The sequence below is a fragment of the Salvelinus alpinus genome, chromosome 28 (assembly GCF_045679555.1).
Source record: "Salvelinus alpinus chromosome 28, SLU_Salpinus.1, whole genome shotgun sequence".
Lineage (NCBI taxonomy): Eukaryota > Metazoa > Chordata > Actinopteri > Salmoniformes > Salmonidae > Salvelinus > Salvelinus alpinus.
The window spans coordinates 25,527,168-25,630,179 of NC_092113.1; the positions used below are offsets into that span (position 1 = coordinate 25,527,168).

The window sequence follows — 103,012 nt, forward strand, 5'->3', positions numbered from 1 at the left end:
GCATTCCAAGAGCCCTTTAAATACACTGTAGCCCATTGTGACACAATGTGACGTTACATAATAAAAAAGAACATGATGTGACATCATGGGAATATTCCATTCACAGAGAGTAAAGGACTGAAATATCACAATACAACAACAAAAAACATCCTGTGGTTCGATCAGAAGGGAAACCCTTCAGGTAATGTAAAGGAACTTAAAAACAAATCTAACATTGATGTACAATACTGTTGTAATTTGTTATGGCATATTACATAGCCCAATAATAAGAGCAATACAGAAGAAAACATAGGATTGACCATAATATCATTTTGAATTGTTTAGGCGTGGTTTATTTCCGTCTAATATTATTTATGAATATAAAAGCATGTTTCCAAACAGAGTGTAGTAGCCTAAAGTGTAATGTTGGAGGTGGGCGTGTACGGTCTCGGCAAACGGAAACAGAGGGTGGAGTCGCCAGTCCAGGGTTGTACCAACTTCAATAGCAAATTTGGAGAAGGCAATACACAGCTAAAATTAGACGGTTATTCCTCTGGGAATAAGACCTAACTAAAGTTCCAGCTAAGGTCTTCTAAACAAGGAGGACTACCCTGTACGAGCCACAAAAGTTGGTATTATAGAGACTAGCACATGCTCCTCAGTACTCCATTGCCGTCATGCTGTACAACACGTTCTGAAACTCAGGATAAGTGGCAGTTCTGTTCGTAACGCTGGGATAAAGCTGTACAAACCCATACCACTGGATTCTATTGGATTCTATCCTCTGACCAGTGCTGCTGACAGGCGACTCGAAGGGTGAATAGCCGAGAAAATGTCTTTTTTAACCATACCATCCCAGGAGGGTCTTTTCACCAAGGTGAAGAAAGAGGGGTCATCCGGAGAAGGACGGCGTTATGACGAAGGACAGTGTAATTCGGATGAAGAATACGAAGACAGCGAGGAGACAAACGTGCGTCTCATCCCCAGGTGCTCTCCTATCCCAAGGAAACGCGGACGGTCCATCTATGATGAGACCGCAGAGTATCTGAAAATCAAGGATGCAATTCCCAGCAGGAGAGTGTCGTTTGCCGATACAACAGGTAGAGACCTAACCGACGTTAGGGAATTCGTCCAATTTGATTCGGATGATGAGGATGATGCCAGGTGGGAAGAAGAGGAGGCAAAATACCGACCGAAAATCCGTGAACCGACCTACCGCATAAACCCGGAGTGGACCATTCCCACTGCGGCTGCCCTGACGAAAGCAGTGCACATTAATAAAGTAGAGGTGGAGAGTGTGTCACCTATTGAAGACGAGCCCTTGGCATTTATCGTGTTTATTCGAGTGCTTAATATTTCATTTAACAAAACTGTGTGCATTCGATCAACTATGGACAGCTGGAGCACCTACTTTGATTGTCCAGCAGATTATGTCCAGGGCGACGGTGAGACTGATAAATTTTCCTTCAAGCTCTCCTTCTGCCCACCGTATCTTCACCATGGGGCTCGCATTGAGTTTGTTGTCCGTTACGAAACTCCAGATGGCGATTACTGGGCGAACAACTCGCACATGAATTACGCGGTAACTCTTCTCGTGTCCTACGAAGACGATGCAGCACAAGCTAGCCCTTTTGATATGCTAGACCTTACAAGTATCCTGAAAACTGAAAGCAGTTACAGGTAAATTCCCTTGATCATCATCCAAGCATCCTATCAATCTGTTGACGTCAAACAAAATAGTCCTAGGCCTACTTACTGTAGTCTATGTACAGTAGGCCTATAGCCTAAGCCTAAGGAATGCAAACATGGAAAGGAATGGAAGATAATAGCAAGCCTATAATAAGATGATAATACAATCTGCTATTACACTTTCACATTAATCACATTTGATAATAGTTTTGAGGGACTACTGTGATGCTACTACAGTGATGAAAGTTGTCTAAAGGGTTGTGAGGAAGTCAGGGTGAAAGGTCTCAGGACCACTTCTTCCAGGAACACTTGTTCTAGTGCACTGTAAAAATAGAAAGACTCAAAACACCATGATTGTGTGATGAAACCATGAAAAGTAGTGCATCTATCCTGAGAGCTGTTGTTTGGAGGGTCTTTGAATGTAAACCCACCAGCGTGTACGTAAAGAGATTCTCCAGTACTTTTGTATTCTTTTTAGCCAGTAGGTCTGAAAGTACTGCTCACGAGCCAAAAGTGGCCCCGAGAATTGCGTACTACGTCACATATGAACAGATATGTGCACCACGTCATTGCTCTCTCGCTCACTCTGCTGTGTATGCATCTTGCTAGCTGTCACTGAAATGGCGAGCGGCTGAAGCTCATTGGCTAGAACTTGAATTGCTAGGTGTCTGGCGCACGTGAGGAAAAATGGTGCAGAACAGCTTCCAGAAAAAACATAGCTTTCAAACTAATTGAGGTAAACAGTGATTCTGCTCAGAGATTGTGCATGTATGAACTACACATTGACACATCCAGCCCAAAGCGGGAGGTTAAAATAATATTTATTTATCGCCAATGTTCCGGAGCATGTCTTTAATAATAATTAATTCAACTAATTTTAATGATTTCTTAATTTCATTTTACCAATTAAAATAAGTAAATCATCCAACTTAATATCTTTCTCAAAATGTAAGTAGATTTATTTATGAGGATAAACGAAGATAGAGAACATTAGTGATTGAACTAATTAGACGTCTGGTTTTAATCTCCTTGCACTTCCTATCTTGCCAAATCTTGGATTGTGGGTAATATTTTTTTTTGGAACTTTATGATTATTTTACACAATGTTGTATGCACGTTTGAAGAAAGAAAAGTATACTTATATATTAGTATTAAGCAGCTTTTTGTGTCATGAGGTGTAATGGATCATGATTAACTGATATCAAAACCATCAGGCAAAATGACGATCAATAATGACACATCCCATTCCCACATTTCCAACTTTTAATGGTCGAAGCAAGTACAGTATCCTGCAATCCTTGCTTTAAAACCTCCAGCTACTGCTGGTGGATTGAGCACTGTGCTCAGCAGTGCCTGCCAAAATGGGATAAACTGGCAAATGATCAGATAACATTCATCAGTTAAAATGCTCCTGAAGAAGGTATCTAATTCTGCACTAGACAGGATGTGAAACATCATAATATTGTTTTGAAGCTTTAGAGAGAGGAAATGGCACCAAAAGAGAAGGGATCTAATTCTGCACTAAACAGAACTTGAAATACCAACATAGTGTTTTCAACCTTTTCTGGTAGTGCTCCCTGTCCTGGCAAGGTGTTGCACAACACTTGATTAAGTGGAGTTACAACACACCCCATGTCATGTTTCAAAACATCTCAGGATGATGTGTCTCAATACACCTGGAAAGGTAAAGGGATACTTCGGGATTTTGTCAATAAAACCCTTCATCTACAATACTACAGAGGTAGTTTTGTGAGCCAATGCTAACTAGCATTAGACGCATTGACTGGAAGTCTATGTATGTACTAGCATGCTAGCAGTTACCATAGACTTCCAGTCATTGCGCTAATGCTAGTTTACAATTGCACTAACACTGCACGCAGAGACAAAAATGGTATCCACAAGCTCATCTGACTGTGGGGAAGTAGATAAAGGACTTAATTGCCAGAATCCTGAAGTATCCCTTTAAGGTTTGTTCTCCTTTGAGTGAGTGGCTGCTCAGTTGCCACTAGTTTTGGGGTTACAAAGCACTTAATTTTAACAGAGTGGTTGGTTGCAGACAGTGACTCACGTTGCCATATAATTGGCCTACCCAACCAGTGCAGTTACGCAAAATCAGATTTGGTTTGCATCAGTGGTTTATGTGGGACAATCTCATAATATTTCAACCAGGTTATATTTTGTGATCCAGTCTCCAGTACATTGAAGGGGGGCGGAGATGGCAGACACATGCACACACACCCTCTCAGAATGCCAGCAATCCAGGGGTGTATGAGCTGTGAGGGGGATCGAAATAGCTTGTACAAGGCAGGTGTCACTTTCAGCCCCGCCGTTCTCTGACACTTACCCCTGACCTTTCAATGGAAAACCACAGTTGACATCAGCCCAATCCGGTTTCAATGGAATAGGTCATCTCTGAGGCTCCACCTGACTCCTCCCCTTATTGCTCCTTTTGGCCTTATTCCTCCAAAGCAATCTGATCGTCTGCAGGGCTCTCCTTTTCATTGACAGGATCATTTCATTTTCAGTGTAGGCTGATAGATAGGCTAGATGGATAGATAGGAAGTGTCCTTCTCTCATAAATGACCAATTGTCTAATTCACACCTCTATTCTTAAAATTATGGTTGTCGCACTTGTATTTGGCAGTCAATTGTGCATCACAGTGTATGCATCAACTGCCACCATGTGATCAATGAAAAACATCACCCCATCATTAAACCCCAAGGCATAATATAAAAACAGTGTATCTAGATTTCTGTAGTTTTCCACTGCCTCTCAACACTTGGCATCTGTCTGCAATGGCGGTTCGCCATTGAGAAGGATGGGAACATAGGCTACTGAGTTATTGTTTGGCATCTCACATTCACAAGCATGGAACGCATGATGAAACTTGTGATCCTGCGTGTGAGTAGTCAGGGGGTTTGGGAGTCACCTCCCCCTGAAAACCCTTAAAAAGACTGTGGATTCCTGAGATATAGGATATAGATGGATCCAGTCACGTGGGTCTTCATTACTACTGTATGCAGCCTTGAGAGGAGAAAAGGTGGGACAAAGAAGTGGGGCAGTGAAAAAGGGTGGTTGGTGGGGGGCATGGAAAACCCCACCTATTAATAAATGGGTTCTGTAGTTAACTAAACTGAAACCTTTTGAGTGAAATCTGCCATCCTATGTGGTTAGGGAAGTAAGTAAGTAGCCTTGTCTGAGCAACGGCTATAGGGCAGGATTCTATCTCTTATTTCTGTAGCTTTAGGCAGCTTGATATACAAGTACACCCCCTGGACAGGACGCTAGTCATAAAGAGAATCTCCAAAATAGCTTGCTTTATCAAGGTCATTAGGCCACAGCATCAGTTACCAATACACTTGTGGCTGTTATTTTCCACTGCCTCTGCCAGTTGTTTTGTCACAATTTGTTATATGCAATATCTTATTTCACTACCCCCTGACACTGGAGACCCTTGCTAATATAAGGTTTTCTGCCAATGTCTCTAAATTGATTTTGACTAAATGGGATGAAGCTAATTTCAGAAGTGACTTTTCGGGGGCCTCCCGAGTAGCGCAGTGGTCTAAGGCACTCCATCGCAGTGCTAGCTGTGCCACTAGAGATTCTGGGTAAGAGTCCAGGCTCTGTCGCAGCCGGCCGCGACCAGGAAACCCATGGGATGGCGCACAATTGGCCCAATGTCGTCCGGGTTAAGGGTAGGGTTTGTCCGGCAGGGATGTCCTTGTCCCATCGCGCACTAGCGACTCCTGTGGTGGGCCGGGCGCAGTGCACGCTAACACAGTCGCAAGGTGTACAGTGTTTCCTCCGACACATTGGTGCGGCTGGCTTCCAGGTTAAGTGGGCATTGTGTCAAGAAGCTGTGTGGCTTGGTTGGGTTGTGTTTAGGAGGATGCACGGCTCTCGACCTTCGCCTCTCCCGAGTCCGTACGGCAGTTGCAGCGATGAGACGAGATTGTAACTACCAATTGGATACCACGAAATTGGGGAGAAAAAGGGGTAAAAAAAAGTGACTTTTCGTAGCAGGTTAGGAGAACTTACGCAGCAGGGTTGGATAATTAGGTTAAGATTAAGAAAATAGTTAGTTAGGGTTAACTAAAATGTGAAAATTCTCCCAGATGCGACTCGAACAAGCAACTTTTGACGTCACTTTGACATTAACTGCATCCCTTCTAGCCGCGATCCTCTAACTCATGTCAAACTCATTCCACGGAGGGCCAAGTGTCTGTGCGTTTTCACTTCATCTTTGTACTTGATTGAACAATTAAAGTCCCTAATTAGTAAGGAACTCCCCTCACCTGGTTGTCTAGGTCTTAATTAACACCCCTGCTCAAACTCTTCAGAGTTTGACAAGTGAATGGTAGGTAAAGGGAAAACACGAAGATCAGGAGGAAGGCGTATCCACTCGCATTTCCAAGAGTGATCATGAGGTATATGTCTTGTGCTATAGTATAAGATTATCTTGGCTTGCATCTTGTTGGCTATTACTCAACAAGTAGTGACCAACACTCCACTCCACTAATGTGTGAGATGTGAGAGTAAGGCTCTGTGAGAGTCATGCTTTCTGTAGGCCTACAGTGCATTCGGAAAATATTAAGACATTCTTCCACATTTTGTTACGTTTCAGCCTTATTCTTATATTGATTAAATCGTTTTTTCCCTCATCAATCTACATACAATACCCCATGATGACAAAGCAAAAACATTTTTTTATACATTTTTTAAATTTTTTGCAAATTTCACATTTACGTAAGTATTCAGACCCTTTACTCAGTACTTTGTTGAAGCACCATTGGCAGCGATTACAGCCTCGAATCTTCTTGGGTGTGACGCTACAAGCTTGGCACACCTGTATTGTGGGAGTTTCTCCCATTCTTCTCTGCAGATCCTCTCAAGCTCTGTCAGGTTGGAAGGGGAGCGTTGCTGTACAGCTATTTTCAGGTCTCTCCAGAGATGTTCGATCGGGTTCAAGTTCAGGCTCTGGCTGGCCCACTCAAGGACATTCAGGGACTTGTCCCAAAGCCACTCATGCGTTGTCCTGTTGGAAGATGAACCTTCGCCCCAATTTGAGGTCCTGAGCACTCTGGAGCAGGTTTTCATCAAGGATTTCTCTGTACTTTGCTCCGTTCATCTTTCCCTCAATCCTGACTAGTCTCCCAGTCCCTGCCACTGAAAAACATCCCCACGGAATGATGGGATGGTGCCAGGTTTCCTCCAGACGTGACGCTTGGCCTTCAGGCCAAAGAGTTCAATCTTAGTTTCATCAGACCAGAGAATCTTGTTTCTCATGGTCTGAGAGTAAATTTTGGCAAACCAAGCGGGCTGTCATATGCCTTTTACTTAGGAGTGACTTCCGTCTGGCCACTCTACTGTAAAGTTCTGATTGTTGGGAGTGATGCAGAGATGGTTGTCCTTCTGGAATGTTCTCCCATCTCCACAGAGGAACTCTGTCAGAGTGACCAACGGGTTCTTGGTCACCTCCCTGACCAAGGCCCTTCTTCTAAACTTCTTCCATTTAAGAATTATGAAGGCCACTGTGTTCTTGGGGACCTTCAATGCTGCAGACATTTTTTGGTAGCCTCCCCAGATCTGTGACTTGATACAATCCTGTCTCGGAGCTCTACGGACAATTCCGACCTCATGGCTTGGTTTTTGCTCTGACATGCACTGTCAACTGTGGGACCTTATATAGACAGGTGTGTGCCTTTCCAAATAATGTCCAATCAATTGAATCTACTACAGGTGGACTCCAATCAGGTTGTAGAAACATCTCAAGGATGATCAATGGAAACAGGGTGCACCTGAGGGTCTGAATACTTATCTAAATAAGGTATTCTGTTTTTTATTGTTGACACATTTGCAAAAAGTTCTAAAATACAGTTTTAACTTTGTCATTATGGGGCATTGTGTGTAGATTGATGAGGAAAAATAAGTCTGTAACTTATCAAAATGTTGATTAAGGGAAGGGGTCTGAACACTTTCCGAATGCACTGTATGTCTTGTGTTCTAAAAAAGAGTAACATAAGATCATGCTGATCAAATGTATATTTACATTTATCTTTACAATAGGATCATGAGTGTCTTCATTGCAGTGCCATTGGTTAACAGTCATGTTATGTCTTTGCTTTCAGTATGGAGGATTCTGACTACTTTGCACAGTTCCCAGAGAAGGGTGAAGGTAAAGCAGGACTGCTGCATATGAGTATCACACAGAGTTATTACAAAGTTGTAAAAGGATGAAACAAAAGAGAGAGAGTAAGGAGACATTTTTCTATCCTTATTTTGACTCTCGCTATATTCACTGTTTCAATCATACTGTTACCTCTCAGGCCAGTCCAATACATACAATGTACGTACAGAGTTTTACATGAAAGTGTACATTTAGAATAATGGGTAGTGTGATTAACTGTTGACCTTTGTTTTTGAAGATGAACCGGTGACTAAGCCAGTGCCAGACATGTTGATGCCCAGTCCTCAGTGTCCAGTCATTCTTCAACCAGAGCTTGACTTAGAGGTAACGGTGGAATAACTCATCAGTATTTCTTACCAGTTATCTTTGAACTTGTATTCATATATTTATACTACATTCTCTATGTTGTACATTTCATCTTGGTACATTTAGGGATGACACACTCTTGGGTTGTAAAAGTGTAGAGCACTTTGTGTACAGTTAAAGGAATTCAGTTTTCTTGAACTGTTCAGTCAATTCAGCACCTGGAAAAGTTCCATTGGATATGCACATCTTAGGCCTCATACGTGTTTGGAACAGTTTGTCATCGTCAGGATGAGGATTTAGTGGGGCACACACCATCAGAGGCATTGTTGTGATAACATGTTAGTACAATGTTGATACTAGTATAATGTCAGGGTTACCGTACAGTTACAGCAACTTAATATGAAGTGTAAACCGGTAGATACAGTATAACAGAACTGCAGAAATTATTTGTAAGAATGGTCATAAATATGTGCATGCCTATTTCATCAGCTAATTGAATAGAATGGCAATATGGATATGAATGAATGTGGCACATAGCTAGCACAGCCATAGATGTATGAATCTGTAGTTAATGCCTTCCCCTCAGGAGATCGGCTGAAATCATAAACTTCACTGTAATTTCTATGCATTCTATCTCATTATTGAATCCCAGAGTGTGTTGGTTCGTGTTACAGTTGAAAGTTTCAGCTTAAATAACTAGACCTATGTTATTTTATTCAATTATGGCTGAATCCTAACTTGAGAGCTGTACTTCCAGCTAAAACTTTCACATAAATCTCCCATTGACATCAATGCATGATTTTCAGCGAAACTGCAAATTTTTCGTTCATTAGGGCATAAAATAATTATATTAGAATTGTTCTTAATTTTGCATGCAACAACAAGTAGTGGCAAATATGTTCTGTTCCTAAATATGGGTGAATTGACTAATAAAGTGCAATAAATTTCAAACTAATATTTTTTTCTCCAATGACAATTCATTTCACAGCTCATTGAAGCTTCAGCCACAATTTAGGTAACGTGCACGCTGATGGCCACAAACTGCATGAGCTGTTTTTACTACTTGTATCATTTGTCTTTCAGTTCTTATTAGGGTTGAATAGTGGTAACCCGGTTACCAAGATTTACCGGAATTTACCACTCAAAACCACTCCCTTTTCCCAGGATAAATAACTGTGAGAAACCGATAAATTATAATCAAATCAAATTGTATTTGTCACATGCGCCGAATACAACAGGTGTAGATCTTACAGTGAAATGCTTACTTGCAAGCCCTTAACCAACAATGCAGTCTGGGTAGCCATTAGATTAGCTGTTCAGGAGTCTTATGGCTTGGGGGTAGAAGCTATTTAGGAGCCTCTTGGACCTAGACGTGGCGCTCCGGTAGTGCTTGCCGTACGGTAGCAGAGAGAACAGTTTATGACTAGGGTGGCTGGAGTCTCTGACAATTTTTAGGGCCTTCCTCTGACACAGCCTGGTATAGAGGTCCTGGATGGCAGGAAGCTTGGCCCCGGTGATGTACTGGGCCGTACGCACTACCCTCTGTAGTGCCTTGCGGTCGGAGGCCGAGCAGTTGCCATACCAGGCAGTGATGCAACCCGTCCGGATGCTCTCGATGGTGCAGCTGTAAAACCTTTTGAGGATCTGAGGACCCATGCCAAATCTTTTCAGTCTCCTGTGTGAGAATAGGTTTTGTCATGCCCTCTTCACGACTGTCTTGGTGTGCTTGGACCATGTTAGTTTGTTGGTGATGTAGACGCCAAGGAACTTGAAGCTCTCAACCTGTTCCACTACAGCCCCATCGATGTGAATGGGGGCGTGCTCAGTCCTCCTTTTCCAGTAGTCCACAATCATCTCTTTTGTCTTGATCACGTTGAGGGAGAGGTTGTTGTCCTTGCAACACACAGTCAGGTCTCTCACCTCCTCCCTATTGTTGTCAGTGATCAGGCCTACCACTGTTGTGTCATCAGCAAACTTAATGATGGTGTTGGAGTCGTGAACAGTGAACAGAGAGTACAGGAGGGGACTGAGCACGCACCCCTGAGGGGCCCCCGTGTTGAGGATCAGCGTGGCAGATGTGTTGTTACCTACCCTTACCACCTGGGGGCGGGCCCGTCAGGAAGTCCAGGATCCAGTTGCAGAGGGAGGTGTTTAGTCCTTAGCTTAGTGATGAGCTTTGAGGGCACTATGGTGTTGAATGCTGAGCTGTAGTCAATGAATAGCATTCTCACATAGGTGTTCCTTTTGTCCAGGTGGGAAAGGGCAGTGTGGAGTGCAATAGAGGTTGCATCATCTGTGGATCTGTTGGTGCGGTATGCAAATTGGAGTGGGTCTAGGGTTTCTGGGACAATGGTGTTGATGTGAGCCATGACCAGCCTTTCAAAGCGTTTCATGGCTACAGATGTGCTACTGGTCGGTAGTCATTTAGGCAGGTTACCTTAGTGTTCTTGGGCACAGGGACTATGGTTGTCTGCTTGAAACATGTTGGTATTACAGAAAAATGATAAGAATGTATTTATAGCAACAGCATGGCGTGAAACTGTTAAACTGTTAAATGATATGCAATGCCTAAATCTGGCTACGGCCTCTGCATGATGAATCAACGCTTAGGGTCAGCTCATCATGGTAACTTTATTTATTGTGTTAGGTAGGCCTACATTTGCTGCAGTATAGCCTATTTTACAGTAATATAAAGACAGAATGCGTGTCTAATTTACCCATCTCCATCTGGCATTGTTTTTTAATTGTAAAGATGATTATGTTTTTAATTGCAGCTCCAGAATTTAAAACAGCCTTTCACTTGAATATTGTTGCTTTAAATCAGTGCACGAGGGAGCAGTCTCTCGCAGTCTTTCTCGCTCTCCATCAACTCCATTCATATTGCATCCAAATAGATAATTATGTTCTACATTGATATATACCCTATATATAGATGTCCTAGCCTACCTCTTTTAGGTAATACATTCAATGCAGTATTTGCATTATATTTAGCTAAATAATGATGGGTTATTCATGAGAAGCGTCTAACTTATAGCCTCTGTCTCTTGCGCAATATGCAAGCACCTGTGCCTCGCTGGCGTTTCCTTAAAAAAACGCTCCTTAGCTCTTGGAGTCCAATGCAGGAAAAGCTAGACTAGAATAGCTTGTTGGACATACAGTGGCACGAAACAGTATGTGAACCCTTTGGAATTATCTGAATTTCTGCATAAATTGGTCATAACATTAGATCGGATCTTCATCTAAGTCACAACAACAGACAAACACAGTCTGCTTAAACTAATAACACACAAATTATTGTATTTTTCTTGTCTATATTGAATACATAGTTTAAACATTCACAGTGTAGGTTGGAAAAAGTATGTAAACCCCTAGGCTAATGACTTCTCCATAAGCTAATTGGAGTCAGGAGTCAGCCAACCTGGAGTACAATCATTGAGACTAGATTGGAGATGTTGGTTAGAGGTGCCCTGCCCTATAAAAAACACTCACAAAATGTGAGTTTGCTATTCACAAGAAGCATTGTCTGATGTGAACCATGCCTCAACAAAAGAGATCTCAGAAGATTCCAGATTAAAAATTGTTGACTTGCATAAAGCTGGAAAGGGTTACCAAAGTATCTCTAAAAGCCTTGATGTTCATCAGTCCGCGGTAAGACAAATTGTCTATAAATGGAGAAAGTTCAGCACTGTTGCTACTCTCCCTTGGAGTGGCCGTCCTGCAAAGATGACTGCAAGAGCACAGCGCAGAATGCTCAATGAGGTTAAGAAGAATCCTAGTGTCAGCTAAAGACTTTAAGAAATCTCTGGAACATCCTAACATCTCTGTTGACAAGTCTACGATTCGTAAAACACTAAACAAGAATGGTGTTCATGGGAGGACACCACGAAAGAAGCCACTGCTGTCCAAAAAAAACATTGCTGCACATCTGAAGTTCGCAAAAGAGCATATGGATGTTCCACAGCTCTACTGGCAAAATATTCTGTGGACAGATGAAACTACAGCTGAGTTGTTTGGAAGGAACACACAACACTATGTGTGGAGAAAAAACGCACAGCACACCAACATCAAAATCTCATCCCAATTGTAAAGTATGGTGGAGGGAGCATCATGGTTTGGAGCTGCTTTGCTGCCGCAGGGCCTGGACAGCTTGCTATAATCGACGGAAAAATGAATTCCCAAGTTTATCAAGACATTTTGCAGGAGAATGCAAGGATTTCTGTCTGCTAATTGAAGCTCAACAGAAGTTGGGTGATGCAACAGGACAACAACCCAAAACACAGAAGTAAATCAACAACAGAATGACTTCAACAGAAGAAAATACTCCTTCTGGAGTGGCCCAGTCAGAGTCCTGAACTCAACCCGATTGAGATGCTGTGGCATGACCTCAAGAGAGCGGTTGACACCAGACATCCCAAGAATATTGCTGAACTGAAATAGTTTTGTAACGAGGAATGTTCCAAAATTCCTCCTGGCTGTTGTGCAGGTCTGATCTGCAACTACAGAAAACGTTTGGTTGAGGTTATTGTAGGGTCAACCAGTTATTAAAACCAAGGGTTCACATACTTTTTCCACCCTGCATTGTGAATGTTTACACGGTGTGTTCAATAAAGAAATGGAAACGTATAATTGTTTGTGTGTTATTAGTTTAAGCAGACTGTGTTTGTCTATTGTTGTGATTTAGATGAAGATGAAATTTATTGACCAATTTATGCAGAAGTCCAGGTAATTCCAATGGGTTCACATACTGTTTCTTGCCACTAATTTTTTTTTTGCATTTCTTATACCAATAGACTATTCCAAGAGGGACGCAAGCTCTTTTTTGCTGAACGTTAAATACAGCAGCCAATAGAACGGGTAGTTTGAAAGAAGAGCGAACGTGTGATGGCGGAAGGCTATAGCAATTATTTATTCAGACCCATAACCATTTAATCTTCGTGAAGAGAAGTGAAAGCCTTCTGCATCTAATTCTAGTCCTATATTATTCAAGGATGTCATTAGAATGATGAAAATAAGGACAACGAAATGTATTAAATGTAACTGTTGAAAGCGAGGAAGGAATGAAGCAACAATAGAGAGAGAAAAAGGAGGTAGGCTAATAACATTAGCGGGAATGCTATGAAAGGTATATATAACTAATTATACAAATAAGCCCTATTATATTTCTAAATTAAAATGTAATTCTCTAGTCTATACTTCTAACTTTGTAGGCCAAATTTGTAGGCCAAATGTTCGTAATTCCAGTCCATATAATACAGTATAATAGAGTACAGTAATGCAGTTCACACTCAAAAAGGACTAGCCTACTGAAGCTAGTTTAATTTATTTACCCAAGAGCGCATATAGCTAGCTACATCTATGGGCTTTTATGTTTTTTCTGTCGCGCGTAATGTGCAGTAGCCAATATCATATATGTATTGGGTAATGGCACAATCATTTGGGATATTTTGGGCTCGGGCTCATTAAATGTCGTTAATGTCAGGCTCATTAAATGTATTTAATATATGGCTCATCAGGGTCAGGTAGCATCAGGTTTGAATTTTCAATGCTGATGAAAGCTCTAATCAAATCCAAGCATATTTACAGTTGAAGTCGGAAGTTGACATACACCTTAGCCAAATACATTTAAACTCAGTTTTTCGCAATTCCTGACATTTAATCCTAGTAAAAATGCCCTGTCTTAGGTCAGTTAGGATCACCACTTTATTTTAAGAATGTGAAATGTCAGAATAATAGTAGAGAATTTTTTTTATTTCAGCTTTTATTTCTTTCATCACATTCCCAGTGGGTCAGAAGTTTACATACACTCAATTAGTATTTGGTAGCATTTCCTTTAAATTGTTTAACTTGGGTCAAACGTTTTGGGTAGCCTTCCACAAGCTTCCCACAAAAAGTTGGGTGAATTTTGGCCCATTCCTTCTGACAGAGCTGGTGTAACTGAGTCAGGTTTGTAGCCCTCCTTGCTCGCACATGCTTTTTCAGTTCTGCCCACAAATGTTCTATAGGTTTGAGGTCAGGGCTTTGTGAAGGCCACTCCAATACCTTGACTTTGTTGTCCTTAAGCCATTTTGCCACAACTTTGGAAGTATGATTGGGGTCATTGTCCATTTGGAAGACCCATTTGCGACCAAGCTTTAACTTCCTGACTGATGTCTTGAGATGTTGCTTCAATATATCCACATCATTTTCCATCCCCATGAAGCCGCATATTTGCACTTTTCGCACCAAAGTATGTTAATCTCTAGGTGACAGAACGCGTCTCCTTCCTGAGCGGTATGACGGCTGCATGGTCCCATGGTGTTTATACTTGTGTACTATTGTTTGTACAGATGAACGTTTTTCTGAGGTCTTGGCTGATTTCTTTTGATTTTCCCATGATGTCAAACAAAGAGGCACTGAGTTTGAAGGTGTTTGAAGTTTGAAGGTGAAATACATCCACAGGTACACCTCCAATTGACTCAAATGATGTCAATTAGCCTATCAGAAGCTTCAAAAGCCATGACATAATTTTCTGGAATTTTCCAAGCTGTTTAAAGGCGCAGTCAACTTAGTGTATGTAAACTTCTGAACCACTGGAATTGTGATACATTGAATTATAAGTGAAATAATCTGTCTGTAAACAATTGTTGGAAAAATGACTTGTGTCATGCACAAAGTAGATGTCCTAGTTTGTTAACAAGAAATGTGTGGAGTGGTTGAAAAACGAGTCTTAATGACTCCAACGTAAGTGTATTTAAACTTCCGACTGCAACTATATATGCTTTATAATGCTTTTAATGACACTTCCGGATTTGGTGGGAAATACCAGGGTACCTGGGAGAAAAGTGATTTATTCTCGGGATGGAACATTTGTAAAATACCGGGAAATTTTTCAACCCTAGTTCTTATTCACCATGTGTGCATGATTTTGCATCAGAGTTTGAGTGTTTCATCATTAGCCACCTATTTCTCAATAACACAAATGGCTCAGTCATGACAGACGATCTTTCTGTAGCAGTAGCCATTCTATTGTAGTATAACAATAGCCTACCAGTGGAGGCTGCTGAGTGGATGACAGCTGATAATAATGGCTGGAATGGTATTGATGGAATGGTATCAAACACATTGTTTTAATGTGTTTGATATCATTCCATTCACTCCATTCCAGCCAAAAGACTCTGTTCCAATGTCCGTCCTCCCCTCAGCAGCCTCCAACGTAGCCTACATACAATACATTTACTGATATTCTTCTAAAGAATATAAATCTAAGGGTATCATGCCTTAGTAATTTGAATTAACAAATGATCCATCGTCTTGGTATGGATGTTTCAACAAGTGTCATGTAAGTGTTTACTCAATCTAAAACATATGACGTCCATATGGTTTTATCTATACAGTCTGTATATGTGTGTGCGTGTTTCTTTAGAAGCCATATATGTAATGTTTCATCCTTATCATCCACTGTCCTCCTAATGAACAATTGCCATATTTTAATGTATTTAAGATCATTAGTAGTTTTGGGGGGGAGAGAGTTGCACAGTCTTCCATTGAGGGTAAGTGTAATTGTTAATTTGGTGCCATTTATTTTGGATGAACAGATAAACACAATTATTTTGGATTTTAGATTGATAGATAATTATTTTGGTTGTTGATTGCTGTCAGTGTATTTTGTCTCCTACATAAATGCATGGGTCATGTAAACATACATTTGACCTTTTATGATATGTCCTCTACAATGTTTTATAACATCAGCATGGATTCCAAACTATCAGTATGCATTGAGTTGCTTTTCCTCTGTGGTGATATTAGTGTGCAACACAATTTGTAACTAGTCCCTGTGCCTCAAAGCTAGCCTGGTACCAGATCTACAGTATTTGTGCTGTATAGCTAACTCATAGATTCTTTGTCATGTCAAACAACAACCTTAGGAGTTGGCTGTACAGAACAAACAGATCTGGAACCATTCTACCCAAAAGCTCCCATGGTGGTCACTGTTATTTCTTTATTTTTGTGTTATTCCTACAGACTGCCGATGACATACCCAGTTCTCCTCTCCCAGCCAACCTAGACCTTCCATTAGCAGATGGAACACTGTCCAGTGCCACTGTATCCCTGGGTAAACAATCACCTCATGTGTTTTCCACATCCACAACACAAGCCAATGAAGTACTATCCAAACCTGTAGCATCTGAAGCCAACCAACTGACAACTGAATCAGAGCCTTCACAGGAACTGGACTGTGAATTACTAAAACTGGATTGTGAAATACCCAAACTGGACTCTGAATTAGAAGAACATGTTCCACCACCACTCCACATCAGCATTGCTGAAGCATCAAATGGCAAGAAGGAGGAAAAGGGAGGAACCTTCCAGGTGGAGCCCAAAGATAGTAGTCACCCCACACCTATGCATGTTCCTTCACCTCTCCCCAGCAATATGGATGAAGTCTTAGATGGTGAGAAAGAGAAGGATAGTAGTCCCTCTACACACCTGCACATTCTAACACCACCTAATGTCAGCATTGCTGAAGCATCAGTTGACAAGAATGAGGAAAAGGGAGGAGGAACATCCCAGGAAAAGCCCAAAGAGAGTAGTTCTTCCACACCTCTGAGCTCATCTCCAACACCTCTCCACAGCAGCATGGCTGAAGCCTCAGATGTTGATGAGGAGGAAAAAGAGGAGGATGAGGGAGGAGCCTTCACTCTGAAACACACAGAACCACACTCCGAACTTGACCCACCTCACACGGAGATCCAAGCCAACATGCCTTCTTCACTGGAAGATGTTTTATATCAGAGTGTGCTTTCTGCAACACCAAATGTAGTGGTGGGGAAGTTGGTGGAGGAGGAGGAGGATGTTGAGGAGGTGGAGAACGAGGTGCCGGAGCAGGGGTCAAAGGTGGAGGAGGATCCGAGGCAGGAAGCAGAGAAAGATGCAGAGGAGGAAAACGAGAAGTCCTTCAGAATTCAGGAGCCAAGCACCAGCTCCTCAAGTCGCCTAGAACATCCCTCAGATTCCACCCACTGTAAGCTCAGCAGAGCTGAGGAGGGTAGCAAATCCCAGATAAAGGTTTCCTCTGAGGCCTCCCCATCTCTCCCTGAAGAGTCTGATGATAAGCAGCTGACATCAATGGATGACGGCATGGCCAGAGAAGATGGAGTCCTGATGCTAGAGGCTGTTGGGCCCAAGCTAGAGAGCTTCCAGGCAGGTGGCGAAGTAGGTGTAGTTGTAGATGTAGTAGCCACCTGTCCGTGGCACCCTCCCATGGTGACCGTGACACACCTTGGGCCCACAGGAGAGGACAGAATGACCCTGAGTCTGGCCAGCCACACTGCTGAGCCGCCCAATGACGCCTCACAGACGTCCCCCCCTGTGTCTCACCAGCGCTTCAAGCGAGGGGTGGCAGCCGGCCTGAGCGAGCTGGCAGCTGTGCTCTCTGAGGACTCAGGCAGCTCTAAGCAGCAGGATGACATCACTGCTAGGGAACACACCTCTCCTGGGTTGGAGAGCCAGACACCTCTGGGAGTTCAGCGCAAAACCGTATCTTTTGCAGTCACAGAGAACATCTCAGAGTCATCCATGACCATGACCCAAGATGGTACTAGCAGTTCAAATGAGGAAGACGCTACTACGGCTGACGAAGAGGAGGAGACTTTCCAGGTTTCCTCAGAAACAGGTCTACCAAGCAGATCATCAGAGGCTCATATCACCAAGCCCCTAAGCCCCCAGGCTGAACCGACCCTGGACAGGACACTGATCCCATCCATCGTGTTCCTGAGTGTGGCCATTGGTCTCGTCGTCGGGCTTCATGAACCCAGCACCTTCCTCTTCATGGGACTATTCCTTGTCTCCCTCTGTTTCTGAGGTGTTTTGAGGGGTTCCTCCTTTTAAAACGTGTGAAGTGACTTAACCCCATTTTAAGTGCCTTTTCATGTTACCAAACAATCTTGTATTATGAGCACAATTGGTTCTCGGTGTTTTATTTTAAATGTGTGCCTGTGGAAGTGTGTATATTTTTGTTTGTTTTCATAAGAGAAGGGATCTTGTTCGTTAAAAGTAGCGAGAACTTAATTGGATTTCCAGTGTTCCATGCCAAGAGTTACATAGTCAAAAAACTGTTTGAGTTTGTTAAAACATAGCCATGCAATACTAAGGCCTAATTATGTTCTTAAAGGGTTTGCGTATGATTTTGTGTATAAAACATGGAAATCCAAAGAATTGTTGAGAAGTGTGACTGTCGGCTGTTTGGAATCAGAATGTATGTATGTTCTAGATTGGGCTGGGAGACTGAAACTGGTGAAGATTGTAGATAGTAAGGTAAACACATGTTCCTTGGGTAAGGACAGTAGCTACAAGATAAAGTATGTTCATATGACTGCCTAATGCAAAATGTTGTCATTTGTGCTCTGAGAATTGCCAGTCCTCACATTTTAGAATAGTGGTGTGCTGTGGTAATCCTTTTACAGTGGTCTACTGTTGCTGCTATCAGATGGTAGTTCATGCAAGTTAAAGCCTACACAGTTTCACAATTTATCTAGCTACAAATCTAGATAGACAGAAATTAGACTGACTGAGTTTTAACAACTGTTCACTGTGATGATACCTGAAAGGATGTTTGAAGTGATTTATGTGTTTGCAGTGTGTATGTCTGGGTATGGTGTGTTATGGTTCCCATAAAATCAGATGAATAAACTATGTGCTGGTCTTTATTTCTATCTTGTCTCTTTCTTTTCTTCTTTCTTTCTTTCTTTCTTTCTTTCTTTCGCTCTGTTCTAATTAATATGATTCTAAATACTGACACACAAAATCACACCTGTACTCATTTTGAGGTAAGCCATTTTCATCCACAGTCACAAGACAAATTACTAACTGATAAAAATCTACCACGCATAAAGTTATGTGACCAACGTTAAAGACACTTTTTGATATAGTATAAGACTATAGTTTAACAAACGTATGTTTTATCAGCCTCTAGCTCAGGGATCATGATCTAGATTCAGCCGTGGGCTGATTTTTCTTGAACGGATGGTCAAGGGGCCGAAACATAATTACAAATCATTTGTAGCAATTGAAGCCCAAATAGATATAAAATTGGACTAATTCATAATCATTTCAAACCTTGCTTACATTTGTATATGATCACATGCGTGGGAATACTTTGGAATAGATTTCCTAAATTAAAATCACTTGGATTTCCTGGTGTTTTTACAGTGTTTTGTGTCCAACAGTGAAAATTCACAAGAAAAATATATTAATATAATGTTTTGCTCAGAATAATTGGGGAACAAAATAAAATCACCAGCGGGCAAAATTCAGTTGGGGTACCCTGCTCTAGCTGATTGGTCAGCTAAAACAGAGGGTGATCACAAAGTGTCTCAGGCCTGGATCAAATGGAAATATCCCTAGGCAACATGAGCTGCTGATATTACTGAAAAGGTCATGCATTGCAGTGAAGTCACGGTGTCATGCTACAGAGGCCAGAGCCGCCATTATAAACTGAGATCAGTCTTTAAAGGTCGATAATTTGCCAGGGTAGCCCCCCAGCGAATGTTGTTGTTGACTACACAGACAAAAGTGATGGCAGTCTTGTCCCTTTTTGGCTTGTTAACATACAGTATTTTTGTATAGCTATAAAATATCTAACCTTTAAGATATTTTAATTGTAATAAAGAAACTCTTATAGAGGTGTTTTATAATCACTGTTGGGCCTTGTAACAGTTTCTATGACACATAGGTTGTTCAGTATTGATTATGGTCACAATGTATTTCCACTCCGAAGTCCTGATGTTTGATCTTTCACACATACAGTGCCTTCGAAAAGTATTCAGACCCCTTGACTATTTCCACATTTATGTTACATTAAAGCCTTATTCTAAAATGTATTAAATATTTTTTCACCCATAATCAATCTACACACAATACCCCATAATGACAAAGAAAAAACTGTTTTTTAGACATGTTTGCACATTTATAAAATATAAAAAACTGAAATATTATATTTACATAAGTATTCAGACCCTTTACTCAGTACTTTGTTGAAGCACCTTTGGCAGCGAATACAGCCAGGGAGTCTTCTTAGGTATGATGCCACAAGCTTGGCACACCTGTATTTGGGGAGTTTCTCCCATTCTTCTCTGCAGATCCTCTCAAGCTCTGTTAGGTTGGATGGGGAGTGTTGCTGCACAGCTATTTTCAGATCTCTCCAGAGATGTTCGGGTTCAAGTCCGGGCTCTGGCTGGGCTACTCAAGGACATTCAGAGACTTATACTGAAGCCACTCCTACACTGTCTTAGTTGTGTGTTTAGGGTCGTTGTCCTGTTGGAAGATTAACCTTCGGCCCAGTCTGAGGTCCTGAGCGCTCTGGAGCAGGTTTTCATCAAGAATCTTTCTGTACTTTGCTCCATTCATCTTTTTCTCGATCCTGACCAGTCTCCCAGTCCCTGCTGCTGAAAAACATCCCCACAGCATGATGCTGCCACCCATGCTTCACCGTAGGGATGGTGCCAGGTTTCCTCCAGACGTGACGCTTGGCATTCAGGCCAAAGAGTTCAATCTTGGTTTCATCAGACCAGATAATCTTGTTTCTCATAGTCTGAGAGTCTTTAGATGCCTTTTGGCAAACTCCAAAAAGTGTCTTCCATCTGGCCACTCTACCATAAACGCCTAATTGGTGGAGTGCTGCAGAGATGGTTGTCCTTCTGGAAGGTTCTCCCATCTCCACAGAGGAACTCTAGAGCTCTGTCAGAGTGACCATCGGGTTCTTGGTCCCCTCCCTGACCAAGGCCTTTCTCCCCCGATTTCTCAGTTTGCCGGGCTGCAGAAATGTTTTGGTAGCCTTCCCCAGATCTGTGCCTCAACACAATCCTGTCTCTGAGCTCTACAGACAATTCCTTTGACCTCATGACTTGGTTTTTGCTCTAACATGCACTGTCACTGTGGGACCTTATATAGACAGGTGTAAGCCTTTCCAAATCATGTACAATCAATTGAATTTACCACAGGTGGACTCCAATCAAGTTGTAGAAACATCTCAAGGATGATCAATGGAAACAAGATGCACATGAGCTCAATTTCGAGCCTCATAGCAAAAGGTCTGAATTCTTATGAAAATAAGGTATTTCTGTTTTTTGTTTGTAATACATTTGCAAAAATTTCCAAAAAACTGTTTTCGCAATGTCATTATGCTGAATTGTGTGTAGATTACGAAGGATATTGTTTTATTTAATCAATTTTAGAATAAGGCTGTAACATAACAAAATGTGGAAAAAGTCAATGGGTCTGTATACTTTCCGAAGGCACCATACAAGGGAAAATCATGATTTGATAGGGATTAGCCCCCCATCCAAGAAATACCAAACATGCATTAATCATATTTTTCAGGTGTTTATATGATGTTGAATTTATTGCTTTGTATTTCATATATTTAGTTATGACTCTGACGCTCTCTGTCTCTCTCTCTCTCTCTCTCTGAAGTCTATCGCTCTCTCTCTCTCTCCCCTACCAATAGAACCGACGAACTCCGCGAATAGGCGAGCAGCATCCACACAAGCAGCCATTTAATTAATTGGGATTACTTTAAATACATTAATTTAAATACTCTACATTTTTTTGTTTGACCGTAATGCGATAGGAATTCCAATAATTATCATTTTCTATATGCCAAATCAAATGCGGTCCGCTAGAATTAGGCAGACAAATGCAATGTGGACCTTCACCTGACAACAAAAACAGACTGGCTACAAATGACGGGGTTAATAAATGCACAGCGTTCACTTCTAAATAATGAAAATAGAGATTCATCGAGGTTATTTTGAAGACGGATGGATGGAAATGCATAAACAAGGAGCGTCAAGACGTTCGTCAAGGGAAACTCGATATTTCACCGCTATGAAAATCTTAGATCTGACGATATAGAGGAAGATAGATTGTATTGCAGGCTACATAGAAGCTAGCCGCCTACGTGCTGTAACCTCTCCTAAATTGTCTTTAGACTCTATATTTACCTCCGACGTGACAATACATCCGAGGATCGTGCAAAGTACATGAAATGATGGACACGAAAATTGGACACACCTTTGTCTGTGTGAAACTTATGTTTAAGCGGCTCAGTGAATATTAGGCTACCTGTGGCCGAATTGTATCATCGCTCAGAGGACAGACATAGCCTATCTTGAGTGTGGTGGTTTCAATATTGACTGAAGAATGTGTTAATATCTGTGTCAGTGCCGCCTCTCTGACTGAGGTTTCCCGCATCTTTACAAATCCCAGAAATCGAAGGTAAGTTATTTCTGTATATGAATCAAATTACCAAATGGAACATGATGATCCACCTGTATATATCTCTTTCCCATGCTGGATGCTCACAGGGCATTACTTAAAACATATAAAAAGTAAACGCATTGATGAAGTGATTTGAGTTCATGCAGAAATATGTTTCTTATCAAAGCTAGTCATTAGTAGCAAGGCCTATGATTAAGATTGCATAAATCCACATTCTTATTTGGGATGAAAGCAGTATTGCAATAATCTTCCTTTTATTTAGGCCTCCCTGCAGACCCAGCTCCAACAACAGGTGCGTCCTTATCGTTATATGAGTTGCCTGGGCGCGGCGCTGTTCAGTGGCAGTGGTGCTGATAAATCTGCGATCAATCCTTTGTTTTAGTTCGCGCTGGTGTGGCGCTGTCCATGGTGCTAAATGTTTGAGTGCTGGGCACAACAATGAATTCCCGAAGGTCAGTTAGTTAGATTTCTTTATTGTACCTGCGGCTTCTACAATTAAGTTACAACATGTTTGGGTTATGGTATTCTAATGTGCAGAAAATAATCTCGTTTCCTCTTCAATGCCCTGCATGCAATGTAAACATTTTCTTGCTATATTGTTATTACGTTTAGGAATACATTGTTCATGGCCTATGTATTCAAATATTAGGGAATCGTTAATATTCTATGAAGTCAACAGGTTAATCAATCACTCTCAGATCTACTCATAGACCCACATCTGCTTCCCAACTCCTTTGTTCAGCTGTAGGCCCAAATGGTAACTTTATTTCCATTTTACAGTGTCTTTTTAATCACAGACTACCAATTTTGAGTACCCTTTTTTGGCACAAACACTATTTTCACATTTAGAATGTGAATTAGTTGCTCTATTGCTGTCTGTCTTATTGTACCTGATTGATTGTTCTCTGCTCCATCCCCTATACACCCCCATGCATGCACTCAAACACCTACAATCCTGAACAAAGTATGTGAGCTGTTGTATCTTAGCAACGGGCAAGGTAATTATTGAGAGAGCCAAGGAGCTGGCATGCTGGAGAACTGTTGATTTGATCCCAGCAATAGAAAGACAGGAAGGTGGAGATATCCTCACTGTTGCCCAACACACGTTTCTGGAAGCCATGTTTTAGTTATCTTTGTTGTTTTTATGGATCCGAATCGGTCTGACAAAGGTATGAGCCAAGGCTGCCTGTTTTACAGATGATTGCTCTCTGGTAAATGTATAAATATGTTAGCTATGTCCTCCTGGAGTTAGTGTCAATGCACTGTCTTCTGTTTCTTTGTTCACAGGTGCTAAATGTAATGGAGACAAATGAGCCTGTTATGTAGAATGGATCCTCACATATCCCTGTAAGAGGCGGGACAAAGGGAGAAAACCCCAGGACGGATGATAGGAGGGCTGCCGTGCCAAAGGCGGAAGAGTGGCGTCGGTCCGAGAGAGAGAGAGAGAGAGGGGGTAGAATCACCCTAGTACCCCTACCCCTAGAATCATAGAGTTGAAGGCATGTCTAACCAGACCCAGATCTTTGGCATTGATGGCCCAGGGAGCCTGCTGGCAGTGTTGGCCTCACAGAGGGCCAGTAGCATTAGCAGCACCAGCAGCAGCAGTGAAGGAATCTCAGCTGCGGCCGTGTCCACCTATGTCAAGTTGGTGTTCCTGGGCCTGATCCTCTGTGTCAGCCTAGCAGGCAACCTGCTGGTGTCTCTGCTGGTCCTCCGAGAACGGGCCCTTCACAAGGCCCCCTATTTCTTCCTGCTGGACCTTTGCCTAGCTGATGTCATCCGTTCTGCTGCCTGCTTCCCCTTCGTCCTGGTGTCTGTCCACAACAGCTCGGCATGGACCTACAGCACCTTCAGCTGCAAGCTGGTGGCCTTCCTAGCTGTGCTCTTCTGTTTTCACGCTGCCTTCATGCTGTTCTGTGTGGCTGTGACCCGCTACCTGGCCATCGCCCACCACCGCTTCTACACCAAACGCATGACTGTCTGGACTTGCGCTGCCATCATCTGCATGGTCTGGACTTTGGCCATTGCCATGGCGTCTCCGCCTGTCTTTGACGTGGGGACGTACAAGTTCATTCAAGATGAGGACCAGTGCATTTTCGAGCATCGCTACCTTAAGACCAATGACACTCTGGGCTTCATGCTCATGCTAGCCGTCGTGGTCCTGGCCACTCACGGTTTCTACACCAAACTCCTGCTGTTTGAATACAAGCACCGCAAGATGAAGCCTGTCCAGCTAATGCCGGCCATCAGCCAGAACTGGACCTTCCACGGTCCGGGTGCCACGGGTCAGGCAGCAGCCAACTGGATCGCAGGCTTTGGCCGAGGCCCAATGCCCCCCACCCTGCTGGGCATCAGGCAGACTTTGCACAACCAGCAGCACCGGCGCCTGCTTGGCATGGAGGAGGTCAGATCTGAGAGGAGGCTAGGCAGGATGTTCTACATCATCACCCTGCTCTTCCTGGTACTCTGGGCTCCTTACATAGTGGCCTGTTTCTGGAGGGTGTTTGTCAAGTCCTGCTCCATCCCTCACAGGTACCTCTCCATCACAGTGTGGATGAGCTTCGCCCAAGCAGGAGTCAACCCTATCTTCTGCCTCCTGCTCAATGAGGACTTGAGGAAAGTGCTGAGGGCCCACCTGCCCACCTACAGCAGGACTAGACAACACCAACAGCTGCACCGCCATGAGCTGTTTGTGTTCACCATCACATGATGCACTACTATATCATGTGATGGGGTGGGATTGGGGTGTTTTGTTTATATCATACAGAAATGCCATCTGCCCTTTTTTTGTAAAAAGAATGTTTATCAGACGCTACTATTTTTGCAAATGTATTATGACTTTGTTTCATATGTAATGTGCAGATGATGTGTGTGTGGACACGTGCAGTATGAGAAGCAGGTTTGTAGTAATACTTAGTAATGAACATTCTCAGTAGATTATCTCATTAACATGTTAAAACTGATTTTCTTTAGTTCAATAGAGGGGATTGCAACGGCACCATAAATAGCAGGATATACTGTGTACAAAACATTAGGAACTCTTTCCTAAAATTGAGTTGCACTCCCCCATATTACCCTCAGAACAGCTTCAATTTGTCAGGGCATGGACTGCAAGGTGTCGAAAGTGTTCCACCGGTATGCTGGCCAATGCTTTCCACAGTTGTGTCAAGTTGGCTGGATGTCCTTTGGGTGGTGGACCATTCTTGATACACACGGGAATCTGTTGACCATTAAAAAAACAGCAGCGTTGCAGTTCTTGACACACACAAACTGGTGCGCCTGGCACTTACTACCATACCCCGTTCAAATGCACTTCATTCTTTTTCCTCCTCTCTGAATGGCACACATACACAATTGAGGTCTCAATTGTCTCAAGGCTTCAAAATCCTTCTTTAACCTGTCTCCTCCACTTCATCTACATTGATTGAAGAGGATTTAACAAGTGATATGAATAAGGGATCATAGCTTTCACCTGGATTCACCTGGTCAGTCTAGGAAAACCTGCTCTTTCCATGATATAATGTTTTGTACACTCAGTGTAGGTTATGATCAACTGCAGTCTAGACTGGAAAGAATCTCATGTGCATTGTAACAAGATCCATATGATTTTGTAGTTTATTTTACCATTTGGGAATGTTTGAAATTCAGTGTTAATTATTTCTTTAAACCTCTACAGGATCGGCGGGTCCCCCGTGGGACGGTTGAGCTAATGTAGGCTAATGCAATTAGCATAAGGTTGTAAGTAACAAGATTATTTCCCAGGACATAGACATATCTGATATTGGCAGAAAGTTTAAATTCTTGTTAATCTAACTGCACTGTCCAATTTACAGTAGCTATTACAGTGAAAGAATACCATGCTATTGTTTGAGGAGAGTGCACAGTTATGAACTTGAAAATGTATTAATAAACCAATTAGGCACATTTGGGCAGTCTCGATACAAAATGTCAAAAATAAATTCAATGGTTCATTGGATCAGTCTAAAACTTTGCACATACACTGCTGCCGTCTAGTGGCCAAAATCTAAATTGCAGATGGGCTGGAATAATACATTAAGGCCTGTCTCTCGCATTTAAAAAAAATGGTACAAACAAAATACAAAAAAAGCATGTTTTTTTCTTTGTATTATCTTTTACCCGATCTAATGTGTTATAGTCTCCTACATTAATTTCACATTTCCACAAACTTCAAAGTGTTTCCTTTCAAAAAATATCAAGAATATGCATATCCTTGCTTCAGTTCCTGAGCTACAGGCAGTTAGATTTGGGTATGTCATTTTAGGCAAAAATTGGGGGGGGGGAAAGGGGCGGATCCTTATTAAATGTCTGAACATTCCCTTGTTCAAGGAGACCGCATTTCTAAATGCAGAGAACAAAATAACATTCCAACATCAACAGTGTCATTTTTCATGGTTCCCAGATTGAAGTTTAAAAATCATGTTTGGACATGAAAAAACAAACTGAGAAGTGAACTGGGGTTGAAGATTGGGGGCCTGGCATTCTTTTGTAATATATTCTCTTGTACAGCATTTGAAGTGGCAGTTGTTTTTCCACTCACCAATAAAGTCTACTTTTGATGCATTTTGATCTGGCTTCTGAGTGCTGACTTCAAGTTTCAATAGGACCCATATCCTTAGCAATCAAAGAAAGAAAAACAACTTGAGATCAACATTCAGTGGGTATAATAAAATATTAATTTAGCTAGTTTTACTCTTAAAAATAAAAATGAATTTTATTTACAGAAAGATCTGGACCAAGATGAGTAGCATGCTCAATATACAGTGTAGCTTTGGCAACTGAATGACATCGTTTATGGAATGTCTGGTCAAATTACATGACTGGAACTCACACTGGGAAGAGTTCTGACAATTCCATCAGTCTATGGCTGTATTCTGATTCTCTACACTTATCCAGAAGTGTGCACTCATTCACTCCCCCTCTTGCATTTAAAAACATTGGATTGATCTAAGCATGGCTGGAGAGAGTTCTCCATATTACTGACACCATGAGGGGGAGCGTACTAGTGTACACTTCCGGAGAAGGGTAGAGAATTGGAATAAGGCCGTTGTAACATATTGCAACCTCAATGAGGGGCAGTAGCTCCATCCACCAATGACTGAGGCCTCATACAGTGAGTGACGGGCCTACAGCGTGTAATTGATGCCTTGCCAGCCTATTGCAACCCAGGCACAACAAAGCACTTTCCAAACTCTATCAATGGCTCCTGTTCCTAAGAAGCCGTAGAACACACCTTTTTAACTTTCACATATGCCAGTGTTGTACAACACATGATTACATGAAAAGGAAGAGTAGTTATTCAGCATGTATGCATTGCTATATACACACTACCGTTCAAAAGTTTGGAGTCACTTAGAAATGTCCTTGTTTTTGAAAGAATTGCACATTTTGTCCAATAAAACTAGTCTAAAGGCCAGTTTTATGGCTTCTTTATTCAGCCCAACCGTTTTCAGCTGTGCTAACATAATTGCAAAAGGGTTTTCTAATGATCAATTAGCCTTTTAAAATGATAAACTTGGATTAGCGAACACAACATGTCATTGGAACACAGGAGTGATGGTTGCTGATAATGGGCCTCTGTAGATTTTTATTTTTTATCTGCCGTTTCCAGCTACAATAGTCATTTACAGCATTAACAATGTCTACACTGTATTTCTGATCAATTTGATGTTATTTAATGGACAAAAAAGTGATTTTATTTAAAAAACAAGAACATTTCTAAGTGACCACAAACTTTTGAACGGTAGTGTACATTCAATGAGATCGGATAGCAAAAAAATTGGATTTGAGTGTCGTATACTAAAACCAAATAACTAACTAAAAACACATGTCAGAAACAAATAAAAAAACATGATGCCCCAAACACTAATGAATAGTTTATGATCATATAGGGCAAAATATTCACAGACACCATAGTATACATTTAAAATGACAGAAATAAAGTTGAATTGTCATGATGACAATCCTGGAAAAGTAAAATGTATGAATTTGTCCTTGCTGCAACCCTAAAACAAGTACCCCTAAAACAAGTACCCCCTGCAATTGTCTGTCCCACACTTGCACTCCATGCGCGCTCGCTTTTTTGGTGATCCAGCCATGAGAGGATCCTTTTTGGGGGATCCAATCATGAGAGGATCCTTTTTGGGTGATCCAATCATGAGAGGATCCTTTTTGGGTGATCCAATCATGAGAGGATCCTTTTTGGGTGATCCAGTCACGAGAGAAGCCTTTTTTGGTGATCTAGTCATGCTGAAATTGGAGTCCATCTTTGTACTCTCCACATCTATTGGATCAACTAGAAAGAGAACGGAAAACAGACCAAACGATAGATTGTGTTATCTTGAAACAGGTTGCTCTATGACCTAAATGGGTGGTCCTTAGTCTTACCCTGTCCTTTCCATCTGCTCTATATCAGGCATATGAATTCCTACTCCATTTTGTAACCTCTCGAAAATGCAGTTCTTTACTGTATTTCCATATCATTAATTTCAGTGATCTTAGGATCTGTGGAGATATATCAGATGAAACCTACTCTGCATATTGTAGTCGAAGGTGAGCTCCTCCCCAGCGCTGATCCCACGGTTTGAGAAGAAAGCCAGGCGTGGCAGTCGCTCATCCAGGTTGTCTATGAATACGTTATACACCTGCAGGTTAGGGTTGCACTGTGGGATAGAGGTAGGAAAGGTGAAGCCCATTTTTTATTTTAGGACACTCAAACATTGCCTTATCACAGAGAAATTCCAATGTAGCCTATGTACTTGTGCCTACAAACGGCAATAAATGGAACTTGAACTACTCACACTGTGGTTGACAAAGTGGGATACATTTCCATAGTGAGCAGCATCAATGGTGTACTCATCCTCCACATAGTCCAGGTCAAACAGGTACGTTGCTCCCTGTCTGTCATAGACCTGACCCCGCCTCTCTGCCTCCTCTGTAGTGATGATCTGGATGGAACACAGCACAGCCAATCACAAGAGAGAACCACCATACACTATAACACAGCCAGGAAACACCAAGTCCTGCATGAGAGGAAATGCACGAGTTAGTATGTTGATGTTCGCTTGTCAAATGTTACAGCTGCTGGTGATAATAGAAACCGAGCACCAAATATGTGGTCTCTATAATCAAAGTTATTTTTTACCTCTCCAACATACTCCATGACGAAGGAATGCCTTCTGACACGCTCAGAGGTCCGTACTCCCCACCCCCGCCCGTTGTCTGTTTTGAAGATGCAGAGGGTATGCTGGATCCCTCTCTGTACCACTCTGTTGGGGCAGTCTGGTCCACAGCGACACATATTGTTGCACTCATAGATGGGCTCCCCAGGCTTAACCTTCACCTGCCCACACTCGTTGTAGGCAAAGCCATGTCCCAATACTCCTGGGCAGCAACCACCCACAGGGTTCTCCAAACAGTTGGTGCACTCGCACCCCACTGCCATTGTCGTCATCGAAATGCCCTCACCCACCTAGGAGAAAAGCTTTGATTTCTATATACACTATCGGGCAAAAGTTTTACAACACCTACTCATTCAAGGGTTTTTATTTAAAACTATTTTCTACATTATAGAATAATAGTGAAGACATTTAAACTATGAAATAACACATATGGAATCATGTAGTAACCAAAAAGTGTAAAAATCTAAATATATTTTAGATTCTTCGCCTTGATGACAGCTTTGCACACTCTTGGCATTCTCTCAAAAAGCTTCACCTGGAATGCATTTCCAACAGTCTTGAAGGAGTTCCCACATATGCTGAGCACTTGTTGGCTGATTTTCCTTCACTCCGCGGTCCAACTAATCTCAAACCATCTCAATTAGGTTCAGGACGGGGGATTGTGGAGGTCGGGTCATCTGATACAGCACGCCATCACTTTCCTTCTTGGTCAAATAGCCCTTACACAGCCTGGAGGTGTGTTGGGTCATTGTCCTGTTGAAAAACAAATGATAGTGGGACTAAGTGCAAACCAGATGGGATTGCATATCGCTGCAGAATGCTGTGGTAGCCATGCTGGTTAAGAGTGCCTTGAATTCTAAATAAATCACAGACAGTGTCACCAGCAAAGCACCCCCACACAATCACACCTCCATGCTTCACGGTGGGAACTACACATGCGGAGATCATCCGTTCACCCACACCGCGTCTCACAAAGACACGTCAGTTGGAACCAAAAATCTCAAATTTGGACTCCAGACCAAAGAACAACATTTCCACCAGTCTAATGTCCATTGCTCATGTTTGTTGGCCCAAGCAAGTCTCTTCTTCTTATTGGTGTCCTTTAGTAGTGGTTTCTTTGCAGCAATTTGACCATGAAGGCCTGATTCACACTGTCGCCTCTGAACAGTTGATGTTGGATGTGTCTGTTACTTGAAATCTGTGAAGCATTTATTTGGGCTGCAATTTCTGAGGCTGGTAACTAATGAACTTATCCTCTGCAGCAGAGGTAACTCTGGGTCTTCTTTTCCTGTGGCGATCCTCATGAGAGCCAGTTTCATCACAGTGCTTGATGTTTTCTGCGACTGCACATGAAGAAACTTTCAAAGTTCTTGACATTTTCCGGATTGACTGACCTTCATGTCTTAAAGTAATGATGGACTGTCGTTTCTCTTTGCTTATTTGAGCTGTTCTTGCCATAATATGGACTTGGTCTTTTACCAAATAGGGCTATCTTCTGTATACACCCCCTACCTTGTCACAACACAACTGATTGGCTCAAAAGCATTAAGAAGGAAAGAAAATCCACAAATTAACTTTTAAGAAAGCACACCTGTTAATTGAAATCCATTCCACGTGACTACCTCATGAAGCTGGTTGAGAGAATGCCAAGAGTGTGCAAAGCTGTCATCAAGGCAAATGGGGGCTATTTAGAGAATCTCAAATATAAACACTTTTTTGGTTACTACATGATTCCATATGTGTTATTGCATAGTTTTTCTATGTTATTCTACATAGTATTCTACAATGTAGAAAATAGTAAAAATAAATTAAAACCCTTTAATGAGTAGGTGTTCTAAAACTTTTGACCGGTAGCGTACATTTTTATATTTGTACTGTATTGCTGATGCATAATACCGCAGGGATAAAGAGGGCGACATCACTACAGTTGAAACATGTCATTGATACAAAGTACTGGTGATATACAAGCCTTTGCACACCTTGTAGTTGTTGATGTAGGTGAAGTTATTCGGAGGGCCCTCCAGGTCCACACGGTTGCGGACCAGGATGCGTTTGGTGAGGCCTCCGACACTGTTGATCTGGGCCTCCCACCTCTGCAGGCTCTGCCTATGCCTGGCCCTCTGCTCCAGGTAAGAGGACAGCTCTGTTTCAAACCGGTTGGGGACTACAGTCTTTTTCTGTCTCTGCAGCTCCAGGAAGACATCGTCCCAGAACTGACGTAGGAGCTCCACACACCGCAGGTTTTTCCTCGGCTCCCAGGTGTTCATGTGATCTGGGTAACCCTTCCATTTAACCAAGTAGAACTCTCGCTCCTAGGAAGAAAAACAGCAGTTGAAAGGAGTCATACTGAACTCTGGCGCCCATGTGACAAGGTAGATCTCGCCAAAGATCACTTTAGACATCCAATTGTACACAAGGCCAACAGAAATGTGACTTCCGGCTTTATCCCAACCCCTCCGAAAGACACACATACACATACAGGTTGGAGGTTGGAGCAGGGGAGCAGTTCTCTCTCTCTCAAGTACAGATGGATGCTTTCAGTGACAGCACCACATCAGTTAAGAACTGAAAAGAACAAGTTCATGTTGCCTGTGATGTCCGTCCGAGTATAGCACTGCAAGCTGGATCAATTGAATATCTAGCTCCCAAAATCAATCCAAAGTTTAGCTAGAACTTGTTCTAACCTTTGGTACTCCTGTGGCATTGGCTGTCTTCCTACCAGGAACAAGTGTCCTCTTGTAGTCAAACAGGTACTCCACTTCGAAGTTGTGCATTTGTTTCCTGTTGACCCCCAGCTCCAAGCACACAATCCCTTCATGACGACAGAGTGTCTGCAACTGGTACGTTGTCACTTTACATACAACTTGGCACCCTGCAGTGAGTGACAAGCCAGTTAACGTTAACTAATGTTACACAAAGAACACAACTGTGGTCGCTTCGATCAACAACTATCATAACTCCATTTAGTTATCAACATGTTCAACATTCTGTATGTGCATAACGTTAAGTAGCTAGGTTGCTAACTATTTAAAATGTGATAGTAGATATAGTCACTATTGTTTATCAATGAAAATCAAACAATCAGCATGGCATAGCTACGACCATTGATTGCGAAATAGCTACAGTAGCTGGTTAAATTCGACAAATATCTCATAAACTGTGGCGCATCATCACTTCACTAATCAACTCCGCGATATATGGTATTTAAAAAAAAACGTGATTGTCATAGAACCGCTATAGTTACCGAAGGAAAGTATGCAAAATCCAACGTTTTCTCTAGAATGTGACCTTACCTTTTAAATCTTCCGCCATGTTTACTCCACCGCCAAAATCCCAGGAAGTCTAGCTAGCCAATGGTTGGATCCGATTATAGAATGACAGGCAGCCCAAATGACCAATAGACTTCTAGCGCACGTGTGGAAAAACAAAACATTTACACTTTGTGACAGAGCAATAGTAATGGCGTCTTTTTGTAGGCACTAACTCTGCCATGGTTCTTTGGACAAAGCCTATAGGAAAATTTAGTTTTTGTAGGGTTTTAGGATAAACGCGGAAAATAAGGTCTGTGGTAAAAACAGGCTTATTTTTTTGTGAATTTTGAAGCATTTATGTAATCAGAAAAAGCACAAAGGCTTCATAATGGTCACGTTAACTGATATCTAATAGAACAAAACGTGTAAGAGCTCCTCAACCTGTGTTAACCTCACACCTTATTTTCGCCATTCATCCCAAAACCCTATTGTTTCCCCCATTGTAATGGTTGAATGATCCAGAGGTAACTCATTTCCTTTTTTATCCTTTTTTTCAACTACATGCTGGATAGCTCTATTGTAACACTAACACTAAACTCTGTGAGATGTACAGTGGCTACTTTATTCAGTATGTGCATATTATAAATATTATAGTTCTTTGCAACCATGACTTTAAAATGACACCACAGGCACATAAACACACAAATTCTCACAAACGCACAACAATGTGTTCTTTGAGTTCCCATCAAGTATTTTTTTATATATATATATATATATATATATATATATACACACACAGTAGTTATTTGAATATGTCAGTACTGATTTATATGATGGGTTATTGATACAATGCCATGCACATCACAGTAGAACAATAAACATGGGAATGATTGAAGGAAAATGGGCAACTTTAGAGGAACAAGGCTGTCATTTAATACTACTGTATATTCCATTTTGCTATATTAATGCTTTACAATAAGTAGTTAGCGCTATTACAGGTCCTACTCTTTACACATGCAAACCTCTCAGGACCCTCAGTGAGGAGCAGTGCTCCCTTTTACGTTGAAAACCTAGGCAGGGATTCAATTGGATCGCACTTTGTTGGCTATATTTAAAAATGCTATATTTCTGCATTCGCGGGGACCGCACTCACAGTAACCACTAAATCCCAGCCTTAAAAACACAGATACCCCTTCCCTGCCCCTTGTATTTAGCATTCTAGTGATTGGATGGTTCAAAGTCAGTGGTAGTTGCTTTTTTGTTGTTGTAGTGCATGGAAAGAAGCTTTTGGTGGTTGGTCACTTCTGCTCCCGCCTCCAGATGATGACCATGCCAGTGGAGTCTGCAGAAGCCAGTAAGCTCTCGTCACAGTTGAAGCTGACATCCAGCACTGGGCCACCGTGACCCTGCAGCTTGTTGACTATGGCCTTAGCGTTGCGCTCCACATCGAAAAAGTAGACACAGGCATCCTCACTGCCAGTCACTGGGATAGAGTGGAGAAAAGGGGTGGAAAAGGAAGAGAAAAATAGGGAAGAAGGACAAGAGAGAGAATACTTGTGAAAACCAATCTGTTATAACCAAAGTTCCCTCTAAACTGCACATAGGGTAGGCAAACTTGCCATTTTGAACCATGTCATGTGTCTGAAGGTACAAACTCTGCCTTCCAGGCGGACCCAGAGAGCAAATCAAGTGCACTATAGGCCTACCGCTGGCCAATCGGATGTTTCAGATTATCATGTCTGCAGTAATGTAGCAGGCATAAAATAAAGCTACAGCAAAGTTGATACTGTGAGATTTCAAAACGTTAAAAAGCCATGATTAGTGAGATACGGTCAACAAATACAGCAAAGAGCTGCTGTTTTTGTGTGTGAGTTCATGTTGAAGTTTGTATTCAACACTTTTATAAGCCCTAAAATTATACGTTCTTCCTATTTCCACTCAGCGCTACAAAAAGCAGTCCAGCAGTAACACTGGGCCAATTGTTCGTCTCCCTATCGGACTCCCAATCACTGAAATTTACTCATGCCAAAAAACATTAGAGGGAACATTGGTTATAACTGATTGTTATGACCTGCTATAACTGAGTGAAGATGGGTACATACAGTAACTACACTATGCTTCAGTGAGTTGATGTACTGGCAACCAGTACACAATCAATGTTCTTAAGTGTGGTGCACTTTTATTTATCCCATTTATAGCAGATAGAGTGAAAGTCAGAGTAAGGCTGTAGGGCTCATACCAACACAGGCACCCTGTCTGAAGGACATGAGAGGGCAGAAGATGCTGTGAAGGGGCTGGGAGCCATGCTTGATGGGGAAGCTCCTCTTAAGCTGCAGAGTGCCTTCATTATCCACCACTCTATAAAGACGAGAGGAACAGAGAACCAGTCAAACTCAACTCAGCATGCAATGTGCAGAGTGGATCATGCTTTCCTTGCTCAATCAACAGCACACAGTACATGAATGATATAACATACACACATTCCAGGGCACGACACAGTAGTTAATCAAGCTATACTGAACAAAAATATAAACGCAACATGTAAATTGTTGGTCACATGTTTTATGAACTGAAATCAAATATCCCAGACATGTTCCATACGCACAGAAAGCTTATTACTCTCAAATCTTGTGCAGAAATGTGTTTACATCCCTGTTAGTGAGCATTTCTGCCAAGATAATCCATCCACCTGACAGGTGTGGCATATCAAGAAGCTGATTAAACAGCATGATCATTACACAAGTGCACCTTGTGCTGGGGGACAATAAAAGGCCACTCTAAAATGTGCAGTTTTGTCACAACACAAAGCCACAGGTGTCTCAAGTTGAGGGAGCATGCAATTGGCATGCTGACCGCAGTAATGTCCAACAGAGCTGTTGCCAGAGAATTTAATGTTCATTTCAATACCATAAGCGTCTCCAACTTTGTTTTAGAGAATTTTGCAGTACATCCAACCAGCCTCACAACACGTGTAACCACACCTGCCCAGGACCTCCACATCAGTCTTTTTCACCTGCGGGATCGTCTGATCAGCTACCCGGACTGCTGATGAAACTGAGGATTATTTATGTCTGTAATAAAGCCCTTTTGTGGAGAAAACTCATTGTGATTGTCTGGGCCTTGCTCCCCAGTGGGTGGGCCTGGCTCCCAAGTGGGTGGGCCTATGCCCTCTCAGGCCCATCCATGGCTGTGCCCCTGCCCATTCATGTGAAATCCATAAATTGGGACCTAATGAAATCATTTCAATTGACTGATTTCCTTATATGAACTGTTACTCAGTAAAATCGTTGAAATTGTTGCATGTGGCATTTACATATTTTTGTTCAGTATATGTATAAGCATTTTGAGCATTATGGAGCTAATGGAGCAGGAGTAGCTCTCTGGCTCTCTCTGACAGACCTGTAGAGTAGCAGTTTGTTGACACAGGCGTTGATCAGCAGGGAGGGGTCTCGAGCTTCTCTGCTGATCCAGGAGCGGGCAGATATGCTGCAGATTGGGCTGCCCTCACTCACCACAAGCCGCTTGGCTTTGGTCAGCTTCCCTGTGAGTTGAAATTCAGAGTTGTCACACACACACAACACTTGTCTGTCCCATACTTCTGGCCTAGCACTTTGGGTTTCTTTAATACAATTCATTATTATGAAATGTTCATAAGAAGTAGGCATGTTTTTCCTCAGTATACCTGTGGCCATGTCAAACAGGAAGGAGAAGACGCTGCCCCTGTCGTCCCCGGCCCACAGGATCCTCCCAGGGGCATCAAAGGACATAGAGAGTACCCGTCCCGTCAGCTTACTGGAACCCCCCTTCACCTTCTTCCCAGTGGAGATGTTCACCACCTGCAGGAGGTGCTTACTGTTCCCTACCTGCAGGGCAGGACAGAACAGAAGTCAGGGTAAGCATTGGTAAAGGTCAGGAAAGCCGTAAGGAAGAGAGTTTGGTCACTGTAGGGACAGGTAGCATACCACTTAGAATAAAGCAATGTATTGGCCTTGGCCATGTATTCTAAGTGATATGTTAGTGTGGATATTGTGTGGGTATGAGTTAGTAACTTTGTCTGAGCTTCTACTATGACTCACCACTGTGAGGTTGTTATTCATAGGCTGGAAGGTGCAGCAAAGCAGTTCGCTAGCTTCTGGGTCTCTGACCTCACGGATACACCTCCCATCCTCCGTGTTCCAAATACGCAGTGTTCCATCCGTTGATGTCGACACGATGACATCATTGCTAAGGGACCAAGCAAAGTCGGTGACGGGACCTGCATGACCCTTCAGAACGACCTTCACACTGGGCGGGGACGGGGACAGGATCATGATGGACAGGGTGCCATCCAATGAGCAGCAGGCTAGGAGGTGCTTGTCATCGTTAGCAAACTGCAGCCGTGGAACTAGAAAGGAGGGAACCCAACAAAACATGAGAATAAGACACAGAAATACTCACTCCTTGCACTGATCTTGCCATCACATACTGTACTTTCCACTCACCTGCTGAGTCCACATGTTGGTCGAATATGTGGTGCATGCCGGCAAAAGCATAGTTCTCGCTCAGAGTGGTGTCCCCAGCCATGGCACGGCTAGCTTCTGCCACAGAGGTTGGAACCAAGGCACCTGGGGTCCTCCACACCCACATTTCCAATCAGGGAGAATAATTTATTACAAATCGGACCATCACTCAAGGAAATTCTGTGCTAATAAAGATAAAAAACAATGCAGTGTTTCAAAAGCAGAGACAAAAATATGAATGGGGTCAGTAGGGTTGAGTGAGGGGTTGCTGGGGTTACCTCTCATCATAGACTGCCCTGTTCATCTGGGCCTGTAGCTGGTAGGAGCCTCTGCTCACAGATCGACGGTGACCACGAGCCCCCTGAGCACGGGGGTCCTCCTCAAAATCCTGTCAAGAAAGAGGGAAGGAGAGGAGAAATAGGGAGATAGAAAACCATAAGTAGTGAGTGTAAGTGAGGGACTTGCAGTCCATATAAAAAACAAATGATCTTAGCCAGAGACAAAAGTAGGCCTATATGAACTCACCACCTCTCTTTGAAATCCATCTATTCCTCCCAACTAAAGTGGTCAGTTTAGTGTGCCTACTACGCATCCTTATTAGTGTCAGTTACACCATCTGTCTGCCTCCCTCCAACCATCTCAACTGACCTAATGTGTATTGACAGTAGCCTATTGTCTTTGTCTGTCTGTCTCTCTCTTTCCCTCTGCTCCTTGCTCTCAGTCTGAGTCTAACCTCCATGCGGTCCAGTGTGGTGCGGGAGCTGCGCACACTGCTGGCCCTGAAGCTGCTCTGCTCAGACAGGGGCCCGTAGCGCAGGGCCAGCAGCTGGCTGCGCAGCCTCAGGTAATGCCTGCGCAGCCCCGGCTCAAAGCCACACTTGGCGTTTTCCCTGAGTAGCTGGCTGCGCCGCCGGATGTATTGCGTGCGGAACTGTGGGAACGTAGGCGTGCGGTATGCATTGTACCTGTGGAAGGGATCGGGGGAAGTGAGAGAGACAAACAGTTCCTTAGATTTTTTTGCCTGCACGGCAGACTGCTGTATAGGCTCAATATAACATGGAGTCATTCATTATCCAAGTATCACTTTTCACTAATACAAACAGCAGTTAAAATACAATCAAGGTGCTTGGCTAGCCTGGTTTAACCAGACTGACTTCTGCACTCACCATTGTTTCAGCAGCGGTCAGTCTGGTTTATCCAGGCTAGCCCTAGACAGCAATCAATGCAAGATGTGTATCAGTAAACGTATTTGTATCAATACTGTGAGGCCATCAGGCAATGCCATGCCACCAGTTTATTGAATGAGACTTACCTTGCGTCCACTGCCAACACCTGCTGCCAAACTGCAGCCATTCCACAAACAGTCAAGGTAGAGGGGAAGCCACGGCCAGGGCAGATGTCAGCTATCTATAAACACATAAACAACATAACTATTAATGGTAGGCGAGTAGGCTACGCGATGGCTAATAATTTTAGCCTCCAGAGTCCAGACAGTCGAGTTATTGGCTGATACAGAACACTGCCAGCTAGATCGACATTAATCAAGAGATTAATGTCTCAAAGACAGTGGCAAAGAAAGCCTGCATTGGGCAGTGTAATGTGTTCAGAGGGTAGCTAGTTACTAAGTCATAGTCAGCTAGCTAGCAACAGACGCCATCATCAGAGATGGAGCCTGCTAGCTTTGACAGTGAGAAAGCAAACGGCGTTAGCTCGCTACCTTGCTAGCCATGTCTGATAATTGGACGCCCAGCCCTCAAATATTACTTAAACTGATTTTGTTTAATTCTCTAAATGCAATTCAAACCACGTCATTTTCCATTACGTGTGTAAATAAAGACGTCGAAGAAAACGTCAGCAACAGCTCACCTTCCTTCCTTCCTTCCTTAGCTTTTTGCCATCGATGTCAATGGTCGAACTGTCAAATCATGTGACACTATTGATCCCGCCCACGTGCGCAGCTACGCTGACTTGTCCGACATATGTTTGATGCAGCTTTATGTGCAAACCTAATCAATATGATTTACAAATCAAATAATATGTACGTACACCAAAGATGTACGCAGAGTTTCTACAGTCTTTGATGAGCCAGGAAACTATGGCAATTATGGCGTATTCCTAAAGAAATACACTGTCCCTGATAATGATAAACAACGACAATGAAATGTTGCAATGTAATGACGCTCTGTTGGTCCAGTTGGAAACAGCCTAGCCAATGTTCACTCATATTAATAATTTAACGAAACATGGTTGAGGACATCAACTGCCTGGTTTGAGTGTAGTTGCAACATTTAGAAACTTTTAGAAATCACATTTGGAAATAAAACAATATATCAAGGCAATCATCAGCTTTGAAAACGTCTTGCAAGATAGGCAAGAGAGATTATGCAAACTCATACCTTACACAATTCACGCACGCGCACATGCACGCCCGTATACACACACACATATATAGTCTATGATGAAAACTCTTTCTTGTTCTTGAACTTGAGAACAATGAGATCTACAGCGCATTGTCCATACAATGATGGGATTATGAGTTTGGGTCGCACGTTCAGACGTTTCGCCTGTGCTCAGCAAAGGCCAGAAGGACTGTGTCCCTCTCGCGCAGCTGACGGGGCTCTTTGCTTGTTCGCCGCACTTTTTCCCGAAAGGGCCCTGGTGACGGGACCATTCAGGAGCTGGAGCCATAAATGAGCGAGTTGGACGCCACATAAGCACTGAGTTTTGTAAAAGACACAGACTTTGGAGCGCAGCCAAAATGCCAGGAACAAAAGGTATTATTTGTAAAGTAACATTTTATGATTTGGTTAGCCTATATTTATTTTATTATAGCCTATTTTTTATATATAAAAAATATTCTCATATATAAATGCTTTTCTCAAGGTAGTGTGTAATGTAGTGAATTTATGCCTATGATATACAGTGTTTTTTAAATTATATTTAGCTAAAAGCTGAATTTGGGACTATCCATCTAGTTGGGCTCCCCAGTGGCACAGTGGTCTAAGACACTGTATCTTAGTGCTGGTTCGAATCCAGGCTGCATCACATCTGGCTGTGATTGGGAAGCCCATAGGGTTGTGCACCCTAAGAATTTGTTCTTAACTGACTTGCCTAGTTAAATAAAGGTAAAATAGTTTGTTATTTGTGCCCAGTCTCCTCTAGTTGACTATATATTTACTATATGAACATTAGTGGAGGCTGAGGGGAAACTGTTTAATGTATTTAAACTGTATTTAATGCCATTACCACGAGCCCATCCAATTAAGGTGGAAAATAAAATGCACCATCCCTTTTCCTGGATCATGGGGAGTTATTTTTAAAGACTAATAAAACATTCCATTGTTTGTAGGCAACAAATCTGACAAGAAATCAGCTACCAAGGTAAGAACAAGAACTTCTCATTCATTGTAGATTAAAACATTCAAGTTTGTCTAAGTTATTTCCCCCCAATGAATCTCCTCAGCAACCTCAGAGTCCTAAGGAGCTACCGAAGAAAGCTGATCAGAAAGGAGATGATAACAAAAAGCAAGGAGGTAAGCATTAGAGTAATCTAGGATTGAGGGTAGGAGGATGATGGTCTTAAACAGCCTCATGTATACGAGTTGTCATTTTCTAGGTTTAAGTCAACTCAATCCAGTCCTTGCTCTCCAAATGATTGAGAGCTGGACTAAGTCAATTATAGTTGGCTATTTCTTCCCACGCAATGCTACAGTATGTGAGAAGCAAGGTCTCTTGTCTACTTTGCATGTTGTGTGTCTGCATTGAAGGTATCTTTCTGTGTTCCGTCCCCTCTTAGGACAGCCGAAGGGAGAGAAGCAATAATTTCCAGGTATTAAAGATGGCTCTGGAGACTCTGCTGGGATCCTGCCATCACAAGCATGGGGGTCCTCGGGGTAGACAAGGCTGAAGAACCGCCCTTGGACCTGCAGACAGGCCATCGCTACACAACTACGCTCACCTCTTCTCACAAGGGCAGAAAGTGACCCACATTTCCATGATGATCCACTGTGTATGCCCTTTCTTCCCACCCCTCAGTCTGCTCTGGATTGTAGGAAGCTTGGAAAAGGATGGTCACAAGGTCAAACCCAGCCAATGCTCTGAGCTTCCCCAGAAACTGAAACCATCTACCCAATCGTTCCCTCTCTTCCCACCCAAAGTTCCTTATTTTGATCAACTGTAACAGTCCAAACCATTCTTGTAAATAAGCAAATAAACTATTATTTCCTAAAACAGTCCAGCAGTTTATTGTTGTTACATGTTCACACAAGATATGTTATTGAATGCTACGTAAGAAGATGTCTGCTTGGCAGAAATTCTTTACTCAAGGTAACTTCCTTTAACAGTGAATAGTACTTCACATAAACTTGAACCAAAGATAAATAGCGATTCAGGTTTGATACAAAATGTATTAAAAAGTATCACATATCTCCCTCAGTAGCTTCACACATATACTGTAGGTAAAAGTTTGACAAAACAAACCCTTGGGATTAATATTTCACTAGGACAGTGGTGAAAGGTGGTGTGCTAAGGCTGTGCACTTGTGCCACAGATAGAACAATGAGACAGATATTTCACCAGATGTATAAAGGTAAAGCATCCGTTTGGCGTTTCCACTCACTACCAAATATGGTAGTGAGAGGAAGCCCAGTGGCCAGCAGTGGGAGATGGCCATTCTGCAAATTAAACATTTGATCTCAATACAGTTCTGCTCCCAAAACTATAAATCAGTTATGAACAAAGTGGACTAAGTTTTGTAGACTTTACCGTTTATCAAAGTAAAATTTTAAAAAATGGCTTCGTTTAGGTGTGCAAAGGCGAATTGAGTTATTGCACACGCACACTTCAGAGTACGCATTCCCTAACCGAAAATGTGCAGATGCATGCTAGAACAGGCCAATAGGATTTCGCTAGCTCACGCTTGGCTCTGCCTACCTCCTTGCTTGTTCTGCCCACTATGACTCATTTGTTCACATTGGAAACAGGCTGTGGTCTATCTTGGTTTAGCTATAAAAATATTTTCTTGTGCATTGCATGGCAAATGAGTTGAACCTTGTATTCTAAGGGAAAGCCTACTAAATGATGGTATATGTAATCTCTCGTGGACAGATCTACGTAAACATAACAGGAACTGTAGAATCTGTCGGTAAGGAATGGGATGTGTGGGATAACCAGCAGCAGTACGATTCAGTTTATGTGCAGTATGCATTCCATTAGAAATAATTAATTTCCTTAAAAACATGTTTTTTTTTTAAAGAGCAGGATATAGAAAATGACCAAAGCCTTTAGTTACTGATGCAACTTCAAACGTCATCTTAACTTCCTGTTTTCGATGCATGTATTATGTATTTTCATAATCCGCTTTACAGCAACACAAAGAACTCTGACTGACCACGTAAAGACTTTCGTATTCTTTCTTGACAACTACAATAATTTGTAAAATATATCACAGTTACATAGTTATTAACAGGACAATGGAAAAACTGGCAAAAATTTGGCACCAATTGACATGATTATTTCCATAAATAAAAAAAAACATGAAAAACTTCTATTATTTCTACTAAAATCCACAAAGGAAAGTTGCTGCCTTATAATTCTGTTTTGTGCTGTCATACAAACAGAAAGACACTTTCCTAATCTCAAACCTGGGTTTTACATACTCTACAGATGTAATAACTAATTAGGTTGTAATAGAAAAATATATAGCAGTCTAATAGAGGAACAGGAAAACAACACTTAAATGGCATATTCTGGAATCACTTCTGAAAACTAGTGAACGGGTTTTTAGCAGTCCATAAAAGAGTGAATGAATGACCACTGCCATGCTGACAGGATGGGTATTGATTGAGAATCACAGTGAGATGTCAGACAGCAGATACTGATCAGTCTTTCCACAAGGGACAAATGCAGCAGCTCAAACAAAATGTGATTAAAAACAAAATTATGCGATTAAGGAAGAGTGGGGCATTATTTGAAGAGTATCAAAAATAGTTTGTCACCAGCAGGTTACAGTAAGTAGATAGCCCAATCTCTTAGGCGGTGTCCTGAGCATTGCATGTTGGTCTTGAGTAAAATAGTTCATATACTGTACATAGGGGTGAGTCATTTCTCTCACCGTCTATCCCCAGCTCGCTCTCTCACTCTCACACAGACACACATTTAGAGGATGATGCGGTAGAGCACCCAGCAGCCAAATGTCACCCAGTGGCTGGCCCAGCTCAGCTCCGACCACTTCTGAATGGTGTGGTTGGCCACGTCACTCTGTAAAGGGAGAGAACGTAGACATGGGTTTGAAATGCCTAACTCAACCATAATGCTTCGTTCTAAAAGATCTGACGATGACTCAGAGTCATGTATGTATTTGAACATCTTAGAGACTGACACCATTCAGTAAATAGTTACCTCCTCATCATCATCCATGTAGTCAACACTGGAGTTGAACAGAGAGCCCAGGTATGCCAGGTGGAAGACAGCCAGGGTGCTGAAGGCTACGTTAATGATGTACACCCACAGGACCTGTGTGGATGGGAGGAGCAGAAGAGATTGCAAACATTGTTATTGGTGATTTTTTGGCATCGATTAAAGGAAAGGTTCACCCATTTTGAATGTTATGTTTTTGTGCATCTTTGAGTTCCCTGGGTCATTTTTATTGGCGTTCAAGCAGGCAGAAATCCAGCTGCACCGTGATAGAGTCGCTCTCACTATACTGGAAGTTAACTTCTTATGGCTGGGGGCAGTATTGAGTAGCTTGGATGAATAAGGTGCCCAGAGTAAACTGCCTGCTCCTCAGGCCCAGAAGCTAAGATATGCAAATTATTAGTAGATTTGGATAGAAAACACTCTGAAGTTTCTAAAACTGTTTGAATGATGTCTGTGAGTATAACATAACTCATATGGCAGGCAAAAACCTGAGAAAAAATCCAACCAGGAAGTGGTAAATCTGAGGTTTGTAGGTTTTCAAGTCTTTGCCTATCCAATATAGTGTCTATGTGGTCATATTGCACTTCCTAAGGCTTCCACTAGATGTCAACAGTCTTTAGAACCTTGTTTCAGGCTTCTACTGTGGAGGAGAGAATAAGAGCTGATTGAGGAAGAGGTCTGGCAGAATGCCATGAGCTCAGTCAGGCGCGCGCCCGTGGTAGCTGCGTTCCTTTCTAAAGACAAAGGAATTCTCCGGTTTAAACATTATTGAAGATTTATGATAAAAACATCCTAAAGATTGATTCTATACATCGTTTGACATGTTTCTACGAACTGTAATGGAATTTTTTTACTTTTTGTCTGGCCTGCGCCTCGTGAATTTGGATTTGTGAACTAAACGCGCAAACAAAAAGGAGGTATTTGGACATAAATTATGGACTTTATCGAACAAAACAAACATTTATTGTGGAACTGGGATTCCTGGGAGTGCATTCTGATGAAGATCATCAAAGGTCATTGAATATTTATAATGCTATTTCTGACTTCTGTTGACTCCACAACATGGCGGGTATCTGTATGGCTTGTTTTGGTCTCTGAGCGCTGTACTCAGATTATTGCATGGTGTGCTTTTTCCGTAAAGCTTTTTTGAAATCTGACACAGCGGTTGCATTAAGGAGAAGTTTATCTAAAGTTCCATGCATAACACTTGTATCTTTTATCAATGTTTATTATGAGTATTTCTGTAAATTGATGTGGCTCTCTGCAAAATCACCGGATGTTTTGGAAGCAAAACATTACTGAACATAACGCGCCAATGTAAACTGCGATTTTTGGATATAAATATGAACTTTATAGAACAAAACATACATGTATTGTGTAACATGAAGTCCTGTGAGTGTCATCTGATGAAGAACAAAGGTTAGTGATTCATTTTCTCTATTTCTGCTTTTTGTGACTCCTCTCTTTGGCTGGAAAAATGGCTGTGTTTTTCTGTGACTAGGTGCTGACCTAACATAATCGCATGGTATGCTTTCGTCGTAAAGCCTTTTTGAAAATCGGACACTGTGGTGGGATTAACAACAAGTTCATCTTTAAAATGGTGTATAATACTTGTATGTTTGAGGAATTGTAATTATGAGATTTCTGTCGTTTGAATTTGGGGCCCTGCACTTCCACTGGTTGTTGTCATATCGATCCCGTTAACGGGATTTCAGCCGTAAGAAGTTAATAGGAATACAACTTTTAGATTGCGAAAACATCTATCATATATGTCATCATATATGTCATATGTCATATTTCAATACTGGCCGATGTCAGGAGGATGTCTTCTTTTGAATGAACCATTGATCATATTTTTGCGATATTCCTACCTCGAGAAATATGTAATTTAATGTAGGGTCTAGCACATTTTTCCTATTTAGTTCAGGGTGTATTACATGGTGCCATTGCCAGAGATATTATAGAAAGGAGATATACATTCCTTCATTCATCGGATTCCTAACACCCCACCCAGCGCGATTGGTTGACAGTCTGTTCACGTTTTCATGCTGCATCAGGCGGTTGCTAAGCTAATCGTCATGCAATCCCTTCTCAAAGTCAGTGTATATGTTGAGAAAGGTGCGGATTTTCCTCGAAAGTACGTAATGTCACGATCCCAAAGTTACGCGATATCACGGATAGCAAGTGAATCATCTCACATCTCGGGAAATATTTGTAATGTGTTACTTCTTGTTGACGGAATTCGTGCTAATGTTGGGTTTTGAACTGGCGCCCAATACTCCTATTTACTCCTTGCAGGAGAGAACTCCTTGTCCCAGAATGCACCGCACGGCCCATTGACGTAGCATGGGCAACGTCTCCTCAAAAGTATATCTGCCGTTGCGAATGTTAGAGTCCACTCTGTGAGGCACATCGATCTGCAGGTTGAATATGGTGACATGGTAGACGCCTAAATTGATAGTGCAGTTTGTTTAGCCAATTTAACAGCTAACTAGCCAGGTTACATGCTAATATTGTCTTTGGTATTATTGTGTGTTGCTACGTTTGCTAGCCAGCCAGCCATTAGAGCATTGCATTGTGGATTTTGTAGTCGACTTGAGCTACAACAGATTTCCACAACGATTTTCCATGTTTCTACCAACCTTATAACGTCAAAATGAAACATTTGTTCACAAAAAAATATTGTTCTCACATATTAGTGTTATTTAACACTGTAAATTATAGTACTGAATGGATTTGGGTAGATTTTTCCTTTAAGTATAAGAGATATTGTGAAACGTTGTATGGACCACTTGCATGGGGACAATATTGACAAATCTTTTAGACTTTACATATGAAAATTCCGTTATGCATAAATATCACACAAATAAAATATTTAAACCATACCTTATTGTTCGTGTGAGAACAGTTTGGCTGGCATTTCTTTGACAGAATACACGCATTAAAAATGGCTGCCAATCTCTTCCGCAAAACTGGAACAGAGGAAAATCCAATAAAATTAGTCTCAGGCAGATCAAATATAATTCACAATGATTCATACCTACTCAGCATTTGCCGTGCTTTGTGCCACAAAGCCAAGTTAATTGATTTTTCATTAGTAATAAACAAACTCTATATGTCACCTAAAGTTATTCTCCAGATGTAAATAGTGTTATCACTGAAAGGTAACGTGGAGCTTAAATAAAATTAGCAAAGGGTTACTTTTGAATAGCAGGCTATTTCTTTTATGGACTTACCATGCTCAATATACGTGATGAACCCGAGAGACAGTAGCACTGCACCCAGGTGGAAGCTGAGACCCTAAAGGCCAAAGGAGACAATGGTAAGAAAATCTCTTACACACCTGCACTCACACCTGCTTGTGCATACTCACATGTAGAAGTGCACTGGCTGTGTATGTCACTAGGATGGCTGAAAAGGTTCCAAGGTTGCGAGCACTGGTAAAAACATCTGGGTGATCAGACAGAAACAGTTTAATGGGAATCAAGTTTGTATTCTGGTTCAAATGGAGTAATTGAGTTGGGATTTTCACTGCTTTACATTTAAATTGTAGAGGCAACTGAAAAGTAAAAAAATAATAATAACAGTTGTATTAATCTTGTGTATTTGGTTCAAAGTAAGGTCTTTATAGGCAGAGTAACAACGATGTAAATTTGTCCCATTTCACAGAAAGCTTACAGGTGTTGAGCCATCTGGACATGGGCAGATTCCATGAGGTGGCCACCTCCACCATAGACCTGGGAAACTCCACATGCAGGGGCCTAGCAACCGTCATATCCCTGGAGAATAAAACACATGCATTTCAGTTGGGCTGTTTGAAGGGGGAAAGAGAACTAGGAGGGGGCCAAATAAGATATTTACAGTGCATTCGGGAAAAACAGATCCTAATTTACACAAGTATTCAGTCCTTTTGCTCTGAGACTCAAAACTGAGCTCAGGTGCATCTTGTTTCCATTGATCATCCTTCAGATGTTTCTACAACTTGAAATTGATTGTATATGATTTGGAAAGGCACACACCCCTGTCTATATAAGGTCCCATAGTTGACAGTGCATGTCAGAGCAAAAACCAAGCCACGAGGTTGATGGAATTGTCCGTAGAGCTCTAAGATAGGATTGTGTCGAGGCACAGATGTGGGGAAGGGTACCAAAACATTTCTGCAGCATTGAAGGTCCCCAAGAACACAGTGGCCTCCATCATTCTTAAATGGAAGAAGTTTGGAACCACCAAGATTCTTCCTAGAGCTGGCCACCCGGCCAAACTGAGCAATCGGGGGAGAAGGGCCATGGTCAGGGAGGTGACCAAGAACCCGATGGTCACTTTGACAGAGCTCCAGAGTTGCTCTGGGGAGATGGGAGAACCTTCCAGAAGGACAACCATCTCTGCAGCACTCCACCAATCAGGCCTTTACGGTAGAGTGGCCAGACAGAAGCTACTCCTCAGTAAAAAGGTACATGACAGCCCGCTTGGAGTTTGCCAATAGGCACCTAAAGGACTCTGACAGTGAGAAACAAGACTCACGTCTGATGAAACCAAGATTGAAGTCTTTGGCCTGAAAGCCATGCGTCACATCTAGAGGAAACCTGGCACCATCGCTACGGTGAAGCATGGGTGGCAGCATCATGCTGTGGGGATGTTTTCAGCCCGCAGGGACCGGGAGACTAGTCAGGATTGAGCGAAAGATGAACGGAGTAACGTACAGAGAGATCTTTGATGAAAACCTGCTCCTGAGCGCTCAGGACCTCACACTGGGGCGACGTTCACCTTCATACAGGACAACGACCCTAAGCACACAGCCAAGACAATGGAGTGGCTACGGGACAAGTCTCTGAATGTCCTTAAGTGGCCCAGCCAGAGCCCGGACTTGAACCTGATCGAACATCTCTGGAGAGACCTGAAAATATCTGTGCAGCGACGCTCCCCATCCAACCTGAGAGCTTGAGAGGATCTGCAGAGAAGAATGGGAGAAACTCCCCAAATACAGGTGTGCCAAGCTTGTAGCGTCGTACCCAAGACTTAAGGCTGTAATTGCAGCCAACAGTGCTTCAAAAAAGTACTGAGTAAAGGGTCTGAATACTTTTTTTTCTCTTCGATATATACATTTGCAAAAAAAATCTAAACCTGTTTTTGCTTAGTCACGTTGGGTTCTGAGAATATGAAATATACTTATTCATGTCACTGAGGGAGAGGGTAATGTATAACGTTTACATTATATCAGGTATCCTATTGAAATATTGAGTGCCGGGAAGCGATCACGTGGCAGGCATTGATAAGGGGAGAGAGCCATGGATTAGTGATTGGGGGGGGGGTGAGATCAGGCCACGTTAAGGGAGAAATAAAAGTTTATGGCCCGTATCACTTAGTGTCCTGGCTAGCAGAAAAGATACAATGTTTGTATAGATGTGTAGGAGGAGACTCAGCCTAGGCGGAAGTGTTAAATATCAGTGCTTGTGTGAAAATGTGTTTGTCTAATGTAGCTGTATTAATCCTCTGGGAAGAATAAACTTGGTTAATCTTTCATTTTTATTTATTTAACCTTTATTTAACCAGGTAGGCAAATTGAGAACACGTTCTCATTTACAATTGCGACCTGGCCAAGATAAAGCAAAGCAGTTCGACACATACAACAACACATAGTTACACATGGAGTAAAACAAACATATAGTCAATAATACAGTGAAAAAAAATAAGTCTATATACAATGTGAGCAAGTGAGGTGAGATAAGGGAGGTGAAGGCAAACAAATATATGTATAAATAAATAAAAATATAAAAAGGCCATGGAGGCGAAGTGAGTACAACACAGCAAGTAAAATAAAAACTAAAAAACACTGGAATGGTTGGTTTGCAGTGGAAGAAAGTGCAAAGTAGAGACAGAAATAATGGGGTGCAAAGGAGCAAAATAAATTAATAAATAATACAGTAGGTAAAGAGGTAGTTGTTTGGGCTAAATTGTAGATGGGTTATGTACAGGTGCAGTAATCTATGAGCTGCTCTGACAGCTGGTGCTTAAAGCTAGTGAGGGAGATAGGTGTTTCCAGTTTCAGAGATTTTTGTAGTTCGTTCCAGTCATTGGCAGCTGAGAACTGGAAGGAGAGGCGTCCAAAGGAAGAATTGGTTTTGGGGGTGACTAGAGAGATATACCTGCTGGAGCGCGTGCTACAGGTAGGTGCTGCTATGGTGACCAGCGAGCTGAGATAAGGGGGGACTTTACCTAGCAGGGTCTTGTAGATGACCTGGAACCAGTGGGTTTGGCGACGAGTATGAAGCGAGGGCCAGCCAACGAGTGTACAGGTCGCAGTGGTGGGTAGTATATGGGGCTTTGGTGACAAAACGGATGGCACTGTGATAGACTGCATCCAATTTATTGAGTAGGGTTTTGGAGGCTATTTTGTAAATGACATCACCGAAGTCGAGGATTGGTAGGATGGTCAGTTTTACAAGGGTATGTTTGGCAGCATGAGTAAAGGATGCTTTGTTGCGGAATAGGAAGCCAATTCTAGATTTGACTTTGGATTGGAGATGTTTGATGTGGGTCTGGAAGGAGAGTTTACAGTCTAACCAGACACCTAGGTATTTGTAGTTGTCCACATATTCTAAGTCAGAGCCGTCCAAAGTAGTGATGTTGGACAGGCGGGCAGGAGCAGGCAGCGATCGGTTGAAGAGCATGCATTTGGTTTTACTTGTATTTAAGAGCAGTTGGAGGCCACGGAAGGAGAGTTGTATGGCATTGAAGCTCGCCTGGAGGGTTGTTAACACAGTGTCAAAAGAAGGGCCAGAAGTATACAGAATAGTGTCGTCTGCGTAGAGGTGGATCAGAGAATCACCAGCAGCAAGAGCGACATCATTGATGTAAACAGAGAAGAGAGTCGGTCCAAGAATTGAACCCTGTGGCACCCCCATAGAGACTGCCAGAGGCCCGGACAACAGACCCTCCGATTTGACACACTGAACTCGATCAGAGAAGTAGTTGGTGAACCAGGCGAGGCAATCATTAGAGAAACCAAGGCTGTCGAGTCTGCCAATGAGGATGTGGTGATTGACAGAGTCAAAAGCCTTGGCCAGGTCAATGAATACGGCTGCACAGTATTGTTTCCTATCGATGGCGGTTACGATATCGTTTATGACCTTGAGCGTGGCTGAGGTGCACCCATGACCAGCTCTGAAACCAGATTGCATAGCGGAGAAGGTGTGGTGTGATTCGAAATGGTCGGTAATCTGTTTGTTGACTTGGCTTTCGAAGACCTTAGAAAGGCAGGGTAGGATAGATATAGGTCTGTAGCAGTTAGGGTCAAGGGTGTCCCCCCCTTTGAAGAGGGGGATAACCGCAGCTGCTTTCCAATCTTTGGGGATCTCAGACGACACGAAAGAGAGGTTGAAGAGGCTAGTAATAGGGGTGGCAACAATTTCAGCAGATAGTTTTAGAAAGAAAGGGTCCAGATTATCTAGCCCGGCTGATTTGTAAGGGTCCAGATTTTGCAGCTCATTTAGAACATCAGCTGACTGTATTTGGGAGAAAGAGAAATGGGGAAGGCTTGGGCGAGTAGCAGAGGGGAGGGCAGTGCTGTTGTCCGGGGTAGGGTTAGCCAGGTGGAAAGCATGGCCAGCCGTAGAAAAATGCTTATTGAAATTCTCAATTATAGTGGATTTGTCGGTGGTGACAGTGTTTCCTATCTTCAGAGCGGTTGGAAGCTGGGAGGAGGTGTTCTTATTCTCCATGGACTTTACGGTGTCCCAGAACTTTTTTGAATTTGTGTTGCAGGAAGCAAATTTCTGCTTGAAAAAGCTAGCCTTGGCTGTTCTAACTGCCTGTGTATATTGGTTTCTGGCTTCCCTGAAAAGTTGCATATCACGGGGGCTGTTCGATGCTAATGCAGAACGCCATAGGATGTTTTTCTGTTGGTTAAGGGCAGTCAGGTCAGGAGAGAACCAAGGGCTATATCTGTTCCTGGTTCTAAATTTCTTGAATGGGGCATGCTTATTCAAGATGGTGAGGAAGGCATTTAAAAAAAATGACCAGGCATCCTCTACTGACGGGATGAGATCAATATCTTTCCAGGATACCCCGGCCAGGTCGATTAGAAAGGCCTGCTCGCTGAAGTGTTTCAGGGAGCGTTTGACAGTGATGAGTGGAGGTCGTTTGACCGCTGACCCATTACGGATGCAGGCAATGAGGCAGTGATCGCTGAGATCTTGGTTGAAAACAGCAGAGGTGTATTTGGAGGGCAAGTTTGTTAGGATGATATCTATGAGGGTACCCGTGTTTACGGAATTGGGGTGGTACCTGGTAGGTTCATTGATAATTTGTGTGAGATTGAGGGCATCAAGCTTAGATTGTAGGGTGGCTGGGGTGTTGAGCATGTTCAAATTTAGGTCGCCTAGCAGCACGAGCTCTGAAGATAGATGGGGGGCAATCAGTTCGCATATAGTGTCCAGAGCACAGCTGGGGGCAGAGGGTGGTCTATAGCAGGCGGCAACGGTGAGAGACTTGTTTTTAGAGAGGTGGATTTTTAAAAGTAGAAGTTCAAATTGTTTGGGAACAGACCTGGATAGTATAACAGAACTCTGCAGGCAGTCTTTGCAGTAGATTGCAACACCGCCCCCTTTGGCCGTTCTATCTTGTCTGAAAATCTTGTAATTGGGGATGAAAATGTCTGAATTTTTGGTGGTCTTTCTAAGCCAGGATTCAGACACGGCTAAAACATCCGGGTTGGTAGAGTGTGCTAAAGCAGTGAACAAAACAAACTTAGGGAGGAGGCTTCTAATGTTAACATGCATGAAGCCAAGGCTATTACGGTTACAGAAGTCATCAAAAGAGAGCGCCTGGGGAATAGGAGTGGAGCCAGGTACTGCAGGGCCTGGATTCACCTCTACATCACCAGAGGAACAGAGGAGGAGTAGGATAAGGGTACGGCTAAAAGCTATGAGAATTGGTCGCCTAGAGCTACTAGAGCAGAGAGTAAAAGGAAGTTTCTGGGGGCGATAAAATAGTTTAAAGGAATAATGTACAGACAAAGGTATGGTAGGATGTGAATACAGTGGAGGTAAACCTAGGTATTGAGTGATGATGAGAGAGATATTGTCTCTAGAAACATCATTGAAACCAGGTGATGTCATCGCATATGTGGGTGGTGGAACTGAGAGGTTGGATATGGTATAGAGAGCAGGGCTAGAATCTCTACAGTGAAATAAGCCAATAAACACTAACCAGAACAGCAATGGACAAGGCATATTTACATTAAGGAGAGGCATGCTTAATCGAGTGATCAATAAGGGTCCAGTGAGTAGAGGTTGGTTGGGGTCGTGGCGATCCAGACAGCTGGCCGGGTATATGGCTATCGGTAGCAGCATAGGATGGAGGTCTGTTTGTAGATACCTCGTGCGTTTCCGTCGGTAGGTTAGTGGGGTTCCGTGTAGTGGGGTTTTGTTCAGATAGCAGCCGATAAGACAGCTAACGATTAGCGGGCCTCAGATGAGCGTTCAGGTAACGTCGGGACGGAGGTGCCGGTTGGATAAATCCCTCGGGCAGATAACGTCGGCAGTCAGTCGCGGCAGTCAGTCGTGAAGGCCCGGTGGGGTTCCGTATCTGCAGCAGCAACAAAAGAAACGGGTCCGGATGGTGATGGAACTCCTCAGCTGGCTAGCTCCAGCATGATTTGAGTTTGCTCCGGGGTCGACGTAAGCCAATAGTCACACGGTTTGCAGCTAGCTAGCTGCGAAATCAAGGTGCAAGTGTCCAGAGCCTGCGGCTGGAATCCGGGGAAACTGAGAGAAAAAAGTCCCGGAATGCTCCGGTCCGAGTCGCGTTGCACAAAAGTGCCGGTAGATTATCGAGCTAAAGGAATAGCTGATGACCACCATCATAGTGTCCGTTGAGTTTTTTCTCTGAGAATTAGAACCTAACAGTCATTATGGGGCATTGTGTGTAGATTAATGAGGGGAAAAAACTATTTGATCCTTTTGAGAATAAGACTAACGTAACAAAATGTGGAAAAAGTCAAAGGGTCTGAATACTTTCCGAATGCACTGTAACTTATGGCAAGTCTATGCCAAGCTTAGTCACCATGACGCTTTAATGCCCTGACCATTTGAGGTTGTCTTTCTCCTCAGTAAAGCCTGCTCCAGCCAGAGTGGTGGTGGTCTCACTCAGGTAACCCACAAAGTAGTTGCTGAAGTGGAATGAGAGTGCATTCTCATAGGCCAGGAGCCACCTAGAGGTCAATGGAAGAAGGTTAGATTAGAAGACACCTGTCAAAATAAAAGCCTCAAATCCCACTTACGTTATTTTCCTGTGCTGTATATACACTGCTCAAAAAAATAAAGGGAACACTTAAACAACACAATGTAACTCCAAGTCAATCACACTTCTGTGAAATCAAACTGTCCACTTAGGAAGCAACACTGATTGACAATAAATTTCACATGCTGTTGTGCAAATGGAATAGACAACAGGTGGAAATTATAGGCAATTAGCAAGATACCCCCAATAAAGGAGTGGTTCTGCAGGTGGTGACCACAGACCACTTCTCAGTTCCTATGCTTCCTGGCTGATGTTTTGGTCACTTTTGAATGCTGGCGGTGCTTTCACTCTAGTGGTAGCATGAGACGGAGTCTACAACCCACACAAGTGGCTCAGGTAGTGCAGCTCATCCAGGATTGCACATCAATGCGAGCTGTGGCAAGAAGGTTTGCTGTGTCTGTCAGCGTAGTGTCCAGAGCATGGAGGCGCTACCAGGAGACAGGCCAGTACATCAGGAGACGTGGAGGAGGCCGTAGGAGGGCAACAACCCAGCAGCAGGACCGCTACCTCCGCCTTTGTGCAAGGAGGAGCAGGAGGAGCACTGCCAGAGCCCTGCAAAATGACCTCCAGCAGGCCACAAATGTGCATGTGTCTGCTCAAACGGTCAGAAACAGACTCCATGAGGGTGGTATGAGGGCCCAACGTCCAGAGGTGGGGGTTGTGCTTACAGTCCAACACCGTGCAGGACGTTTGGCATTTGCCAGAGAACACCAAGATTGGCAAATTCGCCACTGGCGCCCTGTGCTCTTCACAGATGAAAGCAGGTTCACACTGAGCACGTGACAGACGTTACAGAGTCTGGAGACGCCGTGGAAAACGTTCTGCTGCCTGCAACATCCTCCAGCATGACCGGTTTGGCGGTGGGTCAGTCATGGTGTGGGGTGGCATTTCTTTGGGGGCCGCACAGCCCTCCATGTGCTCGCCAGAGGTAGCCTGACTGCTATTAGGTACCGAGATGAGATCTTCAGACCCCTTGTGAGACCATATGCTGGTGCGGTTGGCCCTGGGTTCCTCCTAATGCAAGACAATGCTAGACCTCATGTGGCTGGAGTGTGTCAGCAGTTCCTGCAAGAGGAAGGCATTGATGCTATGGACTGGCCCGCCCGTTCCCCAGACCTGAATCCAATTGAGCACATCTGGGACATCATGTCTCGCTCCATCCACCAACGCCACGTTGCACCACAGACTGTCCAGGAGTTGGCGGATGCTTTAGTCCAGGTCTGGGAGGAGATCCCTCAGGAGACCATCCACCACCTCATCAGGAGCATGCCCAGGTGTTGTAGGGAGGTCATACAGGCACGTGGAGGCCACACACACTACTGAGCCTCATTTTGACTTGTTTTAAGGACATTACATCAAAGTTGGATCAGCCTGTAGTGTGGTTTTCCACTTTAATTTTGAGTGTGACTCCAAATCCAGACCTCCATGGGTTGATACATTTGATTTCCATTGATAATTTTTGTGTGATTTTATTGTCAGCACATTCAACTATGTAAAGAAAAACATATTTAATAAGAATATTTCATTCATTCAGATCTAGGATGTGTTATTTTAGTGTTCCCTTTATTTTTTTGAGCAGTGTATATTTCCACACTATGAGGTTGGAATAATACTGTGAAATTGTTTTAAATATTTAAATCATGCCCTATTAGTGTAAGAGCTGTTTGAAAAGACTGCCTGAAATTTCAGCCTGTTTTGGTGGGATGTAGTTTTGGCCTGCCTGGTGATGTGGTAAATAGACTAATAAGAAAGAGTGTTCCCAACCTTTCTGCCAATAACAGCTAGTTTTCAGTTTTCCCCTCCCCAAATGTTTACTTGTTCTCCCACCAGATTCCCCAACCAAACGCAATTGATGTGAGCAGAGGTGCATACGAGCACTTCTTTCCCACTGTCGCACCTTCACACTGCACTTTTCCAACTTAAGTTTTAACTTTTTTTTCTTGCTTGAGAAAATGCTCTTTGCTAAGTTTCTTTTTGAACATTTAATTGAAAACAATCATAGTAAGGTACTTAATTGTTAAGCAGAAATTATTTAATATTGAGATTAAAACTACTGCATTGGACCTAACAATACAATTTTCCATTGTAATATAAATGGCATTAAACATACCTTGCCACAGAACCTCTGCGCAGCAAACAATTGAAGGAAAATGTTAATCAGTTATCACCATTTATTTTATACATTTAACTGATACACACTCACTCTTAAGTCTCATGGCATGAGTGGACAGGACAGAGAGACGCGGTTGTAGGAATGATGGGGATACAGACGTGCAGGTGTCAGGAAGGTGGAAGAGCTGGTGAGTTAGAAATGGACATGCAACATAAAATAAATTACAGAGACAGATGGAGGATATTGTATTGTCATAAAATCTGATAAATAATTACCTGATCTTCCGTTTTGTTTTGCTGGGGACAGAGCCAAGGCAAAGTAAGAACATTTATTTAAAGGGAGAAAAAGAAACAAATAAGAGTGCGCATTACACTACAGAAAAACATTACTCAAACATCTTTCCTACAAAAAACATTTACGTTCCACTTGTTTTTGATCGATCAAACATCAATGTCTGTGGATGCTTTCTATGACCTACAGTAAATCATTACAACAGCAATAAGAGGTTAGGTCATCCACTTACTTGCGTAGCAGCTTGTCTCCGTAGATGGGGATGAAGTAAGGGAAGAGGTAGGGAGCAACACAGTTAGAGGTGATCAGACACAGCTGGCTCTTCACCCAGCTGACACACACTTTCCATATCCAGGAGAAACTCTGAGGAAGACGAGGAGAACATCTAAATACCATCCCTCTCTCTCAATATCCTTCATCTATCTCCTTCCGTATCCCTTTGCTCTAGACAGGACTTAACACTGAACTTACCAGTTTGCGGCCCTCTATAGCCTCTCTGTAGCTGTTAAAGCTGATCCAGGGCCCAAATATGATAGTCCCAACAAAGTAGATATAGCCCATGAACTCCACAGGAGAAGGCACATTAGCCACCACGCCTCGATCCAGGTCAAAGGCTAGAGAGATGGCCTTCATGGCAACCACCATCTGGGAACCTGCAGACACAGAACTCAGTGAGACTTGAAATATTCATCACATATACATAGTTGTAACCTGTTAATGAATCTTTCACAGGGTTTTGGGGGATACACAGTACCAGTCAAGTTTAGACACACCTACTAATTCAAGGGTTTTTCTTTATTTTTACTATTTTATACATGGTAGAACAATAGTGAAGACATAAAAACTATGAAAAAACACACAGTTGAAGTCGGAAGTTTACATAAACTAGTTTTAAATAGTGTTTCAACCACTCCACAAATTTCTTGTTAACAAACAATAGTTTTGGCAAGTCGGTTAGAACATCTACTTTGTGCATGACACAAGTCATTTTTCCAACAATTGTTTACAGACAGATTATTTCACTGTATCACAATTCCAGTGGGTCAGAAGTTTACATACACTAAATTGACTGTGCCTTTAAACAGCTTGGAAAATTCCAGAAAATTGTGTCATGGCTTTAGAAGCTTCTGATAAATGATGTCAATTAGCCTGAGTCAATTGGAGATGTACCTGTGGATGTATTTCAAATCCTACCTTCAAACGCAGTGCCTCTGATTGACATCATGAGAAAATCTAAAGAAATCAGCCAAGACCTCAGAAAAAAAATTGTAGACATCTACAAGTCTGGTTGTAGCAATTTCCAAACGCCTGAAGGTACAACGTTCATCTGTACAAACAATAGTACGCAAGTATAAACACCATGGAACCACGCAGCCGTCATACCGCTCAGGAAGGAGACACGTTCTGTCTCCTAGAGATGAACGTACTTTGGTGCGAAAGTGCAAATCAATCCCAGAACAACAGCAAAGGACCTTGTGAAGATGCTGCAGGAAACAGGTACAAAAGTATCTATATCCACAGTAAAACAAGTCCTATATCGACATAACCTGAAAGGCCGCTCAGCAAGGAAGAAGCCACTGCTACAAAACCGCCATAAAAAAAGCCAGACCACGATTTGCAACTGCACATGGGGACAAAGATCATACTTTTTGGAGAAATGTCCTCTGGTCTGATATAATAGAATTGTTTGGCCATAATGACCATCGTTATGTTTGGAGGAAAAAGGGGGATGCTTGCAAGCCGAAGAACACCATCCCTCCTGTGAAGCACAGGGGTGGCAGCATCATGAGGAAGGAAAATTATGTGGATATATTGAAGCAACATCTCAAAACATCAGTCAGGAAGTTAAAGCTTGGTCGCAAATGGGTCTTCCAAATGGACAATGACCCCAAGCATACTTCCAAAGTTGAGGCAAAATGGCTTAAGGACAACAAAGTCAAGGTATTGGAGTGGCCATCTCAATGCCTTGACCTCAAACCTATAGAAAATTTGTGGGCAGAACTGAAAAAGCATGTGCCAGCAGAGGCCTACAAACCTGACTCAGTTACAACACCTCTGTCAGGAGGAATGGGCAAAAATGTATTTATTGTGGGAAGCTTGTGGAAAGCTTCCCAAAACGTTTGACCCAAGTTAAACAATTTAAAGGCAATGCTACCAAATACTAATTGAGTGCATGTAAACTTCTGACCCACTGGGAATGTGATGAATGAAATAAAAGCTGAAATAAATCATTCTCTACTATTATTCTGACATTTCACATTCTTAAAATAAAGTGGTGATCCTAACTGACCTAAGACAGTGAATTTTTACTAGGATTAAATGTCAGGAATTGTGTAAAACTGAGTTTAAATGTATTTGGCTAAGGTGTATATAAACTTCAGACTTCAACTGTATGGAATAATGCAGTAACCAAAAAAGTGTTAACTAATTTGAAATAAATGTTATATTTGAGATTCTTCAAATTAGCCACCCTCTGCCTTGACTACAGCTTTCCACACTCTTGGCATTCTCTCAACCAGCTTCACCTGAGGTAGTCATGCATTTCAATTAACAGGTGTGCCTTGTTAAAAGTTAATTTGTGGAATTTCTTTCCTTCTTAATGTGTTTGAGCCAATCAGTTGTGTTGTGACAAGGTACGGGTGGTATACAGAAGATGGTCTTTTACCAAACAGGGCTAAGTCCATATTATGGTAAGAACAGCTCAAATAAGCAAAGAGAAACGACAGTCCATCATTACTTTAAGACATGAAGGTCAGTCAATCTGGAAAATTTCAAGAACTTTGAAAGTTTCTTCAAGTGCAGTCGCAAAAACCATCAAGCGCTATGATGAAATTGGCTCTCATGAGGACCGCCACAGGAAAAGAAGACCCAACTTACCTCTGCTGCAGAGGATAAGTTCATTAGAGTTACCAGCCTCAGACATAGCAGCCTAAATAAATGCTTCACAGAGTTCAAGTAAAAGACATCTCAAAATCAACTGTTCAGAGGAGACTGTGTGGATCAGGCTTTCATGGTCAAATTGCTGCCAAGAAACCACTACTAAAGGACACCAATAAGAAGAAGAGACTTTCTTGGGCCAAGAAACACGAGCAATGGACATTAGACCAGTGGAAATCTGTCATTTGGTCCGATGAGTCCAAATTTGAGATTTTTGGTTCCAACCGCCGTGTCTTTGTGAGACGCAGAGTAGGTGAACGGATGATCTCGGCATGTGTGGTTCCCACCGTGACGCATGGAAGAGGAGGTGTGATGGTGTGCGGATGCTTTGCTGGTGACACGGTCTGTGATTCATTTAGAATTCAAGACACACTTAACCAGCATGGCTACCACAGCATTCTGCAGCGATACACTATCCCATCTGGTTTGCGCTTAGTGGGACTATCATTTGTTTTTCAACAGGACAATAACCCAACACACCTCCAGGCTGTGTAAGGGCTATATGACCAAGAAAGAGAGTGATGGAGTGCTGCATCAGATGACCTGGCCTCCACAATCACCAAACCTCAACCTAATTGAGATGGTTTGGAATAAGTTGGACCGCAGAGGGAAGGAAAAGCAGCCAACAAGTGCTCAGCATATGTGAGAACTCCAAGATTTTTGGAAAAGCATTCCTCATGAAGCTGATTGAGAGAATGCCAAGAGTGTGCAAAGTTGTCATCAAGGCAAAGGGTGGCTACTTTGAAGAATATGAAATATATTTTGATTTGTTCAACACATTTTTGGTTACTTCATAGTTTGTTTTCACTATTATTCTACAATGTAGAAAAAAGTTAAAATAAAGAAAATCCCTTGAATGAGTAGGTGTCCAAACGTTTGACTGGTACCGTATATAAAAACAAATTACAAAGTATGAACCAACCTCTCATTTTGTGCCAGGTGGTGGTGTCCATCATATGCAGCTCTCTGGTTGGATAAGTCAACAGTAGACCAATTAGAGGATGTTTACTCCACTAGGAGCTAAAAGGACTAAGTCAAGTTGTTTATCATCAATTATCTTTACTTAAAAAGTTGTATGTTGTTGCCTGGTAACAGAGAAGGCCTACCTACCCCATGAGCAGGTAGATGAGGATGGTGATGGAGAGGAAGGTGGCCCGGTTACTGGAGTGTCGACAGAGGAAGAGGATGAGGTAGCACAGTAGACTGAGCAGTACCACCCACACCATGTGGAGCTCAAAGAACAGGTACAGGGTGTAGAACCCTCCTGCCACAGTGCTCAGGTGTTTCACATAGGATGGGAGGCCTGGCCAGGCCAACAAAACAACAACACAGAAGAGAATAAGAGCATGTAGTTGTAGACAGTCGTAAAACATGCATGTAGTTCTTCAGTTCTATATAATAATTTTTCAGAAATGTCAAATCAAAATTACTCTCCTAATACTCATCATGTCTGCGACAATGAAATTCCGAAAGTGACATTTCAAACAAAGGAATGTGAAATCTCACCCAGAATCCAGAGAAGTCGGCATAGAAGGCAGATGACCAGAAGCTGCCAGACCTGCTCCAGGCCCTGCTGAGTGGTGGGCAGAAGGCAGCCCTCCACAAGCTCATGGAAGAACTCCTGTCGGCTGAAGGACCCCATCATGCTATGCACAGAACCTTGGAAAGTGGGGTGGGGGGTATAATCACAAAGAAGGATATTCTAATAGGCAACATAACAATTTAAAATGTATAAGTTCCAACAGAAATAACATCTGTGACCATCACTCGTCGTGCATGCTGACAAAGTAAGCAGAGAAGGGTTACTGCCTAAACTATCTTAACATTTTAAATGCAAGTTCTTTAGCAGATGCTGTTGTCCAGAGCGACTTACAATTAATACATTAATCTTAAAATAGCTAGGGACACAACCATTTATCACAGTCGTAGTAAGTACATTTCCCTCAGTAAAATAGTTATCAACAAAGTCTCTGATAGTTGGAAAAGACAAGCAGTTTCTTTTTTGGGGGGGTCTGTACATCAACAAAATGCATGATATGATATGCAGGCAGCTGTGTGCGTTCATGGACAACTACAGACAGTACCAGGCAAGCTATTCTGAAAAATCAATATATCGTATATTTGTTTCCCAAGCTACAACACACAACATTAATTTGCATGCTGGTTTACAAGGCACAACTCACAAATAGCTAGCTAGCAGGCTGGCGCCATACAAATCCGTCCTAATCCGCAGTGCAGTTGTCTTCGCACTAACGTTTGCAAAGGTCGTAGCAGTACAGTCTTCCATTATTGTGCTCACTTGATAAGGATAGCTATCCGCTATTAATGAAATTCGCTGACCATGCTTTCTCATCATTCATGATCAGATAAGAAAATACCTACACACCGTGGTGTCTGGATAGTCAGCCGAGCCCCACACGCTACACCGCCAGAGGGAGAAAGACGCTTTTTCAAGAGACTCATCATCATTCCAGATTTGCTTATATTTTTGAGAGGAAAATTATGTGTTTTACCTCCAAACCCTTCAGTCAGTTGTTCCGTCAAATGGGTTTACTTACCGTTTCTTCTATCTGTACCACTTGACACAATTTTATGAGTTTCATGCACGGCTGGTCCAGATGCAGCGTGACGCTGACACCAAGCTCCAGGTCATAGCATCAACAGCAGTCGCTTTAGCAACAAACAAAAAAAGCAGTTGCTTTAGCAATTCATGCAGCCAGTGCTACTATACGAACGGATTAACCAATCAACTGCGTCTCTTTAGAGGAATCAGCCAATTATTGAAGTTGGTTGCCCCGATACAGGTAGTTAGCAAATCAACTGCAACTGTTACCAGAGGTGGCTTTGACTGTATGCCCAATCACAAAGGGTACATAACGTACAGGTATTATGCGACCAATAGGACACATACAGCGAAAAATACGTTCCCCCTGCAGATATCCTTTTGGTCATGGATTCGCAAATGCGTACCAGGGAGCATAGCTGTGTCTCAGACAAACCTTACAAACCATATCGATAGATAATAGATCAATTGATTTGCAAAAAATCTAACAAAGTTGATCAAATGTACAAATGAATTGTGAGTAAAGTAATAACTCTACTGTGGCTTTGGGAGACCAGGGAATATCAAATTAGTGACAATATCTATGGTCTATGTGTATATACAGTGCATTCGGGAAGTATTCAGACCTCTTGACTTTTTCCAGAGTTATTCTAAAATTGATTCAATTAAATTGTTCCCTCAATCTACGCACAATACCCCATATTCAAAAGTAGTATTTTTTTAAATTTTGCAAATGTATAAAAAAAATAAAAAAACATACCTTATTTACATAAGCATTCAGACCCTTTGCTAAGAGACTCGACATTGAGCTCAGGTGCATCCTGTTTCCATTGATCATCCTTGAGATGTTTCTACAACTTGATTGGAGTCCACCTGCGGTAAATTCAATTTATTGGACATGGTTTGGAAAGGCCCACACACCTATCTATATAAGGTCCCACAGTTGACAGTGCATATCAGCGCAAAAACCAAGCCATGAGGTTGAAGGAGCTGTTGGTAGAGCTCCGAGACAGGATTGTGTCGAGGCACAAATTTGGGGAAGGGTACCAAAAAATGTCTGCAGCATTGAAGGTCCTCGAGAACACAGTGGCCTCCATCATTCATAAATGGAAGAAGTTTGGAACCACTAAGACTCTTCCTAGAGCTGTCCGTCTGGCCAAACTGAGCAATCGGGGGAGAAGGGCCTTGGTCAGGGATGTGACCAAGAACCCAAAGGATACTGACAGAGCTCCAGAGTTCCTCTGTGGAGATGGGAGAACCTTCCAGAAGGACAACCATCTCTGCAGCACTCCACCAATCAGGCCTTTATTTATGGTAGAGTGGCCAGACAGAAGCCACTCCTCAGTAAAAGGCACAACATCCCGCTTGGAATTTGCCAAAAGGCACATAAAAGACTCAGACCATGAGAAACAAGACTCTCTGGTCTGATAAAACCAAGATTGAACTCTTTGGCCTGAATGCCATGCGTCACATCTGGAGGAAACCTGGCACCATCCCTACGGTGAAGCATGGTGGTGGCAGCTTCATGCTGTGTGGATGTTTTTCAGGGGCAGGGACTGAGAGACTAGTCAAGATCGAGGGAAAGATGAACGGAGCAAAGTACAGAAAGGTCCTTGATGAAAACCTGCTCCAGAGCACTCAGGACCTCAGACTGGGGCGAGGTTCACCTTCCAACAGGACAACAACCCTAAGAACACAGCCAAGACAACGCAGGAGTGGCTTCGGTACAAGTCTCAATGACCAGCCAGAGCCCGGACTTGAACCCGATCAAACATCTCTGGAAACATGAAAATAGCTGTGCAGCTTGAGAGGATCTATAGAGAAGAATGTGACAAGCTTGTACCATCATACCCAAGAAGACTTGAGGCTGTAATCGCTGCCAAAAGATGCTTTAACAAAGTACTGAGTAAAGGGTCTGAATACTTATGTAAATGTTTTTTTGTTTTTTTATATATATATATATATATATATACACACATTTGCAAAAACATATATATTTTTTGCTTTGTCATTATGGGGTATGGCTGTAACGTAACAAGATGTGGAAAGCCAAGGGGTTTGAATACTTTCCGAATGCACTGTAACTAAGAGACTTGGGCTTTTTTTAAACTAATTGGTATTTTGACCAATCAGATCAGCTCTTTAAAATATCTGATGTGAAAAGATCTGATGTGATTGGTCAAAAGACCAATTAGTGAAAAAAATGTCAGAATTTGGCTGCCTTTGTAAACACAGCCTAGTTTACATTTACCACATGAATAGTACTTCAAAGTAAAATCGAAATTCAGTTTAACCAATATTTACATGAGAGATAGGAGTCATTAGCTGCTGCCAAGGCAGTAGCTACTCTTCCTGGAGTCCAGCAACATTAAAGCAGTTATATATGATTTAAAATATTACATGACATTACATTTCATAACACTTTTCACCTCAGCCCACATATCTACGATAAAAAAAATCTGTGTGTTGTGTGTCTTATCATGTGTATGCGTGTGTCTGTGTCTCTTCATTGTCACTGCTGTTCCATAAGGTGTATTTTTATATTTTTAAAGAAAAAAAGAAAATTATACTGCTTGCATCAGTTACCTGATGTAGAATAGTTCCATGCAGCCATGGACTATGTAGTACTGTGTGCTTCCCAAAGTCTGTTCTGGACTTTGGGATTGTGAAGAGATCTCTGGTGACATGTCTTGTGGGGTATGCATGGGTGTCTGATCTGTGTGCTAGTAGTATAAACAGACAGCTTGGTGTCAGTAGTGCAGATGCAATAAAACTAGGGCCTGTAGAACCTGCATTGTTGATAGTGCTGTTAAGGCAGAGTAGCGCTTTATTATGGACAGACTTCTCCCCATCTTAGCTACTGTTGCATGAATATGTTTTGACCATGACAGTTTACAATCCAGGGTTACTCCAAGCAGTTTAGTCTCCTCAACATTTTTCCATCAGCAAACTTTGATCAATAATGTCAAAAGCTGCACTGAAGTCTAACAAAACAGCTTTTTAATCCACAATTTCTCTCAGCCAATCATCAGTCATTTGTGTAAGTGCCGTGCATGTTGAATGTCTTTCCCTATAAACGTGCTGAAAGTCTGTTATCAATTTGTTTACTGTAAAATAGCATTGTATCTGGTCAAACACAATGTTTTCCAAAAGTTTACTTCGGGTTGGTAACAGGCCGATTGGTCAGCTATTTGAGCCAGTAAAGGGGGCCTAACTATTCTTGGGTAGCGGAAAGACTTGCTTCCCTCCAGGTCAGAGGGCACACACTTTCTTGTAGGCTTAGATTGAAGATATGGCAAATGGGAATGGCAATATTGTCTGCTATGATCCTCAGTAATTTTCCATCCAAGTTGTCAGACCCAGGTGGCTTGTCATTGTTGATAGACAACAATAATTGTTTCATTTCTTCCACACTCACTTTCTGGAAATCAAAATGACAATGCTTGTGTTTCATAATTTGGTTAGTAATACTTGGATGTGTAGTGTCGGCATTTGTTGCTGGCATGTCATGCCTAAATTTGCTAATCTTGCCAATGAAAGTCATTAACGTAGTTGGCAGTATCAATGTGTTTTGTGATGAATGAGCCATCTGATTTAATGAATGATGGAGCTGAGTTTGCCTTTAAGGTGCTCCAAAGCTTTTTACTATCATTCTTTATATAATTTATCTTTGTTTCATAGTATAGTTTCTTCTTTTTATTCAGTATAGTCACATGATTGTTCCATTTGCAGTACGTTTGCCAATCGGTCGTGCAGCCAGACTTATTTGCATTCCTTTGACCTCATCCCTCTCAACCATATATATTTTTTTATTCTTCATCAATCCACAGGAATTTGACAGTTTTCACAGTCATTTTCTTAATTGGTGCATGCTTATTAGTAACTAGAAAAAGCTATTTCACAAATGTGTCAAGTGCAGCGTCTGGTTGCTCCTCATCACACAGCACAGAACAGCAAATATTATTTACATCATCAACATAGGAATCACTACAAAACATATTGTATGACCTCTTATACACTATATTAGGCCCAGCCTTTGGAACTTTGGTTTTCCTAGATATGGCTATTATATTGTGATCACTACAGCCGATGGATTTGGATACAGCTTTAAAGCAGATTTCTGCAGCATTAGTAAAGTTGTGATCAATACATGTTGATGATTTCATTCCTGTGCTGTTTGGTTGACTGACCACCTGAACCAGGTTGCTGGCACTGGTTACAGTTAAAAGCTTTTCATTGTGGGCAGCTTGATGAATGCCAGTCAATATTAAGGTCACATAGAAATTTTACATCTGTTGATATCACATACATAATCAAGCATTTCACACATATTATCCATATACTGACTGTTAGTACTTGGTCTATAGCAGCTTCCCAAAATAATGGGCTTTAGGTGAGGCCAGTAGCAATATTACTTCAATAGTATTTCATGAGATCCTCTCTAACCTTTACAGAAATGTGGCTCTTTATATAGGCCGCAACACCTCCCCCATTGGCATTTCTGTATTTTCTGTTGATGTTATAGCCATGTACTGCTACCACTGTATCACAGGTATTATCTAAGTGAGTTTCAGAGATAGTCAGAATAAGAATGTCATCTGTTACTAGCAAGTTGATTTTATGAACCTCGTTTCTTAGGCTGTATATGTTAATGTAGGCTATTTTCGCACTTTTCTGGGATGCTTAATTGTATTTATTGATTTACTGGGAAGCTTATCATAAGTAGACATGACAATGTTATTTATGTTTGAGCTGATAGTGCAGGGTGAGCTGCACACAGTGGACTTCCTACTAGGGCACACCATAAGAACATAATTACTGTATATAATAGCTGTAGGATCGACAGAGGCATTCAGGGGAGTTAAGAGGGACGTAAATTAGGTTACTTACATTGTGACTGCTACCGCCCCTGGGATAATGTATATTTGCTGCAGCATTACTATAACTCAGCGACACAATGGTATCGGAGCTGGGCTTGGGTCATTGATGTCATTGTCTCAACGCAGCCTTGAAATGCGTGGACAGAGTCCAGGAGCCAAGATGATTTGGATGTACTCTGTCATTCCCGTAGAGCATCTTCTGTTTACAGGTGTCAAAGTTATCTATAAAAGTTATTCCAACAGAGCTATAGTAAACGTTACTCCGTCCATATCTCTGGACGATATCCAAACAGGGATCTAACTAGAGCTAGTCAAGCTCAGGACCCAGAACGAGATCCATAACAGTTGGTGATGGTAATAACCCACTTCTAGCACTACTGATGAATATCAAATGTTATGTTTCACATAAGCACAATTTAGTGTTTACATGTTGTTGCAAGACAAGCATGATTTATAGAGCAGAGATGGGTGCCTCTTTAACCTTTTTTAATACTGAAGATAAGTGATAGACATGTCTGCTGTAATACAGAGGCTGATACAAAGTACTTTACAGTATTCGTCACACCAGTATTTTATGTTAGCTGAGCCAATATTTCTATGCATGCCTACATTCACTTTAAGAGGAGTCTCTTGTGACATGATGAAAAATAAATACACTACATGGCCAAAAGTATGTGGACACCTGCTCGTCGAACATCTCATTCCAAAATCATGGGCATTAATATGGAGTTGATCCCCTTTGCTGCTATAACAGCCTCCACTCTTCTGGGAAGGCTTTCCACTAGAGGTTGGAACATTGCTGCAGGGACTTGCTTACATTCAGCCACAAGACATTAGTGAGGTCGGGCACTAATGTTGGGCGATTAGGCCTGGCTCGCAATCGGCGTTCCAATTAATCCCAAAGGTGTTCGATGGGGATGAGGTCAGGGCTCTGTGCAGGCCAGTCAAGTTCTTCCACACCAATCTCGACAAACCATTTCTGTGTGGACCTCTCTTTGTACACGGGGGCATTGACATGCTGAAACAGGAAAGGGCTTTCCCCAAGCTATTGCCACAAAGTTGGAAGCATAGAATCATCTAGAATGTAATTGTGTGCTGTAGCGTTAAGATTTCCCTTCACTAGAACTAAAGTGCTTAGCCTGAACCATGAACAGTCCCAGACCATTATTCCTCCTCCACCAAACTTTACAGTTGGCACTATGCATTGGGACAGGTAGCGTTCTCCTGGTATCCGCCAAACCCAGATTTGTCCGTCGGACTGCCAGATGGTGAAGCGTGATTCATTACTCCAGAGAACGCATTTCCACTGCTCCAGAGTCCAATGGCGGCGAGCTTAACACCACTCCAGCCGACGCTTTGAGTTGCGCATGGTGATCTTATGCTTATGTGCAGTTGCTCAGCCATGGAAGCCAATTTCATGAAGCTCCCGATTAACAGTTCTCATGCTGACGTTGCTTCCAGAAGCAGTTTGGAAATTGGTAGTAAGTGTTGTAACAGAGGACCGACGATTTTAGTTGACTGGGAAACTCCAGCTGGGCAGAAATTTGACAAACTGACTTGTTGGAAAGTTTGCATCCTATGATGGTGCTATGTTGAAAGCTCTTCAGTAAGGCAATTCTACTGCCAATGTTTGTCTATAGAGATTGCATGGCTGTGTACTCAATTTTACACGCCTGTCAGCAAAGGGTGTGGCTGAAGTAGCACGATCCACTAATTTGAAGGGGTGTCCACATAATTTATATATACAGTGGGGCAAAAAAGTATTTAGTCAGCCACCAATTGTGCAAGCTCTCCCACTTAAAAAGATGAGAGAGGTCTGTAATTTTCATCATAGGTACACTTCAACTATGACAGACAAAATGAGAAAAGAAAATCCAGAAAATCACATTGTAGGATTTTTAATGAATTTATTTGCAAATTATGGTGGAAAATAAGTATTTGGTCAATAACAAAAGTTTCTCTCAATACTTTGTTATATACCCTTTGTTGGCAATGACAGAGGTCAAACGTTTTCTGTAAGTCTTCACACACTGTTGCTGGTATTTTGGCCCATTCCTCCATGCAGATCTCCTCTAGAGCAGTGATGTTTTGGGGCTGTTGCTGGGCAACACGGACTTTCCACTCCCTCCAAAGATTTTCATTGGGGTTGAGATCTGGAGACTGGCTAGGCCACTCCAGGACCTTGAAATTCTTCTTACGAAGCCACTCCTTCGTTGCCCGGGCGGTGTGTTTGGGATCATTGTCATGCTGAAAGACCCAGCCACGTTTCATCTTCAATGCCCTTGCCGATGGAAGGAGGTTTTCACTCAAAATCTCACGATACATGGCCCCATTCATTCTTTCCTCTACACGGATCAGTCGTCCTGGTCCCTTTGCAGAAAAACATCCCCAAAGCATGATGTTTCCACCCCCATGCTTCACAGTAGGTATGGTGTTCTTTGGATGCAACTCAGCATTCTTTGTCCTCCAAACACGACGAGTTGAGTTTTTACCAAAAAGTTATATTTTGGTTTCATCTGACCATATGACATTCTCCCAATCTTCTTCTGGGTCATCCAAATGCTCTCTAGCAAACTTCAGACGGGCCTGGACATGTACTGGCTTAAGCAGGGGTACACGTCTGGCACTGCAGGATTTGAGTCCCTGGCGGCGTAGTGTGTTACTGATGGTAGGCTTTGTTACTTTGGTCCCAGCTCTCTGCAGGTCATTCACTAGGTCCCCCCGTGTGGTTCCGAGATTTTTGCTCACCGTTCTTGTGATCATTTTGACCCCACGGGGTGAGATCTTGCGTGGAGCCCCAGATCGAGGGAGATTATCAGTGGTCTTGTATGTCTTCCATTTCCTAATAATTGCTCCCACAGTTGATTTCTTCAAACCAAGCTGCTTACCTATTGCAGATTCAGTCTTCCCAGCCTGGTACAGGTCTACAATTTTGTTTCTGGTGTCCTTTGACAGCTCTTTGGTCTTGGCCATAGTGGTGTTTGGAGTGTGACTGTTTGAGGCTGTGGACAGGTGTCTTTTATACTGATAACAAGTTCAAACAGGTGCCATTAATACAGGTAACGAGTGGAGGACAGAGGAGCCTCTTAAAGAAGAAGTTACAGGTCTGTGAGAGCCAGAAAGTAGGTGTAGAAATACTATTTGTAGGTGACCAAATACTTATTTTCCACCATAATTTGCAAATAAATAAATTAAAAATCCTACAATGTGATTTTCTGGAGTCTTTCTTCTCATTTTGTCTGTCATAGTTGAAGTGTACTATGATGAAAATTACAGGCCTCATCTTTTTAAGTGGGAGAACTTGCACAATTGGTGGCTGACTAAATACTTTTTTGCCCCACTGTATACAGTACCTGGAAAGTGTCAAGAGTCAAGATAAAGGCAAGAAATTAGTAAACCCATTATCAATTTTTAAAAAATACATATTTACAATCTACAGCCTGAGGTAGTTATGCAGAACTAAAATCAGAGACAATATATCATTTCATAGCAGTTTGACATCAACTCTGGAACTTTAATTGTTACTCCAATTCAACAGAATTATTCACTTAACACAGACTATAGATATTCCTATGTCAAGGACATTTAGCAATACATAATCAACAAAAAACTATCAGAATTATTTACACGTACATACATTGGTGAGGGCAATTTCTGGACGATTTAATGGTCGAGACCCAGCAAGAAACACTACAGGCCTCATTGTAATCTAAAAAGCGGATGAACATGATTTGTTATGTAAATTAGTTTTGAATGTGTAACATCAGAAGAGTAAGCTAGTTTAACAGCAAGTCATTTAATAATGTATACACAGTCTAAGTAGCCCTTTCTTCACAATGGATCAAGTATAATTGAATGAATGTATCATAACCCAAAAAATATATATACACTAAAGTAACACCAAAAAAATGGTCACGATCTCAAAGGCAAAACCATAACATTTCAGAGGACTGTTAACCATTTTAAATGCTTGACAGAATATTTTCTAATCATTATCACTGGTGGAGAGAAAGTTCTTATTTTCGCAAACTCAATGAAGGAATAAATACCAAATCATGATGTGATGCAAAACAAGTGTTTTGAGGTATAAGTCCTTTTATGAAACAGTGCTTCCACATGGGTGGAGAAGAAACAGAACAATGTTAATCTTGTTTTTAAAATCATGATCTAACTGATTATCCCATTTGTTTCATCATCATGCAGGATCAAAGAATAACCTCGATGTCATAAGCAACTTTTTGCAATTTTTCTCCTCTAGTTAACACAGGCCAAAGTTCCTCTTGAGGCACAGAATGTACCTTCTCTGCTGTGCCTGGATGCTTGACTCTCCTCTTTTTCTTCTTCTTAGAATGATCATGTTTGGTTGAGAGATTATGGCTCTTCTTCTTTTTAAGCTTCTTAAGCTGCTTGGGTGTGAGTGTAACCTGAATGGGAGGTGTGGGTTGCATCACGGGCATGGATTCGAACCCAGGTCGAGGCTCGAGGTCAGGTCGAGGTATGCCATTGGGGTACTCGTGACGCTGGCAGAAGAGTACACCACACTTTCGGCAGCGGTACGCCTCCTCTTTGGCATGGATGGTGTGGTGACGCTTTAGGTTGTGGTGTGTGGTGAACGAGCGCTCACACTGGTCACAGGGAAAGGGGCGCTCCCCAGTGTGAACCCGCTGGTGCTCAGTGTAGTGGCTGCGGCTCAGGAAACGTTTCCCACACACACCACAGGGAAAGGGCCTTTCTTCGTCGTGGAACTGTTTGTGTCTCACCATCTGAGGAAAAGAGAAGAAGTTCTGGCTGCACACCTCACAGGTAAATCCTCCAACTGGGTTGGCATGGTGCGAAGGTGGCAATAGCAGAGTGGGGGGCCGCTTGTATGGTTTTAGGGAAGGTTCTGGTACGATGAAAGGAGTCGATGGGACACTCCGTTTTTGTACTTTCAGGTTACCAGTAGATTCTGTTTGAAGAATAGCCATTGCAGCCTCGCGCACTTTGAAAACTGCAGCACCTGCTGCAGCCCTCTTGCCTAACCCAATGGGCCCAATTTCTTGGTCAGCCATGTCTACCTACTCCACCCAACACCCTGTCAAAAAGATGAGTCAGACAAAATAAATTAGAGGTAAAAGGACAGAAAACTCTAAAGTACAGTAAAAAAAAAAAAATGAAAAAAGAAGCTTGATGTTAGCAATGAAACATGTGCCCATACCATAGGATATATATATTATATATATTTAGCAATGTGTAATACTGCAATGTAACTAGCTAACGGTATTAAGCCATTATTCACCTAGGTAGTTACCCAGTGCATCTTCGTACCTTCAAACAAACTTGCTGTAAACTGAAATGCGTGTGAAGTACAGAAAGACAGTGCGACTGGTTGTAGTTAACTATCAAGAAAGAGCGTGGATTGTAGCTAACGTTAGCTTCCTATGATAGCTAATAACATTTGTGTTGGCTCGTTCTAGCTAATCGTTAGTTAGCAAGCGGTTCACGCGACGAGGCAGATTTTTCAAGAGGGTTGCTGGACCATCAATATTTGCACGGCTGCAATTCATATACACAAATACTACACAAAGAGGTGGCAAATACTTACAGAAAATAACGTTTAACGCTATAAAGGTGTCAGATGAAATTACACAAACGACAGCAAACTATGCAACTTTCATGGCAGTGTCGAGCGCTTTTTGTATGTTAGGTGCATCACTTACACACTCCCCCAGAAACTTAAGCACCCAATTTTGGTCCCCGTGTATGGCTGTAATGGTTCCGTTCCTACAGTACGTATGGCTGTACTGGTTCCGTTCCTACAGTACATGCATACGCCGTTAAAAATATCGATGTGGATCTATATAACAAACTACAATATGATGATATCTATATAACAGGTTTTGCGTCGTTTTTTATTTTACACGTTAACACACCTGCAACTAGCCTAAACAGCCGATAGAGGTCCCTATTGATCTGTTTCTAGACGGCTCACTATAAAGATAAATAACGACCACTAGCGCCTCTTCAGGCTAACTTGCAACCTGGCGTGTACTTTGTCTTTGCTGTGTTTGAGAGCATCAATTCTGCTTAGGCGCGAAAGTAAGACGTTTTGAAATTACATCTGTGTGTAGGCTAATATAATTGAAAATATAATTTAAGAAAAATTGTAACATTTTCAGTCTCGCTCACAAGTTGGTGCTTGATGCAGTTCTTCAAATATTTCGCCAGGTGTCACTGTTGTCTGCAGAATACAAATGGTTGCGAAAAGACTTGATAATGCATTTATACTCCCTATCATTTAGGATTACACAAATTGCTTAATTTGTGACCCAAATAAAGCAGTGACGTAAATAGGCCTAGAGGAAGCACACTAATAAAGTGTGTATAAACATAGACATAACCTATCACTGGGTATTTCAGATGGTATAGTCTTAACCAGCACTGCACAGCACAGCACAAAACATCAGAAGGCAGTATTTTTCACACATTTGTTTGTTTGTGTGTGTGTGTGTGTGCCCGAGTGTGTGCTCGAGTGAGTGTGTGCGTGTGTGTGTGAATGAAAGAGAATGATAGGGGTAGTTTAACACAACCCCTCTGCACCTATGCCCCTGGGTGAGCTTCACAGTACTGTTCTGGGTGAATGCAACTGGGACTTCTGATAAACTGCACTCCAGACACAAGTGTGAAAATTGATCTATCATGCTGGTTCTGAAAGTTAAATCGATATATGTTTCATTTTTTTTCTCATTGTCATGCTGAGAGAAACAGCAGACCCCCACTGACACTAGTCTAGAACAAAACTGTATTTTAAACTACTGTAACATTCTGTGCAATACATTATCTATTGAATGTGTTTGGAGACATAGCTGTGGAGATGCATAGATAATCTGCCTCTTGTAGAAAATGTTGTGTGTGTGTGTGTAAATATTTATTCAATTGTGTTTACATAACAATCCAAACCAGAATTTGGTTCAGTGGCTCATTCAAAAAAGGACTGTTGCGTCAGCTTGTATCTGAAAAGAAACAACTAGGCAGCATTGACACCCCCCCCCCCCCCTCCCTCTATCTCAAGGTGACACTCTTCCATCTGCCCCTTCCTCTTCTTGCCAATCTAAAAATTCCCTCAATAACCATGACTCTGTTAACCTTATTTTTGTTCTGTGATTCTTTCTCCATCTCTCTATCTATCTCTTCCTTTAAAACCCCCCATCCCCATCTGTCCCTCAATACCTGTTTGGCTCAAGCATCCTGTGTTTTGAGCGTGGAAAAATGTTATTTATTGTCGTGGCAAGCAATCATAGTAGCCTAGGTGGGTGGGTGGGGGTGGTGGATGGGTGTGTGTGTTGGTAGATGGGTGGGGGTGGTGGCTGGGTGTGCGGCTGGATGTGTGTGTGGGTGGGTGGGTGGGTGGGTGTGTGTGTGTGTGTGTGTGTGTGTGTGTGTGTGTGTGTGTGTGTGTGTGTGTGTGTGTGTGTGTGTGTGTGTGTGTGTGTGTGTGTGTGTGTGTGTGTGTGTGTGTGTGTACGAGAGAGAGGTAGAGAGAGGTAAAGGTAGACTGTTTACATAAACAGTGGTCTGAAAGGTATTTCAAATAACCAATATTTTATCTTCATTTCCCATCTGGCCAGATGGCACCCAGACTCTGTTGTTTTATTGAGGCGTTATTCATGCCATAGTCAAGGTGATTTGCCATCTTTCTTTTCTCTTCCAAGTGTGATCATTCATACATGGTGTTTCCCTCCATTGCTCTCTCCATCTCTCAAAACAGTCTGGTCTCATATACTAAATGTAACATAGTAAATGTAAATTCGTGACACTCAAACTAGTATGATATGTTAGGTTTGGTGTGGTTACATAACAGAAGGTTACTGAAGGTAAAAAAATAATGTAGGGTGGTTGGTCGGGGTGGATGGGTGAGCATATAATGTGAATGTCTAGCAACACAAAGGTTGCATGTTCGAATCTCATCATGGACAACTTTAGCATTTTATCTAATTAGCAACTTTGCAACTACTTACTACTTCTTAGCAACTTTACTACTACAGTGCCTTTGGAAAGTATTCAGATCCCTTGACTTTTCCCACATTTTTGTTACGTTACAGCCTTATTCTAAAATTCATTAAATTGTTTTTTTCCCCTCATCAATCTACACTCAAAACCCCATAATGACTAAGCAAAAACTGTTCCCCCCCCCCCCCCCCCCCCACTTATTATCCCCGGTGTATATATCCTAGTGTTTCCTATCTCTCTGTGCCAGTTCGTCTTGTTTGCCAAGTCATCCAGCGTTTTTCCTTGCTCCTATTGTTTCCCCAGTCTCTTTTGGTTCTAGTCCTCCTGGTTTCGACCCTTGCCGGTCCTGACTCCGAACCCGCCTTCCTGACCACTATGCCTGTTCTGTCTTCAAGCCTGCCTATTCCCTTGTATTGTTTGGACTCGGATCTGGTTACTGAACCCCTGCCTGGCCTGACCTCGAGACTGCCCTTTGTTTGGTACTGTTTTGGATTCTGACCCGGTTAATGAACTCTCGCCTGTCCCCGACCTACCTTTTGCTTACCCCTTGGATTAATAAATATCGGAGCTCAATTACTATTATAGCTGGAAACTGCTGATTTTGAATGGAATATCTACATCAGCGTACAGAGGCCCATTATCAGCAGCCATCACTCCTGTGTTCCAATGGCACGTTGTGTTAGCTAACCCAAGTTTATAATTTTAAAAGGCTAATTGATCATTAGAAAACCCTTTTGCAATTATGTTAGCACAGCTGAAACTGTTGTTCTGGTTAAAGAAGCAATACAACTGGCCTTTAGACTAGTTGAGTATCTGGAGCATCAGCATTTGTGGGTTCGATTACAGGCTCAAAATGGCCAGAAAGAAAGGTCTTTCTTCTGAAACTCGTCAGTCTATTCTTGTGCTGAGAAATGAAGGCTATTCCATGCGAGAAATTGCCAAGAAACTGAATATCTCATACAACACTGTGTACTACTCCCTTCACAGAACAGCGACTAACTGTCTCTAACCAGAATAGAAACAGGAGTGGGAGGCCCCGGTGCACAACTGAGCAAGAGGACAAGTACATTAGAGTGTCTAGTTTGAGAAACAGATGCCTCACAAGTCCTAAACTGGCGAATTCATTAAATAGTCCCCGCAAAACACCAGTCTCAACGTCAACAGTGAAGAGGTGACTCCGGGATGCTGGCCTTCTAGGCACGGTCTGGCGACAAATATGTAGCGAGGGCCAGCCGATTAGAGCATACAGGTCGCAGTGGTGGGTGGTGTATGGGGCTTTGGTGACAAAACGGATGGCACTGTGATAGACTGCATCCAGTTTGCTGAGTAGAGTGTTGGAGGCTATTTTGTAAATGACATGGCCAAAGTCGAGGATCGGTAGGATTGTCAGTTTTACTAGGGTATGTTTGTCGGCGTGAGTGAAAGAGGCTTTGTTGCGAAATAGGAAGCCGATTCTAGATTTCATTTTGGATTGGAGATGTTTAATATGAGTCTGGAAGGAGAGTTTACAGTCTAGCCAGACACCTAGGACTTTGTAGTTGTCCACATATTCTAAGTCAGAACCGTCCAGAGTAGTGATGCTAGTCGGGCGGGCGAGTGCGGGCAGTGAACGGTTGAAAAGCATGCATTTAGTTTTACTAGCGTTTAAGAGCAGTTGGAGGCCACGGAAGAAGTGTTGTATGGCATTGAAGCTTGTTTGAAGGTTTGTTAACACAGTGTCCAAAGAAGGGCCAGATGTATACAGAATGGTGTTGTCTGCGTAGAGGTGGATCAGGGAGTCACCCGCACCAAGAGCGACATCATTGATATATACAGAGAAAAGAGTCGGCCCGAGAATTGAACCCTGTGGTACCCCCATAGAGACTGCCAGAGGTCCAGACAACAGGCCCTCCGATTTGACACACTGAACTCTGTCTGAGAAGTAGTTGGTGAACCAGGCGAGGCAGTCATTTGAGAAACCAAGGCTGTTGAGTCTGCCAATAAGAATACGGTGATTGACAGAGTCAAAAGCCTTGGCCAGGTCGATGAAGACGGCTGCACAATACAATCTTTTATCGATGGCGGTTATGATATCGTTTAGTACCTTGAGCGTGGCTGAGGTGCACTCGTGACCAGCTCGGAAACCGGATTGCACAGCGGAGAAGGTACGGTGGGATTCGAAATGGTCAGTGATCTGTTTATTAACTTGGCTTTCGAAGACTTTAGAAAGGCAGGGCAGGATGGATATAGGTCTATAACAGTTTGGGTCTAGAGTGTCACCCACTTTGAAGAGGGGGATGACCGCGGCAGCTTTCCAATCTTTAGGAATCTCGGACGATACGAAAGAGAGGTTGAACAGACTGGTAATAGGGGTTGCAACAATGGCGGTGGATCATTTTAGAAAGAGAGGGTCCAGATTGTCTAGCCCAGCTGATTTGTACGGGTCCAGGTTTTGCAGCTCTTTCAGAACATCTGCTATCTGGATTTGGGTGAAGGAGAAGCTGGGGAGGCTTGGGCAAGTAGCTGCGGGGGATGCGGAGCTGTTGGCCGGGGTTGGGGTAGCCAGGAGGAAAGCATGGCCAGCCGTAGAGAAATTCTTATTGAAATTCTCGATTATCGGTGGTGACAGTATTACCTAGCCCCAGTGCAGTGGGCAGCTGGGAGGAGGTGCTCTTGTTCTCCATGGACTTTACAGTGTCCCAAAACTTTTTGGAGTTAGAGCTACAGGATGCAAATTTCAGTTAAAAAAAGCTAGCCTTTGCTTTCCTGTCTGACTGCGTGTATTGGTTCCTGACTTCCCTGAACAGTTGCATATCGCGGGAACTATTCGATGCTATTGCAGTCCGCCACAGGATGTTTTCGTGCTGGTTGAGGGCAGTCAGGTCTGGAGTGAACCAAGGGCTATATCTGTTCTTAGTTCTACATTTTTTGAAAGGAGCATGGTGAAGAAATTACTTTTAAAGAATGACCAGGCATCCTCGACTGACGGGATGAGGTCAATATCCTTCCAGGATACCCGGGCCAGGTCGATTAGAAAGGCCTGCTCGCAGAAGTGTTTTAGGGAGCGTTTGACAGTGATGAGGGGTGGTCGTTTGACCGCGGACCCATAGCGGATGCAGGCAATGAGGCAGTGATCGCTGAGATCTTGAAAACAGCAGAGGTGTATTTGGAGGGCAAGTTGGTCAGGATAATATCTATGAGGGTGCCCATGATACGGATTTAGGGTTGTACCTGGTGGGTTCCTTGATAATTTCTGTGAGATTGAGGGCATCTAGCTTAGATTGTAGGACTGCCGGGGGGTAAGCATATCCCAGAATGAACTCTGAAGATAGATGGGGGGCAATCAATTCACATATGGTGTCCAGTGCACAGCTGGGAGCTGAGGGGGGTCTATAACAGGCGGCAACAGTGAGAGACTTATTTCGGGAGAGATTCATTTTAAAAATTAGAAGCTCGAACTGTTTGGGCATAGACCTGGAAAGTATGACAGAACTTTGCAAGCTATCTCTGCAGTAGATTGCAACTCCTCCCCCTTTGGCAGTTCTATCTTGACAGAAAGTGTTGTAGTTGGGGATGGAAATCTCAGAATTTTTGGTGGCCTTCCTAAGCCAGGATTCAGACACGGCAAGGACATCAGGGTTGGCAGAGTGTGCTAAAGCAGTGAGTAAAACAAACTTAGAGAGGAGGCTTCTGATGTTAACATGCATGAAACCAAGGCTTTTTCGGTTACAGAAGTCAACAAATGAGAGTGCCTAGGGACATGCAGGACCTGGGTTAACCTGGGTTAACCTCCACATCACCCGAGGAACAGAGTAGGAGTAGGATGAAGGTACGGCTAAAGGCTATCAAAACTGGTCGTCTAGTGCGTTGGGGACAGAGAATAAAAGGGGCGTGGTAAAATAGATTCAGGGCATAATGTACAGACAGGGGTATGGTGGGGTGCGGTGTGTGTGAAGGGAGTCCATGCACTCATGGCTCTGTATAATACTATACGTTTCTTTGAATTTGTTCTGGACCTGGGGACTGTGAAAAGACCCCTGGTGGCATGTCTGGTGGGGTAAGTGTGTGTCAGTGCTATATATAAGTTGACTATGCAAACAATTTGGAATTTCCAAGACATTAATGTTTCTTATAAAAACAAGAATTGATGCAGTCAAGACAGACTCATATGCATAATATTAATATTAGCCCTCTTACGAGGAAGAACAAGGTGTGCTGCTCTGTTGTGGGCCAGCTGCAACTTAGCTAAGTCTTTCTTTGCAGCACTTGACCATATGACTGGACAGTAATCAAGATAAGTTAAAACTTGTATAAGGATACAAGGCGAGACCCAGATGCAGACATGGGAGGCAGATGGTTTGAGTCTTGATATTTATTAAACAATCCAAAAGGGGTATGCAAGAGAATGTTCGTGGACAGGCAAAAGGTCAAAACCAGTTCAGAGTCCAGGAGGTACAGAGTGGCAGGCAGGCTCGAGGTCAGGGCAGGCAGAATGGTCATGCAGGCGGGTACAGAGTCCAGAAAACAGGCAAGGGTCAAAAACCGGGAGGACTAGCAAAAGAGAATAGAAGCAGGAGTACGGGAAAACCACTGGTTGACTTGAAAGGCATACAAGATGAACTGCCACAGAGAGACAGGAAACACAGGGATACAGTACATACACCAGGGAAATAAGCGACACCAGGAGGGGGTGAAGACAATCACAAGACAGGTGAAACAGATCAGGGTGTGTCAACTAGAGCCTGCAGGACTTGCTTTGTGGAGTGTGTGTGTGTGTGTGTGTGTGTGTGTGTGTGTGTGTGTGTGTGTGTGTGTGTGTGTGTGTGTGTGTGTGTGTGTGTGTGTGTGTGTGTGTGTGTGTGTGTGTGTGTGTGTGTGTGTGTGTGTGTGTGTGTGTGTGTGTGTGGTAATGTGTAAGGTAAACAGGAGGGAGGACAATCATCCTCTCCATGCTATTGTTCCCTCATTGCTGCCACACGCCCCACTTGCCTGGCTGATTAAGTCATTATTTCCCTTCTCTCTTGTGCTTTACGGTTCATTTCATCAACCTCACTCTTTCCAGTCAATGACCGAAAGGACCCCCATTTATATTACACCTCTACCTATTAGCCATCAATGACCTTTGTGCTTATTCTCCCATTACCTGTCTGACATCCAGTCTAGAGGTGTTGTTACCTCGTTGTTATGTTAAGGTATGTTGACAGGCTGTTGTGTTTACACAGGCAGTCCCACACAGCCCACAGGCTCAGCCTCAGCCATGTCTGCCCCGCCAGGAGAGACTGAGCTGTCTGCCACGCCATCAGTCAGCCGTGTGCTGAAGGGTTGAGCCACTACAATGCAATTACACATTAATTTCACCCAGGCAAGGCAGACAGTCTTCCCTCCCCCTCCATCACTCTCCTCCATGTCCCTCCCTACCTCCTTCTCAGGCACCCCCTGTCTTCCTCCACTGCACACAGAAATCCTCTCCATATCCTCTCTCTTTCTGCCTCCTCATCCCCTTCCCCTCTGCTCCCTCATCTCTCATTTTCCCTCTTTATTTCTTGTTACCCTCTCCCCTGTCAACTGTAGGTTCAGAGAAATCCACTTAATGCAGCATAAAGGCCAACAGTGGAAAGGAGAGGTAGAGCATGAAAGAGGAATAGAGAAGATATCAAAGGAGAGGGGGAGCAATAGAAAGAAAGTCACCTGAATAAACATGAACTGCAGGGGAGGAACGACTTGGAGAGGAACGCGTGAGGAAGAGGAGGGGTTTGATATTGCTGAGCTTTCTGGCGTCCCCTGAATGAGGAATGAAGGGTTGTATTCGGCGCATGTGACGAATAACATTTGATTTGATTTGCTTTGAAGCAGAGACTGGCGCTAATGATATATTGATCTGACAGCCTGGGGTCACATAACTCTGACTGTGGGACTGGCTGAGAGAGAGAGAGAGAGAGAGAGAGAGTTTATTTATTTTCCCTTTTGTACTTTAACTATTTGCACATAATGGACATTTGAAATGTCTTTATTCTTTTGGAACTTTTGTGAGTGTAATGTTTACTGAATAATTTGTTTATTTTTATTGTTCATTTCACTTTTGTTTATTATCTATTTCACTTGCTTTGGCAATGTAAACATATGTTTCCCATGATAATAAAGCCTTTAAATTGAATTGAATTGAATTGAGAGAGAGAGACAGAGAAGTAAAGCTACCCTTAAGAAAAACAGAATGTGTAATTTAGCCTATTAAACAAAAATAAACTATGTTTCAAGTGAAAATTAGGCAAGTCTGATGCCGAAAACGAAATAAAATTCTTGCCTACTTCACCCATATTTTATTTTTGTACCGCTACATGGCAACAAAGTAATGGACTACTTAAAACACTACCTAGATTTAAATTGAGTTCAACTCCCACCAAGCTACTGCTAAATGTAGTTCAATTACTAGTTGAAATACATGTTCACTACTCCCCAATACTGCAATTGACATCCCATCATGCCCAGGTGTCTGTTATTTTGGTTACCATGGCTAGTAGAAGAGATCTGTAACTTTGAAAAAGGGGTCTCAAATGAGCATAGGAGGTTTAAAGAGTGTGTGTGTGTGTATGTTTGTGTGTATCTTAGTCACCAGATTTCAACCCAATTGAACTCTTATGGGAGATTCTGGAGCAACGCCTGAGGCAGCGTTTTCCACCACCATCAACAAAACACCAAATTATGGAATTTCTCATGGAAGAATGTTGTAACATCCCTCCAATAGAGGTCCAGACACTTGTAGAATCTATGTCAATGCGCATTGAAGCGGTTCTGACGGCTTGTGGTGGCCCAATGCCCTATTAAGACACTTTATGTTGGTGTTTCCTTAATTTAGGCAGTTACCTGTATGAAGATAAGCGAGTTAAACCTTTTACCCTGTCAAACATTCAAACATAAAGAGAGGGAGGTCATGACCAGATGAGCTCCCACATTTTCCAGCAGGTTTTAAAAAAATAGATAGATTTAGAGTCAGACAAACTTCGATTTTTTGGCAGGGACATGTACAAGATGTTACCCTAAACAACATAACCTTCACTCCAAATCAAAACTCCAAACCTACAACCTGATTTTGGATGGAATTACCTGGAATGCTTCCTACACCCAAGGATTATTATTCCCAAACTATACAGCAAAGGCTCTTGGAAACAAACAGAAACCTGAAAACACCATCCTACCTGGAACTGAGTGAGTAATGCTTAGTATGAAGCAATTTTTTAAACTTTCAAACGCCAGAAAAATACATTACAATTATATTTTTTACTTTATAAGGCCTGAAAGCTACCAAGCTTGCTAGGACAAAGAGATATAACTTCAATTAGCATTGACGTGTGAAGCGAGAGGTGTCGAAGCCTTTGAGCCCAACAAATGGCAGGCTACCCCACCCACCTGCTGTTCAGAGACTGGAATTTTCTACAAGAAATCTCCCTACAGAAATAAAAGCTTCTCCCAAGTGGATGTGACACCTACTCCCTTTGCCTGCTGCCCTGGTTTGGTACAGGTACCCCCCCCCCCCCTCTCTCTCTCTCTCTCTCTCAATTCAATTCAATTCAATTCAAGGGGCTTTATTGGCATGGGAAACATGTGTTAACATTGCCAAAGCAAGTGAGGTAGATAATATACAAAAGTGAAATAAACAATAAAAATTAACAGTAAACATTACACATACAGAAGTTTCAAAACAATAAAGACATTACAAATGTCATATTATATATATACAGTGTTGTAACAATGTACAAATGGTTAAAGCACACAAGTTAAAATAAATAAACATAAATATGGGTTGTATTTACAATGGTGTTTGTTCTTCACTGGTTGCCCTTTTCTTGTGGCAACAGGTCACAAATCTTGCTGCTGTGATGGCACACTGTGGAATTTCACCCAGTAGATATGGGAGTTTATCAAAATTGGATTTGTTTTCGAATTCTTTGTGGATCTGTGTAATCTGAGGGAAATATGTCTCTCTAATATGGTCATACATTGGGCAGGAGGTTAGGAAGTGCAGCTCAGTTTCCACCTCATTTTGTGGGCAGTGAGCACATAGCCTGTCTTCTCTTGAGAGCCATGTCTGCCTACGGCGGCCTTTCTCAATAGCAAGGCTATGCTCACTGAGTCTGTACATAGTCAAAGCTTTCCTTAAGTTTGGGTCAGTCACAGTGGTCAGGTATTCTGCCACTGTGTACTCTCTGTTTAGGGCCAAATAGCATTCTAGTTTGCTCTGTTTTTTTGTTAATTCTTTCCAATGTGTCAAGTAATTATCTTTTTGTTTTCTCATGATTTGGTTGGGTTTAATTGTGCTGTTGTCCTGGGGCTCTGTGGGGTGTGTTTGTGTTTGTGAACAGAGCCCAAGGACCAGCTTGCTTAGGGGACTCTTCTCCAGGTTCATCTCTCTGTAGGTGATGGCTTTGTTATGGAAGGTTTGGGAATCGCTTCCTTTTAGGTGGTTGTAGAATTTAACGGCTCTTTTCTGGATTTTGATAATTAGTGGGTATCGTCCTAATTCTGCTCTGCATGCATTATTTGGTGTTCTACGTTGTACACGGAGGATATTTTTGCAGAATTCTGCATGCAGAGTCTCAATTTGGTGTTTGTCCCATTTTGTGAAATCTTGGTTGGTGAGCGGACCCCAGACCTCACAACCATAAAGGGCAATGGGCTCTATGACTGATTCAAGTATTTTTAGCCAGATCCTAATTGGTATGTTGAAATTTATGTTCCTTTTGATGGCATAGAATGCCCTTCTTGCCTTGTCTCTCAGATCATTCACAGCTCTGTGGAAGCTACCTGTGGTGCTGATGTTTAGGCCGAGGTATGTATAGTTTTTTGTGTGCTCTAGGGCAACGGTGTCTAGATGGAATTTGTGGTCCTGGCGACTGGACCTTTTTTGGAACACCATTATTTTGGTCTTACTGAGATTTACTGTCAGGGCCCAGGTCTGACAGAATCTGTGCAGAAGATCTAGGTGCTGCTGTAGGCCCTCCTTGGTTGGTGACAGAAGCACCAGATCATCAGCAAACAGTAGACATTTGACTTCGGATTCTAGTAGGGTGAGACCGGGTGCTGCAGACTGTTCTAGTGCCCGCGCCAATTCGTTGATATATATGTTGAAGAGGGTGGGGCTTAAGCTGCATCCCTGTCTCACCCCACGACCCTGTGTGAAGAAATGTGTGTGTGTTTTGCCAATTTTAACCGCACACTTGTTGTTTGTGTACATGGATTTTATGATGTCGTATGTTTTTCCCCCAACACCACTTTCCATCAATTTGTATAGCAGACCCTCATGCCAAATTGAGTCGAAGGCTTTTTTGAAATCAACAAAGCATGAGAAGACTTTGCCTTTGTTTTGGTTTGTTTGGTTGTCAATCTCTCTCTGTCTCTCTCTCTCTCTCTCTCTCTCTCTCTCTCTCTCTCTCTCTCTCTCTCTCTCTCTCTCTCTCTCTCTCTCTCTCTCTCTCTCTCTCTCTCTCTCTCTCTCTCTCTCTCTCTCTCTCTCTCTCTCTCTCGTCCAACATTTCCTCATCTCCCACCCCTTCTAATGCGACTATGCCCGATGCTTCTCTCTCTTTTACCCCTGCCACACAACAAAGTTTCTCCCTGCAGGCAGTAACTGAGTCCGAGGTGCTAAAGGAGCTCCTGAAACTTGACCCCCAAAAAACTTCTGGGTCAGATGGTTTAGACCCTTTCTTCTTTAAGGTTGCTGCCCCTATCATCACCAAGCCTATCTCCAACCTTTTAACCTGTCTCTCCTTTCTGGGGAGGTTCCCATTGCTTGGAAGGCAGCCATGGTTTGTCCTTTATTTAAAGGGGGATCCTAATTTAAAGCTGATCCTAATTGTTATAGGCCTATTTCTATTTTGCCTTGTTTATCAAAAGTGTTGGAAAAACTGGTCAATAATCAATCAATTTCAATCAATTTTATTTTATATAGCCCTTCGTACATCAGCTAATATCTCGAAGTGCTGTACAGACACCCAGCCTAAAACCCCAAACAGCTAGTAATGCAGGTGTAGAAGCACGGTGGCTAGGAAAAACTCCCTAGAAAGGCCAAAACCTAGGAAGAAACCTAGAGAGGAACCAGGCTATGAGGGGTGGCCAGTCCTCTTCTGGCTGTGCCGGGTGGAGATTATAACAGAACTATGCCAAGATGTTCAAAAATGTTCATAAGTGACAAGCATGGTCAAATAATAATCATGAATAATTTTCAGTTGGCTTTTCATAGCCGATCATCAAGAGTTGAAAAACAACAGGTCTGGGACAGGTGGCGGTTCCATAACCGCAGGCAGAACAGCTGAAACTGGAATAGCAGCAAGGCCAGGCGGACTGGGGACAGCAAGGAGTCACCACGGGCGGCAGTCCCGACGCATGGTCCTAGGGCCCAGGTCCTCCGAGAGAAAGAAAGAGAGAAGGAGAAAATTAGAGAGAGCCAAGATTTTCAAAATTTCCATAAATGACAAGCATGGTCAAATAATAATCAGGAATAAATCTCAGTTGGCTTTTCATAGCCGATCATTAAGAGTTGAAAACAGCAGGTCTGGGACAGGTAGGGGTTCCATAACCGCAGGCAGAACAGTTGAAACTGGAATAGCAGCAAGGCCAGGCGGACTGGGGACAGCAAGGCGTCACCACGGCCGGTAGTCCCGACGTATGGTCCTAGGGCTCAGGTCCTCCGAGAGAAAGAAAGAGAGAAGGAGAAAATTAGAGAGAGCCAAGATTTTCAAAATGTTCATAAATGACAAGCATGGTCAAATAATAATCAGGAATAAATCTCAGTTGGCTTTTCATAGCCGATCATTAAGAGTTGAAAACAGCAGGTCTGGGACAGGTAGGGGTTCCGTAACCACAGGCAGAACAGTTGAAACTGGAATAGCAGCAAGGCCAGGCGGACTGGGGACAGCAAGGTGTCATCATGCCCGGTAGTCCTGACGTATGGTCCTAGGGCTCAGGTTCTCAGAGAGAAAGAGAGAACGAGAGAATTATAGAGAGCATACTTAAATTCACACAGGACACTGGATAAGACAGGAGAAGTACTCCAGGTAACCAACTGACCCTAGCCCCCCGACACAAACTACTGCAGCATAAATACTGGAGGCTGAGACAGGAGCGGTCAGGAGACACTGTGGCCCCATCCGAAGAAACCCCCGGACAGGGCCAAATAGGAAGGATATAACCCCACCCACTTTGCCAAAGCACAGCCCCCGCACCACTAGAGGGAAATCCTCAACCACCAACTTACAATCCTGAGACAAGGCCGAGTATAGCCCACAAAGGTCTCCACCACAGCACAAACCAAGGGGGGGCGCCAACCCAGACAGGAAGATCACGTCAGTAACTCAACCCACTCAAGTGACGCACCCCTCCTAGGGACGGCATGAAAGAGCACCAGCAAGCCAGTGACTCAGCCCCTGTAACAGGGTTAGAGGCAGAGAATCCCAGTGGAGAGAGGGGAACCGGCCTGGCAGAGACAGCAAGGGCGGTTCGTTGCTCCAGAGCCTTTCCGTTCACCTTCACACTCCTGGGCCAGGCTACACTCAATCATATGACCTACTGAAGAGATAAGTCTTCAGTAAAGACTTAAAGGTTGAGACCGAGTCTGCGTCTCTCACATGGGTAGGCAGACTGTTCCATAAAAATGGAGATCTATAGGAGAAAGCCCTGCCTCCCGCTGTTTGCTTAGAAATTCTAGGGACAATTAGGAGGCCTGCGTCTTGTGACCGTAGCGTACGTATTGGTATGTACGGCAGGACCAACTCGGAAAGATAGGTAGGAGCAAGCCCATGTAACGCTTTATAGGTTAACAGTAAAACCTTGAAATCAGCCCTTGCCTTAACAGGAAGCCAGTGTAGGGAAGCTAGCACTGGAGTAATATGATCAAATTTCTTGGTTCTAGTCAGGATTCTAGCAGCCGTATTTAGCACTAACTGAAGTTTATTTAGTGCTTTATCCGGGTAGCCGGAAAGTAGAGCATTGCAGTAGTCTAACCTAGAAGTAACAAATGCATGGATTAATTTTTCTGCATCATTTTTGGACAGAAAATTTCTGATTTTTGCAATGTTACGTAGATGGAAAAAAGCTGTCCTTGAAACAGTCTTGATATGTTCGTCAAAAGAGAGATCAGGGTCAAGAGTAACGCCGAGGTCCTTCACAGTTTTATTTGAGACGACTTTACAACCATCAAGATGAATTGTCAGATTTAACAGAAGATCTCTTTGTTTCTTGGGACCTAGAACAAGCATCTCTGTTTTGTCCGAGTTTAAAAGTAGAAAGTTTTCAGCCATCCACTTCCTTATGTCTGAAACACAGGCTTCTAGCGAGGGCAATTTTGGGGCTTCACCATGTTTCATTGAAATGTACAGCTGTGTGTCATCCGCATAGCAGTGAAAGTTAACATTATGTTTTCGAATAACATCCCCAAGAGGTAAAATATATAGTGAAAACAATAGTGGTCCTAAAACGGAACCTTGAGGAACACCGAAATGTACAGTTGATTTGTCAGAGGACAGACCATTCACAGAGACAAACTGATATCTTTCCGACAGGTAAGATCTAAACCAGGCCAGAACTTGTCCGTGTAGACCAATTTGGGTTTCCAGTCTCTCCAAAAGAATGTGGTGATCGATGGTGTCAAAGGCAGCACTAAGGTCTAGTAGCACGAGGACAGATGCAGAGCCTCGGTCTGACGCCATTAAAAGGTCATTTACCACCTTCACAAGTGCAGTCTCAGTGCTATGATGGGGTCTAAAACCAGACTGAAGCATTTCGTATACATTATTTGTCTTCAGAAAGGCAGTGAGTTGCTGCGCAACAGCTTTTTCTAAAATCTTTGAGAGGAATGGAAGATTCGATATAGGCCGATAGTTTTTTATATTTTCCGGGTCAAGGTTTGGCTTTTTCAAGAGAGGCTTTATCACTGCCACTTTTAGTGAGTTTGGTACACATCCGGTGGATAGAGAGCTGTTTATTATGTTCAACATAGGAGGGCCAAGCACAGGAAGCAGCTCCTTCAGCAGTTTAGTAGGAATAGGATCCAGTATGCAGCTTGAAGGTTTAGAGGCCATGATTATTTTCATCATTGTGTCAAGAGATATAGTACTAAAACACTTAAGTGTCTCTCCCGATCCCAGGCCCTCGCAGAGCTGTGCAGATCCAGGACAGCTAAGCCCTGGAGGAATACGCAGATTCAAAGAGGAGTCCGTAATTTGCTTTCTAATGGTCATGATCTTTTCCTCAAAGAAGTTCATGAATTTATTACTGCTGAAGTGAAAGCCATCCTCTCTTGGGGAATGCTGCTTTTTAGTTAGTTTCGCAACAGTATCAAAAAGAAATTTTGGATTGTTCTTATTTTCCTCGATTAAGTTGGAAAAGTAGGATGAGCGAGCAGCAGTGAGGGCTCTTCGGTACTGCACGGTACTGTCTTTCCAAGCTAGTCGGAAGACTTCCAGTTTGGTGTGGCGCCATTTCCGTTCCAATTTCCTGGAAGCTTGCTTCAAAGCTCGGGTATTTTCTGTATACCAGGGAGCTAGTTTCTTATGACAAATGTTTTTCGTTTTTAGGGGTGCAACTGCATCTAGGGTATTGCGCAAGGTTAAATTGAGTTCCTCAGTTAGGTGGTTAACTGATTTTTGTCCTCTGACGTCCTTGGGTAGGCAGAAGGAGTCTGGAAGGGCATCAAGGAATTTTTGTGTTGTCTGAGAATTTATAGCACGACTTTTGATGCTCCTTGGTTGGGGTCTGAGCAGATTATTTGTTGCGATTGCAAACGTAATAAAATGGTGGTCCGATAGTCCAGGATTATGTGGAAAATCATTAAGATCTACAACATTTATTCCATGGGACAAAACTAGGTCCAGAGTATGACTGTGGCAGTGAGTAGGTCCAGAGACATGTTGGACAAAACCCACTGAGTCGATAATGGCTCCGAAAGACTTTTGGAGTGGGTCTGTGGACTTCTCCATGTGAATATTAAAATCACCAAAAATTAGAATATGATCTGCTATGACTACAAGGTCTGATAGGAATTCAGGAAACTCAGAGAGGAACGCTGTATATGGCCCAGGAGGCCTGTAAACAGTAGCTATAAAAAGTGATTGAGTAGGCTGCATAGATTTCATGACTAGAAGCTCAAAAGACGAAAACGCCATTTTTTTTTTTGTAAATTGAAATTTGCTATCGTAAATGTTAGCAACACCTCCGCCTTTGCGGGATGCACGGGGGATATGGTCACTAGTGTAACCAGGAGGTGAGGCCTCATTTAACACAGTAAATTCATCAGGCTTAAGCCATGTTTCAGTCAGGCCAATCACATCAAGATTATGATCAGTGATTAGTTCATTGACTATGACTGCCTTTGAAGTGAGGGATCTAACATTAAGTAACCCTATTTTGAGATGTGAGGTATCACGATCTCTTTCAATGATGGCAGGAATGGAGGAGGTCTTTATCCTAATAAGATTGCTAAGGCGAACACCGCCATGTTTAGTTTTGCCCAACCTAGGTCGAGGCACAGACACAGTCTCAATGGGTATGGCTGAGCTGACTACACTGACTGTGCTATTGGCAGACTCCACTAAGCTGGCAGGTTGGCTAACAGCCTGCTGCCTGGCCTGCACCCTATTTCATTGTGGGGCTAGAGGAGTTAGAGCCCTGTCTATGTTGGTAGATAAGATGAGAGCACCCCTCCAGCTAGGATGGAGTCCGTCACTCCTCAGCAGGTCAGGCTTGGTCCTGTTTGTGGGTGAGTCCCAGAAAGAGGGCCAATTATCTACAAATTCTATCTTTTGGGAGGGGCAGAAAACAGTTTTCAACCAGCGATTGAGTGCTGAGACTCTGCTGTAGAGCTCGTCACTCCCCCTAACTGGGAGGGGGCCAGAGACAATTACTCGATGCCGACACATCTTTCTAGCTGATTTACACGCTGAAGCTATGTTGCACTTGGTGACCTCTGACTGTTTCATCCTAACATCGTTGGTGCCGACGTGGATAACAATATCTCTATACTCTCTACACTCGCCAGATTTAGCTTTAGCCAGCACCATCTTTAGATTAGCCTTAACGTCGGTAGCCCTGCCCCCTGGTAAACAGTGTATGATCGCTGGGTGATTCGCTTTAAGTCTAATACTGCGGGTAATGGAGTCGCCAATGACTAGGGTTTTCAATTTGTCAGAGCTAATGGTGGGAGCCTTCGGCGTCTCAGACCCCGTAACGGGAGGAGTAGAGACAAGAGAAGACTCAGACTCAGACTCCGACTCGCTACATAATGGGGAGAACCGGTTGAAAGTTTCTGTCGGCTGAATGAGCGACACCGGTTGAGCATTCCAACAGCATTTCCCTCCAGAAGCCATGAGAAAGTTGTCCGGCTGCGGGGACTGTGTGGGGGGATTTATACTAACGTTACTATCTGTACTTACTGGTGGCACAGACGCTGTTTCTTCCTTTCCTACACTGAAATTACCCTTGCCTAACGATTGCGTCTGAAGCTGGGCTTGTAGCACAGCTATTCTCGCCGTAAGGCGATCGTTCTCCTGTATATTATGAGTACAGCGACTGCAATTAGAAGACATCATGTTAATGTTACTACTTAGCTTCGGCTGTTGAAGGTGTTGACGAACCATGTCCAGATAAAGCGTCCGGAGTGAAAAAGTTGAATGAGGGAAAAAAGTTGCGATGGAAAAAAACTAAAAATATAAACGGTAATTAAAAACAAAAACAAAACAAAAAAACGTAAAGTTGTCAGCTAGCAAAGTAAAGTTGGCAGCAAAACGCACAGCAACAAAACGCACAGCAACACGTCTGCAGATTCAACAGGAAGTGACGCACATCTCCAAATGGTCATGTTAGCCTGATTATTCAGATACAGACGTCATAAAATGCTAATCAACTGACTGGCTTTCTTGATGTCTATAGTATTCTCTCGGGTATGCAATCTGGTTTCCGCTCAGGTTATGGATGTGTCACTGCAACCTTAAAGGTCCTCAATGATGTCACCATTGCCCTTGATTCTAAGCAATGTTGTGCTGCTATTTTTTATTGACTTGGCCAAAGCTTTTGATACGGTAGACCATTCCATTCTTGTGGGCCGGCTAAGGAGTATTGGTGTCTCTGAGGGGTTTTTGGTCTGGTTTGCTAACTCTTAAAGAGTGCAGTGTATAAAGTCAGAAAATCTGTTGTCTCAGACACTGCCTGTCACCAAGGGAGTACCCCAAGGCTCAATCCTAGGCCCCACACTCTTCTCAATTTACATCAACAACATAGCTCAGGCAGTAGGAAGCACTTTCATCCATTTCTATGCAGATGATACAATCTTATACTCAGCTGGCCCCTCCCCGGATGTTGTGTTAAATGCTCTACAACAAAGCTTTCTTAGTGTCCAACAAGCTTTCTCTACCCTTAACCTTTTTCTGAACACCTCCAAAACAAAGGTCATGTTGTTTGGTAAGAAGAATGCCCCTCTCCCCACAGGTGTTAATTACTACCTCTGAGGGTTTAGAGCTTGAGGTAGTCACCTCATACAAGTACTTGGGAGTATGGCTAGACGGTACACTGTCCTTCTCTCAGCACATATCAAAGCTGCAGGCTAAAGTTAAATCTAGACTTAGTTTCCTCTATCGTAATCGTTCCTCTTTCACCCCAACTGCCGAACTGTCCCTGATTCAGATGACCCTCCTACCCATGCTAGATTACTGAGACATCCTTTATAGATCGGCAGGTAAGTATGCTCTCGAGCGGCTAGATGTTCTTTACCATTTGGCCATCAGATTTGCCACCAATGCTCCTCATAGAACACATCACTGCACTCTATACTCCTCTGTAAACTGGTCATCTCTGTATACCCGTCACAAGACCCACTGGTTGATGCTTATTTATAAAACCATCTTAGACCTCACTCCCCCCTATCTGAGATATCTACCACAGCCCTCATCCTCCACATACAACATCCGTTCTGCCAGTCACATTCTGTTAAAGGTCCCGAAAGCACACACATCCTTGGGTCGCTCATCTTTTCAGTTCGCTGCAGCTAACGACTGGAGCGATCTGCAACAAACACTCAAACTGGACAGTTTTATCTCAATCTCTTCATTCAAAGACTCAATCATGGACACTCTTACTGACAGTTGTGGCTGCTTTGCATGATGCATTGTTGTCTCTACCTTCTTGCCCTTTGTGCTGTTGTCTGTGCCCAATAATGTTTGTACCATGTTTTGTGCTGCTACCATGTTGTGTTATTACCATGTTGTTGTTATGTTGTGTTGCTACCATGCTGTGTTGTCATGTGTTGCTGCCTTGCTATGTTGTTGCCTTAGGTCTCTCTTTATGTAGTGTTGTGTTGTCTCTCTTGTTGTGATGTGTGTTTAGTCCTATATTTATTTTTTGTTTTCTTATTTTTCATCCCAGCCCCCATCCCTGCAGGAGGCCTTTTGCCTTTTGGTAGGCCGTCATTGTAAATAAGAATTTGTTCTTAACTGACTTGCCTATTTAAATAAAGGTTCAATTAAAAATTAAAAAACACCCATTGGGTTGTTAACAGCCTGCTGTTTGACTGAGAGCTGAATTACTCTGGTGTTCTGTTGTCATGCTGTCAAGCGCTCCAGCTCTTATGCTACACTAGCAATCTGTACTAATATTATGGACCCTCAGTTTGACAGCTACTCAGTCACCACCCCCACCATGTATTTGGCTCAAGCTAATAGTAGAGCTTTTCAAATAACAATTACATTTTGTCTGAGGCATGGTGTAGGCCTATGTTGCAGTGAATTAAAATTAGTTCAGGGTCCAGGTCTGTGTTCAGTATCATTAATATCAGAGCAACTCCCTGCAAGAGCTGGAGATCAGGCGTTTAGGAGGAGGAGAGTGTCTGGGGAGCACATTAAGGTGAGATCACTGTAGAGGGAGAGAGGGTGGGGGAGAGGGGATTAATGGTATTTTCTCAAGGTTCCCTCTTCATGTGTCGAGGTGTGTGTGTGTGTGTGTGTGTGTGTGTGTGTGTGTGTGTGTGTGTGTGTGTGTGTGTGTGTGTGTGTGTGTGTGTGTGTGTGTGTGTGTGTGTGTGTGTGTGTGTGTGTGTGTGTGTGTGTGTGTGTGTGTGTGTGTGTGTGTGTGTGTGAAAGAGAGAACAGCAAATGTATTCACCAGCAGAGGAGTTGCCATCAGAGTATTGATTCTGGAACCCTTTGCTGAAATATAAATGAAACAAACAGATTGGAAAATACATCAATTTACAGAGGCGATGAAGAGAGAGACTCTTTAAGAGAAGATGTCATCGGAGTTCCTGAAGTCTTAGACGTGTTTATACACTTAGACGAGTCTGGGATCACAAGGTTTTAGTATTTGTCTAGGTCTCCCTTGGAAATCTAATGAGCTATTCATTTAAATAGTAGCTGTAGTTCATTTCATAAAATGATCCCCTCCTATCCTCCAATTGTGTCCATAGAACCTGACGTGGTCGTACCTGTGGCTGTTTCTTCGGGTCTATGTGGTTCCGGACACTGTGGACAGGGGTCAGAGTAGGGATTAATCCAAGCATAGGAGTTAAAGACTCTTGCATGTTGTGGTCCCTCTAAGCACTTCCATTCATTAGTCAATTCTCTCTAAGCCCTCATCCTTTTGCCTGCTACTAGTAATCTCTATCCCCACCGGAAGGAGAACTCTAAAGCTGCCACCTCCTTACTTTCCACTTTTCACTTTTCTCTCTCTGTCTCTTTGTTTTTTCATGCTGTGCAGTCTTTGCCCTCCACAATCATTCTCTCACCCCGCTACTTCAGTCTCTCCCAGCTCCTGTCCACCCACCTCTCTTCCCCTCTCTCATGGTCTCATTCTCCGCCCTCTCAATTCCCCTCTCTCATGTCTTCTCACAGTTCTTCTTCCTCTCTTTCTTTTCCACTTTCCTTCCCTCTCTGTGCTAAGATGCCACCAGCAGTGTTCACAGCTGGGTTCTAATTTAAGGAAATGTGGTCATATGTACTACATATTGGATATTATCCATTTAAAAACTCTGAAAACCATCTTTATCTCACCCCTCTCTCTCTCTCTCTCTCGCTCTCTCTCTCTCTCTCTCTCTCTCTCTCTCTCTCTCTCTCTCTCTCTCTCTCTCTCTCTCTCTCTCTCTCTCTCTCTCTCTCTCTCTCTCTCTCTCTCTCTCTCTCTCTCTCTCTCTCTCTCTCTCTCTCTCTCTCTCTTTATCTCCCTCTTTCTATCTCTCTGGCAGAATCTTGATACAATCAAAAAAGGCCCATCTATCCCTTTTCCCTCATTTCCCCTGTCGACCCCCCCCCCCCCCCCCCCTCCTCCCTCCTGAGTCCTGTAACCACGTTACATCTGTTGTGACACAATTATTAAAATGAGATGGGAATAGGGGACAGGGAAGAGTAGTGATAAACAAGGAATGGAGAATAGTGATGGATTGGCAGTAGGTAAAAGTCTCCCCCTCTGTTTTGTCTCTCAGACTAATTCAGTTGGCTTGATGGGCATGCAAAGCTATTAAGTGGAGCAAAAACATTTACATGACCCAAACAACAGTCTCTTCATTTTGCAGTGATACACATGAATAATCCAATTTCTCTCTGTCTGATGCCACTCTACTGTGCTCTCTCTCACACACTATCTCTATAGTATCATCTGCCCTCTCTCCTCCTCTATATCAAGAGTGTGACTCTGAAAAAAGATCACTATCTCTGTCTCAGGGAAGTAACTGTTCTTAGACCTTTGCTAGCACCTCTTAGAAATTAATGACATCGTAAAAACTAGAACCATTGAACTGAATCGGATTGAATAACTTAGCATTTTTGCACTGCTCTCATACTGAAACTTGTTTTGAAAATGTGTCCCTTGCATGGCATGAATATATAACATTGTCCTCTTTCCCCACTTCCCATATTTACTGACTGACTGGGGCTTTGCCCTGATCTTCTCTCTTAAACTATTAATCAATAATAGATCCTATTTCCCTAGACAATTAATTACTGTGAATCCTCCCATCTTCTGACCAAAGCTTCCTCTATTCAAGGTGGATTAAACCAACATACTCTGGCCCCATCTAAGAGGTAGATTTCCTCTCCTTGCACTTCATCATTCCGCTTGAGTCTCTCACTTCATCATTCCTATTTTTCTCTCTCTCTGTCTTTCTCTCTATCTAGGCGGCAGGTAGCCTAGTGGTTAGAGTGTTGGGCCAGTAACCGAAAGGTTGCTGGATTGAATCCCTGAGCTGACAAGGTAAAAATCTGTCGTTCTGGCCCTGAGCAAGGCAGTTAACCCACTGTTCCCCGGGTGCCGAAGACGTGAATGTTGATTATGGCAGCCCCCTGCACCTCTCTGATTCAGAGGGGTTGGGTTAAATGCGGAAGACACATTTCTGCGGAAGACACATTCAGTTGTCAGTTTAGGTATTGTCCTGATTTGTTTCACCTGTCCTTGTGATTGTCTCCATCCCCTCCAGGTGACGCTTATTCTCCCCAGTGTATTTATCCCTGTGTTTCCTGTCTCTCTGTGCCAGTTGGTCTTGTATGTTAGTCAAGTCAACCAGCGTGTTTTTCCCCGTACCCCTTTTGCTATTCTCTTTTTGATAGTCCTCCCGGTTTTGACCCCTGCCTGACTCTGGACTACTTTCCCGCCTGCCTGATCATCCTGCCTGCCCTGACCTTGATTCTGCCTGCCCTTTGGTACCTTTTGGACTCTGAACTGGTTTTGACCCTTTTGCCTGTACACGACCATTCTCTTGCCTTCCCCTATTGGATTAATAAATATTGTAAGACTCCAACCATCTGCCTCCTGTGTCTGCATCTGGGTCTCGCCTTGTGTCATGATAGTACGAACTGGCCTTGACAGACCCAGCAGACTTGGACCAGCTCCGCCACGCTGTCTCCCTGTCAGACAGGTCCTTCAGCACCTCCTGGAGAACCAATTGTTTGTGAAAGCTGAGAAGTGTGAGTTTCACCGCTCTTCTTTCACCTTTCTGGGATATGTCATTGCTGAGGGCAATGTTCAGATGAATCCTGGAAAGTTGAAAGCAGTGGTGGATTGGCCTCAACCAACGTCCAGGGTGCAGTTGCAACGGTTTCTTGGTTTTGCAAACTTCTACCGCCGTTTCATTCGGGATTACAGCACCCTGGCTGGCCCCCTCTCGGCACTCACCTCCCCCAAGGTACCGTTCAAATGGTCTCCAGCTGTCAACAAAGCCTTTGTGGACCTGAAGCATCAGTTCACTACAGCACCCATCATCCATCCGGACCCCTCAAGTCAATTTGTGGTGGAAGTGGATGCTTCGGATGTTGGAGTGGGGGCCATCCTGTCCCAGCGATCTGCCCAGGACCAGAAGCATCATCCCTGTGCCTCCATGTCCCATCGTCTCAATCCTGCTGAGAGGAACTACGAGGTTGGCAACCGAGAACTCCTGGCGGTGAAGATGGCGTTGGAGGAGTTGGCTGGAAGGAGCAGAACAGCCATTCCTGGTCTGGACCGACCATAAAAACTTGGAAATATCTCCGTTCAGCCAAGCGCCCGATCTCAAGGCAGGCCCAGTGAGCCCTCCTGTTTACCAGATTCAACTTTACCATTTCCTACTGTCCAGGGTCTAAAAATGTTCAGCCTGATGCTCTCTCCCGCCAATACAGTTCCTCTGCCACATCCTCGACTTCCGACACCATTCTCCCTACCTCATGCCTTGCTGCCACTGTGGATCGGGGTATTGAGAACCTGGTTCGCAAGGCGCAACGCTCCCAGCCTGGACCTGAAGGGGGCCCGGAAAACTGTCTGTTTGTCCCTAACCCAATCCGGTCCCGGGTCCTGGAATGGGCTCATTCCTCCAGGCTGACCTGTCATCCAGGGTCCCGTCGTACACTAGCCTTCCTTCGTCAACGTTTCTGGTGGCCCACAATGGTCCCTGACGTCTCTGCCTTCGTCACCGCATGCACTGTGTGTGCTCAAAACAAGACTCTGCGGCAAGCTCCTTCTGGCCTCCTGCAGCCACTACCGGTTCCTCATCGTCCCTGGTCTCATATATCTCTGGACTTTGTCACTGGGCTCCCTCCGTCTGATGGCAACACTTTCATTCTGATGGTAGTCGATCGGTTCTCCAAGGCCGCCCATTCCATCCCTCTCCCCAAACTACCTTCTGCCAAGGAGATGGCCCAGTTTATGGTGCAGCATGTCTTCCGGTCCATGGACTCCCGGTAGACATGGTCTCCAATCGGGGTCCTCAGTTCTTGTCTCAGTTCTGGAAGGCATTCTGCACCCTTATTGGGTCGTCGACCAGCCTGTCATCTGTATTCCATCCCCAAACCAATGGTCAGTCGGAGCGAGCCAACCAAGACCTGGAAACCACCCTGAGGTGCCTGGTCTCAACTAATCCCACTACCTGGAGCCGACAACTAGTCTGGGTGGAGTATGCACGGAACACCCTTGCCTGTTCGGCCACGGGACTCTCTCCATTTGAGTGTTCTTTGGGGTATCAACCTCCACTCTTCCCGGAACAAGAGGTCAGCGAACCCTCGGCCCAGATGTTTGTCCGCCGCTGTCGACGTTCCTGGAGAAGAGCTCAGGCAGCACTGATCTGTCCTGATCTGTTTCACCTGTCCTTGTGATTGTCTCCACCCCCTCCAGGTGTCGCGTATTCTCCCCAGTGTTTTTATCACTGTTTCCGGTCTCTCTGTGCCAGTTCGTCTTGTATGTTAGTCAAGTCAACCAGCGTGTTTTTCCCATACTCCTTTTGCTGTTCTCTTTATGATAGTCCTCCCGGTTTTGATCCCTGCCTGACTCTGGACTGCTTTCCCGCCTGCCCTGACCTTGATTCTGCCTGCCCTTGTCACGCCCTGACCTTAGAGAGCCTTTTTATGTCTCTATTTGGTTTGGTCAGGGTGTGATTTGGGGTGGGCATTCTATGCTTTGTTTTCTATGTTTCTTTATTTCTATGTTTTTGCCGGGTATGGTTCTCAATCAGGGACAGCTGTCTATCGTTGTCTCTGATTGGGAATCATACTTAGGTTGCCCGTTTCCCCTCCTTTCAGTGTGGGTAGTTGACTTGTGTTAGTGGCATATAGCCCTGTAAGCTTCACGGTTGTTTCTTCGTTTGTTGTTTTGTTGGCGACATTTTAAAATAAAGGAAAATGTACGCTCACCACGCTGCACGTTGGTCCACTTCCTTTAACGACGGCCGTGACAGCCCTTCGATACCTTTTGGACTCTGAACTCGTTTTGACCCTTTTGCCTGTCCACGACCATTCTCTTTTCTTCCCCTATTGGACTAATAAATATTGTAAGACTCCAACCATCTGCCTCCTGTGTCTGCATCTGGGTCTCGCCTTGTGTCATGGTAGGTATTCCCCTTTCCCTTTCTCTCTGTCACAGAGCTCTCTGCCCATCATCTCCTTCTTTTCTCTGGAAAATCTCTGTCATTAAATGACTCCCCCAGAATTTAACTGATTCAGTTTCATGGGGACAGAAGCTCTTGCAGCACTTCCTACTCTCATCCCCCTCAACTAGACACGATGACTGGGATCTTAGATGACAGGTCACTTCTTACACACACCACACACACACACACACACCGGCATGCGCAAACACAGGTACACACACACACACGCACATACCCACCCCAGACACACATACTCAGACACAAATTGCACATAGACACAATAACATCTGACCTTTACTGTATCTTTTTGTATTCCCTTTAGTCCATATAATTAGTTTTTATTATTGGACTCACACTCACCTCATGGTTCCCAATAAAGTGTATTATTTACTGGCAGCTCTATCCTCCAAGTAGTAAATAAGTAATGAGAACTTTGTTAAAATTCTATCGGGATTCCATCACACTCTACATCCCAACCCTCTCCTTGGCTCCTCTCAAAAAGCAAGAGCAGGCTTTACTAGAAAGGTACAAATCTCTCCTTAACATATTCCTCTCCCTCCCCTTCTCTTATCTATCCTCCTTTACCACATCCACCCATAAATGCTTCTCAGACCTTTTATCTCTCACCCACCCAACAACACAGAAAGTCTCTCTGTTTGAATCTCTCTTGTACTGATCTCTCTCAGCTTTTCATTTACCACTGACACATACATAATGATTTCAATTAGCATTTTCATACGTTACAGAAATGGGCATGAGCTTTCAGTCAGGACAAACCTCATATTGTCAGTGTAAATTTAAAGGGGTAATCCACAGTTGAAACAATAATAAAGCATACTCCCTGACACTGTTTCGGTAAAAATATGAGGGATGGGGCTGGAGAAATGTAGCCACTCTCAAATTCATAGACAGCGCTATGGATGCAAGGACTGACCATGACATCAACATTATAGTTTTAACCATGTTTTGAGGCTATGCAGTGTATGTTTATATTTACTTTGTTTACAAACATTTCAGTAAAACAAGCGTATCATTTGGGTTATGATGGGGTACGTCAGTTGAACTAACCTTTTAGGCATTTATACATTATATTGTTCAAGGTACAATGAGTACATGTAATTCATTTATACATCCAAAAATGGATGTGGCAACTGCAGATTTCCCTTTTAAAGAGTGTTAGAAGAAGGTTGAGATACAGCTGAGGTCGTAAGTTTACATAAACTTAGGTTGGAGTCATTAAAACTCATTTTTTCAACAACTCCACAAATTTCTTGTTAACAAACTATAGTTTTGGCAAGTCGGTTAGGACATCTACTTTGTGCATGACAGAAGTCGTTTTTCCAACAATTGTTTACAGACAGATTATGTCACTTATAATTCACTGTATCACAATTCCAGTGGGTCAGAAGTTTACATACACTAAATTGACTGTGCCTTTAAACACCTTGGAAAATTCCAGAAAATTATGTAATGACTTTAGAAGCTTCTGATAGGCTAATTGACATCATTTGAGTCAATTGGAGGTGTACCTGTGGATGTATTTCAAGGCCTACCTTCACACTCAGTGCCTCTTTGCTTGACATGATAGGGAATCAAAAGAAATCAGCCAAGACCTCAGAAAAACACTTGTAGACCTCCACAAGTCTGGTTCATCCTTGGGAGCAATTTCCAAACGCCTGAAGGTACCACGTTCATCTGTACAAACAATAGTACGCAAGTATGAACACAATAGGCCCACATAGCCGTCATACTGCTCAGAAAGGAGACGCGTTTTGTCTCCTAGAGATAAACGTACTTTGGTGCGAAAAGTGCAAATCAATCCCAGAACAACAGCAAAGGACCTTGTGAAGATGCTGGAGGAAACAGGTACAAAAGTATCTATATCCACAGTAAAACGAGTCCTATATCGACATAACCTGAAAGGCCGCTCAGCAAGGAAGAAGTCACTGCTCCAAAACCGCCATAAAAAAGCCAGACTACGGTTTGCAACTGCACATGGGGACAAAGATTGTACTTTTTGGAGAAATGTCCTCTGGTCTGATGAAACAAAAATAGAACTGTTTGGCCATAATGACCATCGTTATGTTTGGAGGAAAAAGGGGGAGGCTTGCAAGCCGAAGAACACCATCCCAACCGTGAAGCACGGGTGTGGCAGCATCATGTTGTGGAGGGGCTTTGCTGCAGGAGGGACTGGTGCACTTCACAAAATAGATGGCATCATGAGGGAAGAAAATTATGTGGATATATTGAAGCAACATCTCAAGACATCAGTCAGGAAGTTAAAGCTTGGTTGCAAATGAGTCTTCCAAATGCACAATGACCCCAAGCATACTTCCAAAGTTGTGGCAAAATGGCTTAAGGACAACAAAGTCAAGATATTGGAGTGGCCATCTCAAAGCCCTGACCTCAATCCTATAGAAAATTTGTGGGCAGAACTGAAAAAGTGTGTGCGAGCAAGGAGGCCTACAAACCTGACTCAGTTACACCAGCTCTGTCAGGAGGAATGGACCAAAATTCACCCAACTTATTGAGGGAAGCTTGTGGAAGGCTACCTGAAACGTTTGACCCAAGTTAAACAATTTAAAGGCAATGCTACCAAATACCAATTGAGTGTATGTAAACGTCTGACCCACTGGGAATGTGATGAATGAAATAAAAGCTAAATAAATAATTCTCTCTACTATTATTCTGACATTTCACATTATTAAAATAAAGTGGTGATCCTAAGACAGGGCATTTTTACTAGGATTAAATGTCAGGAATTGTGAAAAACTGAGTTTAAATGTATTTGGCTAAGGTGTATGTAAACTTCTGACTTCAACTGTTTATGCATTTCCCAATATTAGCATTTGTGTTACATTACCTATTCAACGTTGAGACATCTGGTCTGTATATGTACACATGTACTGCATGTGCAAATTCAGAAATGGTTCCATTATAGTTGGTTCCATTATGTGCATATTTGCAGAGTGTAAGGCAAAATGCACAGCAATGTCAATGCACCACACTGAAATTGCACTGCACTGGAGAGCAATAGAAAGCAGACACACATACAGGACTGGTAAAGTGCTGACAGACATACAGAACACAGAGGTAATGGTGACAAAATGCAGACATGGTACCAACAGACAAACTGTAGACATGCAGACTGAACAGAAAGTGTGAGCATCGCAAGAGCAGAGTAAGAACTGAAGTCATGAGATGAACCACAGACAGAAGTCAGAGCTGCAGAACAGACAAGGCCCCATTTTCTACACCTGCCCTTTAGATAGATGAAGAGGGGAAGGATAGTGAAATGGCAAACATTAATATTTTGGTGAGACAAGAATGCACTGTGATGAAATAGATCCCTCTATTTGTTCTGCCTTGCAGAATAGGCAGTTGATATTTTAGACAGTTTTTCTATGCTGGTATTTTGACATCTTTTGTCAAGATAGAGATCTTCAGCAGCCTCACATTTTGGAGAGGGTGACGCATGAGGATAACCGAGTCTGACTGAGGTCTGAGTGTAAGTGTGTGTGTGTTCAGTAAAATGTAGGGAGCTCTGCAGCTTACTCAGACACGGTGAACGGAACTGTCTGTAAGCCTGTTGGGTCAGTCAGACAGACACAGACAGCGTGAAATCCTGTTTCAAACTGGCTCAGACAGACAGAGAGGGTCTATGGCTCCATTTACCAAATACATAGCCAGTCAATGAGTACATGTAATATGTGTGGTCTGTATGGGAAAAAGGTTTGTGATGGTATTGCAGTGTTATGGACAAATACGTGCTTTGATTTATGCATTTTTATAAGAGTAAGCGCATTGAGGTAGGTGTGTGTGTGTGTGTGTGTGTGTGTGTGTGTGTGTGTGTGTGTGTGTGTGTGTGTGTGTGTGTGTGTGTGTGTGTGTGTGTGTGTGTGTGTGTGTGTGTGTGTGTTTGATTAACTCAGTGTCCTGAATATTGACAGGGTGTTGGTCAAATGACTCCCTCTGGTGAGAGAGAGGCAAAAAGAGAGAGAGGAAGACAGGAGAGAGGAAGACAGGGGAGAGGGAGAGAGAAATACCGAAATAATAATATTTTTTATATTTGTTCTTTCTTACAGTGTTCAGATTGCTGAGATTCACTGATTTAATCCACCCCATCCCCTGGTCTGTGTCTCATAGCTCTACTTGGCTCTAAAACAATTGGCAGTGTGACTGTTGCAAATGTGCCGACAGAGCTGTGTTTAAAATTGAAATTAGACAATGAACAGTACTAAAATGCAGCTTGATATTCAGAGAGGGAGAGAGGGTCAAGGGAAGTCAATGAAAATATATAAATTGAGGGAATACACAAGTATTGTGCAAACAAAACAGGTGCATATACACAGCATTTAAACCTTTTTGTAATCCACATTATTGCAGCATTTACAGTTTTGTATTGTTTGCATTTTGAATGCCGTACTGCTGAAAGCCCTCTCTGTCTCCACCCCCACCCCCTCTTTTTCTCCATCGCCCACTCTCTCCCACACAGTCATGTACTTCACATTCCTTGGCTGTGTTCCATCTTTAAATCCATCCCATCATACACCTGTTATCCAATTGTTCTGTCTCCCTCTCTTTTCCTTCTCATTTTCTTCCTTCTGTGTGTCAGCGCTTCAACTCATTTAAATTCACAGGTGGTTAGAGCCTCTCTACCTCCTTTGGCTATTTCTGTTTGTCTAGTACAGTACATTATCCCATATAATTCTTGGTACCTTATCATTAAAGCAATTGATACTTGTAAGGATACATACAGTATGTCACATTATATATGAATATTGACAAATGTTTATTGATAGTGCGCCTTGACTTCATTATTTC

General features: G+C 43.0%; 5 protein-coding genes and 2 long non-coding RNA genes across 26 annotated transcripts; 3 read left to right on the forward strand and 4 right to left on the reverse strand.

Moving 5' to 3' along the window:
• Window positions 1-314: 314 nt before the first annotated feature.
• Window positions 315-18,847, forward strand: LOC139557490 (enolase-phosphatase E1-like). 2 transcript variants are annotated; one of them, XM_071372381.1, is made up of 4 exons: window positions 315-1,659; window positions 7,798-7,844; window positions 8,095-8,180; window positions 16,164-18,847. In XM_071372381.1, the coding sequence occupies exons 1-4, from the start codon at window positions 812-814 to the stop codon at window positions 18,000-18,002; spliced, it is 2,820 nt and encodes a 939-aa protein (XP_071228482.1). In that variant the 5' UTR covers window positions 315-811; the 3' UTR covers window positions 18,003-18,847. The 2 variants fall into 2 exon arrangements, with proteins under 2 accessions (XP_071228482.1, XP_071228483.1); XM_071372382.1 differs by having other exon boundaries at window positions 1,285-1,424.
• A 2,807-nt stretch (window positions 18,848-21,654) lies between these two features.
• LOC139557493 (probable G-protein coupled receptor 173) lies at window positions 21,655-27,005 on the forward strand. 3 transcript variants are annotated; one of them, XM_071372395.1, is made up of 3 exons: window positions 21,655-22,415; window positions 22,681-22,710; window positions 23,706-27,005. In XM_071372395.1, the coding sequence occupies exon 3, from the start codon at window positions 23,920-23,922 to the stop codon at window positions 25,126-25,128; it is 1,209 nt and encodes a 402-aa protein (XP_071228496.1). In that variant the 5' UTR covers window positions 21,655-22,415; window positions 22,681-22,710; window positions 23,706-23,919; the 3' UTR covers window positions 25,129-27,005. The 3 variants fall into 3 exon arrangements, with proteins under 3 accessions (XP_071228496.1, XP_071228495.1, XP_071228493.1); XM_071372394.1 differs by having other exon boundaries at window positions 21,655-22,710; XM_071372392.1 differs by lacking the exon at window positions 22,681-22,710.
• LOC139557492 (histone-lysine N-methyltransferase SUV39H1-like) lies at window positions 26,527-33,004 on the reverse strand. 5 transcript variants are annotated; one of them, XM_071372391.1, is made up of 7 exons: window positions 32,911-32,977; window positions 32,302-32,489; window positions 31,597-31,929; window positions 29,581-29,907; window positions 29,237-29,383; window positions 28,969-29,098; window positions 26,527-27,050 (listed from the first exon to the last, which is right to left on the reverse strand). In XM_071372391.1, exons 1-7 carry the CDS (start codon window positions 32,927-32,929, stop codon window positions 27,034-27,036), a joined length of 1,161 nt encoding a protein of 386 aa, XP_071228492.1. In that variant the 5' UTR covers window positions 32,930-32,977; the 3' UTR covers window positions 26,527-27,033. The 5 variants fall into 5 exon arrangements, with proteins under 5 accessions (XP_071228492.1, XP_071228489.1, XP_071228488.1 ...); XM_071372388.1 differs by lacking the exon at window positions 26,527-27,050 and adding an exon at window positions 27,090-28,731 and having other exon boundaries at window positions 32,337-32,489; XM_071372387.1 differs by lacking the exon at window positions 26,527-27,050 and adding an exon at window positions 27,090-28,731.
• Window positions 33,005-33,469: 465 nt separating this feature from the next.
• On the reverse strand, window positions 33,470-39,373 carry LOC139557494 (WD repeat-containing protein 13-like). 3 transcript variants are annotated; one of them, XM_071372397.1, is made up of 10 exons: window positions 39,234-39,373; window positions 38,680-38,774; window positions 38,101-38,332; window positions 37,646-37,755; window positions 37,350-37,480; window positions 36,945-37,252; window positions 36,551-36,731; window positions 36,268-36,409; window positions 35,108-35,226; window positions 33,470-34,351 (listed from the first exon to the last, which is right to left on the reverse strand). In XM_071372397.1, the coding sequence occupies exons 2-10, from the start codon at window positions 38,718-38,720 to the stop codon at window positions 34,167-34,169; spliced, it is 1,449 nt and encodes a 482-aa protein (XP_071228498.1). In that variant the 5' UTR covers window positions 38,721-38,774; window positions 39,234-39,373; the 3' UTR covers window positions 33,470-34,166. The 3 variants fall into 3 exon arrangements, with proteins under 3 accessions (XP_071228498.1, XP_071228499.1, XP_071228497.1); XM_071372398.1 differs by lacking the exon at window positions 38,101-38,332 and adding an exon at window positions 38,534-38,575 and having other exon boundaries at window positions 39,234-39,273; XM_071372396.1 differs by having other exon boundaries at window positions 39,085-39,242.
• Window positions 39,374-39,849: 476 nt separating this feature from the next.
• On the forward strand, window positions 39,850-41,597 carry LOC139557497 (uncharacterized). Its single transcript, XR_011671399.1, has 4 exons — window positions 39,850-40,141; window positions 40,717-40,748; window positions 40,831-40,900; window positions 41,164-41,597. It is a non-coding gene; the product is annotated as an uncharacterized lncRNA (long non-coding RNA).
• LOC139557495 (protein-serine O-palmitoleoyltransferase porcupine-like) lies at window positions 41,588-62,144 on the reverse strand. Of its 11 annotated transcripts, none has more exons than XM_071372401.1 (16): window positions 61,983-62,143; window positions 61,811-61,844; window positions 60,931-61,083; window positions 60,535-60,727; window positions 60,347-60,390; window positions 56,959-57,140; window positions 56,720-56,850; window positions 56,472-56,492; window positions 56,194-56,208; window positions 53,869-53,994; window positions 47,463-47,563; window positions 47,158-47,234; window positions 47,021-47,084; window positions 46,671-46,756; window positions 43,767-43,880; window positions 41,588-43,625 (listed from the first exon to the last, which is right to left on the reverse strand). In XM_071372401.1, exons 3-16 carry the CDS (start codon window positions 61,067-61,069, stop codon window positions 43,524-43,526), a joined length of 1,395 nt encoding a protein of 464 aa, XP_071228502.1. In that variant the 5' UTR covers window positions 61,070-61,083; window positions 61,811-61,844; window positions 61,983-62,143; the 3' UTR covers window positions 41,588-43,523. The 11 variants fall into 11 exon arrangements, with proteins under 11 accessions (XP_071228502.1, XP_071228503.1, XP_071228501.1 ...); XM_071372402.1 differs by having other exon boundaries at window positions 61,807-61,844; XM_071372400.1 differs by having other exon boundaries at window positions 61,608-61,844.
• Window positions 62,145-70,356: 8,212 nt separating this feature from the next.
• Window positions 70,357-72,784, reverse strand: LOC139557498 (uncharacterized). The gene is made up of 2 exons (XR_011671400.1): window positions 72,452-72,784; window positions 70,357-71,941 (listed from the first exon to the last, which is right to left on the reverse strand). It is a non-coding gene; the product is annotated as an uncharacterized lncRNA (long non-coding RNA).
• Between the last annotated feature and the right edge of the window lie 30,228 nt (window positions 72,785-103,012).

Coding starts and splice junctions, on each gene's coding strand:
- LOC139557494 (XM_071372396.1), bottom strand. Junction 37,481..37,645: donor AGGGCAGTCTATGATGAGAG/GTAACCCCAGCA, acceptor GTGGGTGTGGAG/GACCCCAGGTGCCTTGGTTC. Junction 36,732..36,944: donor TGAATAACAACCTCACAGTG/GTGAGTCATAGT, acceptor CCTGCCCTGCAG/GTAGGGAACAGTAAGCACCT.
- LOC139557492 (XM_071372387.1), bottom strand. Junction 29,908..31,596: donor CCTACATCAACAACTACAAG/GTGTGCAAAGGC, acceptor CTTTTCTCCTAG/GTGGGTGAGGGCATTTCGAT. Junction 29,099..29,236: donor CCCACTTTGTCAACCACAGT/GTGAGTAGTTCA, acceptor TCTATCCCACAG/TGCAACCCTAACCTGCAGGT.
- LOC139557490 (XM_071372381.1), top strand. CDS start 812: ATGTCTTTTTTAACCATACCATCCCAGGAGGGTCTTTTCACCAAGGTG. Junction 1,660..7,797: donor AAAACTGAAAGCAGTTACAG/GTAAATTCCCTT, acceptor CTTTGCTTTCAG/TATGGAGGATTCTGACTACT. Junction 7,845..8,094: donor GTTCCCAGAGAAGGGTGAAG/GTAAAGCAGGAC, acceptor TTGTTTTTGAAG/ATGAACCGGTGACTAAGCCA.
- LOC139557493 (XM_071372394.1), top strand. CDS start 23,920: ATGTCTAACCAGACCCAGATCTTTGGCATTGATGGCCCAGGGAGCCTG.
- LOC139557495 (XM_071372407.1), bottom strand. CDS start 61,069: ATGATGGGGTCCTTCAGCCGACAGGAGTTCTTCCATGAGCTTGTGGAG. Junction 60,728..60,930: donor CCGACTTCTCTGGATTCTGG/GTGAGATTTCAC, acceptor TGGCCTGGCCAG/GCCTCCCATCCTATGTGAAA. Junction 56,493..56,719: donor GGAGACAAGCTGCTACGCAA/GTAAGTGGATGA, acceptor CTCTGTCCCCAG/CAAAACAAAACGGAAGATCA.